This window comes from Phocoena phocoena, chromosome 3 (genome assembly GCF_963924675.1).
Source record: "Phocoena phocoena chromosome 3, mPhoPho1.1, whole genome shotgun sequence".
In the NCBI taxonomy this organism is placed as follows: Eukaryota; Metazoa; Chordata; class Mammalia; order Artiodactyla; family Phocoenidae; genus Phocoena; species Phocoena phocoena.
In genome coordinates this window covers 95,710,337-95,832,232 of record NC_089221.1, presented here as the reverse complement: position 1 = coordinate 95,832,232, position 121,896 = coordinate 95,710,337, and the positions used below count along the sequence as shown (strand labels likewise).

Below are 121,896 nucleotides of genomic sequence, written 5' to 3'. Positions count from 1 at the left end.
TCTGAATGACAAAGCATCTAGAGTGTTCAAGACTAAGGCATTTGTTCTCTCACTGAAGGTCAACAATGAAAAGTCACTGAATAGGTCTGAGGAGGAAAAAAGCATAAGATTATAAGGAAAACTTTAATTTCTAATGATCAAATTAAAAAAATCATGAATACATCGTATATCTTGTTAACCTGCTTTAGGATGAACAGTATAAACTAGATGGGTCGAAAATACTGTGTTACAGTTGGCGTGCTAATAAATAAGCTGGTTTATTGGTTAATAGAGTATTTATACCATTTAGACAAATCTGACTCAGTATCACTCCCTGACTTATTGCTATCGCAGTAATCAATCAATAATTACTTCTTTTTATACTAAGTATAAGGTACAATATAATAAAATATAATGCTTATCTGGAGTAATTGGCTTCATCCAAGTAAGAAAAAATGTACATTATTCAAAATTCTTGTTTGTATTTAGAGGAAGGACTATTAACCAAATATTTGGGCATTTGATTTTGGATAAACATTTTTGGTGCTGTTTAATTACTACAGAAGCTAAGATATAATGGAACTTTAATTGTCAACAAATGGTCTGAAGAGCCCAATGTGCTCCTTTGGTAGGATCAGGGCTTGGCATCACCAATAACAGGCATCAGAGCCCGCTCAGCATCTCGAGTGCCAGCCTCCAAGCACACTTGGTCGAATGAGAGCACAGGAGGGGAGGAAGATCAAGGAGAGGGGACATGGACAACCAGGCAGAAGGAAGGCAGAGGTTACTGGAAAGGGAGAAGGAAGGCAGGGGAACACAACGGAGGGGGAGGGAGTGGAAGTGGAGGAGAGAAAGAAAGGAGGAGAAAGCAGTTGAGAGGACACGTGACATGGTTATCAAAAGATGAGATGGATGATTGAAGGAGATACGGGAAACAGAGAACGCACGTTTAAGAAAACACAGGAAGATACTGCACACGTAACAATTTGAAGACATGGAGACGTTTTATTGCTTATATTTTAAATTGCTAAATTTAAAGAAAAATCTCTCTGACCTATGACCCATGGTCAAGTCTGTGCAGGCTGTGCTTTGGTCTGTTCTCATGGCCAAGTCCCATAACCTCCCATTCCCTCTCAGAGAGTTATCTTCTTGTGAAGTGACTATGAAAGTGAACTTTTGTCTTGCATATTAATTTGTGGGTACATTAACTTACAGAAGAAATAGGAAAAAACCCTTAGATCACATTGCCTTGAGTTTATATGACATATTTAAAGGCTTTTCATTGACATAATCCTTAATCTTTACAGTATCACTTTGAGGTAGATAGAAGATCTGTAGTTTTACCCCCATTCTGTAAAAACAAAATTAAAGTGAAAACAAGAATTAAATGGTATACACACAAAATCTAGAGTAGGATGATTTGCCTTAGCTGTCCTGATTAAATCAGGGGTAACAAAACTAAGCTAATTCCGTACTTTGTGATTGATGAAAATGTTTAAAGTTGTCCAAACTACAAGCAGGTTCAATTTGGCCAAATGAAACCACATTTCAAACTTAATCTGCTGAGTGCAAAGCTATAAAGATTATGCTCTGGTTAATCTTTTAGTTCTATTACTCTTTATCTGACCATTGTCCTTTGCGATGGAGATTAGCCCATAATTGCTATTGTCTGTTGACATCATCATTTTTGCCGCTAAATTTTGGCTGAAAGAGTGTCTGTCCCACAGGTGAATTACAGTCAAGAGCTTCAGGGCACAGCCTTGCTTTCCATTTGCTCTCCACAACAGCAATCCTAAGGGTACTTCATAGATCCTACGATTCCAGGTCTCTTTGTGACACCATAAAGTTAGTAGCCAGTAAAGTGTGGCGTGATGCAGCAGGCACTGGGGAGAGAGAAATGGGCAGGAGGAGACACATTTCTTGCCTTTGGGGCACTTAATGTGGCTCACAAAATTGTCTGTTTCTTCTTTTTAAAACTTGCATTTGTTTGGCTTGTCTGTCTTCTAGTGAATATTATTTTTCTGGTTTCTATTTCTTTACACTGTTGTGTCATTTGCTCATTACTCTTTAAGTATTGAACTAAATAAACCCTAGAGTATTGCAAATCTGTATTTCCCTCAGAAAAGAATGTGCTCATTACCCAATGATGTAATATTCCACTGGCCTTCACAACTGAACAAGCAAAACTTTCTACGGTAAATTTGTTTTTCCAAGGCATTTAAAGTAAATCATGTGGTTTATAGCCCAACATGAAGCAAAATCTTCCCCAGAAATACAGCATTATTGGCAAAATCCTCAACAATCACTGAGCCTCAGGGCCAAATGTGACAATAGGGGAAGAACAGGACTCTGAGTAGTAAATGTGACTGAAATACGAATAACAAAACGTGTGGTTTTCCAGACTCACAGAATATTGGAAGACAAAACCGTGAGCACATTATAATATGCAAGAGAAGGGCCGAAAGTTGCCACTAAATTATGTGTTTTTCTGTAGCCACGCAGCTATCCTGGCACTTCGCTCCTTGTTTTTCAGATTTTCATTCTTTATTGTCTGTAATTTGGCCTGAACTGTGAGTCTCTGGTGCTCCTCCAACATGTTACTGCAAAACTGCTGCAGCTGAAAGGACAAAGAGACGGTTAGTCCATCAGTGCAATTGAACTTCTCACTTAGGCACAGTAAGACAAAGTTCATGTTAAGTAGCGACATGATCTTGTGAATGGATGATGACAGTTGGAATGAGTAGAAATGTCTGTCCCTATATGGTGTGTCCCTGAGGAGACTGTGACTGAGAAAATGTGATGAAGACCACACCTGTCCTGAAGAATCCGATGCAGACTGGAAGCTCCAGGAAGTAGGAACTTTGTCTATTCTACTCACTGCTCTATTCCCCAAGCACATAGTAGGTGCTCAATAAAGATTTCCAGAATGCATATTGGATATTATACAAGAGTTGTAGACAGAGACACAATGAGACCTTTCCTTATTTCAAAAGAAACTTTGCAACTTCCAAAGTTCAAAACTGGTACACAACATCCATGTCTTTACAAATGTTATCCTTTATTTAAGAATATTTATAGTGGATTCATCCATTGGTTAAATTCCTTCATTGAGTCAGGTCAAGCATTCAGTTATGGGAATGTTTGTTGCAATATTACATTCAAGCCAGACAGATCCCAATTGAATAATTGGGATAATAATAATTGAACTGAATAAATCATATTCCAAAAGTCTATTTCTGTGTCATTGGATTATAACTCAGAACACACATTACCGTAAAATGACAGTGTACCCTACCAGCTCACAAAAGGTCACATAAACCCTAATGTACTTGAAATTAGGTAGTAATAGGGTTGTCAAGCCTAACTACAATGCAAAAGACAAATAAGGTTCTAGGAAAAAGTAGATTAAGGGGCCAGGAGCAAACTTCCCATCCTCTCCCACACCTGGGCATTCCTGCCAGGCAGTGGGAGCCACACACCAGCAGCACCACCCACGATCGAGCACCTGCAGTGGGTTGGAGGGGAGTGTGGGTCTGTGGGACTGTGTGTGTGGGGCTTCACAGGTGCTTGAGAGCACGAGTGAGGACAGGCTCCAGCAGGGTGGAATAGAAAGACCAGAGTAAGAGATAAGGAGAGTGTATAAAAACTGTGCTGGTGTGGAGGGAAAAGGGATTCATATGACTTTCTTTTCATTTACCACTTTTAGTAATTGTTTTCAATATTATCATGTGAACCAATACATTGCAGTAGGACTGCTGGTCATTAACAGCTTTTTGACAAAGATATTCATGGTAGCTAACTCTTTTCAAAATTACAATAATTTAACTACTGCTAAATCCATTTTTGCATTTTTTTAATGAACTATCAGTGATTATAGAATTTTGGAACTTTGGGGATTGCTAAAGTTATACAAACTTCATTCATTCGTTCAACAACAACAAAACTACTGGGTTTTGTAGAGATAAAGATGAACAGAGGCACTTTTGAAGATATCAACACAAACTCAGTTGATTCTAGGAGCTTTTGTTCCAGGATTTTTGGGTGTGCCCCTCACTCTCTTGTCTGGGGAATCCTTGATAAATCAGGTCCTGACAGCTCAGCCTCAGGCAGGCCAAAACCCAAACAAAGATCGTTCCTTCAGGAATTACCAGTTCTTCCTCTCTCTCTCATAGTAACAACTATATAGGATGATTTGGGAGCACAGAGGAGGAGAGGGTGTAAATTAGTTAGTTAAAAATTTCCTAGAGGGCTTCCCTGGTGGCACAGTGGTTAAGCATCCGCCTGCCAATGCAGGGGACCACGGGTTCAATCCCTGGTCCAGGAAGATCCCACATGCAGCGGAGCAACTGGGCCCCTGCATCACAGCTACTGAGCCTGCACTCTAGAGCCCGTGAGCCACAACTGAAGCCAGCGAGGCACAACTACTGAAGCCCGCGTGCCTAGAGCCCATGCTCTGCAACAAGAGAAGCCACTGCAATGAGAAGCCCGCATGCAGCAACAAAGACCCAATGCAGCCAAAAATAAATAGATGTATTAAAAAAAAATTTCCTAGAATATGTGGTTGAAGCAGGGTCTTAAAGGAGGATTAGGAATTACCCAGGCAAGGACAGGCATGAGGAGGGCACCCCAGACAGAAGGTAGAGTGTTTCTGAAATCTGGGAAATGTGCAACAACATGATAATTTAAGAAATTCTGTTAAGTGGCACAGTGTAACTAGAGGAAAAGTGTTCGGGGGTACCTATGCCTCTTATTCTCTGACACTGGTTGGTGAAGTGGGCAAAAGTGAAGCTAGGGAGTAACGCAGGGGCCAGATTATGAAGGGCTTCATGTGCTAATGAAAAGATTTTAAAATTTCTTCTAAAAACTATGATGAGATACTGAAACTTTGGGAGCAGGGCAATGACCGGCAGTGATGTGATGGATGGGATGGAGGGAAGAACAGCCTACGCCAGGGAGTCCGGGCCATAGTCTACTGCAATAATTCAGGTGAAATACAACCCTCCATGAACAAGAAAGGTCTCTATTTCAAGAGCAAGACAGAATTAAAAGACATTTCCTGGGATTCCCTGGTGGCACAGTGGTTGAGAGTCCGCCTGCCGATGCAGGGGACACGGGTTCGAGCCCTGGTCTGGGAGGATCCCACATGCCGCGGAGCGGCTGGGCCCATGTGCCACAACTGCCGAGGCCCGCGTGCCTGGAGCCCGTGCTCTGCAACGGGAGAGGCCACGGCAGTGAGAAGCCCGCGCAACACAATGAAGACCCAACGCAGCCAAAAATAAATAAATAAATAATAATTAAAAAAAGACATTTCCTGCACAGTGATAATACCATCAATGGGGCATAGAATGTAACAATTCAGAAAAGCATATTATTTTTAATTTTAGCAACTCCAAACTACACAAAAAATGGCTTCTAAATTGTCTTTATAATGCACAATATCTATAGTACTTACCTCTAAGATCTGTAAATCCGTACTTATGGTTCTCCCTATTACGTATAACAGAGTAACCAACGATTGTGTTCCATACCTACAAAGCAACGAGATGCTAATCATGAGTGGGAAATGTTTGGCAAGACAAAGCTACAGAGCAGATAAATGCTAAGTATACAGCCCTTATTAATTCCTAACTCCCAAATCTAAGCAAAACCATATATGAACTTGTTTAGCTTCATCTTTTCATAGAAAATTCATGCTATAGGAAAGTCTATTAGCACAAAGAATTATAGTTTAATATTGATTTGTGTAACAGATAGTTTTAAAAGTTTCATTTAAATATAAAAAGCTGTTCTTAAAAACAGTAACAACAACTGTTTTTATCTTTCAAAATGAAGTGGTTAGAACAGATGTCACATACCCAAATTAAGAAATTTTAAAAGAGAATAGGTAGGGCTTCCCTGATGGCGCAGTGGTTGAGAGTCCGCCTGCCATGCAGGGGACACGGGTTCGTACCCCGGTCCGGGAAGATCCCACATGCCGTGGAGCGGCTGCGCCCGTGAGCCACAGCCGCTGAGCCTGCACGTCCGGAGCCTGTGCTCCGCAACGGGAGAGGCCACAACAGTGAGAGGCCCGCGTACCGTAAAAAAAAAAAAAAAAAAAAAAAAAAAGAGAATAGGTAAATACTCAAAGTATACCCCTTAAAAAGTGTAGTTAATATAGAATCAGTTTCAGAAATGCTGACTAAAATACCCTGAAAGCTTATTGAAACTTCTGCATTTGTATATGCTTTTTGGAAAGAGATTCTCAAAATGTTGGTGATCCCTGAGGGCTAAGTACTCTGGCTTTCCTTAAGCTCCCTCAAACAGGTATGGTAACTGAAACTTCCCCTTTAGTTTAGTGACCTTGAATAACTGACAAGAATTGTCTGAAAAACAGCCATGAAATGTTGCTATGGAAAAACAGCAGATACATACCTGCTCCAAGTGTTGCTGTAGTTAAAAAAGTAAAGAAAGACTTTTGGATGCATTAAAAAGGAAAGAAAATTTAAAAGGTTAATACAATGGCCTGGACAAGAAAGGGTTGAATCAGGATTCTGTCTTGATAGTTGATAGTTAACACATACAATTGGTTTACTTCAAAAATGTATACTTGAAATGAAAAATTGTAAGAGTTAACATTGGCATGATATGCAGACAAAGGTGAGAGAAACACAGTGCTTTTGTCCTTTTTAAGTTTCCAGCTATAACTTAAGCTGAGTCTACTTCAGCAAAGTGGAGAATAAGAGACTGTCTACATATAATTCAGGCAACCAAATCTGTTTCTATGGGGAAAGAAGAAATATTTCTTAGTTCTTCATTTTGGTTGGCCAGGTTTAAAAAGCCTGTGAAATGACTCAAGAAATTTGACAAAATTTGCAAAGAAACTGAGTTCCAGACTTAAAAAAAAGTAGGAAACAAAAGAAAACTACCTACATTGCTAAATGTGTGATTTTTCTACCAAATACAGGAGAGGCAGGGCTGGGTTTGAAGTTACCTTGTGGCAACTTATAAATTGTAAAACTGGGGAATAACATATAGTTAGAAGCATTGGGATGGAGATTAAATGAGATAATGTACACTGAAGCACCTATCAGGGTGCCTGGCACACTTCATTCCTTCCTGTTCTTGAAAGTTTCAAGAGTAGATATTTTTGAGACAGATGATTTATCCTTCTGGTTGAGAGAGCAATCTCTCTGAAACAGTACTCAACAAAAATATATACATTACAGATAGCTTAGCCCACCAGTAGTCAAAGGTATTAACATGAAGACAGGAGGCAACATTTGTCACGATAGTTGCCCTTTCAAGAAATTGATAATATTCAGTGCTAGTCAGCGTGATTTGGGACTCTAGCCCATCTCACCTTCTGCTTCTCTCCTTTCTCACATTTGCCCTCCCCTCCCATCCCTTCCCCTGCCATGTCTGATTTCCTGCAGCAAGCTTGGCCACTTAGGCAAGCATGGAGGCAGCCAGGTTATCTCGCCTGACCCAGTGATAGGCAGTGAAAATGGGCCCTCCAGTGCTTGGACCCAGCGCTCCGATAACATCTTAATTCTCTCAGTTCGTTCCAATTTAACCCTTTCAACTCTATGTTCCCCATCATGAAATACAACAGAGTAGAAGTAAAAATGAGTGTAAGTTTCTGCTATATTTAAAAAGGATAACCAACAAGGACCTACTGTATAGCACAGGGAACTCTGCCCAATGCTATGTGGCAGCCTGGATGGGAGGGGAACCTGGGGGAGAATGGATACCTGTATATGTATGGCTGAGCCCCTTTGCTGTGCACCTGAAACTATCAGAGCATTGCTAATCGGCGAGGCTCCAATTTAAAATAAAAAGTTAAAGAAAAAAGAGTGTAAGTTTTTCAAGCATAGGACTTTAGCCAGTATCACATATTTGGAGAAGAAATAAGGGGTTTGGTGAAGAAGAGGGTAAGATTCGTTTTGGATCAGTTGAGTTTGAAAGTGATGATACCTTGTATTCTATATTCAAATAAAGCTAGGGTATTGCTGTAGGCGGTGAAGCCTGAATCATTTTATGAAAGCCAAAAGCAACGTAACAAGCATGAAGCAAACATCATTTCTACCACATCCAATAAGAAGTCACAAAAATCCTATTGTTTCGTGTCTATTCACACATTTCTTCATAGGAGCTATGCACAAGGGCAGGTTCATACCGATTTCTCTGTAACCTGAAAGATGTCTTTATGGTTAGTGGAAGCTCCCTCACTGGGATCAGTATCCAAAAGATCACCTCTCATCTAACAATTAACTAAATACCCCACAGCCACCAGTGCAGTGCCCTGCACGTGGGACTGAGAAGCAGTATCAAACCAAAGTTGTTTTACTCAAGCAAGTGTTCCAAGATATATATTCAGATTAGGCTCTCTGGGAAGAATCTGGGGCCTGGCTAAGGGGAGCAGATGTTCCTGGACTGCTGTTGGCAGTGTCTCAACTCTAACGCTTGACCAGCCCTATTGCCTCCTTTCCAGGGCCCTAAGCTCCAGCCAGTTATGACGATCAGTCCCAAGTCAGACTCTCAGCCTTGCCCCCAGGCAATTACTGGTGTCCTCCCTTCCATGTAGAAGGTGAGTTTTTCCACCTGCTTGTTCAAATCCCCTTTCTTCTCTTTTAATCCCTAGAGCACTCTCCAACTGTCCTCTGTAACATTTATCAGAGACCGTGTCTTAATCACTTTATAACCCCCAACAACAGCTTGAACTAACTGTGCCTTGGCATAGAAAAACCAGAACTTCTTATTACCAGAAAGAACTTTACAGCTGATCACATACAACATCTTTGATTTTATGCAAGAGGAAACCAAGGCCTAAATGTTAACTCATAGGCCATCAATAGATAAATGTTGTTCTAGTTACAGTTCCAGATGAGAGGGTTAGAGAATTTAGTTTCTCATTTGTCTTTCGCTTGGAACGACTGATCTACTGGCAGAATGACACTTTGTTTACATTAGCATAGACGGTACATAGCAGGATTACAGTGACAAGACGCCGGGCTAGATGCTAGATTTCCTTCTGATGGGCTTCTTGGAGCTTTATGATGTTAACATATACTGTGAATTTGTGGAGGTTAAAATAGACAGTTTCCAAACCGATGGGCTACTGTCTCCTTTGTTCACAGAAGGCTTGGCGGTGTCTCCATGAATAATGCTCAGTGAAACACACGGGAGAAATACCAGTTTCAAAGCTAATTTGCGAATGATCGGTCACATTATAGCAAATTTAAAATAAATCCTTTTCACTTAAATAACATCAAATTTAATTTGTCATCGCATTTGTTTACTTACACTTTTATACTACCTCTATCATTTTATGAAGACTGGTGACATACAAATATTCATGTCAAATATAATGGTTTAATAAGTGCTAAGTAAATATTCTGATGTACAAAGAATAAGATAAGCATTCCTGTGCCGTTTTAATGTATGTAACATTTTAATTATTAACTTGAACTTTTATTTCCTCTTAACAATCCATATATAACATTACTGTCTGTTCAAAATCATTTGCAAAATTCAGCAAGACTGGTGACTATAAATTGCATCCTAAAAATAAATGTTTTAGATGTAGAAGGCAAATTTATTTGAGTCTCAAAGACTTTTTGTAGCAGAATGTGTAAGAGGAGTGAACTGAGCTTAATGTATCATAAACAGAAAAGGGAAGGCATCTATTTTATGAGCATGGCGTTTTGTTGATAAAAGATAAAAACATTTAAGCCATGGTTAAAAGTGAATGCATTTAGAATTCTAAGACCTTCTTAGGGATAATGAAATACCTGTTTAGAGTTCTTTTTTTTTTTTAAAAGGAAGTCCTTCTATACTCGTATTTAATACAGTTAAATCATTTAAATTGCTAGACAATGGACTTTTTAGAGAGCGCTGCAAACATGTCTCTGTTCTCCAAATGCAGAAAAAAGTTCTTCTGAGGAATAAAAATTAGCACACACTTAAATTAAGAGCAATCTTTCCCATGGGTTGCTCAAAGCCATTTGGGGGGCTTAACTAGTTTCATGTGCTGTGTATGGTATAGAAAGAGAGGAGAAATAAATTGAGAGGCTGTTTTACCCCTTAGAGCAGTGTTGTCCAGTTGAATTCTCTCGAGGACAGAAATGCTCTCTATCCGAGCTGTCCAGTATGGTAGCTACTGGCCACACTGAGTACTTAAAACAAGGCTACTACAACAGATGAACTGAATTTTTTTTTTTTGGTTGTGCCACAAGGCCTATGGGATCTTAGTTCCCCAACCAGGGGTCGAGGATTGAACCTGTGCCCCCTGCAGTGGAAGCGTGGAGTCCTAACCATTGGACTACCAGGGAATTCCCTGAGGAGTTGAAGTTTCAATTTTATTTAATTGTACTTAATTTAAATTTAAATAGCCATATGTTGGCGGGTAGCTATCATATTGAGCAATGCAGGTTTAGATAATTTTTTAATCCAGTGTCAATTGGTTCCATGTTAAACTACACCGGGGTCACCTGGGGTGCTACAGAAAGGTAGAGATTTTGCACCCTATTCTGGCAGATTCTGATTTTCAAGGGGTAGAGTGGGCTTGGGAGTCTTTAGGTGTATGAACCACCTAAACCTGCATCTTTCTCAGGGCCCGGCAGGGCATCTGAAGGCATGGAGACTGTGATAGGCTGCGGTGATTACAAGCTGGGTCCTCAGGAAAATCATCACTTATTTTTTAAAGGAGCTGTTCTCTCAGCAGTTTAATTCCAAAATTGCTGCTAGATTGTTCCACAGGATGCTCTGGAAGCAAACAGTCAGGGACTGTAGCTGAAGTGAATGATCTTGAGCAAAATGGCTTCCAGTCCAGGCAAAGCTAGGCATGTCAGCCCAAGAGGCGGCATGATGGGGGTCAGAGCTTTCGATGCAACCTCCAGGGAGAGAGAACAGAACGTAATAGACAGCCCTACGAGGCTGGAACCTCTGAAACCCCATGGAACAAGGCGACCTGAGTAAATACTTCTGATTTATACCCAACTCTCAAATTTCCACTGGGAAGTAGGACCTGGGAAGGAGGGCATTACCTTTAATGACTTAAACAAAAATGGAAGACATAATTTACCCCCAAGGTCATAAGGCTCTCTGAACAATGAACCTAGAATGATAATTTAAAACAAGAGATAAGGCCAATTTCCTCAATATTGTGAGTATGCTATGCATGTCCCCCTGATGAGTCAGAAAAACGGTACTGTACAAAAGAGCTTTTATCTACATGTTTAAAATTTCTGATTTAAAAATACATTTTTGGTGTATTGTAAAGGTGTTCAATACATGTCCATGAAAGAAAAACATTCCATTATTTTGCTGTATAAGAGAACCATATTCAGATTCTTAAACATTTATATTCTAAATATATCTTCTGTTCCAAAGACCTAAATTTATTTGCAAAAAGTATCTTCCAACTTTACAGCTGTGTATGTACCTGAACTGTTGTCTACTCTGATCTGCTAACTCTTCGGTATGTGAATAGTTGTAGGACATATTATTCGAGGCTTTTAAGAATGTATGGTTCAGGCTTTCAGAGACTGTGAAGCTGGGGAGATCCTGGCCTGGAGAACGATGCTGCCAGATCTCCTTGTCTTCCCAGCCCTTCGACCCTCCCCTGAAGCCCCTCAATAAAATGGCTTGATCCACCCTCCCACCCCTCGCAAAACGAACGTATGGTTAAGTCATGTTCTAGAAAGAGCAGCTATCGAGGGTATGCTGCCTGACTTGTGCATTTCAACCTCTATTTTACCTGGCAGGCTGTAGCAAGCAGATTTAATCTTAAAAGGTGAGAAACATAAAAAGTTCAAGAACATGGAAGCCAGATACATAAAGGGAATCTGACAAAAGGCACAAGCAATATCCAAGCTTATGTAGTAATGAACATTGCTGTTTCTTAAAGATATGGCGATGTACTTCACAAAAGAAATGAATGGATGATGTACACTCACACCAAAAAACGTGACTTGCTCTAATCTGTGTCTCTGAAGACAAGATTCTTAGTGGGCACAGTGGGAAATCGAGGTAGATAAGTACCCCATGCAAATCTACATTCACAGAAAAAGCCAAAACTGAGGATAAGTGACCTTATCTTTCACACAGCTAGTTTGTGGTGAGACTAAACGCAGGAAAATTGATCTAGTTTTGATCTAGAAAATTGATCTAGTTTTGATCTAGAAAATTGACTAGTTTTCTAGTCAATGCAAAGGACTTTAGTGACCTGGCCGGACTAAAGTTGAGCCACTAGCACCAAACCAATGAACTAAATGAAAGAGAGGTCTCACATTTCCTCCTTACCTTTCACTCACAGCTTGCCAATTGTTGATTAAAAAGTCCTTTGCAACGTATCGGCCAACTTCAGAGGCTGCCACAGCTTCGATTATATTTGTTTCATTAAAAGTGAATGGAGATGTAGTGATGGCATACTCCATATATCTGTAAAAATGCATGTGGCAGAAAATAAATACGTAAACATTATCCAATGGAAAGAGTAAATTTAAATAAATGGAGCTAAAATCCCATATGGTTCTAAGTTACTGAATTATAAGTATGTTTCATATTAATTCTTATATTAGCTCATTTCTATTTTTCTCCCTTTGGTTTATTAATTGCATTCCTCCACCAAGAGCCCTTTCAAGGTAAGTTGTAATCATCACCTGTTAAGTATCCACGGATCTTTACTGCAGCTCATTGCATAAGCAAGTTGAATCCTTTCTTCTTCCTTCGTTTTATTATTGTAGATATTTAACAAAAAATCCCATTCTTTATCATTTCCCAAGGCAATGCCATAACATAAAATCACATTTTTAATCGGATAAGGTATTCTGTAAGGTATAACATGCAATGATATTTTTCATAGCAGTTAAGTTATATGTTAATCTAGGTTGTCATATATTTAGAAGTATAAATCTAGAAAAAATGTCTGTGATCTCAGATATAAATATCAAAAGTAGGAATCTAGAGAAGCAATCGTGAAAACTGTCATTCAGACCTCCATGAGACAATTGTGTGTGTGTGCTTTTTAAAGGACATTTAAAAAAAATAGTAAGAGAGAGAGTATCTAAGTAAAAACAAAATGTTCATTCCCAGAGTAAGAGCATCAAAAGGAAGAGAAATTGTTGGTGCTGAAACAGGACAAAAAGAAGGGCAATTACAATATTACACTTACTCATTCTCTGGATGGTTCATCCAGTTTCTGAAAAGGTCTCTTGACAGCTGAAGACAGTCCTCAAGACCCAACCAACACGCAGTTCCAAAAAGTTTTTCCAGTGATATTCTTGAAGGAAATATCAAAGAAAAACGTATTTTTCATTACTGCATTGATTTTTTCTGCCGCCAAGAATATGTGTTTCATAAAAAGATGGGTATTTGAAAACATCCTTCCAATAACATCAGGTTTGTTAAAAAAATAGCCTTTGTGGATGGCAACTGTATTTAAGGTTCAGGGAAATATTTGCTGAGAGGCTCTCAGGCACCAAATAAGCTCCAAGACTGGTACTTTTTGAAAGTAAGAAATAAATTACTGCCTTCCTTCATCTCCCTCAAACACACAAGGGTGTACACACATGCCACATCTGTTATCAATTTATTTTTCCTCCCTTACAGATGAAAAAAAATGACTTTTAAGTATCTGATATAACACACTTAAAAATAAAGTTCTTTCTCTACACATGAGAGCAGAGGGAATGGTTTATTTCTCTCCTTTGACAGCGAGCCTCTCCTGGCTTAAGCTTCTGTTTCTTCCTCCTGGCTATTAACGTTGTCTCCAGAAAAAGAACGGAGGTTTCTGCTTTGTTTTTATAGCTGAGCAGAGGTACACATTACCATTGCAAACGAAATAAGTTCAAAAGAACATGGAGAAGAACAATGATAAATCCAGATGAGCCGTGCCTTGAGGTGTTGCAGTTTGGAGTCAGAGGTAAAGGAATTCAAATGGGTCAGGAGTTTCCGGAAAATGCCAAGAGGCAAATTTCCATTGCTCCACCCTCCCTCCAGTTTCATCCCAGCCTGGCCTGACCTTCTGATAAGCAGAGGTAGAATCTCCAGGGGGGAGACCTTCTGAGAGACAGTTCTGAGCACTCATTTACACATTTACTCCTCTCCCCACCCACCCCAAGCTGGCAGCAGCAAGATGGAATTCTCTGGAAGCACAGTCTAACTCCCTGAGATTGCTCTGAAGAGAACTGGCCCAGGGATGCTACAAAAAGCAGGTCACTTCAGGCCAGTTTAGGAGAGCCAAGGCCATGGCTGGTTAACAAAGGTGCTGCCTGGTTGGGCCTTTCTGTTTGCCTATACAACTTGCCTACCCACTTTCCATCCTAGCTCATCTCCGCTGTCTTCCATCCATCTGTAAATCCAACCACATTGTTTGTCCATTCACACGCCTAGCTCTAAAATTTCTCCCCTCTCAGAAGGATACTTGTGAGAGAGAATAACCCCACCTTTTGTATTTCTTACTTGGTCTAATTGGTTTCGGCTTGATTTTGACTAGAGCTGTAAATATAATCCCTGTACCATTCATTGTTGGCCACAGATTCCCTCGCTAAATCTGGAAGCCCAGCCTACACACACAAACCTTGTGTCACAGGGAGGCCAGCGGTACTGCAGCCCTGTTTTGCCTTTCACCCCCTTTCCAGAGCAGCATGACAACAGGCATAGTCCCCTAACCGAACCAACGATGGGGAAATCGTTTGCAATACTTGGTCATGCTCACACACAGATGACTGATACAGTTCACTATCAACCTCCCTAATCATAGCTGCATAATGTTAGAATCTCTGTCTGACATAAATAATGGAACTTTTCCCTCTGTCATCAAGAATATACAGAGGGGATTTTTTTCCCCGTGTATCCTTCCTGTACCCTTCAATTTGTTTGTATAGGCTGGTTTTTCTTAACACAACCCTTCATCAATAGTACAACATACATAAGATTTCAACCAGTAGCCTAAGATTGGAGAATATAAAGCTATAAATTCCTGTGTGTACTTGTATGTACTTTGCAGGTAAATTAAGATTCCCAAACTACTATTTCCTATTAGGATATATGTAGCTCACCAATCCCAAATCTACTATTCTCAAATGGCACACAAATCTCTCAGTGAATCATAACTATTAGTATCTTATTTTATGAATCTGGAAGCCTATCCATTAATATGAATTATTTAATTCAATGATCACTGCTCAAAAAGTACTTACAGAGCTAAATAGTCATCCTGCAATGTTGCCACATTTTCACGAATTATAGTTGAATAAGTATTCCATATTGAGATAAGTCTCTTTAACAGATACCTCTATAAACAATAAAGAAAATATACTGTTAGTTCTGCTCACAACACCCAATTTACACTGCTTTTCTCTTTGTCTGAAAAGACATTAACAGAAAGGTGACAGATATTTCTTCAGAAGTAATCTTTATTTGTCACTAAATGTATAACTTTTAAAACCTCTATAGGTTCAGTTTCCTCAAACGTAAGCAATACGTAAACAATATGATGTGTGTCAGCACACTGCTTGGCACATAGTAGGAACTCAGTAAATATCAACCATTCTTATCATTTACTATCACCCAAACATTTCTAGTTGTCTTTAAAATAGAGAAAAAATGGAGAAATATAAAACGAACTTTCTACCTTGAAACTTCCATGCTTAGTATACGTATCTCTAAAAAAACAAGGAATACTGATTTATGCCTTGTATTAATTTAAGCCCTGACTCCAAAATAAAATTTCTTCAATTGAGCTATCGACTGGTAAATAATAAGGTTATAATAGTCCTACACTTACCAATACATCTCTCAGAATAAATTAATGTTATTCGTTGAAATTTTTAAAAACAAACATTAGCTTTTACTTCTTCACTCAAAACCAGTGATCAGATGTTATCAGTGAGCCACCTTGATCCCACCAACAAGTGCCTACTCCTACTGGTCGCCATGCCACATTCAAGTACGTTCCCATCAGCACTTTGTACACTAGATAAAAGAAAGTCTGGAACCCCGAAGTGCTTGCGATCTCGCCTTCAGACTGCCCCAGACTCTCACTTGGAATCATCACCTAACACACTTGCTGTTTTGTTTGCGGCCCTTAACTCTCCGAGGGGCTGCTCCCAAACTTTGGCTTTGGTTTTACCTGTACCATCTTTCTCACGATCACTGTTAAAGATCTAATAACAGAAATTTCCCCTTTTATAGATGTTATTTTCCCCTTTTATAAGGACAAGTTGGCATGGTTATTTCTTCATTCATTAACTCTAATTTCCCCATCTCTCTTCCCAATATCAAAAGCAGCTTCAAAATGTTTACTTTTTTGGAATGTAACTCTCTGGTTTTAAGTGCCGGCCCTATAAATCAGAGTATATAAATCATGGATATAGAATTGTGAAAAATCATTCTGTTAGACTAACAATCTTTTAGGGAAACAGCTGTTAATAGATACTATCCTTTTTTTATAAGAAAAAAAAAGGCATACCATTTCCATCCACTTCTGGTTTCTTAAGACACATTTATACCTCACCAAGAATTAAGAAACTGTCCAAACTTCTCTCATACTCATCTCCTAGACCAGGTCTATGACTAAGGTATTTTCTTCTAAGAGTAAACAACCATTCCTAAGAAAATGAATATATACAGAACAAACAGACTATTATTTTGGGAAAGACTGCTTTCACAGACACTATCTAAAATATGGAAGGAGGAAGACAGAAATTAAAAAAAAAAACCATCTAACAAAGAATGAAATTACCTTTAAGAGTGGATATATATCATGGTTGTTCACATCAGAAACGAGATCCCTGGTCACTAGGTTCACCAAAACTGCATGCCACACTATGATTTCATCTTCTTCAGCAAGGTACTTGGTTAAATCAAGTGCTGTTTCAATCTCTATATAACTGTTTCTGTTTGGTTTAAAAAAAACCCACAGACTCAAAAACTCATATTTGTTCCATGCTTCAGTGCCTGACTTCAATAAGGTATATGAAATCAAGAAGCTAGACGGTAGAAGTCCCATCTCATTGATGAAGTAGAACCTAAGCAATGTGGACAGACCCTCAATTTCAGCTTGATAGGTTCAAGTGCCCAAATTCTCGGAGGTTGTAGAAAATCCAGGCCAAATGTTGGGCTGATTGTCAGGCACTAGAATATTTGTGCATTTGGTATACATTCTTAAGAGACTATAATTTCCATTCAACAAGTATTAATTAAAAGTCATTCTCTATCTAATGCTCTGCCAGATACTAGTAGGAACACAAAACAAGTGAACACAAACAGGACACTCCTGTTGCTTACCAGCGAGGAGCTTATTACTTAGTGAAGAGCTGAGACTTGCACGTAAGAAGGTGTTAATGAAAGGCCCTAGCAGAGGCAACGAATACAATAAAGTAGCAAAGAAGAAAAATATACGCATGTGATGGGAGAGGCAGGGAGGCCTTCTGGAGAAGGAAGTTGAGAAAAGCAGTGAAGGAAGGGTAGGATTGGAATAAGTAGAGAGATAGAGGAAGGCAGTTTAAAGTGGGAATTAGTGTGATGGGCAAGAAGATAAAGTGGGAATTCGTGTGATGGGCAGACCAAGTTAACCGAGGCAGGGAATTTCTTTTATGTGTAGTGAGAGATGGGAGTTAATAGGTAAGGTAAATCAAAAGTGTGGAGAGCCTTGAGTATCCGGATGAAGAGTTTACATGTGGTGGGAAGGTGTTTAAACAGCCGGGGTAACATCATGAAATCAATACCTTAAAATTTTGTTGCAACTGTGCTGCAGAAAACAGAATGGACTTCTAATATAAATAGAATTCTAAAGGACTAAAGGCTGGAAGCTAATGCGATAGGCTAGGCAAAGGGTGATGAAAGCTTGGCTTAGCACGGAAGCAGTGAAGGTAGTGAGGTGAGAATCCAAAAGACATTCCCCAGAACCCCGGAATGAATAGATAAGACATGATGACTTGATGGGAGATGGAGAGAGAGAGACAGCAGTCAAGGATCTCTCTGATGTTTCAAGTGTGGGGATGGGAAAAGTAGTAGTAGCTTCGACAGACAGAGAGAAATTGATAGCAGGAGCAATTTAGAGACAGAAATAAAGTTCAGTGTTTAAGGTACTGAATTTAAATGACCACAGGATAAACAGAAGACAGGAGGAGACAAATAGACATCTAGATTTAGAAGTCATCAACATATCCTTTCATAAACATTTATTGCATACCTTATATCTGCTAGGCACTGTACATGTACATAATAAAATGATCACTGAAACCATCAGAAGGCATGAATTATCCAGAGGAAAGATAGAAGAAAATAACACAACCATGACTGGTCTTAAGGATGCTCACGGCAGCAAGAAAAAGAGAAGTCAGATCCTAGAGGAGAACTAGGTTTGCATATTGGAGCCTCAGGAAGTCAAAAAAGAAGTTTGCAGGAGGATGTGGTTAACAGTATAAAGTCATGATAATCTTAGAGAAATGTTTCAGCAAAGTAGTGAGCAGGGAAATGTGCTGTACATCACATGGGGAAAAGTAGCAAAAAAACGAAGGATAAAATATGCAGACCTTCATTCAAGAAATACAACAGGCCAAAGAAAGAGAGAACATACTGCATCATTTATTATGTGTACTCTTTAATTTTACTGTCTGGAATTTAAGTTCTGAACATATATTCATTTTCCTGGTTAGAAACTTATCAGCAGAGCTTATATTGAGTAAATCCAATATAAATGAAATCAATAATTCTGTAATACACTAAAATTCAGGCTCAATAAAATTATACCTACAGTCATCATCATTGGGTAATAAAAACCACTTCAAAATCTTAATTGATAGTCTATTTAGTTCCAGAAACTTTTTTTTTTTTTTGGATACATCAATTACTTTATTTCCTTAACTTCCAGTATCTTAGAAAAATATGAATACATCTTCTACAATCTTCCTAAATTTATCCATTTAAACATTTAGGGGCTTCCCTGGTGGCGCAGTGGTTGAGAGTCCGCCTGCTGATGCAGGGGACACGGGTTCGTACCCCGGTCTGGGAAGATCCCACATGCCGCGGAGCGGCTGCGCCCGTGAGCCATGGCCGCTGAGCCTGCGCGTCCGGAGCCTGTGCTCCGCAACAGGAGAGGCCACAACAGTGAGAGGCCCGCGTACTGCAAAAAAACCCACAAAAAAACCCAAACGTTTAGCAGTCTTTACAAATGCAAGTCTGAATCACTTGTATTTTACCTAAGTTTTTACTCTTGATTGAGATTTTTAAAATAATGATTCTTATACATTTTGCAATAATCCTATAAATATTTAAACACTATTACTTTTTTCTATTTACATCATCTCTACTGCATCCTTCTAAAGGTTTTCCTTTAAGGGCTTCCTTTTTTTTTTTTTCTCATGGAAAGGCATTTTATTTTATTTATTTATTTTTACAAATTTATTTATTTTATTTTTGGTTGTGTTGGGTCTTCGTTGCTGCGCACAGGCTTTCTCTAGTTGTGGCGAGCGGGGGTTACTCTTCCTTGTGTTGTGTGGGCTTCTCATTGCTGTGGCTTCTCTTGCTGTGGAGCATGGACTCTAGGTGCGCGGGCTTCAGTAGTTATGGCACATGGGCTCAGTAGTTGTGGCTCGCGGGCTCTAGAGCGCAGGCTCAGCAGCTGTGACGCATGGGCTTAGTTGCTCCGCGGCATGTGGGATCTTCCCGGAGCAGGATCGAACCCATGTCCCCTGCACTGGCAGGCGGATTCTTAACCACTGCGCTACCAGGGAAGCCCAGGGCTTCCTTTTAAAACATTGAATTTTCTTTGCTGCTCCTTTAAGAGTCTTTCAAAATTTCTCCATAATCAGTTTAAACCTTATTATACCAAAGTTAATTTGACTGAAAATATACGATTTTCATATAATTAACTACCAAGTTTTGACTTGAGAAAGAATATATTCCTTCTTGTCAAATTGTTGTAAAAAACATTGTTTTCTGTGGCTTTCATTTCTAATAGTAGTAGATGTTATTGCTCTTATCCTGATAATGACTTTTTTGAATTGCCTTTTTTTCTAATTCTTTTATTGTTGCAAAATACACATAGCATTTGTCTTCTTAACTGTTTTAAAGTGTATGGTTCGCTAGTATTAAATACATTCATATGTATTTCACCTTGCTGTACAGCAGAAACTAACACAACATTGTAAATCAACTATACTCCAATAAAAAATTTAAAAAACATACATTCATAATGTTGTGCACCCATCATCTCTATCCATCTCCATAATTCTTTTCATCTTGTGAAACTGAAACTCTGTACCCATTAAACAATATCTCCCCATTGCCCCCTCCCACCCTCCTGCACCAGCCCTTGGCAACCACCAGTCTTTCCGTCTCTCTGACTCTGACTACTAAGTACCTCATGTAAATGGAAACATACAGTATTTGTCTTTCTGTGCCTGGCTTATTTCACATAGCTTAATGTCCTCAACGTTCATCCACGTTGTTGCATATTCTAGCAACTATTATATCATAAATTCCACAATAACCACAGAATTTGATCCTAATCTTAATAAGTTAGGGCCTGTATATACTAAAGAACCAAGTTCATAGTGATGAGGTTATTATTTTTATAAATTTCTCAAGGTATACGCTAAAATGATGAAAGAAGAAAATATACTCACTTAGACAAGGAAAAGGCATCATCAACCAACTGAAGTCTGTGAATAACAGGAATAGCCTGCAAATGAGATCCAAAAATGTTCAGGAAAAGATGAGAACATTTTTAGTGAAAAAATAACTTTCAAAATAATAACAACATTAAAGATCATTGCTGCTTACAAAGCACTTTCATGTGAATTATGTACAGAGAAACGATCATTTCTAAGGATAGTTCCCATAATTTATTTATTATACATCTGCTTTTGATAAGTGATCCCTCTGGACATCAATCATAAGGCTTAAATATGGCTGAGAGTTTTGCCAAAATACTCTGTGAAAAACAGCATGCTAAAAAATAAAACAGGGAGCCAAGTTTAAAGGGCCTCTCCAAAACAGAAAGTATACATTAAATTGTATCACAATGTCCAAATTGTTGTCAGGGGACTTTTTGGCATAGGAAGCCTTAGAGAATATTACTTAGCACTATTTTGGCAATAGTGAGGTACTCTTTTCAATGGTATCTCTCTTCTCAAGAGTTTACTAATTTGACACAATACCACCAACAGAGCCCTTTGAATCATGAAAAGGCAGGAGTCAACTGCCAACCTAACTCCTCAGGCTTCGGTTTGAGCTCCCTGGCATTGTCAGGCCACAGAACTCTGTCTCAGCTTGTGTCCTAAGGGTGCCCAAAGTTTCCTACAGCAGTCCTTCAATACCCCCCCTCAGCATGTTCATATATGTGGTCCCAGAAAATTTATCTTCACAACATCCCTTTAAGCATCTGAACAAGCCAAGCTTAATTCTTTCCTTTGTTGTAGTCACATATCTTTTCTGGCAGTAATAATAACACTTACATTTTCTAGATTAATATTAATAATAGAAATGGGGCTTCCCTGGTGGCGCAGTGGTTGGGAGTCTGCCTGCCGATGCAGGGGACACGGGTTCATGCCCCGGTCCGGGAAGATCCCACATGCCGCGGAGCGGCTGGGCCCGTGAGCCATGGCCGCTGGGCCTGCGCGTCCGGAGCCTGTGCCCCGCAACGGGAGAGGCCGCAACAGTGAGAGGCCCGCGTACCGCAAAAAAAAAAAAAAAAATAGAAATGTTTTATTTGCTCCGCAATTATGTTGTATGAATAATTGACCCCAGTTTTCCAATAAGTAATCTACAAGGGTTTCAAGAAATCATAGCTATAATGGCATGACCTAGTGCTTCCATGGCTAAGACTGCCCTTAGAAATTAAAAAGAATTTAGCTACTCTGAAAAAGATTTTTAAATAAAGTATTATTATAACTGTTTTTTGTACCTTTATTCAAAAGACCAATGATAATTTTTAAAAATTACTGATCATGTTCTGAATGCCCAAATTGTGTCAGGCCTCTGTTAAACATACTACACACATCACCTTATTTAATCTTCACAACAACGCTTTAAGGTCTATTACACCCATTATTACACTGATAAGGAACCCAAGGCATGACTGGGTAAACAAGAGGCCCAAGGTCACACATCTGGTAAATGATAAACAAAAATATGAACAGAAGTCTACCTGACCCAGAACCCGAGCTCTGGACCAGTATGCTGTGCACTGCCTCTTCTGCCGGAGAGGCTGCTATGTGACTCACAGAACTCTTGAAGAGAGAGACACCTAAGATATCTTTCAGTTCAACTCTCTAGTTTTATGAATAGAGACTAAATGAACAGCCCAAGATTTCACAGCAGAGCCAACTCTATAGACCTCTAAGCCAGCACCCATCTGCACCAATGGAGATTTGGTTTAATTCAACCAATTAAAATCTGATTGATAAGAGCTAGCCAATATTTTAATATTTCTACATTGCATAATAATTTACAGTTGTTTTACAACTTAAAGCAATATTGGATTATTATTGATACCTTGTGAATTAAATTGCCTCCTTTGAGGGAGGGTGAAAATACAGTTTTTAGAAAATTAACATTTTCTAGCATATATGTACTGGCACCTATTATGGGCTTTGAAATTTTAAGTATATGTTTACTTACATCATCTCTAATCCTCATAAGGAATAAGAAAGATATGATATTATTCCCATTTTAAAGTGAAGAAATTGAAGCAGAACATTTAACTTGCCTAAGATCACAAAATTAATGGTTAATAGGGAATTCTTCTGAATTTTTACCTAGAAAGGTAAAATTATTGTGGAAAAGTGAGATTAATGTTCAAAAACACAATGCATTCAACCAAAACCTCTCCTTTCTAAGAATTAGAAAAAAAAATCCAGTATGCCTTGGGGTGAGGGGTGGCAACAGGGGTCAGGTTCCCACCAGACAGGTTGATGAAAGCTCAACCTCTAAAGGCTAGAGAGTGCAATATTAATGATATTTAATAAAAGGTGTAAAAATATAACCTTACCTTAGGATCTTTTTCAAGCTGTTGATTTAATTTCTTCCAACCAAATTTATCATAGTTAACTCTATAATATCCAGTCATATTCAAATTTAAAATCACCCAGTCATGATCAGAATCTGAAACTTGCATTTCAGGGAATACTTCTACAAAGAAACAGGTGACAAGTTTGAAATGGTACATTTTAAAAATATTTTATTACACATCTGTACTACACCCTCTTAATTCTAAACAATAAGTCCAATAAAACAAAAAGTAAAGCTATTGTAAAATATGTATTGATCTTACCACATAATTATATTTTTTCACATATAATGGGTTTTGATCAGAAACTTTTCTTTAAAGCTCTATGTTCAAAAAGAATGATACAATATTTTAGTTGTAAACAAGATAGCTTTCCAAAAGATAGACATTTCAGGCTTCCCTGGTGGCACAGTGGTTGAGAGTCCACCTGCCGATGCAGGGGACACGGGTTCGTGCCCCGGTCTGGGAAGATCCCGCATGCCGCGGAGCAGCTGGGCCCGTGAGCCATGGCCGCTGAGCCTGCGCATCCGGAGCCTGTGCTTCACAACGGAAGAGGCCACAACAGTAAGAGGCCCGCGTACCGCAAAATAAAAAAAAGAAAGAAAGAAAGAAAAAAAAAAGATAGACATTTCAACATTTTAGTCTCTGCCTTTATATATATATATATATATATAAAATATATATGTTTACACACACACACATATATATATACATACACATATATATATTTGCATATATATGTGGAGATATTTTTTAAAATTTGTTACTTACTGCTGCTTTTATCTAGCCAGACTAAAGACTGTGTAGTTCCATTTTTTATCCAAAGGATAGGTACAATCCATGTGTCACTTTTTGGAAAAAAATGAAAAATTCAGTTAATATTCACACATAAGAATATCAGCTCTGAGCCAATATTAAATAAGATGATAAAATAACTGAACTCAAATTCTTTGGTCATTCCCTGTGGATACGCAGGACTTTGCTCTTAGAATTATTCACTGTTGTTTCAGAAGTCAGTTTTGCTTTGGCTATTTGTTTACTCTCTTCTTGTGTCTTATAGATTTGCTTCTTTTTATAACTTAAGGTAGCTACTAAGACTCTCCTGTATCTGAAAATTTCAAGGCCTGTTTATATTAAATTACAGCCACCTGGCCTTACTCAGGGGTCATTCAAATGCTACAGGCAGACCCAAAGCCATCTGTGCCAAGAGAGTTGAATAATCAGTTAAGAAGCAAAAGCTTGACAAACATTTCAAAATGCTTCTCCACCTCAAGCTTTCTCCTTGTCTGAAAAGTGTTCAACAAAGATCAGCCAGATTATTCATATTACTTGAATGCTGGCATTCTTCCCACATTGGTGGACATGACCTCGATGAAGTCGCTGACCACAGGGAGGACATTAGTCATCTGAAGAGACACACTACTTGGAATTTGGGCAATTATTTCCAATCTTGCTCAAACGCTCAAAAGTCTGGTTTCTCAGACTTTGAACTGAGGGTCTCTGTTTATGTGGTAGCTAAGGCCACCTCTTCTCACAAGTCATGAAATATCATAGGGAGAAGGGACCTGCAGGTCTCCTGTTCCCGCCCCTGGGGTTTTAAAGAAAGAGTAGGACAACTTGAAAATTTTGGTGGTGATATATGAAAATTAATTACTCATTTGTGCTGATACTTACTATAATGAGATCTGAGGATCAAAACTTTTATCAAAAACAGTTGGAAGGGCTTCCCTGGTGGTGCAGTGGTTAAGAATCCACCTGCCAATGCAGGGGACACAGGTTTGAGCCCTGGTCCAGGAAGATCCCACATGCCGTGGAACAACTAAGCCGTGTGCCACAACTACTGAGCCTACACTCTAGAGCCTGTGAGCCATAGCTACGGAGCCCACATGCCTAAACTACTGAAGCCAACGAGCCTGGAGCCTGTGCTCTGCAACAAGAGAAGCCACCGCAATGAGAAGTCTGTGTACTGCAACAAAGAGTAGCCCCCTCTCACCACACTAGAGAAAGCCCGCACACAGCAACGAAGACCCAACGCAATAATTTTAAATTATTTATTTAAAATAAATAAATAAATAAATTTATTTTAAACAAACAGTTGAAAATTAACAAGAAAGAGAAGGAAAGGGAAGGAGAAAGTGATGAATGCTAAGCCACTTTATACTTATTATTCCATTTCACTTCTACAACAATCCCCTGGGATATATGTTATTACATTTCCTTTATAGATAAGGCAACTGAAACTCAGAGATTTTGAATAAGACTTACCTAAGGTTTGGATTTGGGATCTATAATTCTAACGTTTTAGGTATGGCTACAAAAGCACAGATAAGTGCATGGGCAGACATGCACAGAATTATTCCTCAGGGATACAGTCACCATTCAGTTCCGTTTCTAGGGAAGGGAAGACAACACTGCAACAGGATCCCCTTTCTTCTTAACTAACAGGAGGCATTTCAGGCTCTATTTTACTGCCTTTCACACAGAATTCCGACTAATTCATGACCTCTGTCTAAAGGACAGAAGAGAATGCATAACACCCAAAGCTTTGGTCATGGGAGTGGCCCTATATCCCAGGGGAGGGGCACTGCTTGAATCCCTAAATGCAGGTCTCTGGCCTTGCTCAGCACATGAGGGGCTCTGCCCCATCCTAGCACACCAGCGACATCCTGCATGGAACACTCAGTCACCATCCCAGAATCACCCCATGGAAGGGTGTGTATCCAGTAGGGGTTATGCTTCCTCACCCACAGGCTGGTTTCCATTTGATCACAGCTCAATCCCAAGGAAGGTGAAGACAGAGGAGTAAATCTACCTACTTGTGGGTTAGAAGGGTCTGATTTTTAACCTTTCCAAGATAAAATGGCTCCTGTTTCATGACACCAGTAGATACATTTAAGGTGATAACTGGAAAACCACTCTGGTGTGTCCAACTGTCCATGATGCTTTTTACTGTTGCTGGCAAAAGAATTTTACTCTGGTCATCTATGGCCTGTTTTAAAAAAATCATCACAAAAGCAGATATTTATCATCCAAATCTTTTGAGGTAGCAATCTCCTAAAAGAAACTACATAGCTATTCTCTTCCTCATTCATATAGTACAGTAATTCCCAGTGGGTGATATTCTGGACCAAATTTAATGCTGTTCAACTCTCTATATATGAATGGTTCCTTAGTACATTCATTCATTCATTCATTCATTTACTGACCACATTTTTTATGGATCTAACATATGCAGGCTCTCTTCTGGGCATTGGGAATATAGTGGTGAAGACTAAAGAAGCAACCCCTGACTTAAAGGAGTGTCACAAACAAGGAAAGATGGTTTTCCTGTGTCATCACCATACACACATGGCCTCCCAATCTTACAAAACAACTCAGCAAAAACATGGCAGGAAGTGAGAGAATTACCATTTGAAAATGCCTCCATAGATCATCTTGCTCAGCATTTGAGTAAGAAAATGTCTCCAAATATGACTGTCAAAATAGAAAAGTTAAGGTTAAGATAAATAACATGCCAAAGCAATTTATGTTTACTGTTTTCCAGGTAACAACAATTTTGTAAACTCACCTTAAGTGCGCTGATAAATATTTTCTCATTCAAGAAACTAGAAAGCATCCGGGCCAGAGACGCTCCCTAAGACATAAGAAGCTGTCCATTATTTAAACAAAATTCGGTATCTAAATATTGACGCATTCCATTCTGATAAGCAAGATTCTGGGCTGTGCTTCTGATTGCACTGCGTACTTTAGTTGAATGTCTGGGTTATCCCCAAATGTGCTAATAAAATAGGAGACTGTCACTAATTAATAGGTAAAAGATGAGAAAATGTCCTACATATAAAGAGTTCAGGGCGCAGTAAAGTTTTTAAACTGAGATACTCATACGGCAAGTGTAAAGAAAAATTGTTGCCTGCCATTCCAGTTCTACGAGGATCAGCCATTAGCCACTGCAGATACCCACTGAGAGCGCACCCTGGGGGAAATTCAGGATGGAGAAAACAGGAAGCATTCTGTGCTTTGAATATCCTGGCCCCTACATAGTTAAGATGCATATGTAAGGAAACATTTCAATGACCCCAGATTCTTACATTTTTCCATATACAGAAAAGCACTAAAATCATTAACTTGAGACGTCTGTTCCTTGTGATTAGCAGTAATCTTTTTATGCAGTCAACTGCATGTTTTTCCCAGCAAAAAAAATTCAGATATATCCTGGCCCCTCCCTTACCACTTCGGAGTAGTTTCTCGGAGCACTCTGAGAGGCTGTCTCCTGGGCTATAGTCCTCAGTAAGATTCCTGAATAAAACTTAACTCACAACTTTTATGTTGTGTGTTCTTTCAGTCGATACAAGTACAAATTTCTACCAAGCAGAAGGGTTCACCTTAAAAGTAGCAAGCTAAGTCTATATTAATAAAGGTAGATGATACTGAGCACCTATTGTAGTTGATTAATATTTACTAGATAAGAACTGATTTAACCACGTTTTCTGAAATCCATCTATGGAATAATATTAAGGTTTTTGTACCAAAATTGTGTACTAGCACATTAGTCTAGGACCCTTAGAATCCATTTTATGTAGCTTTCTCCAAGAGTGCAGAACAAATGTAAATGTGTAACTGATTTTACCTTGTTGTAAGTAAATAGGTCAAAGAGCTCGTTTATTTCATTGGTTTCTGTGAAATTTTCCACCTTCATGGAGACGGCTCTAGATACCAGGGCGTGATCTTCTCTGAGGACACCATGTAAAATGTTAGAAAAAAAGATCTCATTCTAAAAGGAAAACATTGAGCCACGTTAACTTCTGAGGTGTCACAGAAACACAAAGTTCAATGTTCCTAAAATACTTTCAAAAACTAACACTGAAGAAGGGAAAAATCAATCATTGAGAAGTACTCTTTGGGCTACAATGGGCCAAATAAGTTAGGATTCCTTGAATAACAAAACGCTAGGATACTTTCCTTCCCGTTTGGTATCCATTTTTATTTCAATTTTAAAAAATCAATTACAAAAGTTAATGTGGTTTCCAAGAGAGACATCTACATTCCCCTAAGGAGGTTCCTGGCCACCCAGACAGGTCCTCCAGGTAACAGCATCTCTAGGTGGTTTCAACCCTCTAGAATTTTATTGGTAATTTTATTAGCAATCCCTTAAAATTTATCAGTCTCTGTTACAGGGACATTTATAAACCAAAAGCATGCCAGATTTACAAATTCACAATGATGCTGATGTAATATGAGTTATTAGAAATAAATCCACAGACTGGATACTCATGCATTAAGAGATGGCAATTATTTATATTTTAATAAGTACAGAACTCTCCAAAAGACTAGATCTCTCTTAGACACATGACAAGGGCCATTTCTTTCTGAAGGAAAGCTAGAAGGAAAACCAAAGAATAGTCAAGAGGTACCTGGGAAGACAGAGCCAAAGAAAGGGCAGTGGAGAAGCTACAGGGACAGCTCACTCATACCCTGGAGAGCCGGGCGAGCACTTGGTGATCTCCATGAAGTCTCAGCTCCCTAGTGACTCTTGCCGGGGTCCCCAAGTTGACTGTCTAACCCCTCAACAGTGTCAGATAAATTTTCAAACTCTGCCCCACTTCCATTTGCCAATGTTCCAATCAACCCTCTCCTATTAGCACATTATGTTTAGATTTATTAATACTTTGGTTAAGCTATCATCAAACTCCACTCTTCCCCAAATGAGAAAGTCTGTCATTTAGAGCAATGCATGTGAAACTTTAATGTCAATAAGGATCCCCTGGGGATTTTGTCAAACTCATATTCTAACAGTTGGTCTGGGCTGGGGACTGTATTTCTAATAAACTACCAGGTGATGCTGATGTTGCTAGTTTGAGAATCACACTTTGAGAACAAGGATTTAGAGGGGACATCTGCCTAAGTCTGACCTTATTCATTAAGTATAGATTTTACTAATTTAACACCCAAGAGCTCTTGAGAGTGTGCACTGTTGACCCATAACACAATGAAGAAAATAGCAAAAATAAAAAACACCCATAAGCCCACACCCTACATAACTCCCATTAGAATGTTGTTAGTCCAGCTCTTTCCAATCTTTTTTCCTATCTATTTATTTATTCTCATATTTGTAAAAACAATCTTTTTTATTTACTTATTATAGTATTCATTGAGAAATTTTGCTGTCTTATCTTTGTAACTATTCCTAATAATGGCCACTGCATTGTAAGTGAAATAAACATAACTTGGAAAGAAATAAACCAAACCTTAATCATGGTTATCACAGGGTGGTCAAATCACAGATGATTTTCTTCTTTTCAAAGTACTGCAGATATAACTTTTGCAAAAGCAAAACATTAACATAAATAAATACACAGCTGCAAAATACCCCATAACGTCAATGGACCATAGTTGACAACCATTTCCCTATTAGTTAGGCATTTAAGTTGCTTCAAGCTTTGTTTTGTTTTGTTTGCAGTTATAAAAAATGTATTAATGAACATTTTTGTACATATAGCAATTTCCATATTTTGTGGGGGTTTTCTCTCTCAGAATGGATTGTCTGTCTCTCTTCTGCCAGCCTGGTATAAGGTTTTACATAATCTTCTTGGTTTCATCAGAATCACACAAGATAACTGTGACTAATGAGACGAACACCTCTTCCTCAACATCCCTCAGGTTTTTCTGCTCTGGGCCTCCCATAAGGTGATGCTCATCCCAGCCTGTTCCACTCCTGAAGGGAAACTCTACGTAAAAAGTGATACCAGATTTTTAAAAAACATTATCTAGCTACTGCATACAGTGATTGGATAAAGCGATTCTAGACACTCACCATTACTTTCTTCCTGCAAGCTGTGAGATCCCAGAGAACAAAACCTGTTTCTATTAAATCTACTATTATCTTAAGAAATATAACAGTATTTATGATAATAAATTTGTATGGAATATCAATGGGGCTAAAAGCACAGGCTTTGGAGTGAGCTGCCTGGATTTGAATCCTACCGCAGCCTCTTAGGAGTTGTGTGACTCATAAAAGGCAACCAACTTCATCACTCTGAAACTCAGTTTCACCTCTGAAAATGCAGGAAGCAACACTGTCCTCACTGGATTATTATCAGGTCTAAATTAATTTACATAAAATTTTTAGCACTGTGACTGGCAAGTAGAGCATGCTCAATAAGGGTTAACCACTACTGTGATTATATTATTATTATTATTTCTTCAGAGTTGTTTGGAGGCTTGAGTCAGATAATGTACACAATACTCTATAAGTACATAATGAGTGCTTAGTAAAATGGTGGCTGTCACAACAGTGCCTGTTAGATACTCAATAATCTATTGAATGACTGTATAAAACTTATTTTACAGATGAGGAATGAAAGCTCAGAAATGTTCAGCTACTTGCCTCAGCTTACAGTGATCATAAAAGCATAGCGAGATCTGACAGGCTGCAAGGCCCTTATGTGCCCTTTCCCTCCACCGAGACTGCTGCTTCCTTAGACCAGGCAGAAGAAGGACAGAAAAACGTCAGTGAGTAGCAATGTCAGAGCTGGAGCTTCAGAGATCAAGAAACCAATTGGAATGTTCTGAATCCTTGACCATGACCCATTCACCTCGTACTTTAATAATTTTCAGCTGAAATTAGACCAGTTAGAAAAAATGGAAATCTGTTTCTGCATATGGTTCTGTGATGCTCTTTACTCAATTTCAATCTAATGACTAGATTAAAAGGAAGCCAAAGATTTGATCTCTCAAAGATCATTGAAACAGGGCCTTAAGCTTTTAAAAAACAAAGCCCATGGCAATTTTCTCAAGCTCCAGGATCTGATACTCCTCTGGCAAGGGTTATATTTCACTCATTTCAACATGGGATTGAGAAATGTACACTCAGAAAAGAGTGATTAAGAATCAATGATAAGGGCACATTGGTTCAAGATGGCAGAGTAGAAGGATGTGCTCTCACTCCCTCTTGCAAGAGCACCAGAATCACAACTAACTGCTGAATAGTCATCGACAGAAGACACTGGAATTCACCAAAAAAGATACCCCTCATCCAAAGACAAAGGAGAAGACACAATGAGACAGTAGGAGGGGCGCAATCACAATAAAATCAAATCCCATAACTACTGGGTGGGTGACTCACAAACTGGAGAACACTTATACCACAGAATTCCACACACTGGAGTGAAGGTTCTGAGCCCCATGTAAGGCTTCCCAACCTGGGGGTGCAGCAACGGGAGGAGGAATTCCTAGAGAATCAGACTTTGAAGCCTAGCAGAATTTGACTGCAGGACTTCGACAGGACTGGGGGAAACAGAGACTCCACTCTTGGAAGGCAAACACAAAGTAGTGTGTACACCGGGACCCAGGAGAAGGAGCTGTGACCCCATAGGAGACTGAACCAGACCTACCTGCTAGTGTTGGAGGGTCTCCTGCAGAGGCGGGGGGTGGCTGTGTCTCACCGTGAGGCCAAGGACACTGGTGACAGAGATTCTGGGAAATACTCCTTGGTGTGAGCCCTCCCAGAGTCCACCATCAGCCCCACCAAAAAGCTGGGTAGGCTCCAGTATTGGGTTGCCTCAGGCCAAACAACGAACAGGGAGAGAACCCAGCCTGACCCATCAGCAGACAAGCTGATTAAAGTTTTACTGAGCTCTGCCCACCAGAGCAACAGCCAGCTCTACCCACCACCAGTCCCTCCCATCAGGAAACTTGCTCAAGCCTCTTAGATAGCCTCATCCACCAGAGGGCAGGCAGCAGAAGCAAGATGAACTACAATCCTGCAGCATGTGGAATGAAAACCACATTCACAGAAAGAGAGACAAGATGAAAAGGCAGAGAGCTATGTACCAGATGAAGGAACAAGATAAAACACCAGAAAAACAACTAAATGAAGTGGAGATAGGCAACCTTCCAGAAAAAGAATTCAGAATAATGAGAGTGAAGATGATCTAAGACCTCAGAAAGAGAATGGAGGCAAGGATCGAAAAGATGCAAGAAATGTTTAATGGAGACCTAGAAGGATTAAAGAACAAACAAACAGAGATGAACAGTACAATAACTGAAATGAAAAATACACTTGAAAGAATCAATATTCAACAGAATAACTGAGGCAGAAAAATGGATAAGTGACCTGGAAGACAGAATGGTGGAATTCACTGCTGCAGAACAGAATAAAGGAAAAAGAATGAAAAGAAATGAAGACAGCCTAACAGACCTCTGGGACAACATTACACATAACAACATTCACATTATAGGGGTCCCAGAAGGAGAAGAGAGACAGAAAGGACCCAAGAAAATATTTGAAGAGATTATAGTTGAAAACTTCCCTAACATGGGAAAGGAAATAGCCACCCAAGTCCAGGAAGTGCAGAGAGTCCCATACAGGATAAACCCAAGGAGAAACACACCGAGACACATAGTAATCAAATTGGCAAAAACTAAAGACAAAGAAAAACTATTGAAAGCAGCAAGGGAAAAATGGCAAATAACATACAAGGGAACTCCCATAAGGTTAACAGCTGATTTCTCAGCAGAAACTCTACAAGCCAGAAGAGAGTGGCATGACACATTTAAAGTGATGAAAGGGAAGAACCTACAACCAAAATTACTCTACCCAGCAAGGATCTCATTCAGATTCAATGGAGAAATCAAAAGTTTTACAGAAAAGCAAAAACTAAGAGAATTAAGCACCACCAAAGCAGCTGTAAAACAAATGCTAAAGGAACTTCTCTAAGTGGGAAACACAAGACAAGAAAAGGACCTAGAAAAACAAACCCAAAACAATTAAGAAAATGGTAATAGGAACATACATATCAATAATTACCTTAAACATGAATGGATTAAATGCTCCAACCAAAGGCCACAGGCTCGCTGAATGGATACAAAAACAAGACCCATATATATGCTGTCTACAGAAACCCACTTCAGACCTAGGGACACATACAGACTGAAAGTGAGGGGATGGAAAAAGATATTCCATGCAAATGGAAATCAAATGAAAGCTGGAGTAGCAATATTCATATCAGATAAAATAGACTTCAAAAGAAAGAATGTTACAAGAGACAAGGAAGGACACTACGTAATGATCAAGGGATCAATCCAAGAATAAGATGTAACAATTATAAATATATATGCTCCCAAAATAGGAGCACCTAAATACATAAGGCAACTGCTAACAGCTATAAAGAGGAAATTGACAGTAACTCAATAATAGTGGGGGACTTTAACACCTCACTTACACCAATGGACAGATCATCCAAACAGAAAATTACTAAGGAAACACAAGCTTTAAGTGACAATAGACCAGGTAGATTTAATTCATATTTATAGGACATTCCATCCAAAAAGAGCAGATAACACTTTAATGGAACATTCTACAGGATACATCACACGTTGGGTCACAAATCAAGCCTTGGTAAATTTAAGACATTGAAATCATATCAAGTTTCTTTTCCGACCACAATACTATGAGACTAGATATCAATTACAGGAAAAAATCTGTAAAAAATAAAAACACATGGAGGCTAAAAAATACATTACTTAATAACCAAGAGATCACTGAAGAAATCAAAGAGGAAATCAAAAAATACCTAGAAACAAATGACAATGGAAACACGATGACCCAAAACCTATGGGATGCAGCAAAAGCAGTTCTAAGAGGGAAGTTTATAGCAACACAAACCTACTTCAATTAACAAGAAAAATATCAAATAAACAATCTAAACTTACATCTAAAAGGAACTAGAGAAAGAAGAACAAACAAAACCCAAAGTTAGTAGAAGGAAAGAAATCATAAAGATCAGAATAGAAATAAATGAAATAGAAAAAAAGAGCAAAGATCAATAAAACTAAAAAGCTGGTTCTTTGAGAAGAAAAACAAAATTGATAAGCCATAGCCAGACTCATCAAGAAAAAGGGGGAGAGGACTCAAATCAATAAAGTTAGAAATGAAAAAGGAGAAGTTACAACAGACACCTCAGAAATACAAAGCACCAAAAGAGACTACTACAAGAAACTCTATGTCAATAAAATGGACAACCTGGAATAAATTCTTAGAAAGGTATAACCTTCCAAGACTCAACCAGGAAGAAATAGAAAATATGAACAGACCAATCACAAGTAATGAAATTGAAACTGTGATTAAAAAACTCTATGTCAATAAAATGGACAACCTGGATAAATTCTTAGAAAGGTATACCTTCCAAGACTGAACCAGGAAGAAATAGAAAATATGAACAGACCAATCACAAGTAATGAAATTGAAACTGTGATTAAAAATCGTCCAACAAACAAAAGTCCAGGACCAGATGGCTTCACAGGTGAATTCTATGAAACATTTAGAGAAGAGCTAACACCCATCCTTCTCAAACCCTTCCAAAAAATTGTAGAGGAAGGAACACTCCCAAACTCATTCTATGAGGCCACCATCACCCTGATACCAAAACCAGACAAAGATACTGCAAAAAAAGAAAATTCCAGACCAATATCATTGATGAATATAGATGCAAACATCATCAACAAAATACTAGCAAACAGAATCCAACAACACATTAAAAGGATCATACACCATGATCAATTTATCCTAGGGATGCAAGAATTCTTCAATGTACGCACATCAATCAATGTGATACACCATATTAACAAACTGAAGAATAAAAAGCATATGATCATCTCAATAGATGCAGAAAAAGCTTTTGACAAAATTCAACACCCATTTATGGTAAAAACTCTTCAGAAAGTGGGCATAGAGGGAACCTACCTCAACATAATAAAGGCCATATATGACAAGCCCACAGCAAACATCATTCCCAATGGTGAAAAACTGACAGTATTTCCTCTAAGATCAGGAACAAGACAAGGATGTCCACTCTCACCACTATTATTCAACATAGTTTTGGAAGTCCTAGCCACGGCAATCAGAGAAGAAAAAGAAATAAAAGGAATCCAAACTGGAAAAGAAGATGTAAAACTGTCACTGTTTCAGATGACATTATACTATACACAGAGAGTCCCAAAGATGCCACCAGAAAACTACTAGAGCTAATCAATGAATTTGGTAAAGTTGCAGGATACAAAATTAATGCACAGAAATCTCTTGCATTCCTATACACTAATGATGAAAAATCTGAAAGAGAAATTAAGGAAACACTCCCATTACCATTGCAACAAAAAGAATAAAACACCTAGGAATAAACCTACCTAGGGAGAGAAAAACCTGTATGCAGAAAACTATAAGACACTGATGAAAGAAATCAATGATGATACAAACAGATAGAGAGATATACCATGTTCCTGGATTGGAAGAATCAATATTGTGAAAATGACTATACTACCCAAAGCAATCAACAGATTCAATGCAATCCCTATCAAATTACCAATGGCAGTTTTTACAGAACTAGAACAAAAAATCTTAAAATTTGTATGGAGACATAAAAGGCCCCGAATAGCAAACGCAGTCTTGAGGGAAAAAAACAGAGCTGGAGGAATCAGACTTCCTGACTTCAGACTATACTACAAAGCTACAGTCATCAAGACAATATGGTACTGGCACAAAAACAGAGATATAGATCAATGGAACAGGATAGAAAGCCCAGAGATAAACCCACACACCTATGGTCAACTAATCTGTGACAAAGGAGGCAGGTATATACAATGGAGAAAAGACAGTCTCTTCAATAAGTTGTGCTGGGAAAACTGGACAGCTACATGCAAAAGAATGAAATTAGAACACTCCCTAATACCATACACAAAAATAAACTTAAAATGGATTAGAGACTTAAATGTAAGACTGGACACTATAAAACTCTTAGAGGAAAACATAGGAATAACACTCTTTGACATAAATTCCAGCAAGATCTTTTTTGATCCACCTCCTAGAGTAATGGAAATAAGAACAAAAATAAACAAATGGGACCTACTGAAACTTAAAAGCTTTTGCACAGCAAAGGAAACTACAAACAAGATGAAAAGACAGCTTTCAGAATGGGAGAAAATATTTGCAAACGAATCAATGGACAAAGGATCAATTTCTAAAATATATAAATAGCTCATGCAGCTCAATATTAAAAAAACAAACAACCCAATCCAAAAATAGGCAGAAGACCTAAATAGACATTTCTCCAAAGAAGACATAGCAGATGGCCAAGAAGCACATGAAAAGCTGCTCAACATCACTAATTATTAGAGAAATGCAAATCAGAACTGCAATGAGGAGCTTCCCTGGTGGCGCAGTGGTTGAGAGTCCGTCTGCCGATGCAGGGGACGTGGGTTCATGCCCCGGTCCAGGAAGATCCCACATGCCGCAGAGTGGCTAGGTCCATGAGCCATGGCCGCTGAGCCTGCGCGTCCGGAGCCTGTGCTCCACAATGGGAGAGGCCACAACAGTGAGAGGCCCACATACCGCCAAAAAAAAAAAAAAACTACAATGAGGTATCACCTCACACCAGTTAGAATGGGCATAATCAGAAAATCTACAAACAACAAATGATGGAGAGGGTGTAAAGAAAAGGGAACCCTCTTGCACTATTGGTGGGAATGTAAATTGATACAGCCACTATGGAGAACAGTATGGAGGTTCCCTAAAAAACTAAAAATAGAATTTCCATATGACCCAGCAATCCCACTACTGGGCATATACCCAGAGAAAACCACAATTGAAAAAGACACATGCACCCTAATGTTCATTGCAGCACTATTTACAATAGCCATGTCATGGAAGCAACCTAAATGCCCATCGACAGATGAATGGATAAAGAAGATGTGGTACATATATGCAATGGAATATTACTCAGCCATTAAAAGGAATGAAATTGGGTCATTTGTAGAGACGTGGATGAATCTAGAGACTGTCATACAGAGTGAAGTAAGTCAGAAAGAGAAAAACAAATATCATATATTAACGTATATATGTGGAACCTAGAAAAATGGTACAGATGAACTGGTTTTCAGGGCAGAAACTGAGACAGAAATGCAGAGAACAAATGTATGGACACCCAGGGGGGAAAGCGGCAGGGGTGGAGGTGGTGGTGTGATGAATTGGGAGATTGGGATTGACATATGTATACTAATATGTATAAAATGGATAACTAATAAGAATATGCTGTATAAAAACAAATAAAATAAAACAAAAAATATAGAATCAATGATAAAAAGAAATAACTAAATGGTAAAAGAGAGGATAAGCTTACCATCTTAGCTTCAAAAACATTAGTAATATGTTTTCATCACTGTTTCCAGATATGGTAATCTTAGCCATTTTAGTTGCATTAAGAGGTAACTGATTGATATTGATAGTATAGTCTATTCAATTAAGGACATACAGGGTGAATCTAATTGTTTTATGGGAATGCAATTTCTTTCCATATTGACTCTCAGCACTGAGTTAATTTGGAATACAACCAAATGCTTTCAAGAACAGTTATAGATGACACTAACCATGTGTAGATGCTACTTTATAAAAGAGAGATATAAACAATTTTGTAGATATAGAGTATACGGAAAGGACTATTGAAGACAACTGAGATTTACTGTATCTGTATAAAGTTTATGTATGTGCAAAGAGTCATATAATGAACATATACACACACACCATAAACTCCTTGAGAACGAGAACACTCCCAGGTGTTTTCTCTGCAGAGCACAGAGGTTAAAGGCATGGGCTTTGCGGTTAGAGAAACCTGGAACTGACTCTCACCTCTGACCTTTAATAACTGTGAGACCTTGAATAACTTACCTAATGCTTCTATGCCTCAGTTTCCTCAATAGAAAATAGAAAAAAATAACAACTATACTCATATGATTATTTTGAAGATTGAGTAAGATGATATATGTATAGAACTTACACTACCAGGCAGATAAATCCTAAGTACTCAGTGAATGGTAAATACAGTATTATTGTTATTATCCTCATTATCCTCATCTTCAGACTAGACCCAGGTAACTGGAATGTAATCACAGTTACGCCTCAATCAGGCAAATGACCTTAGGCGAGTCAATTAACTTTTCAATACTTCATTCTGCTGATCTATATAATGATGTCCAATCCAGGGGAGGAAGAGCAGAGGTACTGCAGAATGGCTGGACTATGTGATGGTGGGCATTTTATAGGATGTTTGCAAAGGGCAGAGTGGGTGGCATGGAACTGGGGCAGTAAGAGGCTGCTACATCAGTGCTTCCCAGAAAGTACAATTTCACAAACAGGTAAAAAAGGATTTTTTTTTTTTAAGTTTCTGTGGCACCAAGAGAGGTCTGTCAACTTTTTATTCTGTCAACCTTTTAATCAACAAAAACCAAATATCTACCTACCATCTCCCTCCTTTCATAAGAGGGAAAATTTACAACCAATATAATAGAAAGAACACAATCTTAGACTCTCCATCAAAGTGAATAAATTTAGCCTGTAAAGAAGATCTGGCCAGTGGAGATCAGCATTTCAAATGGCAATATACTCTGAATGAGTGAGGGTAGGGAAGGGAGGAAAGAGGCCAAAAATTGGGCCTTGGAAACACTTGGGAGGGGAGATGAGAGAGAGGCTAGCAAAGAGCAGCAGAAACAGCAGCTCTGAGCATCAGAGGGATGGCAGGAGGCAGGAACAGAGGGGGAGAAAGGACCCCTGGCTTGCAGTGAAAAAGTGAGGTCTGTGTCAAAATATGGTATTAAATCTAAACATTTAAACACCTAAATCAAATAAAACCAATTTGGCTTTATCATGCCATTCTGAAAGCACTACCTAATTACTCTAAATAAAATATTAGAACCATAACTTACAGTTGAAATAATCAGATTTGCCCATCCATAAGTTTATTTTTCCATATTACTATTTACTCAAAACAGCAAAAGAATATCAGCTATAATAGATACAATATCAGCTATTAGTATTATATGTAATATCAGCTATATTATATGTAACATAATATATAATATTTATAGTATATAATATAGCATATTCTTATCATTAAAGCCATAGACTACTGATTACAAGTGCTTTAAAATTTAGTCTAGGTAGAAATAAATGAAAATAACCTAAAATCTAATAGTAGGGAAATATTACATATATACACCTTGTAAGGTGATATGATAAAATATTAGGCAACCCTTAAAAATCTTGTTTTCAAAAATGATTTAATGATTTGTGAAAATGCTCTTGATATAGTATGAAGTAGAAAGGGTATTACACATTTCTGTGTAATTCTCTTTTAGGAATATTTATAATAATAAAAGTCTGGAAAAAGAAAACATACCAAAAAGATAAAATTGATCAACTCTGGTGTTACAGATAATTTAATATTCCTTATATTTTTCTGTATTTTACACACTTTCCACAATAAACATGCATTACCTTTATAATTAAGGGAAAAAATTATAATTAACTTAACAAACTACTTACCCTTGGGAGTTTAGGATTGAAGTAGTTAATTACTCCAAACTCAAAATAAGATGCAAAACCTTCATTGAGCCAGATATTGTTCCACCAATTCATGGTAACCAAGTTTCCAAACCACTTTTGGAGTTGGGAAAAAAAAATTCTTAAATTCAATTTAAGAAATATTTATTGTAATTGCATGTGAAATAAATGTAAGGTCAAAGACAAAATTAAATGCGTTTTGCTATCAGTGACAAACTTGAAAACAGGACTCCAAAATGACGTTGTTGTTTTAACATGAAGAGATGTCAGTCATGCATTTCTTCTAAAATAATCATTTCACATCCAATGATTGAAAGCAATTTTTGTTTTAAAATTGTGATGTTAAAAAATAAGGTAAGCTAGAGTAGCAGTTCTTAAATTGTCCACTTTGCCCCAAAGTTAAGTTAAATCAGAAGTCCTGAAAGTTTACTTAGCACCTACTAATTACAGAATCTTATACCTCTAAACAGACTACATTAGGATCTTGCTGTAAGCAATGATTGTGTTTTCAGGACATGATTTGATCTACACCATGTAAAAATCACTCAAGTATTCATATGTTCTGCAAAGTGGTACAGCTATAATTATTTTCTATTTGAGCTTAACAGAAAGAGACTGTCAAACAGATGATAAATAGAATCAGGAAAGAAAAACACAATAATTTCCAAACCCAACAAATCCACGTCCTGGTATTTAACCAAATTCTTATATAACAGCTGTGATGTACTAATAGCAGCCTGTATTCCAAAACAATGTGTCATTTAGGCTATAATAAAAAATGACACTTTGGGTGACTGATCAAAACTTGTGAAAGCATGTGTTGACTGTGTAACAGGGTGTTATTCAATCCCAGTAAATCACTCTTCTCCAAAACTGCTTAGGAGTCCATATAACAAAAAGATAACAATATCATAGTTTAGATGACTTCTTTATTGACAAACTTGATTTATAAAGGTCAAAATGCAGATGTGAGAAACTCCATCAAATCAAATAACTAAACTTCAAAAATCACAGCATAAAAGCATATAGATCTAATGAAATAAATCCTGTTTACATCACCTTTGGGGATGCAGCTCAAGGATTAATTACTGCTCACCTCACTGACACTAGTATATTGACTATAATCCTTTAACTTGTAACTTCTCTCAAAAAAAAAAGTTTGTAATAATCTGCTAATGAAATGTGGATATCTTCCAGTGACTTTTTTGAATATCTCTATTTTAAGATGGAATGGAAAGCAAATAATCATAGCTCTGCTTGGCTTACTTTTCCTGAAGAGAACTTTGTGGAACACAGCTACTCTTTGGATATAAATATATGACCTGCGAATGTTCTTTAAGTTCTCATCACTGATTTATCACCAATAGTTCAAATCCACCCAGGATCTGATTACACAGATCCTTCCTTGTTTTCTTTCAGCGACCCACTTTTCAAATAATTTTTAAAATTTGGTATACAGCAGGGTTTGGGGGGTCGCTACTTTTGGTACAGCAGCTGGAGAATATTTTCATGTGAAATAAGAAAGAACGTTTTACCACATGCCTGATGTCCAATCTCATGGGAGACAATATAGGAGATCACAGTCTTTTTTTCTGTTAGTTTATCATTTGGTTGCAGCAACAATAATGACTCATCAAACATCAACAGTCCCCAGTTCTCCATTGCACGGTTGTCAAAAGTAGGCAAAGCAATTATATCTAAGTGGATTTAAATGGAGGGAAAAATGAAATCATCTCTTCCTCAAAATTTGAGACTTCCAGATACAAACATCTCAAAATGAAATCATAAAATTACTGAAAGAAAAATGCAAGTAAATATTTATAATTTAAGGGGAAAGAAGGCTTTAAAGACATACCAAAGACAGAGCCAGAAAATAAACTGTTTTGACTATATGAAAATTAAATAATTTTGATAAAGGACCTATATTCAAAATATACAAAGAACCCTTGAAACTCAACAATAAGAAAATAACTTTACAAAATTAGCAAAAGATCTAAATAGACACTTCACTAAAGAGATACAAATGGCAAATAAACAGATGAAAACATACTCAACATCATATGTCATTAGGAATTTTCAAATTAAAATGACACTGAGATACCACGACACACCAATTCAAAACAAAACACCAAATGCTGGAGAAGATGTGGAACAACAAAGACTCTCATTCATTGCTGGTGGGAATGCAAAATGGTACAGCCACTTCATAAGACAATTTGGCAGTTTCTTGTAAAGCTAAACATAGGCTGACTATACAGTCTAGCAACTGAGATCCTAGGTATTTATCCAAATGAGTCAGAAACTTATGTCAGAAACATGCACATGAATATTTATAGCAGTCTTATTCATAACTGCCAAAACTTGGAAGCAATCAAGATGTCTTTTAATAGGTGAATGGATAAAGAAACTGTAGTACAGCCATACAACAGAATACTATTTAGTGATAAAAAGAAATGAGCTGGGCTTCCCTGGTGGCGCAGTGGTTGAGAGTCCGCCTGCCAATGCAGGGGACATGGGTTCGTGCCCCGGTCCGGGAAGATCCCACATGCCGCGGAGCGGCTGGGCCAGTGAGCCATGGCCACTGAGCCTGCGCGTCCGGAGCCTGTGCTCCGCAACGGGAGAAGCCACAGCAGTGAGAGGCCCACGTACCGCAAAAAGAAAAAAAAAAAAGAAATGAGCTATCAAGCTATGAAAGGACACGGAAAAAACTTAAATGCATGTCACTAAGTGAAAGGAGCCAGTCTGAAAAAGCCACACATGGTATGATTCCAGTTAGTATATAACAGTATGGAAAAGGCAAAACTATAGAGACAGTAAAAGATCAGTAGTTATCAGGGACTTGGGGAAAAGAGGGAGAATGAATAGGTAGAGCACAGGGGATTTTTTATGACAGTGAAACTATCTGTATGATACTGTAATGGTAGAGACCTGTCATTACTATATACATTTGTCAAAACTCACAGAACTGTACAACACAAAGAGTGAACTCTAATGTAAACTATGGACTTTAGTTAATAAAAATGTATCAATACAGGTTCATCAATTGTAATTTTAAAAAAAGCCACACCAATGTCAGACGTTAACAATAGGAGAAACTGGGGTTGGGGACAAGGGGAGGGAGAGGAGGTATATGAGTACTCTCTACACTTTGGGCACAATTTTTCTGTAAACCTAAAACTGCTCTAAAAAATAAAGTCTATTTAAAATCAATTTTTTTTTTTTTTTTTGCGGTACGCGGGCCTCTCACTGTTGTGGCCTCTCCCGTTGAGGAGCAGAGGCTCCGGACGCACAGGCTCAGCAGCCATGGCTCACGGGCCCAGCCACTCCGCGGCATGTGGGATCTTCCTGGACCGGGGCACGAACCCATGTCCCCTGCATCGGCAGGTGGACTCTCAACCACTGCGTCACCAGGGAAGCCCTAAAATCAAATATTTTACTTCACCAAAAAACACCACAAAAAATTTGAAAGGCAAAACACGGACTGGGAAAAATATTTGCAGCATATATCACAACTAGACAATATTTTTTTCAATATTTAAAGAACTCTGACGAATCAAAAAGAAAAAATAAAAATATGAACAACTCATGAAGGAAATAATTCGAACAGCCAAAAATCTTATTTAAAATGTTCAGCTTCTTTGTATCAAAAACAAAAATTAAAACAATGATATAACTTAATCTTTCAAATGTATGAGAAGATTGATAATTAGTATTGGCTAGAATTAATAATTAAGTATAGGAAAACTGTCACATAGCCTTTTGGCAAGGGTGTGAACTGGTACAATTTTTCTGGAGCAATCCAGCAAAATGCTTCGTGACCTTTAAAAATGTTCCTACCCTTTCCACTTTTGGAATTTCTACTAAGGCAAGTAGCATGGATATTTGTAAAAATTTCCTTATGTTTTCTTTAGTGTTTTAAAAGCAGCACCCACCACCAAAAAGGTAAAATCAGTCCAAATGTTCAACCACTGAGGATTAAATAAATTATTCTGTCAAACTGATATGTAGGCATCCTATGTCTTAAAAATGACAATAAAAAAGAATAGTTATCTGGATCATGTTGCTATATACTGTTAACTTAAAAAAAAAAAAGGCCAAAGAATAGTATCAATTCCATGGTATCATTTTTGTTAAAAACAAAGAAAGGTGGAGATTGAGACAAGGACAGACACTGGAAATATATACACCAAAATGTTACCCATGATTATCTCTACATGGTAGCAAAACAGGAGATTTTGCTTCTCTTTTTTGTGCTTTTCCCTGTCTTTCCACATTTTCGACAGTGGGATCATTATTACTTCTAAAACTAGAACAAGTCTTAAAAGTTTCTTTTGCTAATGTAAGAAATATCATTCCTATAGTCCATGCTACATTTGCCTAATGAATGTTTTATGCTGTGCTATGCTCAGTAATTTTAGTTGACTTTACACCTGGTTGAAGTTGACAGTACGTAGTAAAGCGTATCCAGGTAGTGGATACATAGCCTCCACCAGGTAATGCTCTTTTATCTTTGGGTATACTTAGTTGCCTCAGCCTAGGTCTCCCATTCTTCTACCTATCCTTTCCTCCACCAGCACCCATCCTACCCAGCAACCCACCCACTTTCCTCACAAAAGACTGCTCTATTCCGCTCAAGCCAATCCCTTTTGCTCTCTACAACCACTGAGTCGTTCTCTGCTGGAGCTGTTTGCTATCCCAGGAAATCCTCTGCTCAGTCTATGAATGCCACCAATACTTGTGGTCCAATCTAACCAACTTTAAGAAGCCATTTATAACTAACCCTGATGACTATTTTTTAAAAATTGTTTTTTCTTTACTTCAGATGCATACAACTGGAGTAAGCAAAATTCTTGTTTCTTCACACATGACCCTGTTTTATTTTATTTTAATGATGAATTCATTATTTTAAAATAATAATACAAAACCCGTGACTCTACCACTTACCCTTTAGAACAGGGGTTGGCAAATTTTTTCCATAAAGGGCCAGATTAGTAGATAGTTTCAGCTTTGTGGGCTATATGTTTTCTGTAACACATTTAGCTCAGGCATACCAGCACAAAAGTAGCCACACACACTATGTAAGCAAATGAGCACGTTGTGGTGCAATAAAACTATGGACCCTGAAATATGAATTTTATATAAAATTCTCATGTATCACAAAATATTATTCCCTTGATTTTTTTTTTTTTTTTGAGGTACACGGGCCTCTCACTGTTGTGGCCTCTCCCGTTGCGGACGGAGCACAGGCTCCGGACGCGCAGGCTCAGCGGCCATGGCTCATGGGCCCAGCCGCTCCGCGGCATTTGGGATCCTCCCGGACCGGGGCACGAACCCGTGTCCCCCGCATCGGCAGGCGGACTCTCAACCACTGGGCCACAAGGGAAGCCCTATTCCTTTGATTTTTTTCAACCATTTAAAATTGTAAAAACCAATCTTAGCTCATGGACCATACAAAAATAGGCGGTGGGCCAGATTTGATTGCTTGCCTGTGCCTAATTTAGATTATTATTAATAACTTGTATTCTGATTTCCAGACTGGCAGCATCAGCACCACCAGGGAGCTTATCAGAAATAAAAATTCTGGGACCAACCCCAGACCTACTGAATCAGAAACTCTGGGGTCAGGAGCAGCAATCTGTGGTTTAACCAGCCTTGCAAGTGAGTCCAGTGTATGGTAACATTTGGGAACAGCTGACTTACATCTTCCTCTGTGCTCCTTCTCAACTCAACCTTTGGCTTATTCTTCCAGAGATTCACCACTATCCTGAACTTGGTGTTTATCACTCCATTGTTTAAGAAAAACCAAGGGAATATATATATTGTTGCTAATATTATATATAATATTGCCTAAATACTATATTGTTTAGGTTTCTTTTGTTTTTAAACTTTAGAAAGAGTGTTTCATTTTCATTGCTGGATAGTTTCCCGTTGTGTGAATGAACCACACTGTATCTATCCATTCTCCTATCGGTGACCATTTTGGTTGCTTTCAGTTTGGGGCTAGTACGAAAAGTGTGGCTATGAACATTCTTGCACATGTCTTCTGGCACATATATGCCCAAATTCCTCTTGGGGTTTATCTAGCAATGGAATTACTGAGTTTTAAGGTATTCTAATGATCAACATTGTAAGATAACAAATAAGTTTCAAAGTTGTAACAACTGATACTCCCTTCAACAACGTCACTTTCTATTGGCATTTGTCAGAATGCCTACTCTTTGACAACTGAGTGGTATGAAATGGTGCCTCACTGTGGCCTTGGATATTCATTTCTCAGATTGCTTAATGAGGCTAAGTATCGCTCCATAAGTTTATTAGTCATATCTATTTCCTTTTCTGTAAAACATCTATTCATATATCTTTTACTTGTGTTTTTATATTGTATTTTTCTTATTTATTTGTAGGTGTTCTTTATATATTTGGGCTACTCCCATTACCAGTTATCAATCCTTTTTCTTTTAAGAGTTTTTTTTTACCCAGTACGTTATCTCATACTTAGCAATTTGTTGCTTTTGCTTTTAACATGTAGAAGCTATCTCCCTAACTGAGCTACTTGAACAGAGCCTAAGCCATCTACTTCTTCTGCATTCACAGAGCACCTAAGAAAGTAATAGGTGATTCTCATTTACTCAGTAGCTTCTAATTGATTATGGTCATTACTTCATTGCTTTATGATTTATATTGTACTTGAGTTTTACTACTACAAAAATACAGATCGTGCTGGGATGTACAATACATATCATTAGCCTGATATAGTTACAAGTTAAGAGTAAAATAAAAACTTAAAAGAGAAGTTGCCATTTTAAAAGTTTGCAAATCTCATATGCCCATATTTATTCCTAAAAGCATCATGATGCCACTTTTTCTTTCAAAACTTACAACAACCCAAACAGCCAACTCTATCATCTCTGCAATATTTTGATATTTCAGTCCCCTTCTGACTTTAAACAGAGTGAATTAAAATGATAGCAACACCAGAAAAAAAAATGTTGTTCTAAAGATGAAAACTCTAATTTGAAAAGATACATGCACCCCAATGTTCACAGCAGCACTATTCACAATAGTCAAGACATGGATACAACCTAAATATCCATCAACAGATGAATGTGTGTGTGTGTGTGTGTGTGTATGTGTGTGTGTGTGTGTGTGTGTGTATATAAAATGAAATATTACTCATCCATAAAAAAATGAAATAATGCCATTTGCAGCAATATGATGGACCTAGAGATTGTCATACTAAGTGAAGTAAGTCTGACAGAGAAAGACAACTGTCATATATGTGGAATCTAAAATATTGATACAAATGAACTTATTTAAAAAACAGAAATAGACTCACAGACAGAAAACAAACTTATGGTTACCAAAGGGGTAAGGGAGAAAGGGGTAAATTAGGAATTTGGGGTAAACAGATACACACTGCTATATATAAAATAGATATAGGACAAGGACCTACTGTATAGCACAGGGAACTATATTCTATATCTGGTAATAACCTATAATGGAAAAGAATCTGAAAAAGAATAGATATGTATCTAACTGAATCACTTTGCTGTACACCTGAAACATTGTAAATCAACTATACTTCAATAAAAAAAGCAGAAAGAAAGAAAAAAATGCTATTCTATGTAATAGATATATACACATCGTTTAGATTCTGAGGCTTAGAATTCAACTGAGCAAGCCTCAAGAAGGTAAGCTAAAAGAAAACCATGGAAGAAATAAATAAAAAGGCTTTTCACCTGACTCACTGAGAGTAAAGGGTAAGGAGTATGTGGGAAATGCTGATAGGGAAGGTTTGGCTTTCTTGCTTTTTTTGTGCGTTTGTTTGTTCTTGTTTTTAAATGACTCAACCAAAAGTTAAAGTAATTAGGAAACATTAGTTTATCTTTCTCTTAAAGATCCAGTAATAGAGAAACTCCTTATTTTATTTATTTATTATTTTTTTTTTTTTTGCGGTACACGGGCCTCTCACTGTTGTGGCCTCTCCCACTGCGGAGCACAGGCTCTGGACGCACAGGCTCAGCGGCCATGGCTCACGGGCCCAGCCGCTCCGCGGCATGTGGGATCTTCCCGGACTGGGGCACGAACCCGTGTCCCCTGCATCGGCAGGCGGACTCTCAATCACTATGCCACCAGCGAAGCCTGAAACTCCTTATTTTAATCATCTATCAAAATGCGGTTTTGACTAAGCACCACCTGCATGTGTGCTCACAGAGCAACATTGGCTGAGATGCTATGAAAGATACAAAAAAAGTGCCAATATAACCCTGACTTCCAAGAGTTGGTAATCTAGCCAAAATTTACATGGAATTACTGAATTCATTGCATGTATTTATTCCTCCGCCCCCCCCCAAAAAAAAATGTTTACTGTTTACCACTCTGAGAGAAGCACTGTCATAGGCTCTGAGAGTACTTAAAAAAGGACAGTCCAGATCCTGACCCGCAACTTGCCCTCGACCTACTGGGGGAGATGATTAGGATCTATTAGGTCAAGAGCTTGAAGGCAGGGGTGCACAGGATGCTGTGGAAGCATGAGAGATGGAGTCAGGGAAAACTTCATGGAGGAGGGGGCACTGAGTTGAGAAATATAAGAATCAACCTGTTGGGTAAAAGGTACAGCAGGATGTGCAAACTGCATGTGCAAGAGCCTGAAGGAGAGGAGAGGAAGATGAAAGTGTAGGAGAGGATAGAGATGGTGTTACAGCATCCCTCCTACTCTGAGAAACTGTGAAAAGCCCCAAGAGGTTGGCAAAAGATGCACTGTTACAAAGACAGGGTGTGGAATTTGGACTTTATCTTCAAATGGGAAGCCACAGAGAGGTTTTAGAGGATAGTAACATGATCAGATTTTGCTTTGGAAAAATCCCTCTGGCCTCAGTGTGGAAGACGGATTGGAGGAGACAAGAGCGGAAGTGGTGAAACTAAGTGAGAGCTGTTGTGGTCAAGCTGTTGGTGATGTAAACTAGGGAGAATGAGGGGGATGGGAAGAAGTGGATGGATGTGGAGATAATAAGGAGGTGACTAATTGGATGGAGGAGATGCTTTGACAGAACAGGATATCAAGAATAACTCTGGACTTCTCCTTATCTAAATAAAGACAAATGGAAATTTGCTTGCCTAGACAAGGGTTATCTTGAGATCTTCCAGCCACAGAAGTGCCAGAACTTGGTCTCCATGCCCAGATTCCTGCTGCCTCCAACTTTCTAAATGACGCGTATCACCTCTGGGATCCGTGAGGGGGCCAAGGCTAGTCGCCATTCCTTCACTCCCCATCCCTCCTCAGCAGAAGGCTTGAGCTGCAGAGCCCCTGGCTTCCCAGTGTTCAAGAGGCTTGAGCTCCCCAATTTTTACTCCCCACTTTCCTTCTACTATATGCCAGTAAAGGCCAGACATACTTTTCCCCAAGACTTTAACTAACTAACCTGTCAGAGGAATAAAACACACTTACATGATACCCTTAATTTTGATAGAAAAAACATGGAACAACTTTCTGAGCTGAGTGGCTCACATAATTTTAAGGACATTCCATACAGATCTATGAGAAAAAAAATGTTTACATATTCCTTCGAGGATCATATTATGTTCACACATGATCCCAATTTTATACAACAAAAATTCACAGATGGGACCCCCAGGTCCTAACCCAGTGACTCACAGCTAAAGAATATTTTTTGAAAAACCAACAAAACCTTACTAAAGTGAACTGGAGTAACTCACACAAGCAGCTAAAAGGATGCAGAACACTGCATTGCACACTCACGTTATGAGAGGAAAGGACAGAATGCAAGAGAGAGGACAGGGTCTGGAGGATGTAAGTTGCCAGTGAGTACCCAGGAGGAATCTAAAGCCAGGTAGCTCTCCGAGCACTTACTGGTCACATGGAATGATGCAGAGAAAGAACAGACAGGCCCCGTGTGTTTAGGAAGGTGTAGGACATAATGATGGGAAGCCAGCGGGGCTAACTCCAAAACAGCAAAAATAGCAAAGTGCCAATGGGTCCTTGGAGGCCCGTCTAGGTACCTTTTGATCTCAACCCAGGGCCCCCATAATAGGAAATCAAATACATTGTAAGGGAAGATGCCTCACCTGTTTTTGGAAGAGGGTAACTAATATTAAATAAATCCTCCAGAAAAGAGAAGATGGGACCTGTGATGTTCAAAGCAAAGTCTGCATTTCCAGCTGCGATGGCTTCTTTCCGGGCCCAGATGCGTATCTAAACAGAAACAATTAAGCAGTGATTAGGCAAAGCAGTAGTGATTTTTGGAAAGTGGCAGCCTGCTTGCTCCAGTTCCCTGATGCTCTGAAGCCAAAGGCTTACCTTTTCAGAGGAAGCTGCATAATAAAACGTTTGAATGTGTCCTCACAATGAGAAAAGCCCAGAAGGCTATTCACTAAGTTGAGAACAGTGGTTCCTCAGAAAGTGTGTTATTTCACTCTTTTGCAATAACATGTAAAATTTTGTAGTTCAAAAATAATCCTGGGAGAGACGAGGGGAAGATGGTGGAAGAGTAAGACGCGAAGATCACCTTCCTCCACACTGATACACCAGAAATACATCTACACGTGGAACAACTCCTACAGAACGCCTACTGAACGCTGGCAGAAGACCTCAGACCTTCCAAAAGGCAAGAAACCCCCCACGCACCTGGGTAGGGCAAAAGGAAAAAGAATAAACAGAGACAAAAGGATAGGGACGGGACCTGCACCAGTGGGAGGGAGGTGTGAAGGAGGAAAGTTTTCCACACACTAGGAAGCCCCTTTGTGGGCGGAGACTGCAGGTGGCGGACGGGGGAGAGCTTCGGGGCCGCGGAGGAGAGCACAGCAACAGGGGTGCGGAGGGCAAAGCGGAGAGATTCCCGCACAGAGGATCAGGGCCGACCGGCACTCACCAGCCCGAGAGGCTTGTCTGCTCACCCACCGGGGCGGGCGGGGTTGGGAGCTGAGGCTTAGACTTCGGTCAGAGCGCAGGGAGAGGACTGGGGTTGGCGGTGTGAACACAGCCTGCAGGGGGTTAGTGCACCACGGCTGGCCAGGAGGGAGTCCGGGGAAAAGTCTGGACCTGCCGAAGAGGCAAGAGACTTTTTCTTCCCTCTTTGTTTCCTGGTGCGCGAGGAGAGGGGATTAAGAGCGCTGCTTAAAGGATCTCCAGAGACAGGCACGAGCCGCGGCTAAAAGCGCGGACCCAGAGACGGGCATGAGACGCTAAGGCTGCTGCTGCCGCCACCAAGAAGCCTGTGTGCGAGCACAGGTCACTGTCCACACCCTGCTTCCGGCAAGCCTGTGCAGCCCGCCACTGCCAGGGTCCCGGGATCCAGGGACAACTTACCCAGGAGAACGCACGGCGCTCCTCAGGCTGGTGCAACGTCACGCCGGCCTCTGCCGCCGCAGGCCCGCCCCGCATTCCATGCCCCTCCCTACCTCCCCCTCCCCACCCCGCGGCCTGAGTGAGCCACAGCTCCCGAATCAGTGGCTCCTTTAACCCCGTCCTGTCTGAGCGAGGAACAGACGCCCTCCGGCGACCTACACGCAGAGGCGGGGCCGGATCCAAAGCTGAGCCCCTGGGAGCTGTGAGAACAAAGAAGAGAAAGGGGAATCTCTCCCAGCAGCCTCAGGAGCAGCGGACTAAAGCTTCACAATCAACTTGATGTACCCTGCATCTGTGGAATACATGAATAGACAACCAATCATCCCAAATTAAGGAGGTGGACTGAGAGCAAGATTTATGATTTTTCCCCCTTTTCCTCTTTTTGTGAGTGTGTATGTGTATCCTTCTGTGTTATATTTTGTCTGTATACCTTTGCTTCCACCATTTGTCCTAGGGTTCTATCCATCCGTTTTTTTTTTAAATTTTTTTCTTAATAATTATTTTTTATTTTAATAAATTTATTATGTTTTATCTTGCTTTATTTTATTTTACTTTATCTTCTTTCTTTATTTCTTTTTTCCTTCCTTCACTCCTTCCTTCCTTCCTTCCTCCCTCCCTCCCTTCCTCCTTTCTTTCTTTCTTTCTTTCTACTTCTACTAATTCTTTCTTGCTACTTTTTCTCCCTTTTATTCTGAGCCGTGTGGATGAAACGTTCTTTGTGCTACAGCCAGGAGTCAGTGCTGTGCCTCTGAGGTGGGAGAGCCAACTTCAGGACACTGGTCCACAAGAGACCTCCCAGCTCCACATAATATCAAACGGCGAAAATCTCCCAGAGATCTGCATCTCAACACTAGCAGCCAGCTTCACTCAACGAGCAGCAAGCTACACTGCTGGACATCCTATGCCAAACAACTAGCAAGACAGGAACACAACCCTACCCATTAGCAGAGAGGCTGCCTAAAATCATAATAAGTCCACAGACACCCCAAAACACACCACCAGACATGGACCTGCCCACCAGAAAGACAAGATCCAGCCTCATCCACCAGAACACAGGCACTAGTCCCCTCCACCAGGAAGCCTACACAACCCACTGAACCAACCTTAGCCACTGAGGACAGACACCAAAAACAACGGGAACTACAAGCCTGCAGCCTGCAAAAAGGAGACCCCAAACACAGTAAGATAAGCAAAATGAGAAGACAGAAAAACACACAGCAGATGAAGGAGCAAAACCCACCAGACCTAACAAATGAAGAGGAAATAGGCAGTCTACCTGAAAAAGAATTCAGAATAATGATAGTAAAGATGATCCAAAATCTTGGAAATAGAATGGACAAAATGCAAGAAACATTTAACAGGACCTAGAAGAACTAAAGATGAAACAAACAACAATGAACAACACAATAAATGAAATTAAAACTTCTCTAGATGGGATCAATATCAGAATAACTGAGGCAGAAGAACGGATAAGTGACCTGGAAGATAAAATAGTGGAAATAACTACTGCAGAGCAGAATAAAGAAAAAAGAATGAAAAGAACTGAGGACAGTCTCAGAGACCTCTGGGACAACATTAAACACACCAACATTCGAATTATAGGGGTTCCAGAAGAAGAAGAGAAAAAGGACTGAGAAAATATTTGAAGAGATTATAGTTGAAAACTTCCCTAATATGGGAAAGGAAATACTTAATCAAGTCCAGGAAGCACAGAGACTCCCATACAGGATAAATCCAAGGAGAAATATGCCAAGACACATATTATTCAAACCGTCAAAAATTAAATACAAGGAAAACATATTAAAAGCAGCAAGGGAAAAACAACAAATAACACACAAGGGAATCTCCATAAGGTTAACAGCTGATCTTTCAGCAGAAACTCTGCAAGCCAGAAGGGACTGGCAGGACATATTTAAAGTGATGAAGGAGAAAAACCTGCAACCAACATTACTCTACCCAGCAAGGATCTCATTCAGATTTGATGGAGAAATTAAAACCTTTACAGACATGCAAATGCTGAGAGAGTTCAGCACCACCAAACCAGCTTTACAACAAATGCTAAAGGAACTTCTCTAGGCAAGAAACAAAAGACAAGTAAAAGACCTACAATAACGAACCCAAAACAATTAAGAAAATGGGAATAGGAACATATATATCAATATTTACCTTAAATGTAAATTGACTAAATGCTCCCACCAAAAGACACAGATTGGCTGAATGGATACAAAAACAAGACCCATATATATGCTGTCTACAAGAGACCCACTTCAGACCTAGAGACACATACAGATTGAAAGTAAGGGGATGGAAAAAGATATTCCATGCAAACGGAAACCAAAAGAAAGCTGGAGTAGCAATTCTCACATGAGACAAAATAGACTTTAAAATAAAGACTATTAGAAGAGACAAAGAAGGACACTACATAATGATCAAGGGATCGATCCAGGAATAAAATATAACAGTTGTAAATATTCATGCACCCAACATAGGAGTACCTCAATACAAAAGGCAAATGCTAACAGCCATAAAAGGGGAAATCGACAGTAACACAATCATAGTAGGAGACTTTAACACCCCACTTTCACCAATGAACAGATCATCCAAAATGAAAATAAGGAATCACAAGCTTTAAATGATATATTAAATAAGATGGACTTAATTGATATTTATAGGATATTCCACCCAAAAACAATAGAACACACTTTCTTCTCAAGTGCTCATGGAACATTCTCCAGGATAAATCATATCTTGGGTCACAAATTAAGCCTTGGTAAATTTAAGAAAATTAAAATTTTATCAAGTATCTTTTCTGACCACAAGGCTATGAAATTAGATATCAATTACAGTGAAAGAGCTGTAAAAATTACAAACACATGGAGGCTAAACAATACACTACTTAATAATGAAGTGATCACTGAAGAAATCAAAGAGGAAGTAAAAAAATACCTAGAAACAAATGACAATGGAGACACGACGACCCAAACCTATGGGATGCAGCAAAAGCAGTTCTAAGAGGGAAGTTTATAGCAATACAATCCTACCTTAAGAAAGAGGAAACATCTCGAATAAACAACCTAACCTTGCACCTAAAGCAATTACAGAAAGAAGAACAAAAAACCCCCAAAGTTAGTAGAAGGAAAGAACTCATAAAGATCAGATCAGAAATAAATGAAAAAGAAATGAAGGAAACGATAGCAAAGATCAATAAAACTAAAAGCTGGTTCTTTGAGAAGATAAACAAAATTGATAAACCATTAGCCAGACTCATCAAGAAAAAAAGGCAGAAGATTCAAATCAATAGAATTAGAAATGAAAAAGGAGAAGTAACAACTGACACTACAGAAATACAAAAGATCATGAAAGATTACTACAAAAAACTCTATGCCAATAAAATGGACAACCTGGAAGAAATGGACAAATTCTTAGAAATGCACAACCTGCCAAGACTGAATCAGGAAGAAATAGAAAATATGAACAGACCAATCACAAGCACTGAAATGGAAACTGTGATTAAAAATCTTCCAACTAAGAAAAGCCCAGGACCAGATGGCTTCACAGGCGAATTCTATCAAACATTTAGAGAAGAGCTAACACCTGTCCTTCTCAAACTCTTCCAAAATATAGCAGAGGGAGGAAGGCTCCCAAACTCATTCTACGAGGCCACCATCACCTTGATACCAAAACCAGACAAGGATGTCACAAAGAAAGAAAACTACAGGCCAATATCACTGATGAACATAGATGCAAAAATCCTCAACAAAATTCTAGGAAACAGAATCCAACAGCACATTAAAAGGATCATACACCATGATCAAGTGGGGTTTATTCCAGGAATGCAAGGATTCTTCAATATATGCAAATCAATCAATGTGATAAACCATATTAACAAATTGAAGGAGAAAAACCATATGATCATCTCAATAGATGCAGAAAAAGCTTTTGACAAAATTCAACACTGATTTATGATAAAAACCCTGCAGAAAGTAGGCATAGAGGGAACTTTCCTCAACATAATAAAGGCCATATATGACAAACCCACAGCCAACATCGTCCTCAATGGTGAAAAACTGAAAGCATTTCCACTAAGATCAGGGGAAAGACAAGGTTGCCCACTCTCACCACTCATATTCAACATAGTTTTAGAAGTTTTAGCCACAGCAATCAAAGAAGAAAAGGAAATAAAAGGAATCCAAATCGGAAAAGAAGAAGGAAAGCTGTCACTGTTTGAAGATGACATGATACTATACATAGAGAATCCTAAAGATGCTACCAGAAAACTACTAGAGCTAATCAATGAATATGGTAAAGTAGCAGGATACAAAATTAGTGCACAGAAATCTCTGGCATTCCTATACACTAATGATGAAAAATCTGAAAGTGAAATCAAGAAAACACTCCCATTTACCATTGTAACAAAAAGAATAAAATATCTAGGAATAAACCTACCTAAGGAGACAAAAGACCTGTATGCAGAAAATTATAAGACACTGATGAAAGAAATTAAAGATGATACAAATAGATGGAGAGATATACCATGTTCTTGGATTGGAAGAATCAACGTTGTGAAAATGACTCTACTACCCAAAGCAATCTACAGATTCAACGCCATCCCTATCAAACTACCACTGGCATTTTTCACAGAACTAGAACAAAAAAATTGCACAATTTGTATGGAAACACAAAAGGCCCTGAATAGCCAAAGCAATCTTGACAATGAAAAACGGAGCTGGAGTAATCAGGCTCCATGACTTCAGACTATACTACAAAGCTACAGTCATCAAGACAGTATGGTACTGGCACAAAAACAGAAAGATAGATCAATGGAACAGGATAGAAAACCCAGAGATAAACCCACACACATATGGTCACCTTATCTTTGATAAAGGAGGCAGGAATGTACAGTGGAGTAAGGACAACCTCTTCAATAAGTGGTGCTGGGAACACTGGACAGGTACATGTAAAAGTATGAGATTAGATCACTCCCTAACACCATACACAAAAATAAACTCAAAACGGATGAAAGACCTAAATGTAAGGCCAGAAACTATCAAACTCTTAGAGGAAAACATAGGCAGAACACTCTATGACATAAATCACAGCAAGATCCTTTTTGACCCACCTCCTAGAGAAATGGAAATAAAAACAAAAATAAACAAATGGGACCTAATGAAACTTCAAAGCTTTTGCACAGCAAAGGAAACCATAAACAAGACCAAAAGACAACCCTCAGAATGGGAGAAAATATTTGCAAATGAAGCAACTGAAAAAGGATTAATCTCCAAAATTTATAAGCAGCTCATGCAGCTCAATAACAAAAAAACAAACAACCCAATCCAAAAATGGGCAGAAGCCCTAAATAGACATTTCTCCAAAGAAGATAGACAGACTGCCAACAAACACATGAAAGAATGCTCAACATCATTAATCATTAGAGAAATGCAAATCGAAACTACAATGAGATATCATCTCACCCAGTCAGAATGGCCATCATCAAAAAATCTCAAAACAATAAATGCTGGAGAGGGTGTGGAGAAAAGGGAACACTCTTGCACTGCTAGTGGGAATGTGAATTGGTACAGCCACTGTGGAGAACAGTATGGAGGTTCCTTAAAAAACTAAAAATAGAACTACCATATGACCCAGCAATCCCAGTACTGGGCATATACCCTGAGAAAACCATGATTCAAAAAGAGTCATTACCAAAATGTTCGTCGCAGCTCTGTTTACAATAGCCAGGAGATGGAAACAACCTAAGTGCCCATCATCGGATGAATGGATAAAGAAGATGTGGCACATATATACAATGGAATATTACTCAGCCATAAAAAGAAACGAAACTGAGCTATTTGTAATGAGGTGGATAGACCTAGAGTCTGTCATACAGAGTGAAGTAAGTCAGAAAGAGAAAGACAAATACCGTATGCTAACACATATAAATGGAATTTAAGAAAAAAAAAGTCATGAAGAACCTAGGGGTAAGACAAGAATAAAGACACAGACCTACTAGAGAATGGACTTGAGGATATGGGGAGGGGGAATGGTAAGCTGTGACAAAGTGAGAGAGTGGCATGGACATATATACACTACAAAACGTAAGGTAGATAGCTAGTGGGAAGCAGCCGCATAGCACAGGGAGATCAGCTCGGTGCTTTGTGACCGCCTGGAGGGGTGGGATAGGGAGGGTGGGAGGGAGGGAGACACAAGAGGGAAGAGATATGGGAACATATGTATATGTATAACTGATTCACTTTGTTATAAAGCAGAAACTAACACACCATTGTAAAGCAATTATACTCCAATAAAGATGTAAAAAATAAATAAATAAATAATCCTGGGAATGGTATCTACCCCCACAGAAAATGTCGATTCTATGCTGGAATAGACAAAGGGTCCCTTGGATCCTTGCTTCCCTTTTCAGGACATATTTCCAACGATTCAAACCAGAATTGGGCAGTTAATAGGGGTTAAACTGTATAGAACATATTAAGCAAATTTGAATCATGCAAATTTAAAATGGTTTGTTAAAGAAAACATTAATAGTCCCATCTTATTTTCCAAATTTGAAAAAAGGTTAATTTCCTTAATTTTAAAAAGTGCATCAAAAGTCTTATGACTTTATAGTTGTTGAAGCAAGTGAATTATATTCTCTGTTTATGACACTTCCTGGTTAGTCCCTGAAAAGAAATCCCTGCCGTGTTTTGTTATTTTAACACAACCGTGCTGTCGTTTGGGCATCTGAACTTGTTTGTGTGACTTTGGTGACTAATGTGATGTTGTTTTAACATTCATTGGTATTTTAATATGAAGTCATGATATCCCCAATCCCACCTGAGCACTTTTAAATAGAGTTGTTAGTGTTAGCTAAAAAACACATATGAAACTTATAACCCTAGAATGAAAGTTAGCGAGGAGGGAATTAGATAATTATACTGACGTGAATACAGTTAATTTGAGAAAGAGCTCTCTGCAAAACATTAAAGAAAATGCAAAGAAAACGAAAAGCAACACACCAGTATCTTCAGATTGCTGCCCTCCTCGACCACGTTTATCTGACTTGGCTTTTACTTCTGCTGGAGAATTTGTCTTGAATCAAGTGACTTTTGAATTACCTGAGGGCTTCAGGAACGCTCCCCTTTCACAAAATGCAGCCACCTGTTTTGGAAGCCTCCTGCCTGGAGCCCCTCCTTCCTTGCAGCCTCCTCCCCGCCAGGCCCCATTATCCTGGGAAAGAGGGGCCCAGGACTCCGCCCTGCCCCTAACGCTACCGCTACCCGTACCTGCCCCTTCTCAAGCTCTCACCTCCACGGCAAGGCCAGGAAGACATCTAAACCAGAGCCCACGCTATTGAGTGGAAATAACAGTTGCCTTTTCCCACGTTCAGGATAACGTGTGCAAATTAACTGCAGTCTTGGGAGGAAAAAAGGCAGTTAACAACTAATGTTTGCATGTAAATTTCCAGGTTACAAAGCTCCTCCCGTAAACAACCACTCTTTAAGCCAAAAGGGAGGCAAATGATGATTCCGAGCTGTGGGGGAAGAGGCAGGGCAGCTAGGATCACAAACAGGTGCAGAACGTTTCGGGAACGCAGCCATAAGGTTCCTTCAAAGTCACACCTAGCCCACCAGTGTGTCCTTGTGGCCCTCCTTAGACATAGCAGACCTCAACATCTAAGAGCAGAATATCTTTACACATGTCCACGTGTGATAAATTCTACTCAAAATATGTTATTTCCAACCTTAGTTATCCGTGTCTTACGTTTATCCTCATGCCACGCATGAACCGCATTTTCAACTTCACTAAATTTTTATCTCTTACTTAATGAGTCATCTTTGTAGAGTCTGGATGCTATTCCAAGAGTACAGTCTGGTTCCCTGTAGAGTATATGATGGACTCCTTCACTTCCCAGAGCTGAGCCAGAGCCAAGTGCAACATTCCACTGATAAACTCATCCCAAATTTCAAGTTTCTGGCTAAGACGGTGACTTTCTTAGGCATGTTCCATTTCCTCTTTGCTTTCTGTGGCAGCTGGCTTTCTTTCCAGGGTGATCTTTCATGAAGAAACAGGTATGATCCTTTATAAGAATTATTCACTGTGCAGCAGCATTGAGAGCAACAAGCCACTGGAGATGAGGATGCTGACAGTCACCTTGGGTCACTCGTGAGCTCCAGGCCCACTCCTTCATGCCAGGTACAAACTATGGGCTTCCACCTCATGCCTGAGTAGATTTATCAATATATGCCATGAACATCTGACTTGGCTCATGTTATATCTGTGAATATGAAGCATCTACCAATGATTGTTCAATGAGGGAAATCAGGCTGGATCCAACAGCTGAGGAAAATGAGTTGTTGTTTGCATCTAACACGGTATTATTAATTCATCCTTAGGAGGAGGGGCTTTGAACGATTCTCCCCCTGGTGACAGACTTGGCTCATCCACAGCTTCCTTGCCTCCACAAGTCAATGGCACAAGCCTGGAAGTTCACGGGCCCAGGAGAGAGCCTCCGCCTGCTATAGGGCCTGACTCTCCTCAGCCCGGTGCAGTCGATCTGACTAGGAAGAACTGGGCCTGAGGCACTGGCCCTACTTACCTCCACACTCTAGCGTAGGGAGTGAACCAGTCTATAAAGTACTGCTACAATAACCTTGATATTTCTCTAAAGGATTATTATGTAAAGAGAGTATAATTGGGTGAAAAATTGGGTGTTTCAGGACAAAGCACCTATTTACACAGCTCTAGGGAAGTGTTCATGCCCCAGAGGTGAGGAACCCAGCGGACCTGCTCCTTGATAGGGATGATGCTTAACCTGCCTGCAGCAGTTCAGCCAGAGCAGCTGTCCCAGCTGGTGTCAGTTTGGGTTGTTTGGTGTCTGTGTCATAGTGGCTGCTAGGCATTTTGGGCAGCACCCTGGCTTCAAGGCTGCAGTAGCATGTAGGCGAAGGCAACAACAGGTAAACCTGAGCTTTCAGGTGCTAGTGTGCCCGCTTTCCCTGTTCTCTCCTGTACTCTGAAAGGCAGCGAAAGCCCAGGAAGTGGGGGGGCTCAGAACCTGCCTCTAGTGGGCTTAATGAGCAGCCTTTCCATAGAAACCCGTCCGCAGAACCGCAGTGGGAACCGTTGCATCCCGTTCTGCAACTCCGTGCTGAGAGTGGTAACAGGGCTTGGGGGAGATCAGAGGGAGAACCAGGAGGGGACGGTGGGGTCTGTAGGCATAGCCCCTAATGCAGGAGTGCCTGAGCAGTCCGCGGCCAGTACAAATGTCCCCTTACCTGGAGGGTCTCCGTCACTCACCTCCTTGCCCCTTTCAGTCCTGCTGACGTGCTCGTAGTCACAGATGGCAAAGGCGGCTAGATAAGTGGGCATGTGGGGCGTGGTGTGAAAGGTAGTAACAGTCCACTTGCTTCCATTCACGTCTTCTCTCTCAGACTGACCTAGAGAAATTGATTTTAGTCCAAATCACTGTAAATAAGCAATAATAAGCACAATTATCTACCTTTGAAATAATTCATCAAGTTGACTGTCACTCAGCTAGTTCTTCCCAACTCCTCTCCAGAGTGCAGCAGTTTGGACTTGTCTACCTCCAAGCTATCAAAAGCATATTAGGAAGGCCTAAGGACAGTATCTCAGTCCTGAATTAGCACCTTGAATGACACGGTCTGGATGGAGGGCAAATCTACGGGCACTGTAAACTAGACCCATGAGCTACCTCCTCTCTTTCCCATCCACGACTGTTTCCTAGTCCAGCCCATCTCTCTCAGCACTTAATCTAGGGTTTCCCAGGCCTATAGTAGGTCAACAAGGTACAATTCTGCCATTCTCAGGTTTTGGGCAGGTCTTCAGTGGAGTCACACTGTGGGTTTTAAACCTGAAATCACAAACTCAAACACCTGTGAGGGCCGGGTACTTGATGTGAACGGGCTGGTTTACACTAACAGGGAGTGGTGGGGACAATGGCAGGCAGGGGCATGGGCTTGGTCTGAAGGAGGTAGCCCCTTCTCAGCGGCAACTATCACTGGCACCTTGGAAGTGCAGGGCCAGTGTTGTTAGTTGTTCTGAGTTTCAAAAAAAAAAGTAAGAATTTTTATTTTTATGAGGAATCTCTGAATTAAAAGAAATTGGATGCCAATTCAATCAAAAGAAAAAACTACTGTGAGCCAAAAACAAAACAAAAAAACCAAACCAAACCAAACCCACATCTATGTGCCAGATTCAGACCAAGTTCACTAGCTTGTTACCACTAATGATCAATAGTTGAAGCCCAAATTAACGGGCAGACAGGCTGCCAATGTATGAGAACAGTGTAGTGTCCTCAGCTCCTAATACAAACAGAATCAGGATTTACCATCACCAAGATGTGGGTGCTGATGCATATCCCATGTGACTGCCCTCCCTGGTTATAATATACTACAATCATAACGCACTCTCAACACATTGACCAGAAAATCTACTGACATAAAATCTATCACAGAGTTAAATATATATACACATATATAATTCATATAAAAACATATAAATACAAATATATAAGTAAACATATAATTATATAACATCATATGTATATGTGTATGTATATTATATATATTATATATGTATACACATATACATATATGTACGTGTATACATATACAGCGATAGGAAACATTACTTACCTAGTTTTGGCATGTTGGAAAGGGCCACGTAACTTGGATGATGAATAAGTGTTATATTAAAAGTTGCCTTCAGAGCTGGCTCATCAAAACAAGGGAAAACATTCCTGGCAAATGTTGGTTCCATCTGAGATGCTAAGAGGGCCCTGAAATACATTTTTGGGAAAAATCTATTTTTATTTCAAACCAGAGGAAGCAAAAAAAATGTACATATTGAGGGATTATGGCTTATAATTATCTTCAGGAAGGAGCTGTAATGTTCTCCCCTCATCTTCCTCACTGCCCTCCCCATAATACAAACACACTCCAGTCCTCACTGTCCCTGAGAATTCCTGTAAGACCTAAAATACAAAAGAACTCTTTAATTTTCAACTGCAAAATAACATTTACTTCATTACATCATATGCCTTTAAAACTGTTTACAAACAAAATAGGAACAAATATAACAAACATGCAACGCCAGGCTTTTGAGAACCGAGGATTTTTTAAAACTAGGATTACTTCTTTGGGGATGGGCTGGCTTTCATCCTCCATCAAAGCGCAAGTCAAAAGAAGAATGTATGTTTTTTATCTTTTTCTCACATGTTCCTCTTTTTCCTGGTTGAAAACTTTAAGTTTTATTTTGCATATCCTTGGGGCTAAACAATATGGGCACATCCCAACTGAACAAAACAATTTTCATTTACATGTGGATGGATTTATTGAATCCCTACTGCTCCTTCCTCCATCTCCAAGGAAAAATACAAAAGGTGACACGATCCCACAATGCACTGGTGATTTATATGGAAAAGCTTAGGGACAAGAGTACCCTGAGCAAACAAGATTTCCAGGTTCATCATCTGTAAACACTACCTGAGTCTGACAAGAGCATGGGTCCTATCAAACAACTTTCTCCTCCAAAGAAACCTGCAGTCTCATTATTCAATTTTCCAAGACTCTGTGACCTGGGAACTGCTTTTAGATGACAATTGTGGATGATAAATTCCTTTTTTTCTCCGAAGGTGCTGAGACTTAATGTCTCTCATGCATTTACCCCAGCTCAGGCCCAGTCCTTAGATAAATAAAAGGAGAATTCAACACAGATATCTTGAGAGCACTGTCTGTCCATTATTCACCTCTGTAAATCCCTCCTCCACCATGATAAGGGCCCTGCTCACATAAAACTTCACACAGCTTTAGGAAGAGCACACACAACAGGAGGCATGTTCAAAAGCTTTTCACAGTCAGCTAGTTTGATGTGCTCATAACCTCACTGTGACAAAATCGTAATTTTCAACAAGCCTATTTTGCTTTATTTGCTTTCCCCTACTTTATTCTACTCTTGCTTTCTTGGCTGAAAGGGGGCTTGTGGGCTCTGACAAGCAGCCACTTTGGCTGCAAGACTCTGCTCCATCTACCGCTGGCTGAGCAACCCTGAACTAGTCACGTAGTCTTGCTGAGCCTGTTTCCCCATCTAGAAAAAAACGACACTAGCTATGTTTCATCGCTGGATGAGCTTTTATATTATTAGTAACTACATTTAGCAATAAATGACCTGTGAATTCGCCTATATTCCTTCCAATCTCACAGATTATTCTTGATATAGATGAACTACAGAAGAATTCAAGGAAGAATAAGTTACAGAGTAAGGGTGGAGGGTTGGAAATTACAAATGCATTTAAAAAGGTTCCATCACCTTGCTGTACAGCAGAAATTAAACACAACATTGTAAAAAAAAAAAAGTTTCCAGAGATCACAGGTGGCCACAAGCTGAATATGAACCACATTTGTCTCCCCAATTAATTTTATTTATTTATTTATTTTTGCACGGTACACGGGCCTCTCACTGTGGTGGCCTCTCCCACTGCGGAGCAACAGGCTCCGGACGCACAGGCTCAGCGTCCATGACTCACAGGCCTAGCCGCTCCGCAGCATGTGGGATCTTCCCAGACCGGGACACGAACCTGTGTCCCCTGCATCGGCAGGCGGACTCTCAACCACTGCGCCACCAGGGAAGCCCCACCCAATTAATTTTAAACTATGAGAAATTAGGGGTTATGTATTTTTTCTTCTGTATCATTTAAAATACTTGGCTAAAATATGGGTTCATGGCAAATAAGTATTTTCTCAGCCGTGGAGGCACTATAAAGTAAAGGAAGCTTGATGTTAGTATATACAGAAGAACATGAAGTATTTTGCAGAGTTTGCCGCCTTGGCATTTGTTTGTTTTGTAGTATTGGTTGGTATCTTTTAAAGGGATGGGATAAAGTACAGAAGATTCAAGCAATTGACAATACAGTAAAAAGAAAGATGAGCAGGGAATTCAGCAACCTGAGTAGTTGCTCAGGATCTGCAGTGTAAACATGGTGGTGTAACTTTGGGAAAGTTGCTTACACTCTTTGGACGTCCATTTCTATAAAGTGCAGGATGGGACTAGATGATCTCTAAGTCCACTTAGAGCTCTAAAACTGATTCCCACAGAGATAATGGCTCCAACAGGATGGAGAAAAGAGCCCTTGAGGTGGCCATGACTGAGTCATCTAGGATGAAGAGAAATAGTCCCCTTGGGAGTTTTCATACCTGGCCTTCAGCGGATCTGTGAGCCTCCTGAAATCGCAGGGACACTTTGTACAAATGGTGATCTGTTAGCATGAAAAGTGCAATGTAAAGTGAAAAAGTGCATTCAATTATATAATACATGCTTATATATTTGGAAAGCCAACACATGCCTATTGTTTTTGTAATGGAAACTACAGAAAGTACAGCTTGATGACATCTCTGCTGCCATAACTCCCCAAAGCATGTGAATCTCAAGGAGGTGGCAAGGTGGGGATGAGGGAGAAAATCAGCCTCTTCAAGGAGGTGGGAAACTTTTATGCTCACCAAAGGTGCAGGTTTAAAAAGGCGAGGAGACACCAGCTTAGGGAGTCACTGCTTTAACAAATGAAGCCTCAAGCAAGTCCTTCCAATTCCATGATTAAGGTCTCCAGAGAAGTGAAATAAAAGAAACACTTGGATTTTACTCAACTATTTCCCTCCCTGGTGTTATACAAGCAAACAAAAAGGGAAAAATCCCTACAACACACAGCCTTTCTGGCTCTCAATCTTAACTCCAAAGGTCAGGGCCAGCCGGCAGCACATACAATCTGGTTATGCCACGTCTGGACCCAAGGCTGATATTTATTTCCCTTCTCTCTCTGCTTTGGACTCAAGCAACCCTGTAAGGATATCCTTCCTCCCTTCAAACCTCACAGAAACATGTTATTATGGTGCCTGTGAGGTCTGGGTTTAGAGTGGTCAGCCGGTGAGGGAGTTCATTTGGGAGAATTTGTCTCCTAGTGGCTCACTATCACAAAGCCACTTTCCTGCCCTCTTGTACAGCAAGAGAATGGTGGGCTCACCACTTTCTTGTGCTGGAAAAGGTCTTAGCAGGCAAGACACGTGATGCCCTTGGGGATCCATCTACTACCACATAAAAAATATTCATTCAGTACAGTATTTCATTCCAAATTATTTTATGAACTCCATACGCCTACAGCTCTAGTTAAGAAGTGCGTAATAACGTAGCTGGTCAAGGATTAAGTAAGACTCTTTAGAGAGTTGTCTGCCCTGATTTTTTTAACACAGTAACAACACTCAGATATCAAAATGTTTAGTAAAGACGGACGTTACACCACTGGATTGGCCTGTGAATCATGTTTGTTTATTACTTGTGTAATACGATCTTAAAACTGAAGTTTCCACCAGACGACAAAACATAATAGATGTAAAATTCCAAACAAAGGTGCCAGACCATGTTATGAAGATTTTGAAAGTAAATGGCCTCAAGAACCTTCAAGCCACTCTTGGGTTTCTCAGCTACATCGAGGACATAGAAGAAGGGTCAGAGAACGTAGATAAAAGAGATCAGAGGAGAGATTCCTTGGTGGGGAGGGACATTATGTTGCCATGTCCTCCTGCACTCAGGGAGTTGGGAGGAGGTGCAACCCTCTAAACCTGAGACAGGGGGAGAAAATCCCTCAGAGAGCAGTGGAAGTGTTTCCTAAGGCTGAGGGACTTAGAGGCTGGTACCCAATTCACTCCTGAGAAAGCTGAAATTGACACTGGCTGGAGTCGGACTCCTATCAGGTGGGAATCTACACAGACTGTTTTGGAGCCAGAACCAGGAGAGTGCTGCTGCCTTGGGACCCACATCAGTCCCAGGCAAGGGATGTATGAGTGTTCCTTGGAAAAGCCGTGGGCCCTGAGACAGAATCTTAGATTCTGTCCAATAGAGCCACCTGGAGGAGCTTGGAGATGCACTACTGTGTGTCTAGGGGCCGAGGAAGGAGTTACAAATGACAATCAGAACAGAGAAATAAGAGAAGCAACCTTCAGGGACAAGAGAATTGTAGGAGAAAGAGAAACAGTGAGAAAGCTCTGAGGAGTCCAAGAAAATGACATCTCAAGGGAAAAAGGCATCTGCTAGACCAGAGTGAGACCAAGCGATGAGAGTACTGGTTCAAATAAGAGCTGCCCTGTGTGTTGCCTCTCCCTGTCTCCACTAGTCCCACTGGACCTGGTAGGGTTTAAATAACAGCTCAAGATGGAAGGGGAGGACTAGAAATAGGAGGCAGAGAGATGGAAAGACCACTACCCTCTATGTCACTGCAGGCTTCTATCCTGAAGTCAGCCCAAGCTTGGAGAAGTGAGGTTGGAGAGAGAAAAAGGGAGATTTAACAGCAACTTAAGTTCAAAGTTTTAAGTATCACCCAGGACTGGATTTCCTAAGTTTTTTGCATCTGGATAATGTTTGTAACTTAGTGACCATAGATCATCTATTAACTAAGAATTAGCAGGAAATTATGGGTTGCTAGAGTATACATGCAGGAGCAAGAGCTATTATCCCAGAGACTAAATTGTAAAAGGACAGTGGGAGAAAAATGATTGCATTTTTACTGAATTATGAGGTGTGGTATTTCAATATGCTACTTACACTTGTTTTCAAAAGATACAGGATCTAAACCTCTAATGAGCAAACCATCTCCCAGAGAAAACTGCTCAGCCACATAAAATGTGTGGGTTCAACAGCTCTATAAGGTAATGAACTGACCTCTTTTCTCTGTGACACCAGCGATATCATGTGCTTGGCACTTGAGTTCACTGACCTTGTTTTGAGACTTCTAAATTCTTTCCTAATATTACTCAAATTTCTCTCTTGTGTGTCATACCCTGAGGACTGTGCCAGATTTCCTGCATAAACAGCAACTGGAAGGGAGTCTTTTTAAATTCACTGCTCACTCTTTGGACACCTGGACAAAATGATTGACCTTGATCATGCTCTTTTCACCTTAATTTGTCCCAAATAAAGATCTTAATTTTCTTCAGGCATTTGACACTAACAAGCCACTCCCACCTCTTGATTTTTCTATTTTCATTTCTCTAAATACTACCGTATTTTTTCTTATCTTTTAAAAAGGAAATGGGGTGATCAGAAATACAAGTATTCCTAAAGGATACTGCACAAGAAAAGGATTCATACATTCGCTCTCTTTTTTTTCTTAAATTTCGGTTGGTTTTTATTTTATTTTAATTTAATTTTGTTTTTACACAGCAGGTTCTTATTACTTATCTGTTTTATACATGTTAGTGTATATATGTCAATCCCAATCTCCCAATTCATCCCACCACCACCACCAACCACCCCCCACTTTCCCCCCTTGGTGTCCATACATTTGTTCTCTACATCGGTGTCTCTATTTCTGCCTTGCAAACTGGTTCATCTTTCTAGATTCCACATATATGCATTAATATACGATATTTGTTTTTCTCTTTCTGACTTACTTCACTCTGTATGACAGTCTCCAAGTCCATCCACTTCTCTGCAAATGACCCAATTTTGCTCCTTTTTATGGATGAGTAATATTCCATTGTATATATGTACCACACCTTCTTTATCCATTCATCTGTCGATGGGCATTTAGGTTGCCTCCATGACGTGGCTATTGTAAATTGTGCTGCAATGAACATTGGGGTGCATATGTCTTTTTGAATTATGGTTTTCTCTGGGTATATGCCCAATAGTGGGATTGCTGGATCATATGGTAATTCTATTTTTACCTTTTTAAGGAATGTCCATACTGTTCTCCAGAGTGGCTGTATCAATTTACATTCCCACCAACAGTGCAAGAGGGTTCCCTTTTCTCCACACCCTCTCCAGCATTTGTTGTTTGTAAATATTCTGATGATGCCCATTCTAATTGGTGTGAGGTGATACCTCATTGTAGTTTTCATTTGCATTTCTCTAATAATTAGTGATGTTGAGCAGCTTTTCATGTGCCTCTTGGCCATCTGTATGTCTTCTTTGGAGAAATGTCTATTTAGGTCTTCTACCCATTTTTGGATTGGGTTGTTTGTTTTTTTTGATATTGAGCTGCATGAGGTACGTGTACATTTTGGAGACTAATCCTTTGTCAGTTGCTTCGTTTGCAAATATTCTCTCCCATTCTGAGGGTTATCTTTTCGTCTTGTTTATGGTTTCCTTTGTTGTGCAAAAGCTTTTAAGTTTTATTACATCCCATTTGTTTATTTTCATTTTTATTTCCATCACTCTAGGAGGTGGGTCACAAAAGATCTTGCTGTGATTTATGTCAAAGAGTGTTCTGCCTATGTTTTACTCTAAGAGTTTTATAGTGTCCGGGCTTATATTTAGGTCTTTAATCCATTTTGAGTTTATTTTTGTGTATGGTGTTAGGAAGTGTTCAAATTTCATTCTTTTACATGTGTCTGTCCAGTTTTCCCAGCACCATTTATTGAAGAGACTGTCTTTTCTCCATTGTATATCCTTGCCTTCTTTGTCATAGACTAGTTGACCATAGATGCGTGGGTTTATCTCTGGGCTTTCTATCCTATTCCATTGATTTATATTTCTGTTTTGGTGCCAGTACCATATTGTCTTGATGATTGTAGCTTTGTAGTATAGTCTGAAGTCAGGGAGTCTGATTTCTCCAGCTCTGTTTTTTTTCCCCTTAAGATTTCTTTTGCTATTCGTGGCCTTTTCTGTCTCCATACAAATTTAAAAATTTTTTGCTCTAGTTCTGCAAGAAATGCCATTGGTAATTTGATAGGGATTGTGTTGAATCTGTAGATTGCTTTGGGTAGTATAGTCATTTTCACAATATTGAGTCTTCCAATTCAAGAACATGGTATATCTCTCCATCTGTTTGTATCATCGTTGATTTCTTTCATCAGTGTCTTATAGTTTTCTGAGTACAGGTCTTTTACCTCCTTAGGTAGGTTTATTCCTAGGTATTTTACTCTTTTTGTTGCAATGGTGAATGGGATTGTTTCCTTAATTTCTCTTTCGGATCCTTCACTGTTAGTGTATAGGAATGCAAGAGATTTCTGTGCATTAATTCTGTATCCTGCAACTTTACCAAATTCATTGATAAGTTCTAGTAGTTTTCTGGTGGCTACTTTAGGATTCTCTCTATATAGTATCATGTCATCAGCAAACAGTGTCAGTTTTACTTCTTCTTTCCCAATTTGGATTCCTTTTATTTCTTTCTCTTCTCTGATTGCTATGGCTAGGACTTCCATAACTATGTGGAATAAGAGTGACTAGAGTGGATACCCTTGTCTTGTTCCTGATCTGAGAGAAAATGCTTTCAGTTTTTCACCATTGAGAATGATGTTTGCAGTGGATTTTTCATATATGGCCTTTATTATGTTGAGGTAGGTTCCCTCTATGCCCACTTTCTGAAGGGTTTTTACCATAAATGGGTGTTGAATTTTGTCAAAAGCTTTTTCTGCATCTATTGAGATGATCATATGGTTTTTATTCTTCAATTTGTTAATATGGTATATTACATCAACTGATTTGTGTATATTGAAGAATCCTTGCATCCCTAGGATAAATCCCACTTGATCATGGTGTATGATCCTTTTAATGTGTTGTTGGATTCTGTTTGCTAGTATTTCCTTGAGGATTTTTGCATCTATATTCATCAGTGATATTGGTCTGTAATTTTCTTTTTTTGTAGTATCTTTGTCTGGTTTTGGTATCAGGGTGATGGTGGCCTCATAGAATGAGTTTGGGAGTGTTCCTTCCTCTGAAATTTTTTGGAAGAGTTTGAGAAGGATGGGTGTTAGCTCTTCTCTAAATGTTTCATAGAATTCACCTGTGAAGCCATCTGGTCCTGGGCTTTTGTTTGTTGGACGATTTTTAATCACAGTTTCAATTTCATTACTTGTGATTGGTCTGTTCATATTTTCTATTTCTTCCTGGTTCAGTCTTGGAAGGTTATACCTTTCTAAGAATTTGTCCATTTCTTCCAGGTTGTCCATTTTATTGGCATAGAGTTTCTTGTAGTAGTCTCTTTTGGTGCATCGTATTTCTGCAGTGTCCGTTGTAACTTTTCCTTTTTCATTTCTAATTCTATTGATTTGAGTCCTCTCCCTCTTTTTCTTGATGAGTCTGGCTAATGGTTTATCAATTTTGTTTATCTTCTCAAAGAACAAGCATTTAGTTTTATTGATCTTTGCTATTGTTTTGTTTCCATTTCATTTATTTCTGCTCTGATCTTTATTATTTCTTTCCTTCTACTAACTTTGGGTTTTGTTTGTTCCTCTTTCTCTAGTTCGTTTAGGTGTAAAGTTAGATTTTTTTATTTGAGATTTTTCTTGTTTCTTGAGGTAGGATTGTATTGCTATAAACTTCCCTCTTAGAACTGCTTTTGCTGCATCCCATAGGTTTTGGGTCATCGTGTTTTCATTATCATTTGTCTCTAGGTATTTTTTTATTTCCTCTTTGATTTCTTTAATGATCTCTCGGTTATTTAGTAACATATTGTTTAGCCTCCACATGTTTGTGTTTTTTACATTTTTTCCCTGTAATTGATTTATAATCTCATAGCGTTGTGGTCTGAAAAGATGCTTGATATGATTTCAATTTTCTTAAATTTACTGAGGCTTGATTTGTGACCCAAGATATGATCTATCCTGGAGAATGTTCTGTGTGCACTTGAGAAGAAAGTGTAATCTGCTGTTTTCGGATGGAATGTCCTACAAATGTCAATTAAATCCATCTGGTCTATTGTGTTATTTAAAGCTCGTGTTTCCTTATTTATTTTCTGTCTGGATGATCTGTCCATTGGCATAAGTGAGGTGTTAAAGTTCCCCGCTATTATTGTGTTACTGTCAATTTCCTCCTTTACAGCTGTTAGCATTTGCCTTATGTATTAAGGTGCTCCTATGTTGGGTGCATATATATTTATAATTGTTATATCTTCTTCTTGGATTGATCCCTTGATCATTATGTAGTGTCCTTCTTTATCTCTTGTAATAGCCTTTACTTTAAAGTCTATTTTATCTGATATGAGAATTGCTACTCCAGCTTTGTTTTGATTTCTATTTGCATGGAATATCTTTTTCCATCCCCTCGCTTTCGGTCTGTATGTGTCCCTAGGTCTGAAGTGGCTCTTTTGTAGACACCATATATGTGGGTCTTGTTTGTGTATCCATTCAGCCAGTCTACGTCTTTTGGTTGGAGCATGTAATCCATTCACATTTAAGGTAATTATTGATATGTATGTTCCTATTACCATTTTCTTAATTGTTTTGGGTTTGTTTCTCTAGGTCCTTTTCTTCTCTTGTGTTTCCCACTTAGAGAAGTTCCATTAGCATTTGTTGTACAGCTGTTTTGCTGGTGCTGAATTCTCTTAGCTTTTGCTTGTCTGTAAAGCTTTTGATTTCTCCATCAAGTCTGAATGAGATCCTTGGTAGGTAGAGTAATCTTGATTGAAAGTTCTTCCTTTTCATCACTTTAAATGTATCATGCCAGTCCCGTCTGGCTTGTAAAGTCTTTGCTGATAAATCAGCTGTTAACCTTATGGGAGTTCCCTTGTATGTTATTTGTCATTATTTTTCCCTTTTGCTTTTAATAATTTTTCTCTGTCTTTAATTTTTGTCAATTTGATTACTATGTGTCTTGCTGTGTTTCTCCTTGGGTTTATCCTGCCTGGGACTCTCTGCCTTTCCTCGACTTGGGTGGCTGTTTCCTTTCCCATGTTAGGGAAGTTTTCAACTATAATCTCTTCAAATATTTTCTTGCGTCTTTTCTCTCTCTCTTCTCCTTCTGGGACCCCTATAATGTGAATGTTGTTATGTTTAATATTGTCCCAGAGGTCTCTTAGGCTGTCTTCATTTCTTTTCATTCTTTTTTCTTTATTCTGTTCCACAGCAGTGAATTCCACCATTCTGTCTTCCAGGTCACTTATCTGTTCTTCTGCCTCAGTTATTCTGCTTTTGATTCCTTCTAGTGCATTTTTCATTTCAGTTATTGTATTGTTCATCTCTGTTTGTTTGTTCTTTAATTCTTCTAGGTGTTTGCTCTTTAATTCTTGTAGGTCTTTGTTAAACATTTCTTGCATCTTCTAGATCTTTGCCTCTATTCTTTTTCCAAGGTCCTGGATCATCTTCACTATCATTACTCTGAATTCTTTTTCTGGAAGGTTGCTTATCTCCACTTCATTTAATTGTTTTTCTGGGGTCTTATCTTTTTTTTTTTTTTTTTGCAGTACACAGGCCTCTCACTGTTGTGTCCTCTCCCGTCGCGGAGCACAGGCTCCAGACGCACAGGCTCAGCGGCCATGGCTCATGGGTCTAGCTGCTCCGCGGCATGTGGGATCCTCCCAGACCGGGGCACGAACCCATGTCCCCTGCATCGGCAGGCGGACTCTCAACCACTGCGCCACCAGGGAAGCCCCTGTGGTCTTATCTTGTTTCTTCATCTGGTACATAGCCCTCTGCCTTTTCATTTTGTCTATCTTTCTGTGAATGTGGTTTTCGTTCCACATTCTGCAGGATTGTAGTTCTTCTTGCTTCTGTTGTCTGCTCTCTCATACATTCTCTCTTTCATTGAATTTCAAAATTGGAAGAGACCTTGGAGAGTTCCACCATCTTAGTTTACAGATGGGGAAGCTGACACCCAGGAAATTTATGCAACTGATTTGATAACTAGTAAGTGGTAGGGATGGTACCAGAACCAGGGCTCCAGCTCCCAAGCCCAGGGTCTTTTCCATGCACTGCCTGCTTGAAGTATATAATGTCACAAATACTAAAATTAAAGTAAGATATCATGAAGATGACTGAGGATTAACTTCATAATTAATAGCATTACCGAGAGATGATAAGACTTCTATTTCCAGCATAAGGAAGCAGCAAAGGCTAGAATTAGCCTTCTGCTGAAAACAACTAAAAAACCTGATGAAATATATGAAACAACTGATTTCAGACATTGGATAACAGGACGCACAGGACTGTGATTCCCAAGAGAAGAGAAACAAAGAAGTTGAACTCTACAATCACCTTGTCTTTCTATCTGGAAGTGATTTCTAAACTGCAATACAGGGAAGGAGAACTGAAACAGAGTTCAGTTGTCTCACTAAGTTGAGGAGGCAGAGATGGATGCTCAGGGAGACCTAGATAGCTAGAATTTGCAGGGTAGACTATAAGGGAGGAGTAGGTATGCAGAGAAAGACACCCAGAAATCTGCATAGAATCCCCCTCAAGTCTTTGGTCAAATAGTAATCTGCACTTCAGATGGTCAAGCAAAGAAAATCTGTCGGGGAAAGAATAGCTACCAGGGAGGGGAAAGCTGAACAATTCCCAGAGTTCACATAGTGCTAGGAGTTGTTCAAGCTTCCACAAACCAGAGTATAGACATCTCCAGAATATTTGGATTTTTCAACAGAGACCATAAGGGTAATGCCTGCGTAGTGAACTAAACTAGCCCTAGAGTAAAGGCGACTTTAGATCCACTCTAAAAGTGCTTAAACACAAGACTCAAGAGATCAAACAAGGATCAAAAGGATCACCAAGTAATTTATGTGCCTATTCAAAAAAAGGCCATCATTCGTTAAAGCAATATAACAAAATGCAGCATTCAGCAACATAAAATTTAAAATATCAGGGGTTCAATTAAAAAAATGAGAAAATGCACAAATATTTGGAAACAAAATAAACAGTTCTAAGTAACCCACGAGTCAAAGAAGACATCAAAAGGGAAATTAGAAAGTATTTTCAACTGAATGAAAATGAAAAAGCAATATAACATCATCTGTGGCATGTCACTAAAGCAGTAGTTAGTGGAAAATTTATAGCATTAAATGCCTATATTGGAGGAGAAAGAAGATCTTAAATCAATGACCTTGCACCCACCTTAAGAAAACAGAATAAGAAAAGGAAATGAAGCCCAAAGCAAAAAAAGGAAATAATAAAGATTAATGTATGAAGTATTGAAATAAAAAACAGAAAAATAGAGGAAATGTATGAAATAAAAAACTGGTTCTACAAGAAGATTAATAAAGTAGATAAATCTCTAGACAGACAGGTCAAACTTATTGACTATCAGAAGTGGAAGAGACTTTACAGAGCGCCACTCTCTTAATTTACAGATGTAAAAGCTGAAGCCCTGGGAATTTATGCAACTGGTTAGACAACTAGTAAGGGACAGGAGTGGTAACAGAACCAGAGCTCCAGCTCCCCAAAGAGAGAAGACACAAATGACCAATATCAGGAAAGAAAGAGGTGACATCACTACAGATTCTACAGATATTAAAATAACAAGAGGAAAGGAATATTTTGAACAACTTTATACTTATAAATTTGGCAACTTTGATTAGATGGACAAATTCCTTGAAAGACTTAAACTACCAAAGCTCACTCATAAAGAGATAGATAACCTGAATAGTCCTATATCTATTAAGGAAGCTTATTTTGTAGTTAAAAACCATCTCACAAAGAAGCTCCAAGCCCAGGTGGCTTCATTGGTGAAACTCAATCAAGCATTTAAGGAAGAAATAATACTAATTCTACATAAATATTTCCAGAAAATTAAAGAAGGAATACCTCCAAATTTATTATTTGAAGCCAGTGTTACTCTGATACCAAAACCAGACAAAGACATTGCAAGATAAAAAGCAAAACAAAACAAAAAGCCACAAGTCTATATGTCTCATGAACATAGATGCAAAAATTATAAACAAAATTTTAGTGAGTTGAATGCAACAAAATATAAAAGGATAATACATCAAGACCAAGTGGGATTTATCATGGCAATGCAAACTTAGTTTAATATTAGAAAGTCAATCAGTATAATTTACCATAGTAACAAATTAAAAAAGAAAAATCATATGATTATCACAGAAGAGCAAATCTCATACAGAGGAACAAAAATTAAAATCCCTAGACTTCTCTTCAGAAATTATTCAAGCTATAAGTCAATGAAATAACATCCTTAAACTGCTGAAATTAAAAACAAAACCCCACCAATCTAGAATTCTATACTGAGCAAAAATATCTTTCAAAAATGAAGGAAAAATAAAAGTTTTCAGACAGACAAAAACTGAGAGAATTTATCACCAGTAGACCTGAACTTGAAGAAATGTTAAAGTCTTTCAGGTGAAAGAAAATAATATAACATGGAAACTTAGATGTACACAAAGGAATGAAGAGCCCTGGAGATGGTATATATGTAAGTAAATAAAAATTTTTTCTCTTGTAAAAATTTATCTTAAAGTAATTAATTGTTTAAAGGAAGAACAATAACAGTATATGGTAGGGTTAATAACCTATGTAAAAGTAAGATGTGTAGCAGCTGTAGCACAAAGGATAGGAGGGGGAAAACAGAAACATGTTCTTCTAAGATTTATATATTATATGTAAAGTGGGTATAGTTCCATTTGAATGTAGTCTGTGATGAGTTGGGACACATATTGTAAACACTAGAGCAATCCTCCTGCTCTACTTCTCACCTCACCACACACAAAAAGACATAGCTAATTAGCCAAGTTAATATTAAATGGAATATTAAAAAGTACTCAATCCAAAAGAAGAGAAAAATAAAATAAAAAACAGTTTAGACAATAGAGAGGAAATAGCAAGATGGTAGATTTGAATCCAATCAACTCAATAACTACATCAAATGTAAATAGTCTAAACACCCCAACTAAAGGGCAGAGATTGTCAGACTGTAAGACCTAACACTATGTTTCAATAAGAAATTCACTTTTATTATCAAGACACATATAGATTAAAAGTAAAAGTTAAGAAAAGATACATCATGTAAATAGTAATCATAAGAAAGCTGGAACAGGAATATGGAGAGAAGGTCACTGGTACAGAGCATGGCCTGTGTAGGGCACATTCTCTCAAAAGTGCTATGAGCAGGTTAAGCAAGGGTTGCCATTTCTAATGTAGATTTGACCTTCAAACTTTTCAAACAAAGGGAAGACGTTTTCTTCACAGTGAACTTAAAAGGTCTCATTTGTTAAAAACAAGACAACAGGCCCAAAATGAAGTCATTGGTACTATGCCCCACATCACCAAACTGAGACTTGATACTTAATTAGAGTTTCCCCTTCTCCCAGGAATGGAATCTTAAACCACTCAACCTGGAATTACCTAGTCAGCACTAGTGAGGTTATATGTCTGATAGACCACAGTCACCCCTAAAGAAAGGTGACCTTGCCCTGAACAATCAGTCTTTGCTAGTATGACTTCCTTGTCCTGCCCCGTTCTGCCTATAAAAGTCTTTCATTTTGTACAGATCCTGGGAGCACCTTTCTATTTGCTAGATGGGATGCTGCCTGATTTATGCATCACTGAATACACGTACTCAGTTGAATTTTGTTTTTTTAACACAGTCTAAACCCTCTCAATCGACTTACGCCAATAAGAAAAAGAGGTGGCTCTAGTACTGTCATTTTTTCTTTAACAACGTTACTGGAATATAATTGATTTACAATGGTGTGTTATTTTCTGCTATATAACAAAGTGAATCAGCCATATGTATACATATATCCCCATATCCCCTCCCTCTTGCATCTCCCTCCCACCCTCCCTCCCCCACCCTTCTAGGTGGTCACAAAGCACAGAGCTGATCACCCTGTGCTATGCTGCTGCTTCCCACTAGCTATCTATTTTACACTTCGTAGTGTATATATGTTAATGGTACTCTCTCACTTCGTCCCAGCTTACCCTTCCCCCCTCCCCAGGTCCTCAAGTCCATTCTCTACATCTGCGTCTTTATTCCTGTCCTGCCTCTAGGCTCATCAGAACGATTTTTCTTTTTAAGATTCCATATATACGTGTTAGCATACAGTATTTGTTTTTCTCTTTCTGACTTATTTCACTCTGTATGACAGACTCTAGGTCCATCCACCTCACTACAAATAACTCAGTTTTGTTTCTTCTTATGGCTGAGTAATATTCCATTGTATATATGTGCCACATATTCTTTATCCATTCATCTGTCGATGAACACTTAGGTTGCTTCCATGTCCTGGCTATTGTAAATAGTGCTGCAATGAACATTGTGGTACATGTCTCTTTTTGAACTACGGTTTTCTCAGGGGATATGTAGTGGGATTGCTGGGTCATATGGTAGTTCTATTTTTAGTTTTTTAAGGAACCTCCATACTGTTCTCCACAGTGGCTGTATCAATTTATATTCCCACCAACAGTGCAAGAGGGTTCCCTTTTCTCCACACCCTCTGCAGCATTTATTGTTTGTAGATTTTTTGATCATGGCCATTCTGACTGGTGTGAGGTGATACCTCATTGTAGTTTTGATTTACATTTCTCTAATGATTAGTGATGTTGAGCATCCTTTCATGTGTTTGTTGGCAATCTGTATATCTTCTTGGGAGAAATGTCTATTTAGATCTTCTGCCCATTTTTGGATTGGGTTGTTTGTTTTTTTGATATTGAGCTGCATGAGCAGCTTGTATATTTTGGAGATTAATCCTTTGTCAGTTACTTTGTTTGCAAAGGTTTTTTCACATTCTGAGGGCCGTCTTTTCATCTTGCTTGTGGTTTCCTTTGCTGTGCAAAAGCTTTTAAGTTTCATTAGGTCCCATTTGTTTATTTTTGTTTTTATTTCCATTTCTCTAGGAGGTGGGTCAAAAAGGATCTTGCTGTGATTTATGTCATAGAGTGTTCTGCCTATGTTTTCCTGTAAGAGTTTTAAAGTGTCTGGCCTTACATTTAGGTCTTTAATCCATTTTTAGTTTATTTTTGTGTGTGGTTTTAGGAAGTCTTCTAATTTCATTGTTTTACATGTAGCTGTCTAGTTTTCCCAGCACCACTTATTGAAGAGGCTGTCTTTTCTCCATTGTATATTCTTGTCTCCTTTATCAAAGATAAGGTGACCATATGTGCATGGGTTTATCTCTGGGCTTTCTATCCTGTTTCATTGATCTATATTTCTGTTTTTGTGCCACTACCATACTGTCTTGATGACTGTAGCTTTGTAGTATAGTCTGAAGTCAGGGAGCCTGATTCCTCCAGCTCCGTTTTTCTTTCTCAAGATTGCTTTGGCTATTTGGGGTCTTTTGTGTTTCCATAGAAATTGTGAAATTTTTTGTTCCAGTTGTGTGAAAAATGCCATTGCTAGTTTGATAGGGATTGCTTTGGATCTGTAGATTGCTTTAGGTAGTATAGCCATTTTCATAATGTTGATTCTTCCAATCCAAGAACACGGTATACCTCTCCATCTGTTTGTATCGTCTTCAATTTCTTTCATCAGTGTCTTATAGTTTTCTACATACAGGTCTTTTGTCTCCTTAGGTAGGTTTATTCCTAGGTATTTTATTCTTTTTGTTGCAGTGGTAAATGGGAGTGTTTCCTTAATTTCTCTTTCAGATTTTTCATCATTAGTGTATAGGAATGCCAGAGATTTCTGTGCGTTAATTTTGTATCCTGCTACTTTATCAAATTTATTGATTAGCTCTCATAGTTTTCTGGCAGCATCTTTAGGATTCTCTATGTATAGTATCATGTCATCTGCAAACAGTGATATTACTGTCATGTTTTTAAGTTGTTTTTATGGAGTTAGATCCCATACTTCTCACATCCATCTTATACCGTACATATATCTTGAACACAGTAAATGAAGAGGGGCATATTTAACAATTCTCATAGCTAGTAATGGTATAATATCACCCTAATGAAAGAGACCCCAAAGGTGTGTATTTATTAATTGGGGTTAGTGATTATGAACAAGGGTCTCAGGGAAGGCCAAGTTCATCTTGCAAGATGTACTAGTGGAACATGGTCCCCTAATATTCTCAGTAGTGCTGTAACCAATTTTACCCTCAGGAAGATATTTCAGAAAAGGTCTCCTTACATCTTTAAAATGGCCAAAGACAACCTATTAGCCATTCTGTACAGTCTAGGGCCATCTGAGCGAGTTGTACTTATCAGGAAAGGAAAGAACACAAGATGTTTTTTATTTCAGTTTTCCTAGTACCTCTTTTATCAGGTGATTAATCAGACCTTGATGAGCTGAGAAACTGGCCTTTAGCATAAGTATTCTCTGCAGTGGTTTCCAAAGGTCAGAAGCAATTGGTACAAAATATAGTTTTGGAGTACACTGGTTTATGGAGTCCTTGGTAATAATTGTTTGGAAAGCTTGGATGAATTGGAATGTTATAAGCTCTAGTCATTAGTGTTGGAGGAAACATTTATTTTACATGAAGAGAATTAATTGTCAAAATTTACTTACCAGAACTCAGATGTGTAAAGCAATCTGTCCTATAACTTCATACTCTGGAACCCATATTCTCACTGATGGTAGAGGAAAAGAACGCAAGCTTGCCAATTACAGGTTACTCATCGTTACTGATTTTAAAACAGTCTTGTTTGGGGGGATAGTCATTTAAAATCCAAATTCCCTTTCAGGGCTCTTTTATTTCCTAAGGGCATGAGAACTAAGAAGCTTTCTCCTACACCCAGATGCCAAACTGGGGAAGGGCAGAGAAGGAGGAGACCTCTTGACAGGAGAGGACTTCTTGGATTTGCCATATTGATGTGACTGCATTCTCTTGACTGGTATGACTTGTAAACCATTCCTTCACAAAAGTCAAGGCTCAGCAGTTCCCACTGATAACATGGCACTCATCTGGGCTCTTGATCACATGGCCAGTCCTCTGAGTCTGGCTGCAACTCCCTCTGGACCACACCTTGCACAACTACTCCACAGCATTCACTGCAACACATTTACTATGATCCCTGGCATGGTGGCCCCTCTTTAGCTCCCTAGTCAATGTTCTTATCCCATGTGCAAAATTCTAGATCCCCTTTGACCTCAAATAGATCACAAGGAAAACATGCACAATCCAGGGCCCATTGGCCTAAGCCATTTCTACTCTATGAATTAGAAGCCACACTGGTTGCAGACCATGCTAACCATAAAGGGAAGAACAAGGATCTTGCTCTGAGATCTTCTTCAGGCACTCTTTTGGTAATTTTCTTGTATCCTCCATTTTCCATTATGTTCTATCCAGTAACAGGTAATGTCAGTGTTTGACAAGATCCAACACCTATTTGTGATTTAAAAAAAAAAAAAGCAACTCAGAAATACTGTGAATAGAGGGAAACTTCCTCAACTTGATAAGGAACATATACAAAAAAACCTCCACCTAAAATCATACTGAACAGTGAAAGGCTAAAAAATTTCTCCCTAACATTAGGGAAAAAGAATGTCCACACTTACCACTCTTGGCCAACATAGTGCTGGAAATTTCAGCCAGCAAAGTAAGGTAAGAAAAGAAATGGCATATGGATTGGAATAGTAGAAATAAAACTGTCTCTGTATGCAGATAACATGATGATCTACATAGAAAATCCCAAGGAATCTATAAAAACAAAACAAAAACTCCTAGAACTTGCAAGTGAGATCACCAAGTCCTAGGACACAAGATAAGCACACAAAACTCACTATTTCTTTGCAGTAGAAACTGATACATAAAAACTAAAATTAAAAATACAATACTATTTACAATTGCTCAAATAAAATTAAATACTTAGGCATAAATCTAATAAAACAGGTATAGGATTTGTATGTTAAAAATGCTAAAATGCTGGTGAAATAGATCAAAGGTTTCAATAAATGAACAGATATTCTGTGTTCATGGCCTGGAAAATTCAACATAGTAAAGAAAGGCAAAAAAAGAGTGGAAGACAAAAATGGGAAAAAGAGCAAGGGCAAAAAAATAGAAAACAGTAACAGATACGGTATATATTAATCCATTATATCAATACCAATATCAGAAATGAAAGAGGGAACAGCACTACAGATACCATGGACATTCAAAAGATAATAAGGAATACTATGAACTAATTTATGCCCACAAATTTGATACTCTAAATGAAAAGGACCAATCCTTGAAAGATATAATCTGCCAGAACTCACACAAGAAGGAACAATCTGAAAAAGCCTATATCTATTAAAGAAATTGAATCAATAAGTAATAACCTTTCAAAATAGAAATCACCAGGCCCAGATGGGTTCACTGGTAAATTCTACCCAACATTTAAGGAATACCAATTCTCTACAATCACTTTCACAGGATAGAAGCAAAGGGAATACTTCCTAACTCATTCTATGAGGCCAGCATTACCCTAACACCAAAACCAGAACAAAACATTATAAGAAAAGAAAACTACAGGCCAATAGCTCTCCTGAACAGAGACGCAAAAATCCTCAACAAAATATTAGTAAATCAAATCCAACAACGCATAAAAAGAATTACATATCCCGACCAAGTGGAATTTATCCCAGGTATGCAAGACTAGTTCAACATTCAAAAATCAATTAATGTTATCCATCACATCAACAGACTAGATAAGAAAAATCACATGATCACCCATTAATAGATGCAAAGAAAGCATTTGCCAAGATCCAGCACCCATTTACAATTAAAATTCTCAGTAAAGTAAGAATAGAGGGGGACTGCCTAATCTTAATAAAGGCCATCTACAAGAAAATCTACAGCTAACATCATACTAAATGGTGAGAATTTGAAGCTTTCCACTAAGATCAGGGACAAGGCAAGGATGTCCCCTCTTGCCACTCCTTTTCAACATTGTACTGGAAGTCCTTCCAAATGCAGTAAGTCAAGAAAAGGAAATAAAAGATATATTCATTGGGAAGGAAGAAATAAAACACTCTTATTCACAGATAAGATGATCATCTGTGTTTTCTACAAAATCAAAAAGAATTGACAAAAACCTCCTGGAACTAATAAGCAATTATAGCAAATTTTCAGGATATAAGGTTAATATACAAAAGTCAATTTATTTCGTATATACCAACAGTGAACAAATGGATTTGAAATTAAAAACATAATGCCATTTACATTAGTGTCCCTAAAAATGAAATACTTAGGTATAAATCTAACAAAATATGTACAAAATTTAGATAAGGAAAAATAGAAAACTCTGATGAATGAAATTTTAAAAAGAACTAAATAAGTGGAGAGTTATTCCATATTCATGGATCTGAAGACTCAATATTATCAGCGTATCAGTTCTTCCCAACTTGATCCATTGATTCAGTGCAATCTCATTTAAAATCCTAGCAAGTTAAGTTTATGGATTTGGACAAAATGATTCTAAGGTTTATAGTGAGAGGCAAAAAAACCAGAATACCTAACACAGTATCGAAGGAGAAGAACAAAGCTGGAAGATTTACACTACCTGACTTCGAGACTTACTATAAAGCTGAAATAATCAAGACAGTGTGGTATTGGCAAAAGAATAGACAGATCAAGGGAATAAAATAGAGAGCCAAGAAATAGACCCATAAAAATATAGTCAACTAATCTTTGACAAAGAAGCAAAGGCAATACCATGGAGTAAAGAAAATCTCTTACTGGACACCCACATGCAAAAAAAAACTGAATCTAGACCCAGACCTACACCCTTCATAAAAATTAACTCATAATGGATCATAGATCTAAATGTAAAATGTAAAATTATAAAACTCCTAGAAGATAACATAGGAGAAAACCTAAATTATCTTGGGTATGGTGATGTCTTTTAAGATAATACACCAAAGACATGATCAATAAAAGAAATAATTGATAAGCTGGATTTCACTAAAATTAAAAATTCTGTTCTGTCAAAGACGATATAAAGAGAATAAGAGGACAAGCCATAGACTGGCAGAATATATTTGCAAAAGACACATCTGATAAAGGACTGTTATCCAAAATATACAAAGAACTCTTAAAATTCAACAATAAGAAAACAAACATGGATTTCCCTGGTAGTCCAGTGGTAAAGAATCCGCCTCACAATGCAGGGGACGTGGGTTCAATCCCTGGTCAGGCAACTAATATCCCACATGCCGAGGGGCAACTAAGCCTGCATGCCACAACTACTGAGCTTGCGTGCCTCAGCTAAAGCCTGTGTGCCACAAACTACAGAGCCCATGCACTCTGGAGCCTGTGCGCCACAACTAGAGAAGAGAAAACCCTCATGCCACAACTAGAGAGAAGCCCATGCACCTCAACAAAGAGCCCGCATGCTGCAACTAAGACCTGATGCAGCCAAAAATAAATTAAATAAATAAATCTTAAAACAAAAGAAAACAAATAACTCCATTCTATGTATGTTAACTGAATCACTTTGCTGTACAGCAGAAATTAATAACATTGTAAATCAACTACACTTGAATAAAATAAAATTAAAAAAAAGAAAACAAACAACTCAATTAAAAAATGGGCCAAAGACTTCAGCAGATACCTCACCAAAGAAATTATACAGAAAAGCATATGAGAGGATACTTCACATCGTATGTCATCAGGGAAATGCAAATTAAAACAATGAGATACTTATTAGAATATAGGCCTAAATCCAGAACACTGACAACATCAAATGCTGACAAGAATATGGAGCAAAAGGAACCCTCATTCATTCCTGATGGGAATACAAAATGGTATATCCACTCTGGAAGACAGTTTGGCAGTATCTTACAAAACTAAACATAAGCTTACCATATGATCCAGCAATTATGTTTCTTGGTATTTACCTAAAGTAGTTGAAAATGTATGTCTACACAAAAACCTGTGCACAGAGTCTGTAACAGCTTTTTTCATAACTGTCAAAACTTGGAAGCAGAAAAGATGTCCTTCTGTAGGTGACTAGATAAATAAACTGTGGTACATCCAGACAATAGAATATTATTCAGCACTAAAAAGAAATGAGCTATTGCAACATGAAAAGACATGGAGGAACCTTAAATGCATATTGCTAAGTGAAAGAAGCCACGCTGAAAAGGTGATATACTGTATGATTCCAACTATACGACATATGGAAAAGGCAAAACTATGCAGACAATAAAAAGATCAGTGGTTGCTGGGCAGAGTGGGTGGGTGGGAAGATGAATAGGCAGATAGCAAAGGATTTTTAGAGCAGTGAAAATACTCTGTATGGTATTATAATGATCGCTATAAGTCAGTATATATTTGTCCAAACAGATAGAACATACACCACCAAAAGTAAACCCTAAGGTAAACTATGAATTTGGGGTGATTATGATGTGCCGATACAGATTCATCCTTAGTTTAAAAAAAAAGTGCCATTCTAGTGAGTGATATTGATAATGGGGAAGGCTATGCATGTGTGGAGGCAGGGGATATATGAGGAATCTCTCTACTTCCCCCTAAATTTTGTTGTAAACCTAAAACGTCTCCAAAAAAAACCCAACAAAGTCTTTAAAAAAAGAATTCTTAGACATTACACCAAAGGTATGTTCTATAAAAAATACCGATAAATCGGACTTCTTTTTTTTTTTTGCGGTACGCAGGCCTCTTACTGTTGTGGCCTCTCCTGTTGCAGAGCACAGGCTCCGGACGCGCAAGGCTCAGCGGCCATGGCTCATGGGCCAAGCCGCTCTGCGGCATGTGGGATCTTCCCGGACCGGGGCCCGAACCCGTGTCCCCTGCATCGGCAGGCGGACTCTCAACCACTGCGCCACCAGGGAAGCCCCCAGACTTCTTTAATATTAAAACTTTTGCTCTCTGAAAACCTTATTAAGAAGATTAAAAGACAAGTTACAGACAGGCAGAATGATATTTGTAAGCCACATATTTCACAATGGACTCAGATGTAGATTATATTTAAAAAATCCCAGGACGCCACTGTAAAAAAACATTCAGCGGGCTTCCCTGGTGGCAGAGTGGTTAAGAATCTGCCTGCCAATGCAGGGGACACCGGTTTGAGCCCTGGTCTGGGAAGATCCCACATGCCGCAGAGCAACTAAGCCCGTGAGCCACAACTATTGAGCCTGCACTCTAGAGCCCGCAAGCCACAACTACTGAAGCCCACATGCCACAGCTACTGAAGCTTGCACGCCTAGAGCCCATGCATGCTCTGCAAGAGAAGCCACCGCAACGAGAAGCCTGAGGCACCTCAACGAAGAGTAGTCCCCTCTCGCCGCAACTAGAGAAAGACTGCTCACAGCAATGAAGACCCAATGCAGCCAAATAAATAAATATAAAATAAAAAAACAATTCAATTAGAAAATGGAAAAAAGACATGAAGAGACATTTCATTGAAGTGATATACATACAGATGGCAAATAAGCACGAAAAGATGTTTATCGCAGCAATTGTTAAAATATGTAAATTTCCAAACCCCACTCAAAACTCACTGCTCTGGAAAGTTTTTGCTTTTAAAATTTTTTAAATTGTGGAAAATATTGGGTTGGCCAAAGAGTTCCTTTGGGTTTTTCCATAACATCTTATGGAAAAACATGAACGAAAATTTTGACCAACCCAATACACAAAACATAAAATTCATCACCTTAACCATTTTTAAGTATAACGTTGAGTGGTGTTAAGTACATTCACATTGTTGTACAACCAGTCTCCAGAACTCTTTTTATCTTGCAAAACTAAAACTCTGTACTCATTAAACAAAAACTCCCCACTCAGGACTTCCCTGGTGGTGCAGTGGTTGAGAATCCACCTGCCAATGTGGGGGATATGGGTTTGATCCCTGGTCCGGGAGGATCCCACATGCCACGGAGCAACTAAGTCCATGTGCCACAACTACTGAGCCTGCACTCTAGAGCCTGTGAGCCACAACTACTGAGCCCATGTGTCACAACTACTGAAGCCTGTGCGCCTAGAGCTCATGTTCCACAACAAGAGAAGCCAGCACAATGAGAAGGCCACACACTGCAACGAAGAGTTGCCCCTGCTCGTCGCAACTAAAGCCCGCACACAGCAATAAAGACCCAATACAGCCAAAAAAACTCTTCACTCCCCCAGCCCCTAGCAACCACAATTCTACTTTATGTCCCTATAAATTTGACTACTTTAGGTCCCTTATATAATGTCCCCGAGATTCATCTGTGTAGTAGCATATGTCAGAATTTCCTTCCTTTTTAAGGCTGAATAATATTCCATTGTATGTATAGACCACATTTTGTGTCTTCCCTTCATCCATCAGTGGACATTTGGGTTGCTTCCACCTTGTAGCTATTGTGAATAGTGTTGCTATGAATATCGGTGTACTGATCTGGAATTTCTGAGGGTGTGCCCCTGGAATCTACATGTTTAATAAGCTCCTTTAGTGTTTCTGATGCACATTAAAGTGTGAACCACTACTCTAATGCAGGATTTTCCAAAGTATAGATGGAGAGGGATTTTTGGTAGCCCTCAGACAGACTATTACATAGATCAGACTCACACACGATAAAGTCAGTCCTTTCAGTTTTATGAATCATGCTGATTAGGTCAAGAGAAAGCATTGCTTTGGTGTTATTTATCTTGAACATGTAATTCTAATTTCCCTTTTTTAAGAAAGAGAGAGCAACCTTCAGATTCAAAGCCTTCAGATCTTTCAGCAGACAATAATGATAGCTAGAACTTATTAACAATGTTTTGTTTTCGTTGTATTAGTCTGTGCCATTCCTTTCTATAAATTTCAAATGGTTTTCCGTCTATAATAATGGTATAGAGTTGCTTTTCAATAAATCTACTTAACATTTTTGTTTAAATCAAGTAACTTTTTTAGCAAATAATATGGCCACAGATACTGAATATGGCAAAATCTGAAAATAGTCATATGCCAGTGAATGAAGTTTGGGAAATACTGCTTAGAGGGACATTAACATTTGGATCTTGCTCTCAACTTTCCACACATGGAAGATGCACATGTCCAAGGTATCCAGTAGATGGCTCCTATATGGCAGAAATGTGAAGTCACCTGTCAGGTAGAGAAAGGCTGAGCACAGGTAGAAAGCATCCCCAGCAACCTCTGAAGCTAGCAAATAGTAACCTAAACCTTAGAAGTGTCAAATAGTGATGCTCTTTGTATTTTCTGGATTGACCTTCTTTCTCTCTTCCGTTAGAGTTGAGTAAAATTATTTTAAAACATTAGCCTGTCTGGACTGTGATTAGAGACCATCAAAGAACAGAAGTAAATATGTTCCAACCACTGCAGCTGGAATTACAGACACCCCATGAAAAATGTGAAAACATTGGGCAATTTCTCTGCATATAGAAATCTTCTTAGAATCGTATCTACCAGGAACGTGACAGCTTCCACGTTTAGATAACAGGATAATTTTACCCCAAGCTAATGATAGTAGCCATCACCGCACAGATTATATGCCAGTCACGGTGCCCCCTTTCCCACTTCATTCTCACAACATTCTAAAGGCTGACACTTATTATGTCTATTCCATGAATGAGGCAACAAACTCAGAGAGGTGAAGAGACTGGCTCAAGTGACACAGCTCAAACTCAAGCCTGCTGGGCTTCCAAAATCTGCCTCATCACAAGTCATCATTTTGTTCAGGTTCTTTGTGACCTTGGCTTCAAGCTCAGCTGCAGGTTTCTCTTCTTCCTGGTTTCAGAAGCAGAGACTCAGAAGAACAACTTCCAGGCGACAGCTCCTCTCAAGATGCCCCAGTTCTGGAGCTCCACCTAGGTCTATGAACATCTGTAGGACTTTATTAAATTTTCTGCTTATTTGAATTTGAAAGCTCTCAAAATATGGTTTCTAGTTACTACTAGAGTTGGCAGCACAATAGAAAAATGGAAAGGGACTTTCATTTCCCGTGTTTGCTAGGGCAGTTTGTCCAGGCCAAAGACCCATTAAGACAGGAAGAAGGAAGAGATGGTGAAGAGATGAAGATTTGCTAACTGAAGGCAGAAAACACTGTCAGGTAGCTGTGCGAAAAAGCATCCTTTTCTCCCCCTCTGAAAAATCCTGTACCTTAACAATACACAGTTATTTCAAAAGGTTTCCAGAGCCCATAAGTCCAGTAACACATTATACTCATGAGAAACTTTTCAAAACTGTTTCTCAGGTATTGATGCATTTTTGAGAGAAAAATCAAGCATACTGTCCTTAAAAACAAAAGTTACAGATTACGCTTCCACTTACGCCAGCTTATTAAACTTACTTTAAACCCCTGAAGTTTTGAAAATAGTGCAGGAGAAGAGTTAGGGGGTAATTTAGTGGGTTTCTTTCCCTCAGAGAACATCTGAGAACATTTTCTCTAATAATAAAGGGCAAAGTACATGCAGTTGTGTAAACCGCAAAGGCTCCACCACTGCATGAGCGAAGCAGGAGCTCACCAGTTTGAAAAAAGAAAAAAAAAAAAAGACCATTTCCCTCGCGCTCGCCGGGGGTCAGTAATGTGGTCCCAGAGCGTGGAAAGAGGCAATTCTTGGGCTGGAAACATTCCGCGTGGGAGACACTATAGCAAACGAGTGTAAAGAGAACACATGTACACTATGTGAGCCTGCAGACTCAGAGGGGAGGTCCCTTGTCATCGCTTTTACTTTTTTTTTTTTTTTGAATCCCGAAACTCTGGCACATAGCCGGTCAAAGAGCGGGGAGGGGAGGGGATGACGCTGCTCACCCGCAAAACGACACGCGGGGCCCGGGCAGGGGATGGAAGGGCTGAAATGAAAGGGGATTCTGAAGTTTTGGAGAACCTTAGCAAAAAGAAAAAAACTATGGAAACTAACAGCCGCGACGTGGGTCTATTTGTTGCAAGAGCAGCACTTACGGAGCGCCCAGGCAAAAGAGAGCAGGAAAAGCGCAGAGAGGCGCTGGGGAGGAACCGCAGAGCGGCAACGGTGCTCTAGCCCCGTGCTTATCCAACTCTAACGCGGGTGAATCGCCCGAGGAGCTCCGGTAAACGCATATTCGGATCCCCTTGGTCGAGGGTGGGGCTTAAGAGTCTGCATTTCTAACAACCTCCCAGATGTTACGTTGGTACCGCGGACCAGCAACTCAAAGTTTTTGACCAAACTTTGAGTAGCGAGGGGTTTGCTCGTTGCCCTAAGTAAATTCTGGGTTAGAGGACAAAGGGGTTCTCTGAAGAGGAAAATAAACTTTTGGGGCAGCAGCGACCTTAAAAGGGGCAACGATAGAAACGAACTGGAATGGGCAGGGATGGGGCTGAAACCTGGCCAAAGGAAGAGGGAAAGGGAGGAAGGAGGCGCTCACCCTCTGACTCTAAAAGAAAACGTCGCGAAGGATGGGGTGGGTTTCTTTGCGAAGGGCAGGAGACGCGCACCTAAGCACCTGAACCCGCAGTCTGCGCGCGGGGAATGCGGGGCGGGGGCCGAGGAGGCCAGGGCCGGCCTGCCCTTACCTGCGCTCACCCTGGTCCGTGTAGAGATTGAGGAACAGTCCCTCCCTGGTGTCCTGGTACACCGGGCCAGAGAAGCTGAGCTGCAGCTCATAGCGGCTACCGGGCTGCAGGGCTTCGCCGAGCTCTAGCACCATGTACTGCATGTCCAACGCGAACCACACCTCGTCCACCAGCACGCGGCCCACGGTGGCGTCTCCGGCGTCCGGGGACAGTGGTCCCCGCACCTCGGCGCTTTCACAGTCCAGGAAGAGGCTGTGAAGCAGCAGCCGCGCCGTGGCCGCGATGCAGCGCACGGTGATGTTCACGCGGCCAGTGAAGCGCAACGCCGGCACCGAGAGCTCTTCTGGCCTCAGACGGGGCCACAGCTCCAGCTCATAGTGCAGCGGCACGAGCCAGGGCGGCAGGCGCAGCTGGTCCCAGGGTCCCGGGGGTCGCCAGTTGCGCGGGGTGGGCGCCACCTCCGTCTCCAGAGTGGGGCCGGGCTTCGGGGTCCGCGCCGGCTCCTGCCTGCCTGGCGGGGAGGGCGCGGCGTGCGGGCCCCCGCGGTCGTAAAGCTCCGACGGCGGGACGCGCGCGCAGTGGCCGTACAGGGCGGCGAGTACGGCCAGCGCCAGCAGGAGCACGGCAGCCAGCCCGGCCAGCAGCAGGGCTACCACGCGGCTCACGTAGAAGCCGGAGCTGGAATGGGGTCCCATGGCCGCAGCCCGGGGCTGGGGGTGAAGTGAGAGCCCGGCGGCGGCGGCGGCTCAGACCCCCGGCCTGGGTGCTCAGTGATGGGACCCCCGCCCCTCCTCTCCTGTACCGTCCCTCCCTCCTCCTCGAGGAGCCTGGGAGACAGGAGAGAGCTGTTGGGACCTCGGCTTCCCCTCCCAGCTAATCAGATCCAGGTCCCTGCCTACCCACCCCCGCCCCCGCCAGGGCCTGGGGAAGAGGCGGACCTGGAGCAACTGAGCGCGCGCCCCTTTGGGTCTGAAGGGAAAGACCTCGCAGAGGAGCTTCCAGAGTAGGCGCAGGGAGGGGACGGTAGGACCAAACTCGAATTTGGGCACCTCCGACGGGGGGGCGGGTATTTGGATTCACGGGATCTGTTGGGCGTGACCCGGTGCGGTTTCGGGTGTTGTCGGAAAAGAGACAGGTACAGAGCACCCTCGACTCCTTGACTGTAGTGATGAGCTGCGGGCTGCACAGTTGCCGGCCACTACCTAGGGAATTCGTGCGCTAGGGGCTTGGGTGAGGGCTTACGAACCGGGACTTTGGGGCACATGCTTTGAAATGAACCTGCTAGGGACAGCCGCGCTGTCCGAACTAACTTCCGGAGCCAAATTTTTGGCCCTAAATTCGCCTCCTGCATAAGCTCGGGCCTCACGCGGCCCAGGCAACAAGTGCGAGGCTGGAAACAGGGTCAGGGGTGTCCCAGAGCCTTTTCCGAGCTTGGGAAGTGGAGCTGGAAGACGGGACGTCAAAAAACCGGAGAGCGTGGCGTCTGCGTCTCCAGATGATGGAGAGTGGAGGGCCGCTTTACCTTGGGAAGGGGCACGGCGGGAAGCTGCCTCTTAGATCCGCAACTGCCGGGGATGGGGTTTCCAGTCCTGGGGCAGTGTCTGGCTCTCCGCACCCCTGCCCGGGGAAAAAGGATGCCCTCCTTTCGAAACCTACTGGTTTCAAGCACAGAGAATAATAGAGTCCGGTGGCCAGCCTTTTCCACTAGGAAACCGCTGTCTGGAACTCATCTCCCAGGCGGTGCCCTAGTCGGGCGAGGTCTTTGGCATCCTCGGCATCTGTTTGCTATTTATGGGATACTTCTGGGAGAGTTCCGCGTCCTGTGAGCCGAGTTCCCAGTCTGCAAGCATGCACCCGAGTGAATTGAGAATGGCTTTGCAAATACTCAGGAGGTGCTGGGGAAGAGGGAGGGGAGGTGATTAAAGATCCTGCTGCTGGCCGATGATTTATTTGAGGGTATCCCGTCTTTAGACTCCTTCAGTTTTTTTCAGAATGAAGAGAATTTTTCCGTCGCAGCCATAAAATGGTCTTCGCTTTTCTGCTTGGAACTGTTATCTCCATTTCAATGAGGAAACCCTTCCACCTGAGGTCAGAGGCAGGGTAAACGAAAGTGATTCTCCTGGGAGATGTGATCTTCCCAGTTCCTCGAACTGAAATTAATCACATTAACAAAAAGACTTCTGGAACAAGACAGGGAGGAGAAAGGAGACTTAACACCAGGCTCATGCAGATGGTTGTGCTGTAATCTGTGGACCAGTCTCTCTTTTTTTTTTTTTTTTTCTTTTTTTGCGGTACGCGGACCTCTCACTGTTGTGGCCTCTCCCGTTGCGGAGCACAAGCTCCGGACGCGCAGGCTCAGCGGCCATGGCTCACGGGCCCAGCCGCTCCGCGGCATGTGGGATCCTCCCGGAACGGGGCACGAACCCGTGTCCCCTGCATCGGCAGGTGGACTCTCAACCACTGCGCCACCAGGGAAGCCCTGGACCAGTCTCTTGATTACAGGTTTGGTTTGCTTTCTTCAGAAATGGAACAATCATATTTTAAAATAATTATGACCACATACATCACTCTCAGAAGATTCTGGGTAGAGCTGAGGGAGGAGAAGCTTGTTTCGTTTCCCTCTACAGGACCTACCACCAGTCAGACTGTCAGAATTGTGAGCTACTGAGGTAGCAGGGCCCTCTGGGTGTAGGTCATTACCAGATGGGGATTGCCACAGATATGGAGCTAATTAATTATTGGCCTTACCACTCCCTGGACAATTTCTTGAAGGATTTTGATGGATTCCAGACTTCCAAGGAAAGGTTAAAAAACAAAGGAAAGAGAAGAAAGGAAATGGAAAGAAAAGGAAGGAAAAGAAAAGGACTCAGTAACAGAACTACTAGAGGTGTCCCTCCCTTCAATTTTAAATTAAAAACTCTACTGAAAAGTGTATACGTGGATCTGATTATTTAATTCCATTTCTCCAGTATCATTAAAGAAATAGAGGTTGGCTACCACACAAAAAGTTTCAAAGTGATAAAACCACATTAAATGGTTGAACAATTTAAATATCTTATTAAAGGGAAAATATTCCTAATAAATCATTAATGTCACTCAAAAGAAGTTGCAAAATAACATACTGGTTGAGTCATGCTTATGTTAATAATTTTTAGAGAGCTAGAAAATACTCTTATATGAAAGATTTGACATCTCAGTGAAAGAGTAGTTCTGGGACACAGATCAGTTGCCGGGAAAACGTCTCTAGAAAATTAAAAAGAAAAAAATGTTTTCATGAGTTGCTCACTCTTCAGATAAGCTAAAGCAGTGATGCTCAACTGGGGAGAATCACTTTTGGTGCCCCCTTCTCTGGATATCTGGCAATGTTTAGAGACATATTTTGTTGTCACAATGTTGCAGGAGTGGTGCAACTGGTACCTAGTGAGTGGAGGCCAGGGTATTGCTAGATGTCCTACAATGCACAGGACAGCCTCCTCCAACAAAGAAGTACCCCACCCAAAATGTCATCAGTGCTGCCCTTCAGAAATCCTAAGCTAAACAATAATCCAAGCCTTTTATATGCTACCCAAGGGAAACTTCTTCTTGGTATCTTGTGTTGCTATTTACTTTTGTTATTTATGCTTATTCTTTGGCATGTCTATTATTTTTCCATCTTTTTTTTCTTGGTATTTATTATAAACCTCTGTAATACTTTACTATCCCCCTTGGGCCACATGACCTAATTTTTATTTTCCTTTTTTCTTCATTTACTTTGAAATTTTAATTTTTTTTTTTTTTTTTTTTTTTTTTGCAGTACGCGGGCCTTTTACTTCTGTGGCCTCTCCCGTTGCGGAGCACAGGCTCCGGACCCGCAGGCTCAGCAGCCATGGCTCATGGGCCCAGCCGCTCCGCGGCATGAGGGATCTTCCCGGACCGGGACACGAACCCGTGTCCCTGAATCGGCAGGCCGACTCTCAACCACTGCGCCACCAGGAAAGCCCGAAATTTTAATTTTTTTGAATGGGTAACATATTCATAAGTTTCAAAAACTGAGACAATATGAAAATTTATATCTTGCTTCCACTACTTCCACAGTTAATAATTTTCATAGTTATTTTGTATTCTTTCAGTATTTCCTTATGCAAATCAAGCAACTACAATTATATACCTTTGTGTGTCTCTTCTTTCCTACTTAAAAAAATACTATACTAAATATGCAGTGCTGCACCTTGCACTTTCATTTAACAATATATCCTGGATGTCTTTCCATATCAGTCCAGAGATATCTTTCACATTCTTTTCTGCAGCTGCATGCTATTATATTGTTTATGTACATACCATTGCAAAGATTTCCCCAGTTTGGTTATTTGAAAGGATTCACCAGCTTTCACAGAGTATTTTCATTTAAGCTTTTATTTAAAGGAAAATTATGGTTGCAGCAAGAGAAAGAGAATACAGGCAAGCATTGGAAGTCAGAGAGACATCCCAAGTGCAAGCTCCCCAAGGGCCCTTATTTGCATGAGTGAGCCATGCTATGTCACCAGCTTGAACCACCAAGCTCTGTGAAAGGAATCTTGTTTACAGAAAGCTCAAAGGAGAAACTCCTAGGGAGGCTCTTTAAATAATCAAGCCAGGTTAGTCAGACGCATAAATCCAGTTGTAAACCATCACTAAAGAAACTAACCCTAGGGGTCTCCAGGGAAAATTCCAGACCTTAATCAGCACATCATAAATTGATCAAGAGTCAAAAACCATATATCCAGAAGGAAGGCAGAGCCAGGATCACTGAAAATCTTCTCTTCCATGAAACCAATGTGAACACTGGAAACATTGTCAGAATTAACTATTTCAGAACTCAAGAAAGTAACCAAAATCTTGCAGCAATTAATACAGTGTTTGTTCAAGAAAAATAGCCAAATCTCTGTAAAAAATCAGTGAGCTTTATGGCATTTTAACTTGCTTTATTCTCATTTTCCTCTCCTCAGTTCTGCAGTAGACTTAAAAATCAACGGCCTGGTATTGTGAAAACCAGCAGTCTGGCAGGCACTTAATGAAGCATAGAAGTGTTAAATTCCTTTAAAGCCTCATTCTGAGAGAACTGTCATTATTTGAACTATCTGATGATTCCCTGGAAGATGCTACTCTGATGGCTGTCTTTATTGACCAGATTCAGAGTTGACGCAGTGCAAACAGTCTTTCCCCAGGGGTACTGGTTGAAAACAATCATAGGCAATTGTTTAACATTGCAACTGCCTGGAGTGGGCAAATAATTGAGGCAAACACTAAGCTCAACAGAAAGCTTAAAAGGAAAATTTCAGGAATTAGATATCTATAGGGGGCTTTGAAAAGCTCCAACATATTCCAAAAATCTAGAAGGCCACATGCATGTATACAGCTGTGCACACAACTAAGGCTGTACACATGCTTAGAAAAGAACTGAGAAGGCCCTAAACTCTCACATCTAGCTAATCTTGAGGCACTGCTCAAGGCAGATGTGAAGACTATGGCAGAAATGTCAACTGCCTGGATGTGTTGAAGGGGTGCCTCAACACACACAGAGAAGCCCTTCGCAAAAACTGGGAAACTTACTGATTCTAGGTATTTAAGGAAACCTCTGTCTAACCATTAGCTGACCAATAAGCTAACTGAACATAGACATCAGTGGCTACTATAGCAAAGAATACAGACTTTACTGAATTAGTTCAGAAAAGTCTTTAAGCTAACAAATGACAACAACAACAAACCCTGAAGAAGCAAGAAAATATTTTTTTTCAGAGTTGTCACATTATTTAAAATGTTTCCAATGAAAGAAAATTATGAGAAATGAAAAGAAACAAGAAAGTATGCCCATACACAGCAGAAAAAACAATCAATAGAAAATGTTCCTAAGAACTTTTAAACTTTGGCCTTATGAGACAAAGACTTAAAATTAGCTATTTTAAATATGTTAAAAGAACCAAAGGAAAGCATGTCTGAAGACCTAAAGGAAAGTATGGGGATGATATCTCATCAAACAGAGAATATCAATAAAGAGATAGAAATTCTAAAAAAAGGACCAAATAGAAATTTTGAAGTTGACAGTACAATAACTAAAATAAAAACTTCACTGGAGGAGCTCAAGATCAGTTTTTAACCAAGAAGAAGAAAGAATCAATGAAATTGAAGATAGGTCAAATGAGATTGTCCAGTTTGAATAACAAAAAAAAAAGAAGAAGAAAAATGAACAGGGCCTAAGAGCCCTGTGGGATACCATCAAGAAGACCAACATATGGGAATGTAAATTGATACAGCCACTATGGAGAACAGTATGGAGGTTCCTTAAAAAACTAAAAATAGAACTACCATATGACCCAGCAATCCCACTACTGGGCATATACCCTAAGAAAACCATAATTCAAAATGAGTCATGTACCACAATGTTCACTGCAGCTCTATTTACAATAGCCATGACATGGAAGCAACCTAAGTGTCCATCGACAGATGAATGGATAAAGAAGATGTGGCACATATATACAATGGAATATTACTCAGCCATAAAAAGAAACGAAATTGAGTTATTTGTAGTGAAGTGGATGGACCTAGAGTCTGTCATACAGAGTAAAGTAAGTCAGAAAGAGAAAAACAAATACTGTATGCTAATGGTATTTTATTCCATATATATGGAATTCCATATATAAATGGTATTAGATTCTATATATATGGAATCTAAAAAAAAAAGGTTATGAAGAAACTAGGGGCAGGATGGGAATAAAGATGCAGACCTACTAGAGAATGGACTTGAGGACATGGCGAGGGGGAAGGGTAAGCTGGGATGAAGTGAGAGTCGCATGGACATGTGTACACTACTAAATGTGAAATCGATAGCTGGTGGGAAGCAGCCACATAGCACAGGGATATCAGCTCAGTGCTTTGTGACCACCTAGAGGGGTGGGATTGGGAGGGTGGGAGGGAGGGAGATCCAAGAGGGAAGAGATTTGGAGATATATGTATATGTATAGCTGATTCACTTTGTTATAAAGCAGAAACTAACACGCCATTGTAAAGCAATTATACTCCAATAAAGATGTTAAAAAAAAAGAAGACCAACATACAGATTGTGAGAGTCTCAAAAAGAGAAGAGAGGGAAAGGGACAAAGAGATTATTTGAAGAAATAATGTACAAAAACTCCCCCAGTCTTTTGCAAGATATAAATCTACAAATCTAACAAGCTCAACAGATTCCAGGATAAACTCAAAGAAATCCACACCAAGGCATATTATAATCAAACTGACAACAGCCAAGGACAAAGAGAGAATCTTGCAAGAGAAGAAAGAAGTGATTTGTCACATTCAAGAGATTTCCAATAGGACTATCAGCTGATTTCTCATCAGAAAGCTTGGAGACTAGAAAGCCGTAGGTTGACATATTCGAAGTATTGAAAGAAAAAAACTGTCAGCCTATAATTCTATACCAAGCAAAACTGTCCATCAAAAGTGAGGAAGAAATAAGACATTCCCAGATAAACAAAAGCTGAAGAAGTATGTTACCATTATATCTGCCCTGTAAGAAATGTTAACAGGAGCCCAGGTTAAGATGAAAGGACACTAGGCAGTAACTCAAGGTCATTTGAAGAAATAAAGGTCTCTGGTAAAAGTAAATATGTGGGTAATTACAAAAGCAGGTATTATTGTAATTTTGGTTTGTAACTCCACTTTTTATTTTCTATGTGATTCAAAAAATAAATACATAAAAAACTTAATTTACATTATTGAACACACAATGTATAAAGACATGACATCAATAATAGAAATGTGGGGGGAGGAGAATCAAGCTGTATATGAACAGAGTCTTCATATGTTATTGAAGTTAAGTGGGTATAAATTCAAATTGGATTGCTATAACTTTCGGATGTTAAGTGTAATCCCTGTGGAAACCACAAAGACAATATCTATAACTTATATACATAAATACATGAGAAAGGAATAAAATGTTTCATACAAGAATCAATCAAAAGGGTTTCCCTGGTGACACAGTGTTTAAGAATCTGCCTGCCAATGCAGGGGACACGGGTTTGAGCCCTGGTCCAGAAAGATCCTACATGCCACAGAGCAACTAAGCCCATGCTCCACAACTACTGAGCCTGTGCTCTAGAGCCTGTGTGCCACAACTAATGAAGCCTGTGCACCTAGAGCCTGTGCTCCATAACAAGGGAAGCCACCAGAAGGAGAAGCCCGCCTACCTCAACAAAGAGTAGCCCCCACTCACTGCAACTAGAGGAAGCTGTCATGTAGCAATGAAGACAAAACACAGCCAAAAATAAATAAATAAATTAATTAATTAATTAATTAAAAAAACTCAAACACAAAAGAAGGCAGTAATGGGGGAAATGAAAAAAAATTAAGGCATATAGAAAACAAATAGCAAAATGTCAAAAGAAAATCCCTTCTTATAAGTAATTACTTTAAATATAAAAGAATTAAACTCTCCAACCAAAGGACAGAGATTAGCAGAATGGATTTTTTTAAACATGATTTATCTATATGCTATCTACAAGAGACTCACTTTAGATCTAGAGATACAGGTTGAAAATGAAAGGAGGAAAAAAGATATTCCATGCCAATAGTAACCAAAAGAGCTGAAGCAGCTATACCAATACCAGACAAATAGACTTTAAATCAAAAAAGTTTACAAGAGACAAAAATGGATTTTATATTAGTAAAAGGTTTTCTACAGCAAGAAGATACAATAATTATAAACATTCACACATCTATAACATATTCTCAAAATACATAAAGCAAAAATTGACAGAACTGAAGGGAGAACTAGACAGTTCTACAATAATAGTTGAAGACTTCAGTACTCTACTTTCAATAATGGATTGATCAACCAGACAGATGATAAGTAAGGAAACAGAAGACTTGAATAACACAATAAACCAACTAGGCTTAACAGACATATACACAATACTCCATCCAAACAACATCAGTCTCAAGCACACCTGAGACTGCTCCATGGACAGACCATATGTTAGGCCAGAAAACAGTTTCAATTGCTTTAAAAGAGAGAGCTTATACAAAGCATCTTTTCTGAACACAGTGGGGTGAAGTTAGAAGTCAATAACAGAAGGAATACTAAAAAAATCACAAAAATGTGGAAATTAATAACACACTCTCAAACAACTAATGAGTCAAAAAAAAATTAAAAGGGAAATTAGAAAATATTTAGAGTTAAGTGAAAACAGAAATACAACATACCAAAACTTATGGCAACCAATGAGACAATGCTCAGAGGGAAATTTATAGCTGCAAATGTCTATATTTAAAAAGAAGAAAAATCTCAAATCCATAACCTAACTTTATACCTTAAGGGATTACAAAAATAGGAGCAAACTAAACCTGAAGATAGGAAATAATAAAGATCAGAGTGGAGGTAAACAAAAGAGAGAATAGGAAAACAATAAAGAAAATCAATGGAACCAAAAATTGGTTCCTAGAAAAGATTGACAAAATTTACAACCCTTTAGCTAGAATTACAAGGAAAAAAGAGAAGATGCAAATAACTAAAATCAGAAACGAAAGTGGGGACATTACTATCCATCTTACAAAGGTAAAAAGGATTATAACAGAATAATACAAAGGTAGTTAACCTGAAAGAAATGACAAATTCTTCAAAACGCACAAATTACCTCAACTGACTCAAAAAGAAATAGAAAATAGAGATTGAATAAATAATCAAAAACCTCCCCCCAAACAAAAGTGCTGAACCAGATGGCTTCACCAGTGAATTCTACCAAATATTTAAAGAGGAATTGAAACCAATCCTTCTTAACCCTTCCAAAAAATTGAAAAGGAGGAAACACTTTATAAAAACATTATTTTGATAACAAAGCCAGATAAAGACATCACAAGAAAAGAAAATGACAGACCACTATCTTTATGAATATAGATGCAAAATAGCCAACAAAATATTAGCAAACAAAATCCAACAGAGTATTAAAAGGATTATTCACCGTGACCAAGTGATATTTATCCCAAGAATGCAGGGCTAGTTCAACATAAGAAAATCCATTGATGTAATAGAACAAAGGAATAGAACATGAATAAAACAAAGAAAAAAAACTACATGATCATCTCAAATGATGCAGAAAAGGCATTTGATAGAATTCGATATCCTTTAATTGATAAAAGCTCTCAGAAAACTAGGAAAAATCCTCAACATGATAAAGAGTATTTATGAAAAACCCACAGCTAACATCATATTCAATGGTGAAAACCTGAAAGCTTTCCTCCCTGAGATCAGGAACAAGACAAGGATGCCTGCTTTCATTGCAGCTCTTCAACATTATACTGGAAACTCTAGTCAGAGCTATTAGACAAGAAAAAGAAAGAAAAGAAATGCAAATCGGAAAGGAAGAGATAAACCTACTATCTCTTTTTGTAGAAGACATAATCCTATATATAGAAAATCCCAAAGAATTTACAAGAAAGTTATTACAGTTAAAAAAATAAATAAATAAATTTAGCAAAATTGCAGGATATAAGATCAACTCACAAAGATCAGCTGTGTTTCTGTACACTAGCAATGAATAATCAGAAAATGAAATTAGGAAAGTAATTCTATTTACAATAGCACCTAAAAGAATTAAATACTTAGGAATAAATCTAACCAAGGAGGTGAAAGACTTGTATGCTGAAAATTACAAAACACTGATGAAAGAAATTGAAGAAGACCTACATAAATGGAAAGACATTCCATGTTCATGACTAGGAAGATTTAAAATTGTTTAAATGTCAAGGTCACCCAAGGTGATATACATACAACACAATCCCTATTAAGCTTCCAACAGCCTATTTCACAGAAACGGAAAAGCCAGTCCTCAAATTTATATTAAATTGCACATGGCCCCAAATACCCAAAATAATCTTGAAAAAGAAAAAGCTAGTGGACTCACACTTCTCACTTTTGAAACTTACTACAAAGCTAAAGTGATTAGAACAGTGTGGTACTGGCATAATGATAGACATATATACCAATAGAATAGAATAAAATAGAGAGCCCAGAAATAAACCATCATAATGGTTGAACCATCACGTTAACAAGAGTGCCAAGACTATTCAATAGGAAAGAACAGCCTTTTCAACAAATGGTGCTGGGAAATCTGGATACCCACATGCAAAAGAATGAAATTGGAACCTTATCTTACACCACATACAAAAATAAACTCAAAATGGATCAAAGACATAAACATAAGAGCTAAAAATATAAAACTTATAGAAGAAAGCATTGGAGAAAGTCTTTATAATGTTGGGTTTGGCAATGACTTTATGGATATGACAACAAAAGCACAGGCTACAAAAGAAAAATAAACTGAACTTCAACAAGCTAAGTACTTTTGTACATCAAAGGATACTGTCAAGATAGTAAAAAAAAACCCTGCAGAATGAGGATATTTGAAAATTATATATCTGATTAAGGATTAATATCCAGAATTTATAAAGAACTCAACAACAAGAAACAAACAACCCAATTCAAAAATAGTCAAATGACATGAATAGACATTTCTCCAAAGAAGATAGACAAAGGCCAATAAGCTTAAAAAGATGCTTAACATCATTAGTCATTAGGAAAATGCAAATCAAAACCAAAATAAGACACTACTTCATATCTGCTAGGATAACTATAATAAAAATCAAAAACAAAAATGAAAAACAAAAAGTGTGGACAAGGATGTGGAGAAATTGGAACCCTCATGCATTGCTGGAGGGAATGTAAAATGATGCTCTGTAGAAAACATTTTGGTGGTTTCTCAAAAGAGTAGACATAGAACTACCATATGACCAAGTAAATTCCACTCCTAAGTATATATCCATAAAAATAGAAAACAGGGAATCAAAAAGACATTCATATACCAATGTTTGTAGCAACATTATTCACAATAGCCAAAAGGTGGAAAAAACCCAAATGTCCATCAACAGATGAATATATAAACAAAACATTGTATATACATACAATGGAATATTATTGTCAAAGAAAGGATTGAAATTTTGATGTATGCTACAACATAACTGGACTTGGAAAACATCATGCTTAGTGAAATAAGTCAGACACAAAAGGATAAATATTGTATGATGGTATGAAGTTATATGAGGTACCTGGAAGAGGCAAATACACAAAGACAGAAAATAGATTAGAGGTTACCAGGGGTTGGGGTGAGGGGGAGAAGAGGTATTGTTTACTGGGTACAAAGCTTTTGCTAGGGATGATGAAAAGTTTTAAGTGTAGATAATGGTTATGGTTACATAACACTGTGAATATATTTAATGCCACTGAATTATACACTTACAAATAGTTAAAAGGTAAAGATAACATTTTGTATATCTCACCACAATAAAAACACATAGTACTATAAAACTAAGCGTAATAGTAAGATTTTATTATTGATAGTGATCAAGAGCTATTACTTATTAAAATCCAAGACTATGCAGGCAACATTAGCTTAAAACTTATTGTCACTCTCTGGGTGTTTTAGTCCATGAGTGTTTGTAATTATACCTGTTATTTTGCAAATTTAACAAATGAACTGCTAGGGAAAAAATATAAATCCTTTTGAAAAATGAATATTATGCTGGAGTAAAAGACTACAAGCATACCTTGTTTTTTTGTTTGTTTGGGGTTTTTTTGCGGTATGCGGGCCTCTCACTGTTGTGGCCTCTCCCATTGCAGAGCACAGGCTCCGGACGCGCAGGCTCAGCAGCCATGGCTCACGGGCCTAGCTGCTCCACAGCATGTGGGATCTTTCCGGACCGGGGCATGAACCCGTGTCCCCTGCATCGGTAGGTGGACTCTCAACCACTGTGCCACCAGGGAAGCCCAAGCATACCTTGTTTTATTGCACTTTGCTTTATTATACTTCACAGATACTGTATTTTTTACAGATTGAATTTTTGTGGCAACCTTGCATCAAGCAAATCTATTGGTGCCATTTTCCCAACAGTATTTGCTCACTTTGTGTCTCTATGTCACATTTTGGTAATTCTCTCAATATTTCAAACTTTTTCATTATTATTATATTTGCTATGGTGAACTGTGATCAGTTGTCTTTGATGTTACGGTTGTTAATTGTTTGGGGGCACCAAGAACCACATACACATAAGAAGGTGAACTTAACCAATAAATGTTGTGTGTCTTTCGACCACCCCACTGACTAGCCGTTCCCCTATCTCTCTCCCGTCCCTCAGGCCTCCCTTTTCCCTGAGACACAACAATATTGAAATTAGGCCAATGAATAACCCTACAATGGCCTCTAAGTGTTCAAGTGAAAGGAAGAATTGCACATCTCTCACTTTAAATCAAAAGCTAGAAATGATTAAGCCTAGTGAAGAAAGCATGTCGAAAGCCAAGATAGGCCAAAAGCCAGACCTCTTGCACCAAACAGCCAGTTCTGAATGCAAAGAAAAAGTTCTTGAAGGAAATTAAAAGTACTAATCCAGTGAACACATGAATGATTAGAAAACGAAATAGCCTGATTGCTGACATGGAGAAAGTTTTAGTGGTCTGGAAAGAAGATCACAACATTCCCTCAAGCCAAAGCCCAATCCAGGGCAGGGTTCTAACTCTCTTCAATTCTACGAAACTGACAGAGGTGAGGCAGCTGCAGAAGAAAAATTTGAAGCTAGCAGAGTTTGGTTCATGAGGTTTAAGGACAGAAGCTGTCTCCATAACATCAAAGTGCAAGGTGAAGCAGCAAGTGCTGATGTAGAAACTGAAGCAAGTTATCCAGAAGATCTAGCTATAAGATAATGAATGAAGGTGGCTACACATTATCAACAGATTTTCAATGTAGATGAAACAGCCTTCTGTTGGAGGAAGTTGTCATCTAGGACCTTCATAGCTAGAGAGGAGAAGTCAATGCCTGACTTCAAAGCTTCAAAGGACAGTCTGACTCCCTTGCAGCTGGTGACTTGAAGTTGAAGCTAATGTTTATTAACTTCAAAAATCCTAGGGCCCTTAAGAATTATGCTAAGTCTATTCTGCTTGTGCTCAGCCACACACGAACAACAAAGCCAGGGTTTACTGAATATTTTAAGCCCACTATAATAAACACCTACTTCTCAGAGAAAAAGTTTCCTTTCAAAATATGACTGTTCATTGACAATGAGCCTGGTCACACCAAGAGCTTTGGTGGAGGTGTACGACGCGATTCATGTTGTTTTCATGCCTGCTAATGTAACATCCATTAGGCAGCCCATGGATCAATAAGTGATTTCAACTTGCAATTTCAAATTGTACCCTTCTCTTCTAGAGCCTGGTTGGGGTAGAAGTCTCTAGACTTCTTTTGTTGTCTTTACTAAATCTTGCTTATATGTGCCTAATAAACTTTTAGATTGTCGATACTTATCATCTATGGTCCTCAGGTGTAGGGTTGTGGCTGATTGCATTCGGTGGTCCTGAAAATGTACATCAGTCCCATCTCCCCCTTCAGTGAGTGCAAGTGACTGACAGCCTCAGGTGCTGCTCTGAGTCTACCACAGTGTTAACACTGAGGCCATGCACCCTGTAGGCTGTTCCCAGCCAATGAATGACAAGCATGGCAGGGACATTAATGAAAGTCTCGTGAAGGACTCTGCTGATAGGCAATTTTGGCTGGAGGGCTTCTCATTGGTCTGTCAGAAGTTTTCTTAACATGGCACTGCAGTCTGGGACTCTTCTTCTCCAGCCCTCTTCTCTTCCCTCCCTCCTACAAAGAGGTCAGACCAACATCACAGTCTGAAGGCTCTCCCTACCTCCTCTGGCTCCCTGCCCTTTTCTTTTTACAGTCATTTCCCCCAGTAAATCCTTTCCACATCTAATTCCATCTTGGAGTCTGCTTCTTGGAAGACCCAAACTAACACACTATAGAAAATGTCCTGTTTGAAATTCTATTATGCTTCTGTCAGGATACATATAGGACTTTTTTCTTTATCTTCATAATTCAAAAATTATTGCTAGGATATATTTAAGCGCAAACCTCTTTCACAGGTTTTTTTAAAATTTAGAATATTGTTATTCTTTTGAGATTTGTAATCAGTTTTTTCTCTTTAAGAAAGTTTTATAGACTTATGTTTTCAGTTCTTGTTTCTTTTGTTTCAATTGTTTTTTTTCCCTTCATCAGAAGCATCCATAATTCTTAGCTTGAATCACTGTCATTTTTTCTTCTTTATCTATTGTCCTCTTTCTCTTTATTTTTATCTTAAGTCATTTTTATCTTTAGTTCTTGGAGAATTTATCAAGTGTTTCCCCCCGCAATATAGCTGCACAAAAGGAAAAATCTATCCAGTCTTGGGACTTGGACCAGGATAGTATCCAGGCTTAGTACTGAGAAAGAAATTTGTCTAAGTAGATAGAGAGTGAAATCAAGAGTCCTATACACCCGTAGATGGTGAGAGTGGGTGTAACACAGGGAACCACCAGGCTGAAGTGAAGTCTCCACTCTCTGCCCCTACTACCACCAGCCCCATGATCCAGTTCTCTGACACTGAATATCGATTCAGGAAACTCTAATGCTCAAGGGCTTTGCTGCCTCATGTCTCTATCCCCACTTAAAATGCTTTATCTGTGGCAATAATACCACCTCTGATGCAGCATGTCATTCCCTGGATACCTTCCTCAACTCACTGTTAAATCCAATGTCATAAAGACTTTCTCCAATGTTTTCTTCAATGAGTTTTATGTTTTTAGCTCTTCTGTTTAGGTCTTTTTTTTTTTTTTTTTTTTTAATTTATTTATGGCTGTGTTGGTTCCTCGTTTCTGTGTGAGGGCTTTCCCTAGTTGCGGCAAGCGGGGTCCACTCTTCATCGCCGTGCGTGGGCCTCTCACTATCGCGGCCTCTCTTGTTCTCTGTGGAGCACAGGCTCCAGACGCGCAGGCTCAGCGGCCATGGCTCACGGGCCCAGTTGCTCCGCGGCATGCGGGATCTTCCCAGACCAGGGCTCGAACCCGTGTCCCCTGCATTCGCAGGCAGATTCTCAACCACTGTGCCACCAGGGAAGCCCTGTTTAGGTCTTTGATTCATTTTGAGGGTTCTTTTTTTTTATGGTGTAAGATTCCAATTTCATTCTTTTTGCACATGGATATTCAGGCAGGGGCAGGGCAGAGGGCTTCCTGTGTATTTCCAGTCAGGCAGGTTTGCCCTGTTTCTGACTGCATGGAACTAGTTGTAACTATAAACTCCTCCAATGCTATCAATAGTTGTTACTCCTAATTTTTGGTGGTTTTTAAAAATCCTTTTCAAAGCCGACTAGGTATTTTAGTGACAGGCTGGGGGAGAATGCATCAGGAGCTCTCCTGAGATGCTGTTTTACAGAAGCCTTTACTCCATCACTTATCGTTTTATACAAGAAATGTGCAAATCACTCTCCTCCCTTCAATTCATTAAAGACATTTCCCCTAGAAACCATGGCTTGAGTGTTAATGAAACACTGAGTCCACACCCTCACAGCATTATATGTTGAATAAGTGTTTGAACAATGAGTAATGGGGTTCAAATTATTAGTTCCCAAGAATTTTATTTCTCCTACTCTGTCACATTGCATATTATATTTTAATCACATTCACTAAGTTAATGTGTTTAAAATGAAGATCAACAGTGTATAAACTAACCCTCTTTCCTAAATTGGAAAATATACTTCCTGACTTTGACAATTCACATAGAATAATTGAGAACAACTGTAAAGAAGAGGAGGATAAAGTCATGAGTGTTTTCTCTGTCGTATCTTGCACACAATCTGGTGTGCAAAGAGTGTGGGAACCGTAAGTATGGAAAATAGTGATTTAAAAAAAGGAGAGGAAGCAAAACACATGAATGAGAAAATCATCCTAGAAATAATACCAAAAAACACATATTAAAATATATGTTCATTTCTTTTTTTCAGTATCCATTTAAGCACATAAAATTAATACAAAATCTGATTTTCAATAAAATATTTTATTTGGTCACCTGTTTATTTAGATGGGAAGTTAGGGATTACAGGAGAGCTTCTCAGACAAATTTGCACAAAACAGTCAATTGTCATGTATGACTTTGAAATAAGCCTTGATGCATTATTAGTTAAGGTTTAGGCTAAGCTGCTATAACAAACGGATCCAAAAAAGCAGTGGCTGCAGCAAAACAGAAATTTATTTCTTCACATGATAGCCCAGTGGTAAGTGGAGGTTCCAAGATAGGCAGGTGGTTCTCTTCTGTGACATCATCCATCCCCCAGGGAGGCGGTCTTTGTCCACATGTTCAAAACTGCCTCACCAGCACTTCGACTGCACCCTGGCCCCAGTTAGGGAAAAGGCAGAAAGTGGAGGGGCAAGTGTTTTTATTTAGGAAGTTTATGCAGATGTGTTGCACATGTCTTTTTTGTCCATATTCCAATGAAAAGGAAATCACATGGCCATATCTGGCTCTAAGGAATACTAGATTTGTCTCTAACATTCTATGGGATGCTTTCTAATACTAAAAGGAAGAAAGAAAGAATGGACATTGGAAGACAATTACCAGTCTTTTCCATACTTGAAAAACAAAGTTTAGTATAGTCATTCTTGCCTCAAGATTTAAATAAAATACTTATAAGGAGGAAGCTATCACAAAGCTAAACCTCAGGGAAAATGTTACGTATTGCCAAACACTATTTTTATCTAAGGATGCACAGAAAGCACTCTCAGAGTGGTTATTATTTGTCACACAGTTTATGAGCCGTAGGAAAGAAATGAAGTTCACCCAAAAATGGATCTCAGTCAGCTTGGTGCTTTGTGACCACCTAGAGGGGTGGGAGGGAGGGAGACACAAGAGGGAAGAGATATGGGGATATATGTATACGTATAGCTGATGCACTTTGATATAAAGCAGAAACTAACACACCATTGTAAAGCAATTATACTCCAATAAAGATGTTAAAAAAAAAGTGGATCTCAGACCTGCCAATTGCATCTTCAATTTTCCAGTGTCTTCTCTAAAATTACCACTCCACCCCATTTACTATGCCTTGAGGAGACAGGAGTTTTACTGAGCACTGACCTATAACTGGCATCTCACTCAGCCAGAAGACCCTTATTGGCATTAGGTGCAGCTTCACCATTTGTGTAAACCAGGAAAACCATACAAAAGAAAAACAGGGCAAGTTCTGGAATTCAGGTAGAGAACTGAACAGCAGGCTAGGAGCTGGATAATTTCACTTCCCTTCCTGGTTCTATTACTACCTCACTGAGAAGTTTTCCCATGGACTGACAATATCAAAATAAGATCAGGAACACTATGTTTTTTTTTTTTTTAATCTCCATATCCTGGGAGCATCCCCTCAGTAGCCAAAGATAAATTCGTAAGTAGCAAAGGCTAAGATCAACAGAGATTTCATAAAGGTCTGCTCCTGTAGCAGATTTTTGGCAAGAGATTGGTATCTTGGGCTAATTATCCTCGGTTCCTCATCATCTAATCCAATCTTTGCCCTGGGAAGCTGATCTCTACTAATAGCATCAGCCAGCCTCTCTTGACCTTTGAGTACAATTGGGTTTGACCAATGGGAGGCTTCATCAGGAGATCAAAAGGCAAAAAGAGAGAGAAGTTGAAGTATTTCTTCTTCCTCCTTCTGTACTTCAGCACTATGAGTCTGGCAAGGGCTCCACTACAGCCCAACTCCTGTTGAGTGGCTCTCTTCCACAGATCTAGCTTTCCTAGGCTCTGGCTAAACCATTTCCTCTTGTCCTTTGAGGTCTAAGTGTGGTAATGATTTCTCATGGTTGCTAGTTCTTGGATGTGTGATGATTCGTTATTGCTTCCCTTAATCTTGTCCACACCTCCAGAAACAGCCCCTTTGTTAAATGCCAGTTAAACCCATGGATTGTGCAATCTGTTTTGTTTTGGGACCTGATACAATACTTATGTCAGGAATTGTTCCAGGAAATAGATTCTCAAGATGTGACTATGAGATTGGGCAGCTCACATATTTGAAGAGCACATGAATATCCTCCTTGTGGGGACAATGCTTACTCAAATTCTCATCGAAGGTGGCATAGGATGAATTACAGGTAGGAAGCAAGGCACTGGGAGATGGAGTGGCTATAGGAGTTAGCTATTATGGTGACAATGGTGATTATGAGGATTGTGGATTACTATGGCTTCTTCTGACTGTCCTAAAGAGAGCTCCTTCCCCATGCCTCAAAAAAAAAAAAGATTAAGGATCTAAACTCCCATCTCAAAGTATAAGTGGACAGTCAGAAAATCTTACGGTTACCTTAAAGAAGGCCCTTATCTCATCTAGCTGCAAGACCAACATAGATTGGATTAGGCCCAGAGTTGCAATGCCAGTTAAATATGTAACACTACCAGGTCTCTAATGCTAAGGTAAAGACACTGGAAAGGAGTGAGATGCTGAGATAGGATGGGGCTATTTGGAGAGACAAAGCTGAGAACTTCAAATCAGCAGTTCTCGCAGAACCTCCTTTACCAGTAGAAGCAGCTCTCTACTCTGAGGAAACCATCTCTCCTTCAGAAAAACCTTTCTGCCTCATCTGGAGCATTTGCCTTGAAAAGGGATACTTATTTTCAGACCTCACCCATCCACTTCTCATTGCCTCCAGGCTCAAAATGAGATCCTAAAATAGCCCAGACAAAGAGATGCCAGGTCTTCTCCAGGAAGAAGGTTTACACACGTAGGATCTTTCTATTTTGTATCAACCGAAGTCTGGGAAGCATATATGGGAATGGATTCTAAGGGTGTTAGATCAAATATAAGATTGAATCAGGTTAAATTTAATGATACTGATGCTTTCATCGAAAACTTCATATTTAATATGTTTCTTGAAGATCTGGATTAGAACGAATTGAAACTTAAACTCAGCAGTAGCCTAGAGTCAATGAGCCTGATATGCCAGAATGAGAGCAGCAGATTCAGCCCTGGCTGTAGATTAGAATCGCCTCAGTTTTCCAAACAAAAATGCTGAAGCACCATGTCCAGAAATTTTGCTGTAATTAGTCTGGGGTGGGGCCAAAGCATTGGTTTTTTTTTTACATCTTTATTGGAGTATAGTTGCTTTACAATGTTGTGTTAGTTTCTGCTGTATAACAAAGTGAATCAGCTATATGTATACATACATTCCCATATCCCCTCCCTCTTGAGCCTCCCTCCCACAATCCCCATCCCACCCCTCTAGGTAGTCACAAAGCACCAAGCTGATCTCCCTGTGCTATGTGGCTGCTTCCCACTAGCTATCTATTTTACGTTTGGTAGTGTATATATGTCCATGCCACTCTCTCACTTCGTCCCAGCCTCCCCTTCCTCGCCTGTGTCCTCAAGTCCGTTCTCTACATCTGTGTCTTTATTCCTGCCCTGCCACTAGGTTCATTGGTACCACCATATATATGCGTTAGCATACAGTATTTGTTTTTCTCTTTCTGACTTACTTCACTCTGTATGACAGACCAAAGCATTGGTATTTTTAAAAATTTCCCAAGTGATTTTAATGTTGAGAACTGCTGCTGTAGTGGAAGGAATCAAAAAGCTCCTGCTTATGGAAATATTGGAATGGATCTATTATGCATGACTGACTTTTCCACCTCCTGAACATACCCAGAAAAGTGACCATTGGCACTGCAGAACAATAGTCTCAAAAGTGCTTGGAGGAAATAGATGCAGCCACCAATGGAAAACTACCTGGCACATGGCACAGAGCTTGGGGATGGGGTGAGGAGACTGCCCTGGGTGCCCATAACACAGGCACAAAGGATAAAGGACATGTGCTATTCCCCTGCTGTCCGCTTTGGTGCTGTAGACTAGCTGGAATATAAATGTGAGAACTGATGCATGGGCCCACATACATGGATAAAGCCTAAGGGTCATTGGTGGGGCAGTGGTAGACCAGAGAACTGAACTTATACTGTGTCTCATGTGGGTTAGAGTCATCCAAAATCAGCATATCGGCACTTTCTGACAGCCCAATGTCATGTAATCTTGCAAAAGAAATACCACATCAGGCACAGGAAACAATGCACCAGTCAAGCCACATGCCTGCATTGGAGCTCCTCAGGGCTCCGGTCAAGCCCATGCTCAAGGTAAGGGTTAGAGAGCATCCAGCAGGGGAGAAATAGGGTCCAGAGCCCACAAAGGTCCTGGTCTGGGTTTGGGACACTCCCACAGGATGGTGCTAGTGGCCTCAGCTGGTCTCAGGCAACAGGGGCAGACAGGACTTGAAAACTTCTAAAAAGGTCTTCCAAAGCACAGGACCCTCTAAGGAACAAGCCAGAGAGAGAGAGCTCTACCTGCCCAGGTCTCAGGGTGTTGCTGGTGCTGGGATTCCACTTCCAAAAATGATAAAGCAACTGGAACCAGCCTTGCCCTCCTGTGGTAACTGCCCTCTTATGGTAATCAACTAGAAAATTGAGTAAGGTTTATGAAGCAACTGTTTTCAGATATTAAACAAAAATCAGTATAGGCTTGTGATTCCTCTCTGAGAGAAGGGACACGAATGACATAACACCTGTGATTATCCCGGCTGTCTAGCCTGGAGTTTGAAGAGACTGAGGTGTCTAGTATGACTGCGGCAGGGTATCAGAGTATCAGGTAGTTGTACAGAGAAATTTGCACAGGAGTCCCTTGAGTCAGTTGCTGCATACTTAGCTGCACATGCATAGGATAAAATGTCACAAAGTTAGCCAGAAAACAAAACAAAAAACAGGAAGCTATAAGATGAATAATCCCAGAGTTCACAAAGGGCTGGGGGATATTCATGTTCCAGCCAGCCAGAGTGGAGAGTCCTTGCTGAACTTTAGGGCATTTAATCAGAAACTCCAGAAAGGAAACTCCTTAGTTTCAGGGCCAAACTAATCCTAGAAGAAAAAGCTATCTGAGGTCTGGCCCACCTAAGCCTGAAAACAAGCCTCAGAATCTCCAAGCTGATTTGACAAGTAAGTTAGCTGTCTGTCAGAACAAAGTCACAGCTTGGTGTTAAGTCTGGATCCTCCCAGAAGCAGACGCCAAATGCCAAGATGAGATGAAACGTGCAAGGGTTTTATTAGGGGAAATGCCTGTGGGAAAGGAAATAGGCAGGGAGCCAGGGAAAAATGGGAGAGTCATCAGACCTCAACATAAATCTGACCTCGAGTGAAGGAGAGAGGGAAAGAAGGTTGGGTGCAAGCATCCTAGACTGCCCTGCAGTCGGTGCAAGGGTTGACAAAGCTGTTGGGAGTCCGGGAGCCCAGAGACTGCCATCAGAACTCTGTGTCTCCCTACCTGACTCAGCGAGGAGAGCCCATAGGAAGAGGCATGGCCTCCCTTGGTGATGGCTTTTAAGCATAGCAGCTTGGGCCCAGGAGGCCAGCTAGGCACATTTTCACAGCTTCCACAGACCACTGTGAAGGAAGATCTGCTTCTCCATAAAGGTTCAGAGAGCAGCAACTCTTTCGTTTCCTATATGCCTCTCTTTCTGAGAGGAAACTCAGAAAAAGTAGTTTAGTGGGAGGTACTACAGCTCCTGACATGGCAGTTGATCTCAAGGCCACAACTGGAACTCATCCCCTCCCTCCTCCACCATTTATGCTAAATTCCCTTCAACCTCGGCAGGTCTAGTGGCTTTTCCAATGGTAGGAACCAAACCTTCATTCCCAAGGGGTCCAATCACTTGATCGTCACACCGTTTTCAGTCTAGGGTTAGTGCACATGTCCACTCACAGTTACAGCAGGGCAAGGAAGTACCTGAAGGTGCCCAACAGGATCGTGATGCTGTACCCATTGTGTAAAAGCATCCTACCTCTTCCCACTGATCAGGGTCAGTTACCCTTGCCAGAGTGGTAACTCCTCCATTTGCCAGCTAGTCCCTGCACACGATGAGTCCAAAGTGCCCTGGGGCAGCCATAACTGATAGTCCAATGGTACTCTTGCTGTGTCCTCTAGGAAGAGTATACCCACTTAGGGCACTGGGACTTCCAACAACACAGAGCCCAGACTGCAAAGATGAGAAATACAAATTTTCTCATGAGACATTGGAAGAGATAGTAGGTGGGGCCATTCCTGTCTTTGTTGTTTTCCAGACTTGTACCCTTCCAACTGGGGAAACAGCACATTAGAGGTCTCTGATTTAATAAATCCCTGCACTCCGAAGGGATCCCATGCTTTCGGAGTGTTTCCTTCAAGGTGGCAATTGAATTGCACCTTTAAAAGGCCTTTCCAGCATTCTATAAGGCAAGCTGCCTCTGGACAGTGTGGTATGTGCTACAACCAGTGAATTCCACAGGCAGAGGCCTTCTCCCACAACCTTGTTACTCTAAAGTGGGTCCCCAAGTCAGATGCTATGCTGTGTGGGATTCCATGTCTATGGATCAAGCATTCCCAAAGTCCCCAGATAATGGTGCTGGCCAAGACTTTTTGGGCAGCAAATGCAAACCCATACTTCAAATAGGTTACCAATCCCTGTGAGAATGGACCACTGGCCTTTGCAAAATAACTAATCATTCACAACTGCAATTGGTGCTACTTAGTCAAATCTGCAATAGTCTACATCATTCTCTAGGATTCATCTGGTTTCTGCAGAAGCCAGACTGGAATTAAATGAAGATATGGTAGGAATCACCATCCTTGCATCTTTCAGGTCTTTAATGGTGGCACCGATCTCTGTCATCCTCCTTGGGGTACAATATTGTTTTGATTTACTATCTAACTGGGGAGGGAGGTATGGATTCAGAGGTTCCCATTAGGTCTTTCCCCCTGTGACGCTCTTTACTCCATAGAAAAGGGGCTCAATATTAAGGTTACTAAGTAACCCCACCAAGTATATCGATTCCAATTGTGCACTCAAGGACTGTAAATCAGACTTTAGCCAGGACTCTACTTAATACTGTGGTCCCACTCTAATGAGGGTCTATGATGACACTTTGAGTCTCTGGTATCAGGTCAGCTCAGATTCTATATCCAATACTCCTCAAAATTGGTTATTCTCCTTTTCCCAAAGTCACCCAAGTAAATGGTTACAGGTCTCTTTCTGGAATAACTGGAGGCATCATGTCAGTAGACACTAGCCAACATCATGGCTAGTCCTTCCTCCTACAGCACAGTCACTTCTTCAGTCAATGGGTTTCAGATCTAAAAACTGTCTTGAGCCTGGGAACAGAACAAGGGATTGTGACTTTTCATTGTGATGACCACCCTCAGCCTCCTGATCTTCAATTCTTACTTTTTGTTGTTGTTTTCATTTTAATAGATGTTAAGGAGCAACCTTATTGGCTGCCAGTATATTTTGATCCTAGAGACACCATGCTCTAATAACTACCTCCACAACTCCTGGGGGGTCAAGTCCCATCATCTACAAACAGAAAGTAAGTATAGCCCTATGGAGATTCAGCTGGAGTCATTAGGAGTAAGGTTTTAAGAAGAGCTCTCTTTAGAAGAGCTAATGGAAATCAGAAACGTGGTTGCAGGGGCAGCTCCAACCTCCATGCAGCTCCTGTGTGGCCAAGTTCCAGAGAAACAAACCACGAAGTCACACAGAATTTAAGGGATAAAGAACAAAAGAAAAGATCTAAAGTTAATATAAGGCAAACATTTAAGAAATGACTGACGAAAAATTCAGAATAAAAAGAAATGTAAAAGAAAAAGGAGATAAGATAAAATTTTAACCAAGGAAAAGAATCTTGTCAGTTTAAATTAAGAAAAATATAAAACAATGGAAGTTTAAAATATATATACATGATAAAATTCTTAAAGACAGGTTAGGAGGACCTTCAAGATGGCAGAGGAGTAAGACATGGAGATCACCTCCCACCCCATAAATACATCAAAAATACATCTACATGTGGAACAACTCCTACAGAACACCTACTGAATGCTGGCAGAAGACCTCAGACTTCCCAAAAGACAAGAAACTCCCCACATACCCAGGTAGGGCAAAAGAAAAAACAGAGACAAAAGAACAGGGACAGGACCTGCACCTCTGGGAGCGAGCTGTAAAGGAGGAAGAGTTTCCACACACTGGGAAGCCCCTTCACTGGCGGAGACAGAGAGTGGGTGGGGGTTGGTGGGGAGCTTTGGAGCCATGAAAGAGAGCTTTGCAGAGGGCAAAGCAGAGAGATTCCTGCACAGAGGATCGGTGCTGACCAGCACTCACCCGCCTGAGAAGCTTGTCAGTTCACTCAGGGGGCGGGTGGGGGCTGGGAGCTGAGGCTCGGGCTTCGGAGGTCAGATCCCAGGGAGAGGACTGGGGTTGCCTGTGTGAACACAGCCTGAAGGGGGCTAGTGCACCAGAGGTAGCCAGGAGGGAGTCCGGGAAAAAGTGTGGAACTGCCTAAGAGGCAAGAGACCATTGTTTTGGGGTGCACGAGGAGAGGAGATTCAGAGCACCGCATAATTGAGCTTCAGAGATGGACACGAGCCGCAGCTATCAGTGCGGACACCAGAGACAGGCATGAAATGCTAACGCTGCTTCTGCAGCCACCGAGAATCCTGTGTGCAAGCACAGGTCACTATCCATCCTTCCCCTCCTGGGAACCTGTGCAGCCCGCCACTGCCAGGGTCCTGTGATCCAGGGACAACTTCTCTGGGAGAACACACGGTGCGCCTCTGCCGCCGCAGGCTCGCCCTGCATTCCATATCCCTCCCTCCTCCCAGCCTGAGTGAGCTAGAGCCCCCTAATCAGCTGCTCCTTTAACCCCTCCTGTCTGGGTGAAGAACAGATGCCAGAGGGCAACCTACATGCAGAAGAGTGGCCAAATCCAAAGCTGAACCCCAGGAGTGGTGCGAACAAAGAAGAGAAAGGGAAATTTCTCTGTGCAGCCTCAGGAGCAGCAGATTAAATCTCCACAATTAACTTGATGTACCCTGCATCTGTGGACCACCTGAATAGACAGTGAATCGTCCCAAAATTGAGGCAGTGGACTTTGGGAGGAACTGTAGACTTGGGGTTTGCTGTATGCGACTGACTAGTTTCTGATTTATATGTTTATCTTAGTTTAGCTTTTAGCACTTGTTATCATTGATGGATTTGCTTATTGGTTTGGGTGCTCTTCTTTTTTTAATTACTTAAAAAAATTTTTATTTTCATAATATTTTAACAAATTTTTTATTTTAATAACTTTATTTTATTTTATTAATTTATTTTTCTTTCTTTCTTTCTTTCTTTTTCTCTCTCCCTTTTCTTCTGAGCCATGTGGCTGACAGGGTCTTGGTGCTCTGACTGGGTGTCAGGCCTGAGACTTGGAGGTGGCAGAGCAAGTTCAGGACATTGGTCCACCAGAGACCTCCCCAGCCCCACGTAATATCACTCGGTGACAGCTCTCCCAGAGATCTCCATCTCAATGCTAAGACCCAGCTCCACTCAATGACCAGCAAGCTCCACTGCTGGACACCCCATGCCAAACAGCTAGCAATACAGGAACACAACTCCACCCATTAGCAGACAGTCTTACTAAAATCATAATAAGTTTACAGACACCCCAAAACACACTACCAGACTCGGTCCTGCCCACAAGAAACACAAGATTCAGCCTTATCCACCAGAACACAGGCACCAGTCCCCTCCACCAGAAAGCCTACACGAGCCACTGAACCAACCTTACCCACTGGGGGCAGACACCAAAAACAATGGGAACTATGAACCTGGGACCCCAAACACAGTATGTTAAGCAAAATGAGAAGACAGAGAAATACACAGTAGATGAAGGAGCAAGGTAAAAACCCTACCAGACCAAACAAATGAAGAGGAAATAGGCAGTCTACCTGAAAAAGAATTCAGAGTAATGATAGTAAAGATGATCCAAAATCTTGGAAATAGAATGTAGAAAATACAAGAAATGTTTAACAAAGACCTAGAAGAACTAAAAGCAAACAAACAATGATGAGCAACAAAATGAATGAAATTAAAAATTCTCTAAAGGAATCAATAGCAGAATAACTGACACAGAAGAACAGAACAGAAGAACGGATAAGTGACCTGGAAGATAAAATAGTGGAAATAACTACCACAGAGCAGAATAAACAAAAAAGCATGAAAAGAATTGAGGACAGTCTCAGAGACCTCTGGGACAACATTAAATGAACCAACATTCAAATTATAGGGGTCCCAGAAGAAGAGAAAAAAGAAAGGGTCTGAGAAAATATTTGAAGAGATAATAGTTGAAAACTTCCCTAACATGGGAAAGGAAATAGTCAGTCGAGTCCAGGAAGTACACAGAGTTCCATACAGGATAAATCCAATGAGAAACAAGCCAAGACACATTATTAACCAAACTATCAAAAATTAAATACAAAGAAAAAACACTAAAAGCAGCAAGGGAAAAGCAACAAACAACATACAAGGTAATTCCTATAAGGTAAACAGCTGATCTTTCAGCAGAAACTCTGCAAGCCAGAAGGGAGTGGCAGGACATATTTAAAGGGATGAAAGGGAAAAACCTACAACCAAGATTACTCTATCCAGCAAGCATCTCATTCATATATGATGGAGAAATTAAAACTTTTACAGACAAGCAAAAGCTAAGAGAATTCAGCACAACCAAAACCAGCTTTACAACAACTGCTAAAGGAACTTCTCTAGGCAGGAAATGCAAGAGAAGCAAAAGACCTACAAAAACAAACCCAAAACAATTAAGAAAATGGTAAAAGGAACATACATATTGATAATTACCTTAGTGTAAATGGATTAAAGGCTCCAACCTAAAGACACAGACTGGCTGAATGGACACAAAATAAGACCCGTATATATGCTGTCTACAAGAGACCACTTCAGACCTAGGGACACATACAGACTGAAAGTGAGGGGATGGAAAAAGATATTCCATGCAAATGGAAATCAAAAGAAAGCTGGAGTAGCAATTCTCATATCAGACAAACAAGACTTTAAAATAAAGACTATTACAAGAGACAAAGAAGGACACTACATAATGATCAAGGGATCAATCCAAGAAGAAGATGTAACAATTGTAAATATTTATGCACCCAACATAGGAGCATCTCAATACATAAGGCAAATGCTAATAGCCATAAAGGGGAAATCAACAGTAACACAATCATAGTAGGGGACTTTAACACCCCACTTTCACCAATGGACAGATCATCCAAAATGAAAATAAATAAGGAAACACAAGCTATAAATGAAATATTAAACAAGATGGACTTAATTGATATTTATAGGACAGTCCACCCCAAAACAATAGAACACACTTTCTCCTCAAGTGCTCATGGAACATTCTCCAGGATAGATCATATCTTGGGTCACAAATCAAGTCTTGGTAAATTTAAGAACTTGAAATCATATCAAGTATCTTTTCTGACCACAATACTATGAGACTAGATATCAATTACAGGAAAAAAACTGTAAAAAATAAAAACACATGGAGGCTAAAAAATACATTACTTAATAACCAAGAGATCACTGAAGAAATCAAAGAGGAAATCAACAAATACCTAGAAACAAATGACAATGAAAACACGATGACCCAAAACCTATGGGATGCAGCAAAAGCAGTTCTAAGAGGGAAGTTTATAGCAATACAATCATACCTCAAGAAACCAGAAACATCTCAAATAAACAACCTAACCTTACACCTAAAGCAATTAGAGAAAGAAGAACAAAAAACTGCCAAACTTAGCAGAAGGAAAGAACCCATAAAGAACAAATCAGAAATAAATGAAAAAGAAATGAAGGAAACAATAGCAAAGATCAATAAAACTAAAAGCTGGTTCTTTGAGAATATAAACAAAATTGATAAACCATTAGCCAGACTCATCAAGAAAAAAAGGCAGAAGATTCAAATCAATAGAATCAGAAATGAAAAAGGAGAAGTAACAACTGACACTGCAGAAATACAAAGGATTGTGAGAGATTACTACAAGCAACTCTATGCCAATAAAATGGACAACCTGGAGGAAATGGAAAAATTCTTAGAAAAACACAACCTTCCAAGACTGAACCAGGAAGAAATAGAAAATGTGAACAGAACAATCACAAGCACTGAAATTGAGACTGTGATGAAAAATCTTCCAACAAACAAAAGCCCATGACCAGATGGCTTCACAGGCAAATTCTATCAAACATTTAGAGAAGAGCTAACACCTATCCTTCTCAAACTCTTCCAAAATATAGCAGAGGGAGGAACCCTCCCAAACTCATTCTACAAGATCACCATCACCCTGATACCAAAACCAGACAAAGATGTCACAAAAAAAGAAAACTACAGGACAATATCACTGATGAACAGAGATGTGAAAATCCTCAATAAAATACAAGCAAACAGAATCTAACAGCACATTAAAAGGATCATACAGTCGGGTTCATCCCAGGAATGCAAGGATTCTTCAATATATGCAAATCAATCAATGTGATACACCATATTAACAGACTGAAGGAGAAAAACCATATGATCATCTCAATAGATGCAGAGAAAGCTTTTGAAAATATTCAACACCAATTTATGATAAACACCCTCCAGATAGTAGGCATAGAGGGAACTTATCTGAACATAATAAAGACCATCTATGACAAACCCACAGCCAACATTGTTCTCAATGGTGAAAAACTGAAAAATTTCCACTAAGATCAGGAGCAAGACAAGGCTGCCCACTCTCACCACTATTATTCAACATAGTTTTGGATGTTTTAGCCACAGCAATCAGAGAAGAAAAAGAAACTAAGGAAGCCAAATCAGAAAAGAAGAAGTAAGACTGTCACTGTTTGCAGACGACATGATACTATACATAGAAAATCCTAAAGATGATACCAGAAAACTACTAGAGCTAATCAATGAATTTGGTAAAGTAGCAGGATACAAAATTAATGCACAGAAATCTCTGGCATTCCTATACACTAATGGCGAAAAATCTGAAAGAAAAATTGAGAAAACACTCCCATTTACTATTGCAACAAGAAGAATAAAATACCTAGGAATAAACCTACCTAAGGAGACAAAAGGCCTGTATGCAGAAAACTATAAGACACTGATGAAAGAAATTAGAGATGATACAAACAGAGAGATATACCATGTTCTTGGATTGGAAGAATCAACATTGTGAAAATGACTCTACTACCCAAAGCAATCTACAGATTCAATGCAATCCCTATCAAACTACCACTGGCATTTTTCACAGAACTACAACAAAAAATTGCACAATTTGTATGGAAACACAAGTCGCCGAATAGACAAAGTAATCTTGAGAAAGAAAAACAGAGCTGGAGGAATCAGTCTCCTGGACTTCAGACTATACTACAGAGCTACAGTCATCAAGACAGCATGGTACTGGCACAAAAACAGAAATATAGATCAATGAAACATGATAGAAAGCCCAGAGATAAACCCACGCACATATGGTCACCTTATCTTTGATAAAGGAGCCAAGAATATACAGTGGAGAAAAGACAGCCTCTTCAATAAGTGGTGCTAGGAAAACTAGACAGCTACATATAAAACAATGAAATTAGAACACTTCCTAACACCATATACAAAAATAAACTCAAAATGGATTAAAGACCTAAATGTAAGGCCAGACACTATAAAACTCTTAGAGGAAATCATAGGCAGAACATTCTATGACATAAATCACAGCAAGATCCTTTTTGACCCACCTCCTAGAGAAATGGAAATAAAAACAAAAATAAACAAATGGGACCTAAGGAGAGTTAAAAGCTTTTGCACAGCAAAGGAAACCATAAACAAGACGAAAAGACAACCCTCAGAATGGGAGAGAACATTTGCAAACAAAGCAACTGACAAAGGATTAATCTCCAAAATATACAAGCTGCTCATGCAGCTCAATATCAAAAAAACAAACAACACAATGCAACAATGGGCAGAAGACATAAATAGACATTTCTCCCAAGAAGATATACAGATTGCCAACAAACACATGAAAGGATGCTCAACATCACTAATCATTAGAGAAATGCAAATCAAAACTACAATGAGGTATCACCTCACACCAGTCAGAATGGCCATGACCAAAAAATCTACAAACAATGAATGCTGGTGAGGGTGTGGAGAAAAGGGAACCCTCTTGCCCTATTGGTGGGAATGTAAACTGATATAGCCACTGTGGAGAACAGTATGGAGGTTCCTTAAAAAACTAAAAATAGAACTACCATATGACCCAGCAATCCCACTACTGGGCATATACCCTGAGAAAACCATAATTCAAAAAGAGTCATGTACCAAAATGTTCATTGCAGCTCTGTTTACAATAGCCAGGACATGGAAGCAACCTAAGTGTCCATCTACAGATGAATGCATAAAGAATATGTGGCAATATATACAATAGAATATTACTCAGCCATAAAAAGAAATGAAATTGAGTTATTTGTATTGAGGTGGATAGACCTAGAGTCTGTCATACAGAGTGAAGTAAGTCAGAAAGAGAAAAACAAATACGTATGCTAACACATATACATGGAATCTTAAAAAAAAAAAGGTCCTGAAGAACCTAGGGGCAGGACAGGAATAAAGACACAGAAGTAGGGAATGGACTTGAGGACACAGGGAGGGGGAAGGGTAAGCTGGGACAAAGTGAGAGAGTGGCATGGATATATATATATATATATATATATATATATATACTACCAAATGTAAAATGGATGGTTAGTGGGAAGTAGCCGCATAGCACAGGGAGATCACCTCAGTGCTTTGTGACCACCTAGAGGGGTGGGATTGGGAGGGTGGGAGGGAGATGCAAGAGGGAGGGGATATGGGGATATACGTATAGCTGATTCACTCTGCTTTACAGCAGAAACTAACACAGCAATTTAAAGAAATTATACTCTAATAAAGATGTTAAAAAAAAAGACATGTTAGAAAAATAAAAGGATTTTACAAAATAAATGAGATCATTAATTAAACACTTAAAATAATCATAATTAAGGTAGAAGTAAAAATTGATTTAAGAATAGAATTTTAACCTATAATGGAAATGAACCTGAAAAAGAATATAAATACATATATATGTGTATATATATATGTACATATAACTGAAACATTTTACTGTACACCTGAAACTAACACAGTATTGCAAATCAACAATACCTCAATTTAAAAAAATAAGAATTTAAACATTTTAACAGTAAAAATAAAGAATAAGTATATAAAAAGAAAGGAAAACAAGACAGAAGCAGGAAGACAAAGATGAAAGAGATAGACATCAAGCTAATTTAGGAATAGATGTAAGGAAGGGAATAACCATCTAAACTACCACTAAATGTTCAGAGGCAACACAGACACAGTTTTCCTCAGTTGCCTTGATAGCAAGAAATCTATTATCTCCATAATAAAGCTTTCTTCTACCTAGCACCTCCCAAACCCTTCCCCACTCCCAAGGAATGCAGGAACTCTTCCGGAATTTACCCAATCAAGGGGTAACCTTGTTTCAAAAACTGTTTGAAATGACTCTACCTTCAAACAGCCTTTTCTGAAAATTCTCAGTGATGGAAGGTAGGTGGAGAGGCCACACCTGAAGTAGAGAGAGAAAAAGGTCTGATTAACTCCACCACTGGTGGTGCTTTTGCTGTCATATGAGGTTGCTGTTAAAAACTGGTCCTTGGGCTTCCCTGGTGGTGCAGTGGTTGAGAGTCTGCCTGCCGATGCAGGGGACATGGGTTCGTGCCCCGGTCCGGGAAGATCCCACATGCCACGGAGCATCTGGGCCCGTGAGCCATGGCCGCTGAGCCTGTGCGTCCGGAGCCTGTGCTCCGCAACGGGAGAGGCCACAGCAGTGAAAGGCCTGCGTACCGCAAAAAACAAACAAACAAACAAAACAAAACAAAACAAAACAAAACTGGTCCTTGCATATATACTGTCCATTCTCCCAAGATGTCTTATTTACATAGATCCTTGCACAGGCCACTCTGGTTCTTTGAGAGTGGAGGAGCTCAGCCAGGTCCCATGCTGGGGTCCCAAGATTGCAACTCTTAGGGGTCAGCTCTTTCACCTCCCACACAAGGCACCATCAAGTGCCCCAATAGCACTGGGTCCAGCACAACAGCAACTCCAGGGAGTCATCCCTCAAGTCTTCTAAAGGAGGCCATCCTGCTTGATTCCAAAATACCACATTTATCCTTCCAGAGAGGCAACCTTTGTGACTTGGTTGATGTTCTGGCACTTCGCTCTCTGGAGAAGAGGAAACTAAATCACAAATTGAGTTCATATGCAGGTGTCT

At 39.6% G+C, this 121,896-nt stretch overlaps 1 protein-coding gene across 1 annotated transcript; it reads right to left on the bottom strand.

The window, feature by feature from the left end:
• Positions 1 to 2,455: 2,455 nt before the first annotated feature.
• Positions 2,456 to 89,495, bottom strand: LVRN (laeverin). The gene is made up of 20 exons (XM_065874518.1): positions 88,801 to 89,495; positions 61,377 to 61,519; positions 60,019 to 60,158; positions 49,449 to 49,575; positions 40,905 to 41,059; positions 39,345 to 39,458; positions 27,606 to 27,749; positions 26,547 to 26,612; positions 26,387 to 26,452; positions 25,795 to 25,967; positions 23,750 to 23,826; positions 22,961 to 23,100; positions 20,595 to 20,650; positions 16,706 to 16,859; positions 15,162 to 15,256; positions 13,133 to 13,240; positions 12,621 to 12,788; positions 12,262 to 12,399; positions 5,432 to 5,507; positions 2,456 to 2,596 (listed from the first exon to the last, which is right to left on the bottom strand). Exons 1-20 carry the CDS (start codon positions 89,493 to 89,495, stop codon positions 2,456 to 2,458), a joined length of 2,976 nt encoding a protein of 991 aa, XP_065730590.1.
• Between the last annotated feature and the right edge of the window lie 32,401 nt (positions 89,496 to 121,896).

Excerpts from the sequence above, each read along its gene's own strand:
- LVRN (XM_065874518.1), bottom strand. The coding sequence starts at position 89,495 with ATGGGACCCCATTCCAGCTCCGGCTTCTACGTGAGCCGCGTGGTAGCC. Across the intron at positions 49,576-60,018 it reads GGACTGAAAGGGGCAAGGAG|ATACGCATCTGGGCCCGGAA; the intron begins GTGAGTGACGGA and ends GTTTCTGTTTAG. Across the intron at positions 26,453-26,546 it reads TATTTATCAGCGCACTTAAG|TCATATTTGGAGACATTTTC; the intron begins GTGAGTTTACAA and ends CTATTTTGACAG.